This window comes from Drosophila busckii, unplaced genomic scaffold (genome assembly GCF_011750605.1).
Source record: "Drosophila busckii strain San Diego stock center, stock number 13000-0081.31 unplaced genomic scaffold, ASM1175060v1 chrUn_07, whole genome shotgun sequence".
NCBI classification, from domain to species: Eukaryota; Metazoa; Arthropoda; class Insecta; order Diptera; family Drosophilidae; genus Drosophila; species Drosophila busckii.
In genome coordinates, this window is record NW_022872723.1 from 711,324 (window position 1) to 846,013 (window position 134,690).

Consider the following 134,690-nt stretch of genomic DNA (forward strand, 5'->3'; position numbering starts at 1 on the left):
CTTCTTCCTTACTAGTGATTGTACTTAGACCGCTGGTAAGTAGCTATGTCCTTCGAACCCAAAAAGATATCTTGATATTTGAATGAAAAGGAAAAGGAAATATAGATGGATGCATCGAGGTCATCATATTTTTGATTGATTTGTTAAGATTTTTACTTTGACTACATCTTTTTATCATAAATCAACAATTACATATATACAAGAACTAATTTTTAGGCTGATTATAAAATCTCATGAATCTCAAATCGTAAGTCTTGTAAAGATTTTATTTGTTGAAGTATTAAGTTACGTCAGTATATGTAGATATATCGTATATATGTAGATAAATATTTTACATAGAAGCTGCACTCCAAAAACGAGTGTGTTTATTGAATATAAAAATTCATCACCTAGACACTGAACAACAATTTGTACTTAAATTTGATTTTAGATTTAAGAATGTTTAGTGCTAAAATGGATTGAATATAAGTATCTACACCCTTGATAGTCAAAGAGTTCTTTGGACCTTAATTTAAGTGCTTATGAAAACTAAGACCGAGATTATGGTCTCGCTAATCATTATAGCATAAATAAATTCATATTTGCCTAGGATAATGTTTAGCACCGTTGAATTTGTAAATGATTTTTTACTGGAATTTCAAACGTTGAAAACGTCTTTTACACAACATTAAGCATAACCATACATACGATTCGCTGCATATTCGCGTTATCAATTTGCAACACACATAAGCATAGCTTGAGCTCAGTTTATATCAGCATCTATATATATGTATATAATCCCATCAGGCTATGCGCATTAATGTTTTACTTTGGCATGATGCATATGGTTTTTCTCCAGCTCTACACATTTACACATTATAAAAACGCCACCTTCATATGTGGAGAATACAAAATTTTACAACACCATGATAGATAAGCATCAAATTCGAGTTTGGTTCCACAGTGCCATAAAAATCGACGCACACTCAAACACACACACTCACAAAGATATTATTTTCGGTTAAAATTTTCAATAATTCAGGGAGGCAAGCGCTACCTTTTTGACGCACTTAATCTGCCAATAAAAGTAAATCAAAAGCCAATCCCCCCAGCCACCAGCCTATAAGCGTATCACTTCGAGAGGCATTTCCTGTTTTAAATTGAGGCAACAACCATATGGATATATGGATATATGTATACGTATGAGTCGATATGCAGTATGGCGAAAAGTCCTTGCTATTTTTTTGATGCTCTCTCTTTTATTTTTGCAGCAATAAATTGCGTTGGGGGCTGCGAGGGTTGGAGTTGCTGAAGAGCGTGTGCTAAAAAGTGTAATTTTAAAAAGTCATAATCGGAGATAAGTGCGGTCTCAAATTGCCCAAGCAAATGCCAGTTCGGGCTATTCATTACAACGGCTTTCTCATAGGGGCGGTTATATATATCACATATCATTTGCTTCCAGCATCAATGTGTGTGAGTGTGCGTGTGTGTGTGTGTGCTAGTAACTGTCTGCATGAGCTAACAAATTTTTTACTCAACTTTTGCCAATAATCCGGTCGCATCTTGCACCCGCAGACCCTCCTCTCCCCTACGCAAACCCAATCAAGTTGCAAATCCATGCAGAGCTCTCAACAATATGCCAATTTTGTTCATTCGCAGTTCATTGTTGTAGCCATGATATATGTAGGTATTAAAAGTTATGCAAAAACTGCTGACAAAAGAAATATAAATATTTACAGAAAATACTATTATTTGAGAATCGAGCATGATGAAACCAGGAAAAAATAAAGCTAATGAGTTTGTGGCGAGGTGGCCTCTCTCGCATGCAAATTACTGCTCTTTGATGTTGATGTTGTTGTGGATTTTGCAAAGCGATTTGTGTACCTCCAACAATGCAGCTAGCTCTTAGTACTAAGCCAGAAACAAAGGATTTAATTAAGCAAATACTTTACCTAAGCTTATTAATATTTCTATTTGTGGAAATCTAAGAAATCGTAGCATACATCGTATGCTCCCACCTTTATGCATATGTATGTATATATAGTCGAATTAAATATAAATGAATATTTTAAAACGTTTTTATGAAATTAATGAGCTCCAGCAGAGTGTGCGGGAGAGAGAAAGCTTTCTTTCTCTCTATTGGCCGGGGCTGTTAATTTAAATTTAAATCCACGTGTGTGTGTGTGTGTGTGTGTGTGTGTGCCCTTCGCTCATTTAATCTTAATTAAAAACCGGTTTTCGTTGTGTTTTCGTTGTTATTTTTGTTGGCCCTTGCTCTACTGTAACTGTAACGTTTTATTGCCAAGGCAAAGGATTCAATGCTTGTGTGTATTTAGTATTCATCATATTTCTGATTTATTCAGTCCAAATGGGCACGCATATTTATGTTTATAATTATACGCCGAAGCCCTTAACACTTGTACACATATGCACACATACAAACTCACACACACACACACACACACACACACACTAAAATAAGAAGTAGTTTAAAACTCTGCAAGGATTAGAGGGGTTGCTCATCTGCTCTTCGTATGTTTATTCATATAAAAATTGATGTGTTCAGTTTAGTTTAAGCATTTCACGCTTGAATTTACACCATTGGGATTAGATTAGTTTCCGCTTTATTTTGGGGTTGCAGGTGGGTGGGAGTTTTTAGACAAACCGAATTATGCATTTTGCTTACTCAATACTAATCGTTAACAAAAATGTATTTATTTATTTAAAATAATCTCAAGGCGTACATAAAAAATTCTCATTCTGAGAAGCCGAACATTTGTTGCGAGGATTGAGAAAACCCAAACCAATTTATATTGCGATTAGTTAATTGGGATGGCAAATATTAATATAAAAATATAAAAAGTTAAAAAAAAAATTATTAACTGCTTATTTACAGACTCTTTTTAATATAAGTAACATATCACTAGATATAACTAGTAGTTGATAAAAAAAATATGTACGAAATTTTAATTTGGAATTAAAATGGAAACACAAATGATGTCAAATTTCTTTCGTAAATATTCAATGTTATAATCAAGTAAGAACTAGTTTACCCAAGTGTATTAGCTAATTTAAATTGATTGAAAAATTGCATATTATTATTATGTTTTTTGATAACTACAATTTTCATTCCATGCCAAGCATTGCGCTATTTTAATTGATGTAAAACTTGTTGAATTCACAACAATTTGGCAACTTTGTTGGATTACCATGAATTTTGTTTTGTTAATTGCTTTTATTTGGCTTCGGTCCATCATCGCAAGATACGATTATAATTTAAATGAATTTGTAGTCGAAAATTCGTTGCTTTGATATTCAAATGCCGTTGTAAGGTTTTTATTTGGCAGTTTGCGCAACTAATTTTCACAATTTATGCATAATTCAAAGAGTGTTGGTCACTAAAGGGTTAAGGCAGGGCGGCGGCGCAGAGTGCGCGCGCGACCATCAAAAAGCATATTTCATATTTCATGCTTTCATGCCCAAATGAAAATGCAATAAAAATGAAATTCATCAATTGACTTGATGCGCACGTCGTGCTCTTTGCCAACTCAACTGCCAACATTTGCATATAAATTGCTTTTCGGTTTTTCGAGTTTAGTATCAACTCTGCTAGATTTTTTGCTTGGCAACTGACTTGTCAAGCTGTTGGTATCTGTTTGGAGAGCAATTGTAGCCAGCCCATCAGACATCATCATCATTGCTGATTGGCTCATTTTTTAATTGACGCAATTTACGCTTAAACGTTTTGCCAGCTCAACTTGGCCTGCAGCTTGGCAACGGCGACACCCATGGTGACAATTATATTCGTACAGCGCAATGCATACTGGCTCAAATCAGACGAAGGGTCCGCTAACAGTGGGGTTGGAGTTTGGGTTAGGGTGGTGGGAGAGCTGCCCTTAGGCCAGTGCAGGCTTACAAGTTCGCCCATTAGGCGCACAGCTTGGCGGGAGAGCGGGAGTAAAAATTATGAAAACAGCAACGGGAATAAAAAAATATAAATAACCAAAGTCAAGAGATTATTTGTAGACCGCACTTTTCACACTCTGCTTATATTAAATTAATATATTGCAAACTAATAATTAGAAAACAGGTTATATAATAAAGCACTCGGAATTGTATGTCGATTTGAAGAGTTATTAATTATTATTTGTCCAGTGCTTTTTATTATTATCATTAAGCAACAAGAATATTTTAATTTGATTTAAAGAGTCTTAACTTTTGGAATTAATTCTACTGTACCTGTAAAATTGCAGTTCGGACTACGAACCTGCTGAAAAAATAACAAGATTGAGTTTACGAAATCCGAGGAGTAATTTAGATTTGTTTCGATTTTTTTTATTATTTTGAAAATAAAACATCAATAATTCATTTTTGCAGTTAACTACATGATAGCTTATATAATATTTTACCATGTAGGTAATATTTTAAAATATTTGTATCAGCAGAAAATTATCAAATAAATAATCAAAACAGCAAAATGCACACTTTGAAAACCCTATTATCAAGAGATATAGACCAGACCTGAGTATGTGACTTTTCCTTGATATTTTATGCAATAACTGAAATTGTATCAGGATATCGGGCGCGAAATTAACTTGTAAACCGGATTGAAATTGAAGCGAAATTCAAGTGAAAGTGATTTCTGTGATCACTATTAATAGAACAATAAAACGATTAAAGATGTTGATTGGGTTAACCGACAAACACAAAGCGAAAATTCAGAAGTAGATAATAAGTAAGAGACCGATTGCTTTTACACTTTCAAATCGCTCATTTGTATGACAAATTGTCTTACAAAATCATCATACCCTCAATCTAGCAACGCTCAGCACAGAACAGCACAGCAGAGCAAAAAATTTACAGAACCCCACCCTGAAGGCGACATGCGGCGTTGACACAAAAATTCGTTAGAAAAACCCCAAGAACAAGAAGCGTTGCGTTTTTAAGCGCGCAGCACTCGCGCTTGAGTCGCGCTGTGCTAACAAAAACAACAACAAATTTAATGGCTGGGGGTGACATTATTTTTCATGTCAATGCCTATGAACAAGAAAAAAGGCCAAAGGTCTTTTAGACTTTTCGCAGCGCTTTGTTTGCCTTTGCTGATTCTTTGCATTTTTTATGGCAATCGACCTGCCACGTTACCTTGGGGCACATTCAGGTGATGCTGTTGCGCTTTGTTTCTATTGTCATCAACCGGAATTGGCTTTTAATGTTGCCGCTGAGATATCTTAAGAATAATTGTTTTGCGTGTTTTTCTTGATTTCTGCCGCCTCCGCCCCCAGGCTCGTTTTATTTTCAAACTGCTGCGATTTTTACAAGAAGCCTTAATGTATGCTTAGGGCAAAGTGCCCCAATTGTTGAGAAACACAAAAATATTTAATAACAGCACCTATCGAGGGATATGTACTTGAAAATTTGAGTATCTGAAGATTAAAAAATAATTTAATCAAGTTAGCCAGACGACTAATACGAAACAATCCTTACTTAAACTCAATTCAAATCATTCGAAAAGTAAAGAAATGTTTATTCTTAGGCCTAATTACAAAGTAGTAAAAGACTTATGAAATGTACAAAATAATTCATTGAAACTTTATGATTTTATATGATAAATAATTATCGATAGCTTGTGCCTATATATGCAATAAATTAATAGTAGAGAATATGCAAAGCAATACTTAATTCTCATTCAAAAAGCAGTTTCCTTTTTCCGACTTTTGTTCTCTTACAGCCATGAAATTGCTTTCCGCTCGATGCCCCACACTAGGCGTGCGAGAATTGTTATCAAGCGGCAAGCGACCCATATAAACTGATCCAGAAACAGTAGAGGAGAGCAATGTAGGCTTTCGCTGAATAGCCGAAGGCAAGCCAAGAGCACACACAACATGAACTCAAACGAAAAAATGAAAAAGAAAACAGTTTTTTTTTAAATAAGCCAGTGTCAGAGGGTTTGGGGTGCTCTGTTAATTCGGGGTGAGTTTTAGATTTGGTTCAAGGTTTGCCGGCGCCTGCAGATAGGCACAATAATTGTATCAAAAGCATATTTTCCATTCTGGTAGAGCGAATTTTATGCTTTTTCAATAAACATTTACCGATTTTGGTATTTTTTCATAGCACAACAACAACATTAAGAACAACAGGAACAGCAAACAGAGAGAACAAAAATTGACTATGAGTGCGGCACGCAGCCATCAATGCATGCAATGCGTTCATACGGCAATCATTCATGCGTTCATTATTTCATAGACTACGTAGCATGCCGTACCCATTCACACACACACACACACACACACACACATACGGAGCGTTTAAATATTTTGCTGTCCACTTTTTTGTGAAGAGAAATATGCAAACATAAGAGCCCCAAAGAAATGCGGAAATCAATGAGTTGGAAAGCATTTCTCTTTAACATATTGGTATTGGTATTGGCTTGGGTTTTATTAGATTTATAGACATTTTCAGAATATTTGCAAGAGATTTTTGAAATTTCATTAATATTTAAGTAATACAATTTGTATTATATAAAAAAGCATAACAATTTTTAAGTAAATATAAACTACAGTTTTCATTTAACGACTTGTCTATATCACATACATACAAAATAGATTCATAATTATAAGGGAACTTTTAATGGGCGCAACAGTAATTAAAAATATTGTTGCATAGGCTGAGGCGTTGCCCTTGAAGTTAAGCCTTGTATTGGCCCAGATACAATTTCACAAGTTGCTTTGAAGAGGCAATAGTAACGCCCATAACAAAAGTATACCCTGCTGTCCTCTCTTTCTCCTCCTCTCGCTTTCTGGAAGAATACGCGTTTCGCAGACGTCGCATCGATTTTGTTCTCAAATTACGCTTGCTTTTGTTTACACAAAAATTATGTTTAATGAGAGACCTCCCACTTTTTCGAACATTTGCCTTGGCCTTGTTTTGTGGGGTTGAATCGCGACTGACAATTATAATTACAGGGTCTTAAGTTTTTCGTGAAAATTATGATTTTAATTATGGTTTGGCATAAAGCTGACGCAACGGGGTTGCAATAAAATTCGATATATTTATGGCCGCCTCGTGTGAAATATTTCACATAAATCGCTCGACAATAAACACAAATACATTTCGACAGCCCGAGCGAATGTCTTTGCGCATAAAAGCGAACAAAATCATGCACAGCCAAATCATCTAATCAACTGGTATAATCAGTTTTTATGAGACTACAACTTTCATAAGCAAGTGCCAAGTCTGCCAATCATAACTTTTGTCATATGAAGTGAATTTTATTTTCGCTACGTACACGTTGATAATTTTTATTTGCCATTTCGCAATCATTGCCGCCTGTGCACACGGCGATAGCCCATGCCCATCATCTTGTCTTCATGTCCTGCAAGTCCTTTGCAAATAAAATAAACTCTCGCTACGCTTTTATTTTCCGTGCCATGGCAAGTACCAGTAGAATTCACTGTAATAATCATTTATTTAATGTACCCGACATTTATTATTTTTGTGCTGACCTTTTACGCCAGCAGAAGAAACAACACTGATGGTCAAAGTTAGATTGGACGCTTGTGCAATTTGTGCGTAATGAATCTAATTGAGTTTATCAAGTGAAGCTGCTAAACAGCTTGCCTTTCATAGGACAAAACTTTGTCGTGACCTTCAGCATAAACACAGTAAACAATTATAAATCAGGTAGTCTATCAAGAATTGCTACGAGAAAACAATATAAAAAGATATAAGAGATTAAACGCTTACTCAAAACGTTAAATTGTCCTACAATTTTAACAAAGCCTATGCAAGGAATATATAAATCACAAGCGGCGGATCAGACGTCATAGAGACGTGCTATACTTTTGTAGCCACCCAAGTCCTTATACTTAACTTTCCTTTTAGAGACATAACTTAGGAGGGGAGCGGGTATTGCGCTCCCCAGCCAAGTTTTAATTCTACATAGAGTACTATGAGATAGCTTAAATATGCCAATACACTACTTCAATCTCCTGGAGACCATTAACTGCCAAATTCCTTTCCTTTCACATATTGTAGTACCCACGAATCAGGTCACCTCACACTTTTTTCTTATTTAAAGTTAAATAGGGTGCAATGGTTTCTTGCAAGGTAATTTTTTACGGTAGTTACTAATTAGCTAGTTAAGAGAACTTTCCAAAATATTATATCTGTATACAAATAATCAATAGAAAATTTCTTTAATTTTGAAAAGAAATGCGCACTCTAGGGTTATTCGACCAATTGGACAAAGGTATTTAGCCAAAATCAAATTCATGCGTAACTATTCAGTTTCAACATCAATTTTTAGTTCTGAAAATACTTCTCTATAATAGAAAGCGTGCATACTCGGAAGTCCATCCGAATAACCCAATGTTAAGTTAGCAACTGTTTAAGTTCCAATCAAAAATAACGCACACAAACTTATGCGAATTTATAACAGCAAGTTTTAAGTCGTAGCTTCTGGGCCTTACTGCACCCTATGCAATTGCAAGTCAGCCCAAGAACAGTCCCAAGCTTTGGTTAGTCAGGTCTCCCGACCAGAGTCAAGGGAAAGCTTTTCTTCCTAATATACGCTGAAAACAAGTAGTTCAAATTTTAGCTATTTCCCAAAAGAACGTCAGCTGTGAAGCAATAAGTGAATATCTTATTTTAATTGACATGTTAAAGTCAAGAAGTGAATGTGGCTGGTATGGCAGCTGTCTTCAATTAAGAGAGAAACAATAGTGAGCTTATTATTATCACATTGGGACAAGGCCGTCAATTAGCTGATTACAACTTGAGACAAGTTGAGTGGAAACAAAACTCAACTGGCATTTAGCAATTGCAACAAGATAATTATCCTAAGCTAACCGCAAGAATAAACAGAGCAGCTGTCAAAGTGATGTGTCCAGTTGACCGCAAGAATATGCCAGTAAATTGAAATACTGTTATAGCCTGGCGGCGAAATGGCAATGCAAACGAAAAGTGAAGCGTATTGAATGGTAAACTGAAATTAAATTGAAATTTGATTGGTAGCCTGGACATGAAATAAAAATCAAAGTGCTGCAGGCCAAAAGTCAACTGAGGGTTGCTACTTTGGAATTGCTCCTTGCAAGCGCAGGCATGCAATTAAATAAATTAGCTCAAGAGTTGAACGCTGACACATCATAAACTAAAATGAATTGCGGCGTTGGTCAACGGTTAGTGGCACAAGAGTTTGGAAGGGGTGGAGGAGCGTGCATGGGAGAGAGCATGGGGTGATGGCTGGGAATGCTTGCGGTCGTTTTCAACAAACCGCAGGTGTTGCATACATTTGCCAGCTTTGCATTAATTATGATGTGCCGTGCAGCAAGTTGCTAGTTGGCTGTGGGCGTGGCAAACTATGTTGCCTAGGCAACGGCATAGCTTTATGCTGATGCTGTGCTACGAAAATTGTAGCATACTTATGGGCTAAAGTAATTTTATTGTCCTGCACAGGAAGCTGCAGAGACGACAACCACACCAGCACCTCCCTCCCCACCACCAACCACTCCCAAGCCCCTTGCTCAAAGTGCCTCAGCTACTCTTGCTCCATGCACCGTGTGACCCGTAAACTTAACAGTTCTTTGTTTTGGACTTGGACCAACAAGTCGTAGTTTTTCTTGTTGCCGTTGCTGTTGTTGTTGTTGTTGTTGCTCTGCCATGCAACTTTGTTTCTGCTCTTATTATTTTAGTTTGGCTGCTTTGCAGGCTTTTCTCCAGCGACGGCATATGGGATACAACGGGCGTGGCCGCATAAAATGTTATTGCAAAAAACTATTAAATTTCTCCAGAGATGAAAATATGATCAGAAATTTAAATCGATTTATTAAAAGCCACAGTTGTTGTCGTTGCAGAGACACACCTCTGCATGCAGCAAACATGTGTTGCCCCGCAAAAGTTTCCACCAGCAATGGCCGAAAGGGTTCTGGGCAGCAACTTTGGCTGCAGTTCGAGCTCTAAATACTTGCTACTTCCGTAAGCATCACAAAAGGGCGCACAGTGACGCACTATCGATACTTTTCCAATCCAAGCAGATAGCAATTAGCCAACTCGTTTTTATTTTAAAGTAACTATCATGCAACGAGAGTGCTTGTGGGTATGTTGGAGCAACAGACTGATACTGTATTAACTCGAAAATTACGTTAAGCTAACCGAAAGAGAAGAAAAGTCAACGAGTGAGAGACGCGCCATACTGAGTTATTAACTTTTGAAATTAGCAGATTAAATCGTATTCTTATTGTAATCATTTACAATAGGCGTTGTAATCAATTGAATTGAACCTAGACAAGCAACAAGAAGGTGGTATACAATTGAGAGCTAACTAGGATCCTACAGCTTGAGGCTTGTCCGTGAGATCGTACACGTTCGTTTGTATTTTAAGCCACTGTGCACAGTTCTTATTCATCAAGCATTGGCCATGCTTCCCAGCACAACAGTCGTTTTTAGCCAACTTGGAAAACAAATTTACTATGTACACTTAATGTCTAGACAAAGCCTCCAATTACCTTATCCGATTACATAAAGATTTTCGCTGCAAAGTGCTGCAGTCTCCACACTTCACCGTCCACTTTGGGCAACCCAACGACAACCCGTTGACCCGGCATGCCTTTCTCTTGAACAAGAAGCAGATGAAGGAAGCCCGCTGCTCGTATTACTGTTGTCCCAGCGGACCCATCTCACATCTTTGTCGCTGCTTGAGGTCGTCAAAAATGTTTCAAATTATTTTGGGCACAGCAAAAGGAAGACAGAAGTTCGTTCGCTCGTTCGTTCGTTTGTCAGTCAAGCACTTAAGTGGACTCGGCCAGTTTACGTATACGGATGCTTAATTGAAGTGCAATGCTGATCGCATAGTCCTTGCCATTTCCGGTATTGTTTTCCGTGCAGGTGTAAAGTTAAATCATAAAACGAAATTAAAATAAACTAAAGCCGTGCGGCAAGCAAACGTAATGAAGTGGCCAAAATAAAAAGGATTAACCCCCAGCCCCAACTGAGCTTCAATTCCAAGCCTTGTGCATAATTAGCTTTTTTTAATAATTTTTTTCTGGGAAAATTAGCTGAAAAATTCATGAGCTCGGCAAGCCAGCATATAATGTTGGATGCCACGCCTATGCTACGCTTACATAATGAAGAACGCTGGACATTTTGTCATATTGCAATATAATTTATTAAAATTCTTATTTACAGTGTCAGTGCCAAAGGACACTGTATGTATGTATGTATGTAGTATGTATGCATGTTTGTGTGTGTGTGTGTGTGTGTGTGCGCATGTTTGTCACTGGAGACTCGCTGACAAAGTAAAGAGCGAGACAGTTAGCCCAGGCAGTAGTGAGTGACTGTGGCCAAAAACAAAAGTGGCTCGTTAGTGTTGAATTTTTAATAAAAAGGTGCCTCAACTTGCTGCAAATTATAATATACGCGTATAATTTGCCGGTATGAGCAATTTTGTAGTAATTTTTGCGTTAATTGCCTCACTGTTTTCTAGTGATCATTAAATTGTGCAAGAACCAGACAAGTCCAGCCGGCCTCAAACCAAACTCAGTTTTTCCATACACCCTCAGTCTAAGATATAGCATTATAGCATATAAAAACTATTGGTACACACAAAACAAAAATAAGAGAGAGAGAGAGAGAGGCAAATGTGCATGAGCTTACATTCGTAAATGAACTTTGATCTCTTCCCTTACTTATGTTACTCTCTTGTTATCTCGTCAATTGAACTTCAGTAAACAAAAAATTAGCTGTTAAAATAAAACTATGGTTAGTACTCGACTCAGTTACTCAGACCAACAAATATGTTTTGATTAAAAATATTTCGACAAATTTTTATTTTATTTGATTATTTTTTTATTACCAATCATTTATTAGTTTATTAATTCAGGTAACTAATGATTATGTTCTTACAAAACAAATTAACATTATAGATATTGGTGTCAAACTGTCCGTCTGTCAGAGACTCAAAGACTAACTGTAAGAGGTGTAGGTGCTCCTGTTTGTAGTATGGTTTTTTTGTCCTCCCAATCCGTAGGGTGTTATATAAGTGTAATGATAAATGTGTATAGTTTGCTTTCTACTTTAGTTTTTTTTTATTTTTTGGCTTTTGAGTTGGCGTTTGTCGCTCTACTAAATGCAAGTTGTTTACTATTAATAATAATATTACTAAAATTGATAAGCTGTAGCACAATATTCTAGAAATAGCAAACAAAAGAATACTGAATTAAATTTAACTCACAATCAGGAAACAAAATTGAATGATGAACAAAAACGAAGGAACTTGTTCATTCAATTCGATGTGTGCACAACATTCATTGAAAATAATTTAAAATCATCCAATTCATTTCGATTAGTTCCAAATTTTATTAAACTTCATAATTCCCGCATAATGTTTTAAATATTTGTACTCATTAAAACACTGAGCAAAATTCGAAAATACTTGTAATTCGATTATTACTTCTAATTATAAAAAATTACCACTTTTCATTATTAGCCAAGTTAAACTTTCCATTTATTATTTAAAATTGGAGCATAATTTTATGATGACGGATAATAGCTACCCTGGTTGTTTTTTTTTAAGCCAACAGCCAAGCACGTTTCGGGCATATGTTCAAATTATATGGCCATGAGCTGAAGTCTCAATAGAAGTAAATTACTTAGGTATTCTCCTTAATAGTTCTTAGGTTTATCAAACGAAGGGATAAACAATTTGATGACACTTACACAACTAAATTACTTTATGCATCTCTTGTTCGTCCGATTCTGGAAATAGTCTAACTACCAGAATAGTATTTAGTCTGTTCAAAAAAAATTTGTATTATATGCTTAGCGAGGCTTTTATTGGCATCCAGGTGCTCATCTACCATGTTATATTAATAGAGTACTTTTAATTAATTCCCATCGTTAACTAACTACCGGATTATGTTAGGTGTCATGTTGATGATTAAATTAGGGGAAATTGACTCCTCATATTTGTTTTAATTTTTCAGTTCCTGCTGAGTACACTCGAAATTTTGTTCCTTTATCTCTTAACGTTTGCAGCACTAATTATTCTCTGCATGAGCCTCTTCGAGTAATCTCTGCTGATTACAAAAAACTTTATCCTGTTATCAATACAGAAGCCTCTGATTTTATTATTATTTTAACTTGTTTAACTATTAAGAATTAACACTAACTCAGACCTGATTGGGTTTTCCCCAATTCTTGCAACGAATGTTGGGTCTGTTTAACACTCCCAACCTATAAGCTTATCAAATTCGAAGAAAAACAAAAATTGATTTTTATATACTTTTAAATTTAGTTTTAATTTTTTTTGTAATCATTTTCTTTTACAGTCGACTGTTCATAGTTGACATTAAATAAAGAAATAAATAAATAATATAACACTGAGGTAAAGAGGGCATTTAAGTAAGCTTGGCCGAGCTAGTAATAGCACTTGTAGATAATGTCAGGCAGCAAGAAAGGAGAAAAATAATGCTTAAAATAAAACTATATATATACCCAGCATCCCCATCCCCACCCCCCACCATCTCATTCCGTCTCTCTCTCTCTCTCTCTCTCTCCTTGATTTACAGTTTTTAAATTGTTGCATATCAAATGAAAGCACAACAATTTGGGGAAATCGATTCGTCTTCCGAACTAAGGAAAATTAGCCAAACAAATGATGCAAAAGAGAAACCAAATGCCAAAAACAGGCAATTAAATCACTACCAAGCGAGCTAAGCCACATACTGCTCCCAGCCACCCATATAGCTCCCCTCAAAACAAAAAGCGCACGCAGCGAAGCAAACGGAAAATTCATTACAAACAAATTAACAAATAAATCAAATTTCAATACGAAAATTTGTTTGCGAAAACAATTTTGAGTGGGGTCTACAGATCCACTGAATGCCCTATGCCTAGCGCCCATTGCGCTTATGCTTAAATGACTGACAGCCGGCAAATCGTCGAAAACTTGCGTCTGAAGCTCTCCACTTGAGAGAATCATTTGTCTAAATTAATTCCTGTCGTTTACATTTGCCAGAGCAGAAACGGAAAATCAAAGATTAAGACAAACATTTACTACTTTTAACCCACCACCACCGATAACACGACTAAACCGAAACGTGAATAAAGCTCGCCAGCCTGCCAATTGCCTGCGTGAACTTCAGGCAGGCTCCCCAACGGCCTCACGCCTTCTACATGCTGTCGCCACCGCTTCCGCCGCCCCTTTACTTCAATTCGCCCCTGCCTTCATGATAAATGACATGATGCGCATTTGTTGGATCAACATTTTGCCGGCGTTAATAACTCATTTGAAAATTCCGCCAACAACTCACAAACACACAGACTTGTACATATATTTTTAGACCGAAAAACAATTAAAATTGTTGTTGTACCCAGCGCCAGCGACAGCACCAGGTAGCGAGCATAATTATAACTGCCAAATCCCATATACTACACCCAATATTAATATGAAAGCGTAGCCAAATATTTTTCAACCCTTTAATATAAGTATTTACCCACTGCCGCCTAAATGTCAACCTTTGCTTCTGGTGACTTTATTGGGAAGGCGAAAAAACCAGCGCAAATCCCGCGCATCTTTTCTAAAGTACTGGGTAAGCATGTGTGATTGAAGAATGCAAATTTTGATAGATTATGAAAATATTTGTCTAACGAGTAAAAGATACATTGTCTTCAGTGGGAGGGAGGGAAGCAACAGATTCTGTACGCACATTTAAACTTCGGATTTCAGCAGGACATTGATAGAAATAAGGTAAAAGATAAATCAGGAGTAGACGCTCTAATCAGTGAAAAAGAAAAGAAACCAAGCACCCACCCTATTAATACCTTCCCTTCAAAAACAAAAATATCTTTATTTTTTTAACGTTTATTCTATGATTACTAAATTAAACTAATTACTAAATTAAACTTAATATAGTACAATTAACCATAAACCTATTTAATGTTTTTGATACTCTTTATCGCAGAGTTAATATTAAGAGTAGTCCGAACGAAATCGGGAGACTTACGAGCGTAAGCAACAATCAGCTTGTAAGAGGAAATGAAGCGTTGCTCGTCTTCAGAGTTGCCACCCTCCTGTAGGTTCATTGAGATGACAATAGCAACGAAATCGTTCAAAAATTCCTCATGCATTTCTGAAGGAATCCGTTCCAAAAAAGGACAAATTGCTTTGACATTGTCTAGAAGAATTAACGAAAAAAAGTTAATCTTTGGAGTGTCTTAGTTTAAATGAAAAGAACCCACCTTTAAGCGTTCGCACACCCTCGTAGACGAAAACCTCGCTGCGCAGCTCGACATTGTGATAAGTAAAGCCAGCATCGCTGATCAGCTGACAAAACTTCTCGACAGGATCAGCGCTATAGTGCAGCGGTGATATATATTGATCCACATCCTGCATATAGCTAGACCACTTCGGATTGCTGTGGAGTCGCTTGTATACCTCATAGACAGGATTAGAGGCGAGAAACACCAGCAGACAGTCGCCACCCTCCGGACGCAAAAGCTCATAGATGTTGCCTAGGGCGACGCGCAGATTCTGCACCCAATGCAGACAATAGAAAGAGGTGACATGATCAAAACGTCCTTGAAGCTCAGCAGGCAGCTGTTGACAACCAATGTCCAGCACCCGGAACTTGGTGCGCTCATAGAGATGATAACACTTGTTGGCATAGCCCACCATTTTGCTAGAAATATCCGTGCCCACCAGCTGTGAATAGTCTTTGGGCAGCAATGGATGCACAAAGTCCATTAAAACATTGCCCGAGCCGGAACCAACGTCTAGCAGCGTATCCTGACCATCTGCGCGCCACTGCAGTATGTTTGCATACTCATCCAGAATGAGCTTGGCATCATGGCGCTGCACCTGGTTAGCGCGCTGATAGAGCGAGGCCTGATTCATAGCGATCACTGTTAACGGAAGCAGCCAACTCAGCAGCTTTTATATGGCACACGCAATGGGGATTTATTTTTGAAACACTCTCCATCTCAGACTCTCTCTCTCTCTCTCTCTTTTCATATACGTCGCTGTACTTGAACACAAAATTATTGAATATGTAAAGAGTTCAGAGATTAAACTGAAATTCTTCCCAGTGGGAAATCGCACAATGCGATGAGCACAATGCCAACCTTGTTCACTTTTTGTATCTTCGTTAGATCAGCGCCGAGCAGTTCAAGTTCTAGGTTAGGGCCTAGCTAATGCTTCCTCTCATATGCATATGTTAATTCTATTGAACTTGAGGCGCCAACACAGGCATGAAGTACACTTTTGTTTACAGTGTAGTAAAGCAAGAGGTTCAATTTTGAAATGAGTTCCAGAATAAGAATAATATATTTGTATTTTTGAGAGTGCATTGATCTTGAGTCTTGAGCGTCTTTAATGTCAGTTCAATGACCTACCTTAAGACATAAGATAGGAACACTCTCTGCTGAACTTACCAAAAAATGCTTCTATTTTTAACTTCCTGGAGCAGAAGTTCAGAATTTCGTTTTCATTTCACCCTAGTTGGTAACGTAAATTCATTAAAACATTCCATTTAGCTCCAAATTACATTTGTTTAATTGCGCGCTACACCCTTCAAAATATCATAATAAGATATGCCAAATATTTCACATATGACAGCAAAATATACGCTTTTGATGTAGCTCCCAAAAGTCGAAAAATGTCAGGCTCATATTTTGATTTTGCTTTCGTATGACATCAAAAAGGCTTTTTGGCATTCCGTGCGTGGCCTTAATGTGTGGGCGTCATGGCTGGCTAATTGCATTTGTCGCCAAAATAAAAAGTGAAAAGGGGTTTCTACATTAGTCAGTCTGAAGCGCTGGAGCTATTGGTAAAATCAATTAAGTCAACGGCACACAGATTAATTTGATTCGTTTGAGATAAGACATTAAACAATTGTTAGCGTATTCACTGTTATTCTTTATTATCTTCTAGTTGGCTGCGACCAAAGAACACAGCTAAAAGGCAAAGCAAACAAATGTTATAGTTTTATTTGAATTTTAATGGATTTGCAGACACTTGGCCGCCAGGCAAATTGAACTACCCTTCTTATATGGTAACACCTTAGCACAATGGTTTTCCTACCCAAGTGATGACGACGTCAAGTATACCCTGTATCATTTAAATATATAATATACAAATAAGAAGTCAGTAGCCAACAACTAAATAAATAAATAATTCTTACCGAACTCAACCCTGAGTATTATTTTCCTTGCTGGAGCTAGTTCCACTATAAGCTCTTGCGCTCCTTGCAATACACAGGGTATGAATGTAGTTGAGCCTTGTCTAACTGTTATTGTTGTAAGTAGCTCTGCGAACTTGCTTATTTAACGCATTGTTTTTGTTGTTGCGTCCAACGCAAGCTTGCATGTGTTTAAAAAACATTTTTGAGAAGTCATCGGCAAACACGAGGAATGGCCTCGCTAAAGGGTTAAGACAACGCTCTCACTCTCTCCCTCTCTCTACTAATAGATAGTTTGCTAAGAGTAAACGAGATTTTAATGTCCCATAAGGGAATTGCAACCACACTCATGTACACACAAACACACACATATGCAGATGTATACGAAGCATGAGTGTAAGCGAGGCAGCAATTGTTGAATTTAGAATACAAAGTAAACGGTGATTTGTTGTTATTGATTAGAACGGACTTTTCTTAGGGTAACCCAAAAGCAAAGACGGGATTTAGAGGGGTGCGAAGGGGAGAGGGAGATTTGGAAAGGGCTTTGGCTAGACAAACATGAAGTGCTCGCGTGTATCTTAAGACGCAGCCACAACTTGATGAGTATTTAAAAGTTTTTCATTGTGTATGTGTGTGTTTGATGAATATTTAATTAAGCATAAAAGGAAGAGATTTTGCCAAAGTGAACAACATCGTTGTGAAGGGTGCTTGAATGCTTTGCCTTGGGGGATGAGAAGAAAAAAATAAAATAAAACAAAATCAATTAACGTGCGCTTTGCTGGTCGCCGCTTGGTTTATTACTTTTCTTATGTATATAAATATTCTTAGTATAAAAGTAACATTTTACAAGGCGAAAATAATTAAATAGTAAGCAAAAGCAAGTGCCTTCCTCCTTATGCCGTTCCCCTCATGCCTAACCCTTTTTACCGCCATTTTTTTCTCCACAACTTTTTTGGCTGCTCATTAAAGTTGAAAGAGAAGGAAAGAGGCAAAAATAGCCAAAAGCGTGCGAATGTTGCTGGCGGTACGCGGCCTCAGCTAAAGTACACACATACACAGAAGCACACACACATACTTACATAATGCTTCTTATATTAAATTGTTTTCTTTTTGTTTTCGATTTGCTGGCGCTGCAAAATTAATTAAAAAATTACATGAATGAACGTAGCAGGATAATGAGCCCCTAAGCTGATTTTGGGATACCAAATATGCACTGCAAGTAACAGAAAAAATAAATATAAAGATGAAAAAACTGTCGAGCTGAATACACCACCCACCCCCTTATCATCGCCCAGGTATGCGCACAGCAAAAGAAAGCTGCAATTTTTTGTCGCTTTTTGTTTTTATTTAATATCGACGAAGCCAGTGAACAAAAGCGTAAGCGTGCTCGCAAAAAAACGTACTTTAACGTAACAAAATATTTTTATAAAATAAACAAATTTTTGTTTTACTTTTTCCTCTTTATTCGTGTATTTTTGGCTTGCTGTAAATTATTTTTAACCCACGTGGAGTGGAGGCAACAAGCAATGTAAGTTGTTGCTGTTACTTTTTATTTTATGCTTCGATTTCTTTGATAAAATATAAATTAGAATGTACGGTAGAAACATATTCAAGCGAAATTGTATAGTGGTGCTAAAGCACAAAAACACTATCAAAATTCAATTATAATTTGTGATTGTCTGTCTATTGTGCTTGTCCATCACTCCCCAGCCATTGCAAAGCTTTTGAAAACTTTAATTGAAAATCTCAAATTTATTTTCAAGTCAACGTCAGCAGAAAAAAAGCTGCAGCTAAAGTCGAGTTCGATTAAGATAAGCAGCAAGGCCTGGCCTGGCCTTGTCGAAGGTATCCTTTCCACAAGTAATTAATTATATTGCTCAACAACATATTGTTGCCAAGATTGTATATATAGAGTCTACAAGAAAGTTGGCCAGCTCAAATTGTAATGAGTTGGCATTTTGTGAAATTGTTTTAGACACAAGTTGTGGGGCCCCGCCCACAAAACCAAAGTGTCGCTTGTTGGCCATAAAGTAGCTGAAATGACATTAAAAAGGCAACACACACTTACGTACATCCATACGTGTGAAACGAGGCTTTCTTTGCTTGTGGACACACACACACATGAGACCCGAGATAAACCCCAAAAGACAAGCGCCCTTTTCTCAATCTATTTGCACCATACAATCTTATATTCCCCCGCACTGCCCCCTGCCAAGGCAATTAAAAATCTTCGCTTTGCTTTTCTCCTGGTGTTGATGTCATTTGGTCCTTTTCTGGTTATTTGTGTTCCTCTTGGCGCGCTCAACGGCAAAACTTGATTTTGTTTATTAAACATATTTTGCATAAAATTCACTTTATTTGCAGTTTATTTTATAAGAAAATTACAGGCGCCTTGCTTTTTAGGTATTTGGATAGTTTTACTGCCTTTGGGCCGCCACCTTTTGCCTGAATTATGTTTGATCACGTTTTTGTTAGACAGTTTATTTGCTGAGTATGAGAAAATGAGTTGGTATGTCCCAAATTAGATTCGTGTGCCTTTTATTGGTACGCAAGGCAAAGCTAAGTAATTTATTCCTGAAAAGCAAAAGCAGAGTAGGTAGTTGGCAGATAGTTTCATCACAAGCTCCAGCTTTGATGACCCTGATACTCTCTTGCAGTATGCAAGTATGAGCAACGAGGAGAGATGCCCACTCTCCTAATTTCGTGATTTAAAAAAAATTCATTTATATAATTAGCAGTCGACGTTATAAGAAAAATGTTACAAAAAGATAGTTAAAACAATTAATCGCAAAAATGAATACCCTTGACTAGAAAACGCACCCCGCAATCTATATTGAAAATTGAAAAGTGAATAATACCTTAGTTATTTATTCGATCTCTTTGGGATCGGTTGAGAACATGACAACATGACGTCTAATATTGTTGGCGCAACTTGTTTTTGCGATTTGCGGGGGAGGGGGGGAGGAAAGAAAAAAATAAAATATATATATACCTAATTTTATAGCGCCAGCTCTTATAGCTGCTGAGATTCTGTTGCTCATACATTTAGACAGAGAGACGGACGTACATGGCTTTAACGACTCAGTTTGTCTTGCTTATTACGAATATATATTCTTTATAGTATACGATTATTTCTCCCGGTACTATACATTTGTAAAACTTCATAATACCCTTTTCAATTTTTTATAAAATGTCAATATTTAGATATATATGTTCCTTAAAAAGTAAAAGAAACCAATTTATAATTGAATGTTGTGTTAGTTTTTAATAGTTAACTAAGGTTAATTTACAACATCACATTCCAAGACGAAAAAAATTAGTAGTACAAATATTGAGAGACAATGGGACAAAATTGCATTATAGGAGGCACCTCAATAAAAGGGCTATTATTATATGAATATAAGTGGATTTAAATTGAGAAAACTTACTCTTTCCCTCTCTGTTTTAATAGTCTTTCTTTAGCTTCCACGTTGTCGCTCACATGTAAAACTGGTACAAAATACAATAACCGTCCACATATCATCTAAATCGTACATGCACATAAGCAGTCGGAAAATATTTTAGATAAGAAGTCCACACCAAATCTATCAGAAATCCCCAGACAACCCCCAATTGTACCATTCATACGTAGAAAGTCCCATAAAAAAAAAAACAGTTCAATGATATAGAAAAGTAGATAACGCTATGACAAAAAAAAAATTTGCAAAACAGCAACAGGGCAAGAACGCACAAAATTCTTATTTTTGATATAAGCGGTGGGTGATGTGGTTGTTTGTGTTGGGATGAGTCGCATAGAAAGTCAGACAGAAATAAGAGAAGCGGAAAGGAGCGTGGCGAAAAATCAACTTTAAACTAAGCCGCAAAAGGCACTCGAATCGAGACTCAAAACTGAGGCGTCGTCAAGTGAATAATGGGCAAATCCGCAAAGTAAATATGACACACGCAAAATGGCATTTGACGATAAAATGTTAGCCCGTCAAGCGACAGTGTCAGCTGACTGAAAGGTGTGTTTTGACAAGTCAGCAAGGGGTAAATATCGATGATGATGATGATGGCGAGACCCCCCCTTGCTTAGCAGGCAAATGCTGCGTATACGTATCAATGAAAAAATTGCTCCGCTGGGCATACTTGTATTGGTTTAAGGGGATATTTATATGTATTCAATGAAGAGTGAGAAAATGCATAAACATTACATTTGTCTGCGGGTGTGTGGGTGGCACAAAGGGGTTAATGTGTGATTGCGATCCCTTTTTGACATTGAATCTTTATGCGCACAAGACATTGCGCCATTCGCTATGCATTAAAATTCAATAATCATAAAACACACAACACAAAAACAAATGGTTTCCAATTAACCCCCACCCCGTAGTGCCCAGCCCTTTCTGCCTAAAGGCCAAATACTCGCAATGAAATCACAGTCACAGCCAATAACCAGGAAGTTTCTGCCGCAGTAGCATCACACGCAATATTAACGTCACATAAATCTTGCCAACACTACTACTAAGTCGCTATTAAGTGAAATTGACCACATATTTTATCTTATACGCGCACGCACACAAATGCAGGCTTTTTGCACTTGTTCTGCTGCTCGGGTCACAAAAAATCCTAGAGAATATTAAAAGACTGCTCAGGCCTCAGACACAACTAATGAACTAATATTTGAAGAGAAAATCATCTGTTGAAAGAAAGCTTTAATGCTGATCGTAAATTTTATAAATATTAGGTATAAATTTTGTACAAATTAATTCAAGCTATTATATCTATGCGTCTTTGCTATTTTGAATGTGTATTAGCTAAGTACTTTTTTATTAATAAAAGTTCACCTTACTAAATTTGTTAATGTTAATAAAAATTTATATCGTTAGTTTATTTTTTCCACAATTTTATTATTTTTGTTTTTTGCTAATACAATTTCTGTGCATAAGAAATATTCAATTACCAGGGATGTATAGAAATGGTTTGTGTCTCGGATTTGGTATGACCAAATTCGCCTCAAGCTTACCATTTCACTATGGGCGATATTTTATTTTTGCAGCATATGCTCCAAATTTACGTTTGAAATTTGACATATATTTGTCAAGAAACTGTTTACACACTGAAAATAAAAAGTATTTTTTGACTTTGCATGCAATAATAACGGCTTTGGTTAAGTTTTTTCAATGTTTTTTAATGTACAACTAAAATATAATATATTTATAGTAAATATGTGAAAAAACAAAAACAAAACAATGCATAAAAAAATAATAAGGCAACAAAATGTAAGTTTACACATTCTTGACACTGTCAAGAAACTCTTTACACAAAATACTTTACATAAGTACTTAACAGGTTATTGTATAGAGATTAAAGCTAAATAGATATTTTAAACTAATTTTAATATTTAGTGTGCCCCCCCTTAGCATTAACAACCATATTTATGCGTTTATGCATTGAATTAATCAATTTCTGAAGGTCATATTCAGCCGGAATCTTTTGCCACTCTTCTAGCACAGCCTTTTTTAGCTCTGTGCGGTTTTTCGGCTGCCGTTTTGCCACTTTTTTCTTTAGATGGACCCACAAATTTTCAATGGGATTTATGTCCGGGCTCTGAGGAGGTGTGTCAATCACCTTTTGGCAATTGTATAGGAGCCAAGTACGGACATTGAGCTCCTTATGTTTGGGGTCATTATCTTGATAAAATTTGAATTTTGGCTTATTATCAACAATGAAGCCAAACTTCGCAGCGCTTTGCTTTAAATTAGCTTTGAGGATGGCGAGATATTGCTCAGCATTCATAGTGTTTTCTATGAAAGCAAGCTCTCCGACTCCCTTGCTGCTTATGCATCCCCAAATCATAACCGACAATTTTCCAAACTTTACGGTCGGGATGATGTTTTGAGAATGCAGCGCTGTTAACGGCTTGCGCCACACTCTGGTTGGCCCGTCGTTGTAATAGAGCATCATTTTTGTTTCGTCACAAAATATGACGTCATCCCAGTAACCAAGCGGCTTGCTGCTCATGCTAAGAGCAAATGTATAACGTTTTTCAACGTTAATTTTTGAAAGCAGAGGCTTTTTGCGCGCTACTCTTGAAGAGTATTTGTGCCGCATAATGCATTGCCGCACAGTTTCATGGGAAACAGTAATGCCACACACTTCCTCCAGCTCCTTAGCAAGCGTTCTGGTTGAGATTTGTGGATTTTCTCGAACCTTCCGCATTATAAGGCGATCTGCCCGCTTATCTATTTTCTTTTTGCGGCCACCGCCACACTTCGCTTCAAGTCTGCCTTCATTTTCGGCCCGATTTATTACATTATAAACAGTCTTTCGCGACACACTAAACATATTAACAAGTTCAGCAACTGATTTGCCCAATTGATGATTATAATAAATCAATTGGGTCACCTCAAAGGTCAATCTTGCTCCAGGCATATTAAATATTTACAAAATGCACTTTTTGACACGTGTTGAGCAAGATTTGGCAATTAAATGAAAAGAAATGCAATCATAGTGCACGCTGCAAAGCATAGGTAACGGATAAAGTACCGTTTATTCCTTCCAAAAAAGCGCATAAACAGGAATCAAAAACTAAAGTACGTGTGTAAACAAGTTTTCTTGACAGTGTCAAGAATGTGTAAACTTACATTTTGTTGCCTTATTATTTTTTATGCATTGTTTTGTTTTTGTTTTTTGCTAATACAATTTCTGTGCATAAGAAATATTCAATTACCAGGGATGTATAGAAATGGTTTGTGTCTCGGATTTGGTATGACCAAATTCGCCTCAAGCTTACCATTTCACTATGGGCGATATTTTATTTTTGCAGCATATGCTCCAAATTTACGTTTGAAATTTGACATATATGCTAAGAAGATCAATTTTGATCTTAATTTGAAATTGGACCACGCTTTTGAGCTAAAACTAAAAAGCCGTGCTGTCAAACTGTTGGTGTACGACATTTGTGGATGATACGTGCGGATTTTGGTGTTTACTGTTTTAAACTGTGCTGTAAAGTTTTTAGCGTTAAAAAGCATAGTACCATTTGCAGCTAGGTAAGATTTTTACTTATATTAACGTGAAACATATATATGTTGCTCCAGCCCTCTTATAGCTGATTTCTTGTTGGAATGTATTCAATTTTCGAAATAAAACCGAACGTCAAAGCTCACCAGTGAACTATAGTATGTTGTTAAAAACGCCAATTTGGCACCACTGCTTGGCAGTGGGTTCAATATATAATGAAAAATATATCAATTTAACATTTAGTTTGTTTTCGTTTTTCGCGTCCGCAACAGCAACTTGTTAGTTGCTTATACAAGCTCTCAAGCCACTCACATAAACAAATGTGCCAGTAAATATACTTAAACGGTTTCAAAGTTTATATTAAGTTCAAAATGACCAACAATGATGTGCGAAAGAGAAAGGTATGCAAAGGTTAATGAGTAAAAAATCACAAAGTAATTGCAATGCTAATTTCGGCGCGTTACACATCAAAACACACACAAACACATGCAAATACTACAAACAATTGTTGCTTCGATGCGGAAACTAAAATCGATCGGTTTAATTGAATATGCATATATATGCCAAGTATTTTTTTAATTTCAATTGCTTTTAGGGACGAACTTAGTGCTGCCCCCGCGCCGGCTTTAAGATCTTAATAGTTTTGCTAAACTCGGCCGGCAGTCTCTACTAATACATACATACATATGTATGTACATACAAATGTTTGTATGTTAACAGTTATACGCTGTAATAAGCTGTTACAGTGGGACTCATATTTTTATGTGATCTCTAAATTTCGGGAATGTACACCTACGAGTAGGTGGCAAGCAAACTAGTTTGAAAATTAGGGTATTCGATGTACAAACAGTAATTTCTCTTTTTTAGTTGAGCACATAGATTGACCGGTGAAATTTTGTTAGGCTATTTCAGACCAGCCTGTTTCTACATGAGCTCAGTAAAAACAGTATCGACTGTTAGAATAAAAAAAATTATCCGAATCTCGGTTAAGCCACATACTTTATATGAAATCGTCTGGTAGAATTAGGAAATTATTATTATAATTAGAATTCACTGATAAGCTCTGCTGTTGAGTGGCCATGCTCAATATTTTGCCTTACTTCTGTTATCAATGAAATGCTCAGCATTTTGTACACTAGTAACATAATAATAATGCAATTTATATCATAAGCAACGTAATATCAAACATTTATATATATTTACAATTTACAATTTTTCGTTTTCATGCACGCACTATGCATTTGTAATTAATAATTGATTTTGTATTGATCGACAATAGGTGGCGGGTGCTTGCTTGACAGGAACCAGGTACCAGGTGTTGTCATTCACAAAAGGTGTTACATTCACATATATTTTCCGCTTTTCTATGCGTTTGACAAATCAAATTAACATGCTACTTATAAACTATTTACGTTGCCAAATGCACAAAAGCCACGGTCTATAGTTCATGTTAATTTATTTGTGCACTTAAAATATATACATACATTTGTATTGATACATTTGTTTAAATGGGAATTTCGTCAGTGGCGTTTGTGTTTTCAACGGCAATATTTAATCAACCTAAGAGCTTCCCCGCTGTTGCTAAATGGTATCTTATCACATAAAGTAGCCTAAAAGCTTACGCTGACCCTCAAAATATAACAATTATAGCTAGACAGTTAAACAAAACGTAAATCTAGCATGACTCTTCAGAATTTGCATTAACAATATTAATACAAACATGCAAATGTGTGTGTACATACATACATAGTATGTATAAACTAAGCGTGACAAGAAAGCCTTATAGCAGATAGACTTCATAGAATGTGTCTGTTATAAAGGTTGCTGTTATCAGTTAAGATAATAAGATTGAGATTGTGTAAAAAGGCTAATTTATTTTATTGCATTCTTTCTTTTATTATTGAGTATTTAAAGATTTTATTTGTTGATAAAATTTAGTAGAAATATATAATTGTCTTAAATTTATATTTGGCGACAATATTCAAATCATTTTACATTTCGATGACTTAAGTAACATAAAGCTACTCAACATGTTCATATGTGTGTATGTATTTTCGTATTTTTTATGATGATACTCTGTTTTTGCGGATGATACGTGGTAATTTCGAGTGCGAATTTGCTATATTTCCATCTCATTCGCACTAATACCAATGTGGGTTGTATATATTTGAATTACATTACAATGTGATTATTACATTGCCGTAGCGTATTTATAATATTGGTGCTACCTCAAGAGAATATATATTGTTACACGCAAAAGCCGATCCGCAAAGAGAACAATTTGGGGAAGCATATGCCAACATGTTATGTAGACAAAATGCGACATATTTATAGACAATAACATGAAATACGAATATAAGCTGGTCAGTTTTTCTAATTTAGTCCAAATCTCGCTTTGACATCGAATATAATTACTTATTTTTTTCTTTTCTTTCTGTTATTTATGCAATCGCAATGCAGCTAACTAGCGAAGACAAAGTGCCACATGGTGCGAGGCGCAAAAGCAGTAGCTTAAATAGCAATGGACGTGGAACAACTAGCGGACTCAAGTTATCATTTCTTTGCTTAGTGATCTGTGTGGTGCTGCTACTTTTTGTCTTTGGTGTGTATCATTTGTATTTTGCCAATACACCCCCTACTGTTACAATGCATGCATCTGAATCAACTAAACCCTTTACATTTCCCACTGTTACTGTTAAATTTCATGAATCGCCGCATATTGATATCCATTCGACACGCCCACCAACCAACACAAAATCGCAAACGACACATGAACAAAACGAACATGCTGATAAACACGCAGGCTTTGTATCGGATAATGCCAGTCCATATCTGGCCCATCTGGCCAGCAAGCTGGGCTATAGCAAAGTGCAATATGCCGCGATTATTGATGCGGGCTCTACAGGCAGTCGTGTGTTGGCCTACAAGTTTAATCGCAGCTTTTTAGACAACAAGCTAGTGCTCTATGAAGAACTCTTTAAGGAGCGCAAGCCGGGACTGAGCTCTTTCGCTGATAATCCAGCTGATGGGGCACACTCCATCAAGCTACTGCTTGATGAGGCGCGCGCATTTATACCCAAGGAGCATTGGTCATCTACGCCGCTAGTGCTTAAAGCCACAGCAGGACTGCGTTTGTTACCACAAAGCAAGGCGGAAAATCTGCTTAATGCCGTGCGAGATTTGTTTGCCAAATCCGAATTCAGCGTGGACATTGATGCTGTGGAGATTATGGATGGCACTGATGAAGGCATCTTTAGCTGGTTCACTGTTAACTTCTTACTGGGTCGTCTGTCTAAGACCAATCAAGCTGCTGCCCTGGATCTGGGCGGTGGTAGCACACAGGTGACCTTCTCGCCCACAGACCCAGAGCAGGTGCCTGTCTATGACAAGTTTATGCATGAGGTGGTCACATCCAATAAGAAGATCAATGTTTTCACGCACAGCTATCTAGGTCTGGGCCTAATGGCTGCACGTCATGCTGTATTTACCAAGGGTTACAGCGCTGAAGACACAATCGTGGAGAGCATTTGCGTCAATCCCATTATAGCCAATCGTACGTGGACTTATGCAAATGTCAAGTACCAAGTAAGTGGCAAGGAAAATAGCAAATCCACCGCAGAGCAGCCTGTTGTGGACTTTGAGAGTTGCCTCGAGCTAGTCAAAAGCAAAGTAATGCCATTGGTTAAACCAAAACCATTTACGCTTAAACAGCACGCCGTGGCTGCCTTCAGCTACTACTTTGAACGTGCTATAGAATCGGGACTGGTGGATCCAACGGCAGGCGGTGAAACGACCGTAGAGGCGTATCGCAAAAAGGCGCAGGAAATTTGTGCCATACCCAATGATGAACAACCATTCATGTGCTTTGACTTAACCTTCATATCAGTGCTCTTGCGCGAAGGATTTGGCCTCAACGACAGCAAGAAAGTTAAGGTAAGCAGAACTTTAAAAAATGTATTCGCCACGTGTCGCTTTAAACAATTTGTCATCTCTTTACAGCTTTATAAAAAGATCGATGGTCATGAAATCTCTTGGGCTTTGGGCTGTGCATACAATGTCTTGACCAGCGACGAGAAATTCAATAATTCCTAGAGTGTAGTTCAAAACTTAGCAGAAAATTGTTTCTATAGTGCCTTAGAGAAGCATCGAAGTATACTACACACACACACACACAAACACAGAGCCTATAAGCCAGTTAATGTTTATGCGCTTTAAATAAATTTCAATTGTCTTTAATTGAAATGCGCGCACATACATATAAACACACACACAAGTTTCTAGTTTGTAAAATTCCAATTTCATGTGATGCCCTTTTGTTCTCCATTCTATCCTATTGTATATATGAGACAAAACTAAGTTTTTAAAATATGTTCAAGACTAAAAGATTTATTTAGTTGTATGATTTTTTGAAAAATATAATATATAATGCTTTTAATTAGCATGCAATAATAATAGAGTGTCTTTATTTACTTTCTCTGAAATACAAAAATATATTTGTATATATACAATAAGGTTAAACGCATATAAATATAAATGCTATAACAAAGAAGCAATTAAAGATGTGTGGAATAAATTGCAAAGGAAATCAACTTTTTGGGGGAGGTCTGTGAGGTTCGTTCTATAAGTTAAACAATTTGGCTACAACTTTTGAAAGCTTATAAACTAATTCGATGTCAGACGTTGTGGGGTAATGTCCAATCTATCGATGATGTACTGCGGCATACAGAGTGTAGGATTAATAGGCTTTAGCCCATCGTATCCTAGCAGCGAGAGACCGCCAATGCCGAAAAGAGTGTGGAATATATCAGGCATATTTCCAGTGCGATCGCTAAAGCCGCCTGTTTCCGTATCCTGGCACGATAAAATAAACTGCTGCAGCTTCTCTGAGCTAATCCAGTGCAGACGACCCATAATGGTCAGGGATGCGAGCACCCACCACGAGTAGCAAACATCGGGTAGCTTCTCGGGACGGCCATTGAGACCACCCGAAGGCAGCTGGCGCTCACAGAGCCACCAGCCCAGCTTGTTCACGTCTAACAGATGCAAGCGTTGCGTCAACGACAGAAATCCTACACAGCAATAGATAAGTCCTGTGAAGCATTATTAGTACAGTTGTTTAAAATTAGAGAAACGCTGACTCACCTGCATGTGACTCAGCCCCGGGCTTGGAGCCAAAGCCGCCATCGGTTTGATTGCAACACAACATAACAAACTTAATTGCCTTTTCTACGTCAATGCTTTGCTTCATGCGATTGAGCAGCGTTAAAGTGGCCACCGCACAAAAACTAAAGCGCGTATCCACCTCTCCCCACTTATCACCAAAGAAACTGCCGTCAGGCTGCTGCAGACCCACTATAAAACGCACAACAGCCTCGCTATCAATCTCATCCAGCGCATTGTAGGTACAAAGTATCTGCACAGCAGACAGAGTGTATAGCATGTGCGGGTCATGTCCCTGGCATGGCGCAAAGCCTCCAGTACTGGGACATTGGCAGCGCTTTACAAACTCTATGATGCTCTGGCGCTCCAGGCGATCCAGCTGACCCATTATGTCCAGTGCTGTGACGCCCCAGTAAATGCCAGACATGCGCAGAAATTCCGTCATGCAATATTCGTAATCATCCTCCTGTTTTCCGTGGTTTTCAATATACTCTACATGTTTCCAAAACTGTAGCTCTTTGGTTTCGTTACCATTTTCTGGTGCTTCGCCGTTTGCTGGCTTAACGAAGTTCTTAAAATCCATTGCTGATTGTTGCTCAATTGAGTGCTAAATTTAAGCAATTGATTGACATTATTAATAATTTGCCTCCAGTTTAATTGTTAGTGAGCCAGTCTGTTAACTAACATACGCTGTTAGAGCAAGTAAAACGTACTAAAAATTACCAAAAAAAAAAAATAAATAAATAATACTAATAGAACTATGCCTGTTTAAATATTTTATTCAAATTAAATAAAAGCTTCCATGGCTGGCAAATATCGTTGCATTATATAAATCTTCTACTTTATTCACCTCTTCAATCAACGTATTAACTGTCTTATGGTGATTACACATTACATAAAATTATTATAAGGTAATTTATATGTGCTATGTATGTTTATTGAAAATGACAGTAGTTAACAATTTTATCGGATGAGAACCAACCTATTTTACACTTCAATATTTGGCGGGGGTCTTGGTTCATCGATGTTTAATGAAACTATATGTTTTTTAGCCACCATAACATTACCCAGCAGACGTGGTTCTTGTCCTTCAATTAAATATTCCGCACACATGGACAACACAATGTTCGCATCCCGATCTGTGCAATTGAAGAAACCTACAAGGACACGTCCATCTGTTATAACGATCCTTAAGACACGGCCCAGCCACTTTTGAAGTTTTCTTCTGCCTGGTGTGTTATAAGGCGACAGAACTCCTTCACCCAATTGTGCTTGAGGAGCGTTTGTTGTAATTCGAAATGGCTCCAATGCACTTGGTGCTGGAGGCTGCGGCTGCACTTTAGTACCACCAATGCTGAGATCGGACATATTACTTTTGTTTATTATAACACAAAATTGATTGAAATGTGTTATTGTTATTGTGTCTTCGTGATTTGTAAATGTTTTCCACTAATGCAGTGGAGGCCGGACAAAGTATAAGTAACGATATCGATGTTGAATTCATTAAAGAAATCGGAAATAACATCGAAGCAACAGAACATCGAAAATTTAAACATAAATATAACAAAATATAGTATCGACCAATAAAAAAATGTTTGACTCATATATATTAATCTGACGCGGATCCGTCGTAAAATAAATTAGGCAGGCGAACATGTTTGTTTAAATAAATGTTAAATTGATAGAATACATCCGTCCTTATTAATTTTATTTTATGTTTCTTTTTAAAATGTCTGAAAAACTGAAAGTGTCAATTGAGAAAATATTTTAAATGATATCTTTGACCTTGTTTTTAATTTTATAAATCTTTTTAGGATTTTTATAAACATTTGCACAAGTGTATCAATCAACTAAATAAGGTTTATAGCGATCCCATTCAAGAAAACCGATTGAAATTTCTATCAACTAAGTTATTTTGCGAGCTGTATATGTAGATCTAGAACTGCATTTTTTTCACATACAAAATTTATGATATGGAGTTACAAGTAATTTTTCTAGGCGTGTGTGAATTTGCAATCTAGAAATGCTAATGTTAATGATTCAATCATGAAGACCAATATCATTTGAAAAACATTTTAAAAAAAAATTATAAGAAAATCTCTTGTCATTCGATTATTTTTTACGTTCAGGAGGGTCAATCTAAATGAATTTCATTAATGGATTAAAATTCGTTACCTTGTTTTGTTTACTAGTATTGTTTATTTATAAATTAGCAATCCTTAAAATCGACGTCATCCGCGCGAACTCCTCCTGTTGAAAAGAAGCATCAAGGATAAACCGGATGGTATATGCCAATAAATGGAAGAAAAGTCTCAGCCAAATCCTTCCTAGGGTTAAACCTCAGAACGTTACCATGCACAATCAAGCGACAAGCGACTCACTTAAAGGCAGCACACAACCAAAAAAGATGCCACAAGAGGTTCTGATATACAATAATTCTTATTATTAATTGTCATAAAATTATTATTGTTATTTTATGTCATTCTATGTGTATTTGATATTCATTCCTTTAAATAAAATAATAAAAAAAAAATCACCTAAAAGCAAAAATTTTATTTCTAAGTTTTGTTTGCTGTATGAAATATATATATATATATAGACTCAAGAATCGCGCCTATAAACCTGTATAACATTCCATATTAAAAACAGTTTTATTTCAAAACTTCGGAATTTTCCTTATATTGAGTTAATCCGTCAACCTTATCAACAATATCCATATATATTATATGAGATCTGCAACTTATTTTATCTACAATCTCCTGTCATCTTAAGCTACTTTTTTTTTGTGTGTAAAATTAAGCCACTCGGCTTAGTTTGTTGTTTAGTTGTTGTTGGTGCCGTTGGAGGAAATTATTTCGTGTTTTCTTGGCTGGAACATAAAAGGTGTTGTCGAATGAATGTTTATTTATAGGGGAAACATCTCCACATATACATAATATAAGTTTAGGTGTTGGTTTTGTTTTCTCTCTGTTCTACAGCTGCAGGCCAGCTACTATCTAGAAGAAGAAACCAATAATCTTGCCTCCCAAATGTTTTCTCCTGGCTTCCTCGTGATCCATGATGCCGCCGGATGTAGTCAACACGACATAGCCAAACTGACGCGATGGCAGCAGATTGTTGGTCCACTTCTCGATATCGTTGATGGGCACATCAAAGCGTGGCGAAATGACGCCGCATTTGTTCAGGCGGCCGGTTAGGTTAACAACAACCTTGCCGGCACGATGATCATCGACAATCTCGAATTCGCCAATGTAACCATGTTCCATCATCACATTAAGAAACTTGATGATGACTTTGGAGCAGGGACGCAGCAGAACCTGACGCTTGCCGCGTTTCTCAGCATTGTTAATGCACATCAGGGCATCGGCCAATACGTTCATACGCACCATAGCTAAAGATTTAGTTTTGTGATTTTATAACACAAATACAAATACACAACTGCGAACGTATCGGAAAAGAGGGACTTATGACTTAAAAGAAATTGCAATGTCACTTATGATTGTCTAGCTCCGTCTTAACTTTATTCAAACATTACAAAGCTGCAATTTTTCATCGAAAAATATAAAACGTTAATAAAATATCGATATATCCAGGTTTTGCTGATTGTTGCATCACTATATGGAAGTAACAACTATATTAATTTCTATACTATATACTTTGCGCAGTACTTGTTATTGAGAAAAAAATGTCCGGAAAAGCCTTAAACATAGGCGATCAGTTTCCCAATTTCCAAGCGGTGACTAATTTGGGCGAAATCGACTTTTTCGAATGGATGGGAGACAAATGGGCCATATTATTTTCGCACCCGGCAGATTTCACACCTGTTTGCACCACTGAGCTAGCTCGCGTTGCGAAGCTGGTACCGGAGTTTGAAAAGCGCAATGTTAAACCCATAGCGTTGTCCTGCGATAGCGCAGAATCCCACAAGGCATGGATCGAAGATATTAAAAGCTATGCCAGTAAGTTGTTATTAATAATATAAGCTATTTATTTTACACCTTACTGCAATTGCAGATTTGTCCAGCTTTGATTATCCAATAATAGCAGATGATAAGCGCGAGTTGGCCTTAAAGCTAAATATGCTTGACAAGGCGGAGCTGAATGCAGCAGGCATACCCTTAACCTGCCGCGCCGTCTTTATTGTCGATGACATGAAAAAGTTGCGCCTGTCCATTTTGTATCCAGCTACCACCGGACGCAACTTTGAGTACGGACTACTTAGAAAAAGCCTTGAATAGCATATAATAATACTCTTTTATTTGCAGTGAAATTCTGCGTGTCGTCGATTCGTTGAAGCTGACTCAAACCAAGAGCGTGGCTACGCCTGCAGATTGGAAACAGGGCGGACAATGCATGGTGCTACCAACTGTACAGGCAGCTGATGTACCCAAGCTTTTCCCCAAGGGCATAGAGATTATACCGGTGCCCTCTGGCAAAAGCTATTTGCGCATGACAGAGCAGCCTTAAAAATTAGCTCAAAGCTTTACATGACCAAGCTACAGTTGTGATTTTAAATGTATGCATTTTACATGGTTTTATTACAAAAATTATAATTAACAACAAAATAACCGTGCTACAAAACATTTATTCCTGCAGTACACATGGGAGTGATATTTAATATTACACACCTAAAGCAGCAGCAAATCGTTGCAAACGTTGCATCTCTGCTTAATTCTGCCTTTGCTTTGGCCAGGCATAAAAATAATATACTTAAGCCCCAAAGCAAAAGCGCGCACAGCTCTGAAGCATGCGCGTAAATTTCGACTTACAAACTAAGCGTTGGGGAGTAGGAATGTGCGCACAGCAAAATACACATACGATTACACAAATATATAATATTGCAACTGGATAAATTAGTAAAACTATAAACAACAAGAATGCTTTAAAGTTGCGCGCAGCCAACTTTCTCATTCACTTTGACCTAGGGCATCGCAGCAAACGCACTCACATATCCATACATATTGCGGCGTGACTGCTGCATCGGCAGCGACGTTTGTATGGTGCGTCAGCAAGCGCAGCCCGCTGTCCATATGAAAAACTTAAATGTGAATAACTCTTAAGTTATTTTTATGTTCGGCACAGACAGACAGACAGACACAGAAGGACGGTCATGGCTCATTTTCCATTTTTTTTTATAAAAATGTCGAAATGTATAAAAGCCTACACACCATATATCGTACCCATAACCGAAACTAGCTGTAAAGCAAAATGAGTAAATAAATAAAAAGCATCTAGATACAAATTGTAATACTACTTACAATTTAGCTACCATACCAATAAAGCTAAGCTAAGTATCTACGACGTCAGCGGCGTCTGCTATCCACCATGCGCGCCACTCGCCGGACCAAGAAGGGCCAAAGCACTAACACCGCAAACCAGAGCGGCGAAATATCTTTAAACGGCCACCACACGGGCTGTCGTCTGCCTAGCGTCGAGCGCGACTTTTGTGTATTGCGCAACTCAAGTAGAGATTGCTCAACACCGCGCACACGCTGCTGTACTGCGTTCATATCGGCGTTCATCTTGAGGACAGTGGACTGTATCTGCCTCAAAAGTTCCGAATTGTGTGTTAAAGCTTGTGTGAGCTCCTGCGGCAGCATTGGTTCATAAGGATCATCATATTCATCATCAGAAGGCTCTACAATGGCCACACTGCTGTGGTTTGTGTAATTATTGTTGTTGCTTGAGTCGTGATTAAAACTATGGTCAGCCTTGCTGGTGTAGCCATTAGTTAACGGCGTCACATGACCATTGGTCAACGGATCCATTGACATTTCAGTCGATGTCGCTCCTGCATCATTGTAACTAGAACCGTGCTGCGGACTGTTGGTGCGCGAATGAAATGGTGAATTGGGATGTGATTCGGCTAGTTGGCGCATACCCGGTGAAACCAGGTCCAATTCATCTAGGTTTATATTGCCTAAACCATCTAAGCTACCCACGAAGTTTTGCACATTCTCCGTGAAAGACATAGTTTCAATAATCTCCTTCAGACTCTCCACATAGCCTTCCATTGCCTGCTCCTTGCTCAAGTGTCGATTACTATTCCAGGCGTCCCACTTAGCGCGTCCAACGACATCCCAAAAGCCGGGTTTCTTGGGCGCACAAGCGCCCTCTGTGGCCTGCTTGAAGAGTCCATAGAATTTAAGCATCATACTGGTGCTGGGCTGATAAGGCCCGTTCTTGGGCAGTCCTTTAATGACATTCACAGCAGCTTGGAAACGTTCCTCTGTATTCGCCATTGTCGAATTCTAATTCTATATACAACAAGCAGTAAACAAAGATTAGATATACAGAGTTTCAAGGTTTCATTTAAGAGAAAAGAGAGCGAAAAACTGCAAAGCTTACCGTTACTTTCTGTATATTTTGACAAGCACAAATTTGTTCTGCTCTCTCGTTTTGTGCGCGGCAGGTCTAAGCGTTCCCTCTCGTCAAATCTCTAATAACTCAACAAACAGGTGAATGGCGGCTCTGCTGCTGTTGCAATCATCTCTCGCTTATACAAATTACCCAATTATCTTGTGCAATTACAAGACGTAATTTTTGTTGTGCTTTGTTTTGGGAGCTTGGTATTGATTCACACTCAATGACGCTGGCAACACATACATAAAAACGTATGTAAATGCATATGTAAATTTAAGTATGTGTTCAGAGTCACCCGCAGAGACAAAGTCCGAGTTATTATGTATTTAAACGAAGGCGAAGTTCACAGCCTAATCTTTTGTTTTAGTTGTTGTTTTTCAGCTGACAAGCAGTTGCGATAACGACGACCCAACGGCATATAGTTCGTTGTGTTTATGGTTTGTGGCAACTAAGAATACTGTTAATAAATAATTTTTGTTTTTAATTCGTTTTCCAATTGATTAGCGATGTGGAGTAGCACCAATTTATCGCTAGGTGACAAGAAAAAAAAAATATATATATATATATTATCATCGATAACTTTTAAGACATCGACGAGTCGAAGGTTTTTAGCTAATCGATAATATGTATGATACTATCGATTGCTTAAGTCTCCATCACTAACTTGTGTGTGTCATTTATAATTTCGTCAAATTCGTAAATAAGTGTGCTTAATTATTTGCATTATTTTCACCAAACAGCAACACAGAGCTTTTGTAAAAGCTGCACAAACGAAAGCTACGTTCAAGCCGTTCCACGCGTGCTTATTTGTTAAAAACACCTGCGATAAATCCAAATATACATACTAAAATAAAGAACTCACGCCTGCGTTTAATCAATTTCACAACCGACGCAGACAGTACCCGACCCTCACACACGCAGCAAACGTAGTTGAAAGGCGGGAGCAGTCTTCAAGGCCAAGGAAGTGTAAAGCGAAGCTCCAATTGCAATTAAACATGAAATTTGTGGTAACACAAAGCGACGATCAGCATTTTTGTATAAAAGCTACGCAGCAACAGTGCATACATATACAGAAATCAATAAACTCTGAAAAAGAACACGTGCAAGTGCCGCCAATAGTTCTTATTGCCGCCAAACCTCTGTGTAGACTTCTTTGTACAGATTCTTGCGCTCTCTTCCAGACGCATAAAAAGAACACTCTATAGTGCTTGTGATTCAGTGTGTTTTTGTGTGGGCGTGTATGAGCGAAGGCCTAGACAAAATACGTGCATACAGCAATTAAGGCATAATCAACACCAACAACATCCAGAGCAACAAAAACAAATAAAAATATGCCGCGTCGTAATAAGAAAGCATCGGGCAAAGGTGAGTCACAATTCTGAGACAAAGACATTTGTGGGTGGCATAAGTCTAAAAAAAATTTCGATAGCTGCTCGCATGTCTTAAAAATTAGTCAAACAAAGCACCTAAATAGCACAAAAGCTCTTTTTGTCTTTCAAGCAGCTTTGCATTTATTCAAAATATACTAATATATAGTATATATATAAAGTACATTTTTAATTGTTGCTGCGCTGGCAAACACACAGCAAATTTATTGTTTTAATACGTTATAGGCGCCCTATCTCCTTCTCTTGGGCTCTTTACTTCGATATTTTAACTACAGTTTGAACCAAATTTTCAACTGATGCACCTACATTTTATGCCAATATAGTATATATGGTATTTATCATTAACTTATCGCAATTGTAATTTCTTATCAATTTACACAAATAATTGAAGCTTTTTCTCCAAGCTTTAAATAAATGCAACCAAACAACTTTCAAAATATTATTACTCAGCTGCAAATAACAGCTGTTTTATATGCCATATATATTTACGTACATATGTATATATTACAAAAGTTGCTACGAAAATCCAATGCCGGAAATTACCTTGTCCCAAATGCACATACAGGTGATAAAAAAAAAAAAAACAAACTGTTAGCTAGAAAGTTGCGCTAGCCAACAAGTGAGAGAGGGAGAGAGAAACTTGTTGCACAACAAAATTTCATTTGGAGGTCGTGTGTTTAACCCAAAAATGCCAAAACGTTGAGTTTAATTATAAAGCGCATATGCAAGAGCTAAAATAGACGTTTGTATATATATTGAGAGAACTGTAAAAAAGAGTGAAGTCACTATACAGTTTTACATGTGCAGCAAGAGTAATGTCACAGTTTTGAAAGCACTGTTTGGGCCATTTACACACCACGTTTGTTAAGTTTACTCAGCCTTTTACAGTCATAAATAAATGCTTTTTATATTAAACAGGCCGTGGAAACGAATCGAATTCGGAGGACGAGTCGTTTGACAATGTTAGTGTCTATTCGCATGTTTCGGAGCCTGCCTCCTCGGAAGCCGCCGATGAACTAGCCAACGAGCGCTATGAAGAAAAGTTTGAGAAGGCCTTGGAGCAGGCCACCGAAAAGTCCGCTCAGACGCGTGTGCAAGCTCTTCAATCCATTTGTGAGCTGCTCAGCCATCGCTATATGCCCGACTTTGTGGAGGATCGTAAGATGACTTTAATGGACTTTGTGGAGAAGAGCATCCGTCGTGGCAAGGGACAAGAGCAAATGTGGGGCGCACGTTTGGCACCGTTGCTGGTGCTGCAACTTGGCGGAGAGGAGGGCATGTCCAAGGCTATGAATCAATTTTTGTTGACAACCGTGCAGGATAAATCTGTGGGCCTCGACGCACGCGCCAAGTGCTGCACAGCCTTGGGTCTCTTGAGCTTCTTAGACTGCGAGGATATTGGTGAACTGGTGCAGTTGATGCAGTCCTTCGAATCTGTGTTCTCTGCAAGCTATTTGCGTGGCGACGATAAGACACCGGTGTCTGTAACTCCAGAGGCAGGAACTCTGCATGCTGAAGCCTTGTCTGCCTGGGGCTTGTTGCTCACATTGATACCCCCGGGCGACTTTGTTTCGTTAATGACCACTGGACAGCATAAATTTCCGTAAGCCTTTAATCTTTAGCTAGCCTCTATATGCCAAACTAATAGTTGATTGATTTTTAGTTCTATTAGAAAATTCTTGGGTCTCTTGCAATCCCCACACTTAGATGTTCGCATGGCTGCTGGCGAAACTATTGCTTTGATCTTAGAGTCTGGTCGTTCACATGATGGAAATTTCCTGGAGGAGCATATTGCTGAGCTCTGCGATGCTGTCAAGCAGTTGGCTACGGATTCGCACAAATATCGTGCCAAACGCGACCGTAAGGCCCAACGCGCCACTTTCCGTGATGTACTACGCTATCTAGAGGTAAGCTATAATTTGGAATTCGTCCTTTTCTGCAAAAAAACTTCACTCGAAACTGACATTCAGCAATATGGTCTTTTTATATGGTGCAAATACCTTATTGTACGTCAAATAATACCCCAGGGTATATAAATACAATTTTGTTAGTTTTTAAATTAATTTTAAAATCAATCATCTCATCTAATACGTCTTCACCGAGCAAAAGGAATCCAGACCATTTGTCATATTAAACAATATTAAGTAAAATACAACTGTCCCTTTAAGGAGTTAAACATTAGATGTTCAGACCGCCAGCGGTTGGCATATGAACTAATCGGTATAAAAAAGTTTACTTATATGGTTCAACCAGATAAATCTAAATTACGAATAATTACAACCACAAGTTTTTTGTATTTTCTTAAATACTAAATTGTGAATATTTTAGTCCAATTTGATAGGGGAAAATAGTAAAGTTGATTATAATATTTTATTGCTTAAACATTAGACTATAAATTTAGACTAGCCAACATAAAATAGTGGGTTTTACACATCTTTACACATAATCATAATTTTTTTTGGGATCACGGCTTCATGTCAGTGCAGTTAAATTTAAGTTCGTGTCGGCAAAAGTTCTTAAGACATTTGGAATGATCGTGGAGCTTGTTGCGCATAATGATGCAACCGTTGCGACCAATCGAATCCATATATTCGGTAAAGTTGGGCACCTTTCGGAAAGTACTGGATGCGGCCTTCCAATGCGAATTGTTGCCCGAATTGACGAACTGTGAGGAGTCACCGAAGCTGGCCTTAAACGGCTTGTACGCCTTCTCGCATTCAGTTGACTTCACCTCGTAGCCGGGCTTGTTTTCCCGCTCCAATTGCTGCATCACATTCGAACGGAACTCTGAGCAGGGTGGCTGGCTAGACATTAAATTGTCGGATTTCATGCGCGCCACCTCATCCTCCGGCTTGAGGCTCTCGTATATGCCCTCTGGGTATTCTTTCATGTCGCAATAGTCTATCTGGTAGGTCGTATACATGCGATTCTGCTCAAGCCTGCGGCTGAGCTCTTCCTTGGGCAAGGACTTGAGACGTTCATACAGATCTGGATAAACTGTACGCAATATTTTGAGAAAACGATTCGGCTGCAACTTAAAGCAATCGGACTCTGGAGCAAATGCCATCTGATCAGCCTGCTCCTTGGCAATGGCGGTGGGTATGAGTCGCGGATCTACGAGTCGACCCATTGGCGCTATGCCTGTCCATTCCACTGCGCAGTTCTTAACCGCATCTGGTGGCGGTTTGATCTTGTCCTCCTCTATGCACTGACATTCCACAATTTTGGGACCTCCATAGCCATCCTTGCCCTTGACGTGCATCATGAAATCATAGCGCTTGGTGTTTGGCTGCACATAATCATGTTGATAAGTTGATAGCATCATCTTGAAGACCTTCTAAAGACTTTCTTAGTTTTATTATTTTTTTTTTCGTTTAAATTCTTATAAACTATTGTAATTTAGAGGCCTGTGCTGCCTTAAAGTAAGACTAGTTATGGTTGACAAATTGTTCGGAGCATTTCTTTAATTGAAATTTTTGACAACGCTTGCTTATTTTCAGGAGGATATTTCGCCGGAAATAAATATACGATTTGGAAACGACTCTTTGACTTTGGATTCATGGTCCATACATCATCAATATTCATCTTTGTGCACTGTTATGGGCCCTGGCATGACTTCGCAACTGCAGGAGAATGAGTTTATTCGCGATATCTTTGAACTGGGACCACGTCCCACCAACACAGGCATTAATGGAAATGCCAAGAGCAAGCCAACCAAACTGGAACGCGTAAGCTTGAAACTTAAAGATTTCTTTTGAAGCCAAGTTTATGTTAACTGTATATATTTTCTCAATTGCAGCATCTGGTAAACGCCGCCAATTTTAAAGTACGCTCCATTACACGTGGCAAGAACCGTGACAAGCGCTCCGCAGTTCTCAATTAAATGGAACTTAACTCCGCATTAGTTAAATTGTTTTAGGCCAGCTTTGCGTATAAAAAAGCAGCTGCAATTAAGTAAACTCTTTCGGTACATACATATATTTCGTAAACAAAATTTGAATAGTTTATACCAATTAAACAAGCAAAATATCTATCAAATTATCTAGCGTGTATAGCACTATACATATATGTATATGAATGTCACTAACTCGATTAGCTAGTAATGTGATTTCAATGAATTTTTTGTTAGGCTGCAATAATTGCAAGTCACCTGGAACGACTGTACGGAAAACAAAATTTTGTTTATATATAAATATATTTCTCTATTTAAGCTAAGTTGTTGATCTTATATTTGAAAAAAAAAACGAAAACAAACCTAAAAACCAAGTTATTAATATAGTTTTGCTTTATTTTATAGTTCGACTAACATTTTATTTTGCATATTATGTAAGCCCATAAGTATGCAGAAGTACATATATATTTTATAGTAAATGCTTGTAAAATAAACTTATAACTTTAGACTTAAAGGAAAACTCAAAACCGTCTGTGTTATTTTCTAAATTTGTTTGTTATAAAAAGGTAAGGAAGCACTAGACTTGAAGATTGTAAACAATAATATGTGTAAGGTTGTCGACCTTAGTATACACTGATGTTTTTATTAAAAATGCAAAAGGATATCATGAAATCAGACGACGTATATAAATGAGTCTGGATTACGGATGGCGAATGATCGCGATACAGCCGAGCCCATCAGAGCTAAAGAGCTGAAATTTTACCAAATTCTCTCAATTAGGAACGGCAAGCGATAAAATTAAATGAAATTTTGACTAATAATCTGAAAGACTAAAGTTTTTAACCAATAAGAGACTATCCCGTCGTAGAGAGCGGGAGAGTAGTTGAAGAGTGAGCGAAATATACAATAAATAAATTGGGTAACAACAATTTACAATTTTACCTCTTCTGAAATCAATCCATATTTGCATATTGCCAACTATTTATGAATCTATGCGACTGTTCCAGGGCGTGAAATCTTTTTAGCATTACAAGTTATTTTCATGTTCAAGCTCTTCTGGTTGGATGTTACAACTGGGTTTTTTTTAGGCATTATTTTTATTATGTTGCTACCTGAACAGTATTCATTACGCATATAATACACTCCCTTGTTGAACTCCAGTGTCAACAGTGAAATATACATATGCACTTGACGATTTCACACGACGTTGGACATAGAATATTCTATGTTCTATAATATAATATGTTTTTGATTTTACAATTAAGATTATGTTTAGGGAACTGGCAGCACTACTGTCAAAATATAAAATGACAGCACCATAAAAAAGTTTGATATTTTTTCGCACAACCGTACTCAGAATGTTTTCCTGTACACGCATTTTATTTTATTTTTTTTTTATTGAGTTAAAAAAATTAAGTTGACTGGACGATGGCCGTCTGTATCAGCAAGAGAATTTCAATCAAGTTTATTCTAAGGCGCAAATGAAAAAATTAAACAGAACATGTCCCAAAATATTTAAGGGAACACAAACAAACTTTCGACTAATGCTAAAAATTTAAATCCGAATAATACAAATTTAAGTTTCCATCGGAGTCGTAGATGGTAATAACGTTGTTAAAAAGTTGGCTGACAATCGTGTATATAATAAGACTGTATACATATATGTTTATGGGGTCACACACCTTCTGCTTGCGGCATCCTTTTGAAAGTGTATTAGGACTTGCTATTAATTTAGATATTAGAAAAACAATTTTTACATTCATTATATAAATTATTTATAATTTCTTTAACTGTTTTATCACAAAAATGTATAATATTACGGATACTTATTGGTTATTATTGATATATTTTGTGATTTACTACTAATGTGTAGAAAAAGTATTACTTTGAATCGAAACGAATCGAATTGAATTGAAATTCATCAACTATACATACATAAATATAAATAAGTTGTTTATAAATAGGGATTTTCGTTAAGTGTAAGGGATTAAGGTAAACGTAACGGCATTCGCAATGAATACATAATGAATTACAAACTAGAAATACATGTGTATGTGTGTGTGTGTGTGTGTGTGTGTGTGTGTGTGTGAGAGTGGTTTGCTTAAAATAATATTCGCTAAAGAAACTTCGCTGTGCTGCATGAATTCGAAAGAAATGCTATAAAGGATATAAATTGAAATATATAAATATATGTATATCGGTATGTAAACTACAAACTACAAACATGTTCAGCTAGACTGACATTGACTGGTGCCACTTTACTACATAATAATAAGTATTTTGAAACTTTGCAGCTACATAATTGGCAACGTGTACGCTTCATTTTTAATCTCAAGAAGTTCTCATTGTTAATTTGTGTGTTGTACTCGTATTTGATACTGAAATACAAAATGTATTTATGTGTATATATAGATTATATAATATTTGGCTTTTTTGGTTGTTGTTGTTGTTGTTGCTGTTTCGTTAATACATGTCGCGATTGGAATAATTGCATGCTACTTTTTACTTTTGAGAGACAAAATTGACTCGTTTAAAAACTACGACTTAAAAACCTATGTACACAGTATTTAAAGGGAAGATTTGTGTTTCTGCTTACTCTCGCTCTCTCTATCTCTCTCTATATATTTATATATTCCTCACTAACATTCTCTAGTGCATTGAGCAAAATAATCTGTGCAGCTCCCATTCTCTCTAAGCTAACGTGTGTTTGTGATGTTTACTTATGGCATAGAACTGAATACTGCTTGGAGCGTTAATTTTAGGAAATGGCGGTCCCAGCTCTGGCTGCCGCTGCAGCGGCTGAAGTGCTGGCACTAACATCCTCACAGATCGTATGCAGCTTTTCCGTTTCCGAGGCAGAGGTGTTGACTATATTGATGGAGCTAACCTTGGCACGTTGATAGGCCACAACAGTATTCTCGCCCAAGCATTTGACGCAAACATAGGCAATAAGCACGGCAACGCCAACGGTCAAGACGCGCACCATGGGATCCACATACATTTGTATAACAGCCCAGGCGGTGGCACCAGTGACGCACATGAGCGTAATAAGTATGACAGTTTTCATCCAGTGCTGTATGGTGAAACCCTTGTCCCATTCGAGTCTATAAAAAGCAAAATCAGACGTTAATAAAACAGCTTATGAGAACTTGTTCACTCAAATGTACTTTTTGGACTTTTCAATTTCATAGGGATGCGCGCAGACCTTGCAGGCAAGCTGTGTCTCATTATTGCTGCCACAGCTCTCCACCAACCACCGCTTGAGACACTCGTGATGCACCGAGCTGACATCGCCAGTGCAGCGACAGGGCTGTATTAGTGGTTCGGGCTTGTCGCTATCATAGCATATCCAGCAATCCTTTTTGCTTAAGAACGTCTGACCCTCCTCGGGTGATAACTTATTGCTATCCGCATCGAGTGTTGGTATTGATGGATCAATTTGACGTGACAACAGCTTGCGTGGGTTCAAGATCCATAATTGTTCGGGCGCCATGCAGTTCCACAGGCAGCAAGGAAACCAAAGTGCTACGCCGATTTCAGCTATGCGAAATATAATATCGTGCCAATTACGCGAGTTAACAGGCACTCTACAAAAATATGAAAAAAATGAGCGTTAGCCAAACATTACACAGTTAACAAACACACTAGCTAGTAGCTACTTACTTAGTCTTCCAAAAGTCGCCCAATGTCTCGGATGTAAGGAATCCAACAATTACAATTAGCATTATGGCCTGACTGAGCAGCCCGAATCGTGACTGATGCAGCTGTGAGGCATTTACTATGGCCTCACTGGGTCCCAATATTTTGCCCGTTTGATCGTAAACAAAACCACCGCGCAGTTTGAAGAACACTTCCACGCCATAGATGAGAAAGAAGATGACCACTATTAAGAGCAAGGCGGCATAGCAACCGTTGAAGATGTGCGCATAATCACGGCGTTCTGTGTTGATCAGCGAGCTAAAGACTTCGATGCCAAATAAGCTATAGAGGAAGAAATTGAATGCGACGAAGCCAAGGAAGCTCTTCGATAGGAACTGCGATCGCTCCCAACGTATATCGCGTAGATGAAAGATCTGCAAAGTAAAGCAAAGGAAAAACAATTGCATATTACTGTTAAGCAACACGAAGCAAAGTGCGCACGTACGCGACTTTCGTTCCCACAAGCGTTTAATTAATGAACGCCTTAAATTGTTTTTTTTTTTGCCTATCAACGCCCCTATATAAAAACAATGCCTGTAATTGGCCGCACACTTGCTATTTTGAGTGCAACTGCACTTGGGCAGTGGAACACAATAGGTCTCATTTTAATTTAAAATGTTATTCCTCTCCTCTACGCTGCGCCGATGCTAGAGTACACAACTCTTATATTTTTGCATTTCCACGATTATATAAAGCTTATTATTATTAGCTTTCTATAAAGCATACATTAAATTATTTACATAGACTAGCGTTTATTTACTCTTATAATTCAAAGATTCCAATTCCCAGAATTATTCAATTATAGATAGTGATTCTATTTCCATTGCTCTCCCTCTCAGTCTATCTAGTTGTATGTTATAAGCCGAAGGTCTTTCAAGTTAACTTCTATCAGCTTGCTGATTCACATGACGCTCAGATTAAAGTTTAACACTGCGTTAACATTTCCAGATATAACTGATAATAAGTCAAAATTATACCATAATTATGATTATTCTAGATTGGAAACAAAAGCTTTTCACAATCGTACTTTTGCTATTTAAAATAATGCTCCCCGATTCTTCATTTCAAGGGTGAACTCACCTCGGCCCACATGCAGACGATGAGAGAAGCGCACGTCATGAGTAAGGGATAATAGGCGGACATGAGTGTAATGGCCCATTGTGGCTGCAGATCCAACTGAATAATGCATGAAAATTTAATTATAAATTGTATATGCAAAATATGGAATCTTATAGCTTGGCACTTACCGGAGTAGTGAAGTAGGCTCCACGTAGAGAGGCAGCCACAAAAACCATAAAGTAGAGCAACTTTTGTGTGGTGATGCGGCAGGCGCGCAAAATCGAGGGTCGCTTCAGTCGTTGATACTCGGCCACAATGCAGATGAGCAACTGTATGACCGAGACAAGAGCCACCACATAGAAGACTGTGGATATGCCGGCATAGTAAGGGAGATTAAAGAAATCGCACTCATCGCCTGCATAGCGTATGTCGCAGACACAGGTGTTGTTCACACAATCACCCCGGCCCGAGCAGCTGAGATCGCTGGGCGGCATGAATGGTCCATAGGCACCAGCGCCAGGTGCCTTGCTGTGTCCTGAGCTGCGCATCTTGGTCACCTCTAGCGGTGTTTGCAGTACTCGCTTCGAGCAACGCATTAAAGTGCTAAGAATTGGTAGCATTCTATTTTAAATTAACTGTAAATACAAAAGTGATATTGGTAAATAGTTGGTTGAAAGTGTGTGCTTTATTTAATTAAATTAGTTCAAAATATCCAAGGTTACAAATAGATAAAACCAACATATGCTAAACAACAACGAAAAGGTTTTAAAATTTAATATCAAATTTTTTTTTTCTTGGCACATGAATAAACATTTTGTCAATCGTCTGAGGTTTGCTAAAACACAAATATGTAACAAATGCAAGCAAACAAAGGTTAGGGGGTATTGACTAGTATATAAAATGAATTTTTGAACTTACATATTCATACAGAATTTATATCATTAAATATCAAAAATACCAAAATAGCAAAACATTTAACAATTAGTTATTACGTTAAGTTTAATGTTTAGAAAAGTTCATTAAGGATGGGAAATTTCATTATCTATCACGATTTTAAAATACAATCACTCAGCTTGTGAAAAAGTGTTTTCTCCAACTGGTACAATATTAATGGCATATACTGTGGACTTCCCCTGTTAAGTATTTCGCTCTTTCAGTTTTCCTCCCACTGCATCATCTGGTTTCAGACCCTATATGACTATACGAAATAATTAAGTAAGTTGAAAATATTTTTAACTTGCACAACCCTTATCTACCTTTCACCTCTTAAAGAAATTAGCTTTCGTATGTTATGTTTACATCTGTGGTATTAAGGCACTCTAATTTGATTTCTTCATTGAAAAATGAAATAAATTACAAAAGAAAATAACTACTTGTTATTAAGCTTGTTTTAAGCCAGATCTTCAAGAGTGTCTGTCTTACTTAGAACTATCATGTTGACGGCGCTGTTAACAATCCATCAACTTATACATACATATATGTATATATTTCACTGGGCACATTTATTTTTATATTTTTTGTATATTTATCTGCTACTTAGCTTAACAATAACTTAAGCATATGATCTGGTAATATTGATATTAATATTGTCTAACTGTAAACGGGAAAAAGGTTCTTGCATTTTCGATAAATACGTTACATTTTAATTAAAAAATATTATTTGATGTAAATCAAATACCTGTACCTTAATTTTATTCGATAATAAACAAAAAATACCATGTATTACAATCAGATTAATTGCAAACATTCGGCAAACACAATTTTTCTGGCAATCTACGATTATATTTATTAATTTACATTTATTAAAAATTATATAAAATTATAAATAATAAGGCGACGACTGTTTTCTATAATAAAATGCCATTTAGATATCAGTAGGGGGCATCGACAGTTGTAAATATTAATATTTGACGTCCCTAAGGGAGTAACCTAACAACAGTCTGTAGGTAAATTTAACAGACAGATAATTGAAATGCAAGTCGGCGCGTCATGGAAATTGTAATTACTATATGGTCAAGAGTTTGGGAGAGGGTCCAAAGTCGTTAGAGCCATTAGAAATCAATTAGAAACCACTAGTATGGATTTGCGCTTCCATTTTTGTTTGGGCGAGTGTTTGTTTCCTTAGTGGAAATAATTATATATATAGTCAACGGATCCCGTTAAAACGGGAAACGTAGCCAAAGCTTATAGTTATTACTATAAAAAGAAATATTAAACAAAGTTGTGTAAAGTGTAACCATTTAAAAGCTTATTAAACTTTTAAAGGTTCAAGATATATTATGCATAACGTCGTAATATAGTACAGCTCATTAAAAACCAGTCAAGAACACTCCGTGCTAATTAATATAATAGGCAAAAGTAAATTAGTTAAAACAGCTGTAAAGTAGTATACTACTTTTAAATTTTTCGCTTTGGTCAGCTTATCTCCTAAAACATGACAAACATAGTTTACTAATATATGAATAAAAAAAAAAAAAGATATTGTTTTGTTGTCCCATGTGGTATAGACACTTATGTATGTATATATTCGGAAATCTGCCTTGACGGACATCAACAAAAACTTACAAATGCCAAAACAGAGATCATTTAAAAGCTCTCTAAATTGAAAAAATAAAATTTGTCAAGGAATGAAATTCGACATAAATAATCTAGAACTGTTTAATAAACAGTGCTTATGTTGGAAACTTGGAAGTTCACTTTTGGCTTTCGCTGGCTAAAAGTACTTTTAGCAGCTGACTAACGATAAGATAAAGCAAATACATATACTACACGCACATGTGAGAGAGAGACGTTTCATATTTTATATGATTCTCTATAATAGAGCTCTACTTTTGATAATTACATGATGTGTATTGGAGCGGAAGTATTGTATAAATATACACATAGACAAACAAGCTTGTGTGTGTATGCTGCTCATCCAAAGTGCATGAGATAACGAGACTTACCATTTTAATATTTATTGCTTGCTCTCTCTCTTAGAGCGATTAATATAATAATAAGCAAATGCTTTGCGGGAGATGTCTGCATGTCTGCCCGTAACATTTTCACTACATGCTATTTACAATAAACCGAAAATAGCACAAACACACAGACAAGCCTAGATATGTAACTATGTTGTGTATTTATGAGCTTGTTTTTGCTTTTGGCTTTACTTTTGCAACGCGCTGTGCACACAGAGAGGAACGATCGACACGACACGCGTCCGCGTTTCAATTTCATACTAGATAGCAAACGGTCTTGTTAGATTCTAGTGTTGTGTAAATATCGTTCAATTGACTGAATAAGTCGTTCGTTCTTTTTAATCACTGAACTTTGTCGTTCTTTTTGTTCGCTCGTTTTTATTTATCGTTCAACACAGCCCAAAATAATCAAAGCTAAAATAAACTTTTCAGTTTTTTCACTTTAGAGAATAGATGCGTTCGTACGCGAGCGACCCAACACTATTAGATTCTCGAATTTTCTCATAAACTGAAGAGCAGTGGCTCTCAAACTGCATACGCGAGCTAAACAAAAGCTTTGAAAATGCGTTACGCTGTTGTACATTTTGTGGGCTTTAATTGGCTTGATAATAAATAAAAAAGGGTAATGGCAATTAAGAAATAGCTAAAATTGAAATAAATGTAGACATATGATCCATATGATCTTGTCAGCTTTATATGCATATACAAAAATATGTGTGTTTTTAAAATTAATGTTATAAGCTTATTGTATATCGTCGACTTGATCCAAAATATTTATTTCAATGTACTTATACTATAAAATAATTATGCATAGGCGCTTATATTTTTAATACCAAAACAAATGTGCAAATGTGTAATAAAAAACAAGTGGACAAATTAAAGTTGGGCGCAACCAACTTTAATATACACGTTGACTAGAGCATCGCAGCAGCGACGCTTGTATGGCGCGTCAGCAAGCGCACCCAGCTTTCTATATTGATAATTGTAATGTAAATAATTCCTAGGTTATTTATCCGATCATTCTGAAATGACATCGGTCGAAAACATGACAAAGCGGTTTTGTGATTTATTTCAGATTTTGAAGTGTTTTTTAACTGCTCAATATTGTGGTTGTAAATAAAAAAATTAAATAAAAGCGATTGGGTTTTGGTATAGGAGCACCTACATACAAAATTTGGTTGCTCTGCTCTTTAAGTTTTGAGAAACAGTTGCTCAAACACCCAGGCAGAAAGACAGACGGACATGGCTATCTGACTCAGTGTTGTCTTGCTAGATTCACGAATATATACACTTACAATAAATAAAACAATTTTAATAATAGCTCTTAATTTTTCTGCAGTGAATTGAAATACAAAAATGCAACAAAAAAGCTAAAACAAGTTATGTGGCGCTCCCAACCGAGTCAAAATAAATAGACTAGTTTTTTGTTTACATGACGGCCCAAATACATTAACAAGCATTTGATATATTAACTACTAAGTCATTAATAATGACTCATTATATATATTCTGGATTAATTCTATATTTATGTAATATTTAAATCAATGTCGAAGAGAAGAAAGTTCTTAACTTCATTATCTGTCTTTACAGCTAATGAAAACTGTCGGTTTCTCATACGACATCATGCACAACCCTTCAATCTGTATAGATGGCTCATTTCTGTTAAAACGTAAATAATTTTATAAAAACACATGCAAAAATAATCAGACTGGTCAATCCATGCTCAAAATAAAAAAAAAATACAAAAAAACAACTAAAGACTGTTTTTAAATACTCACAGTATAGGGAGGACATGTCGTAACATTATTTCACTGCTGGCTCAGGGTTAAGTAAGTAAATGTCTTAGGCGTAAGCTGGAAAGAAATGTTCTTTTCTATAATCTGTACGTTGGCTAACGCTGATTGAGGATACTTATAAAACTATAAGTAGCTATCATGATTTCAATATATTTTTCGTCTACCCATCAACACACCAAATATTTAACCTTAAATAATTCTTTATTATATAGATATACCCCGATATTTTCTCAAACTCTTTTCATACATATAAACATTTATGCAAATGTTCCGCAGAGAAGTGATACAGCCTAAGCAAATGTCTTTACATTAACAATTCAAAAGATGCCGTGGTGTGTGTCTGGGCTTGGGCCTGTAATTAATGCATAGCCGGAAGAGACCGAGGTGCACCGTGCGCGTGTCTATAACGGCAACATATAAAGACCATAGGATATACCTCATACAAATAATTATATGTGCATCATATTTTTACTAAATAAAAAAATTGTCAATTTTCAAAATATTTCTGAATATGCGGGTTTAATACTAATAAAAAACAAAAAATTAACCAAATTCAAATTTAAATCTAATTTGTTTATACTTAACTTCAATCTATCTTAATTTTAATAGTCTATATAATTCAGCTCTGAGCTCTCGTTCTAACTAGACGTGCTGTGATAACAAAACCAAAATTTTTTCAAAAATAAAATAAATAAATAAAAATAATACTTCAAAAGCATATTTTACTTTTTCGGAAATTTTATTTTACGGAAATTTAATTTTGAGTTTACTCTGAGCTATCGTTCTAACCAGACGTTCATACTTCCGGCCTCGGCTATGCCGCTGGCTGGCCTAAGATTAAAGTCATGTAATATCCCTAAGATGAAGACGAGGACAGCATGCGATACAGTGGCACCATATGCCAAAAGTAAACATCAATTAACAGGTAATTGGGCAGCGACTTCGACTTGCACTACTACTACAACTACAGTTAGTAGTGCCAGTACGTACTCGGTGGCTTCTAGTGCAAGCCATCTACCAAGATCTGCAACGATAATGTCGACATCTGAAGTCAAATGCTCAACGCAAAGTGCTACGAGCGCATTAAGCTCTGCTGTCAATTTACTTCCGCTTAAAGATTGCTCTTTTCAAGCTCCGATAATGTCGCTTCGCAAGAAGCAAAATAAATCTGACAAGGCAACAAAAACAATAAAAAAGCCGAAGCTATCTAACAATATTAACATTGCTTCTCCAATGCGCAGTGAAGCTGCAGCAATTGCGTCTCCACCACTGACTGATGCTGCTATCAACTTGAAGACTGGCCAAAAACATTTGTTGAGTAAGAGGAAGAAACCACTATCACCCACAATTAACTCTAAAAAGGTGAACAGAGATCTGACGTTTGATTCACCGTCAGCATCAACCAGCAAGGCAAGCAACAGCAACAGGTTTGCCCTATTAGACATGGAAGTGGACCTAAACACTGACAGTCAGGTTGAGATAACACCAAGTGTTGAAAAAGAAAGTGGTACTAGCTCTTCAGTAGCTGCCCAAATAAATATACCGAATGATAATATGGATACAAATGATTTAGACAACAGATCTCAACAGAACGATTCTAGTAGTTATAATAATCTTAATGATTCTTCAAAACCACCGCAAATAGTTTTAAGTATCATCAACCTTAATGATCTATTTAATCTCATTTCGGAGGTCACTAGTTTGGATAACGTAGTAGTTAAAGTTAACCAAGGAGTTACAGCTAGAATCTTTCCCAAAGACTCTAAAACTTATCGAGTTATTGTTGACCATTTCGATAAAATGGAAATTGAATTTCATACTTACCAAATGAAGGAAGAAAAGCCTCATAGAATAGTAGTTAGGGGGCTTCATCATAGCACACTAACCAGCGAAATTGTTGCCGATTTTAAAACATTTGGCTTTGATGCTCTTCAGGTGCATAACCCAAGGTCAAGGTCTAACCGAGATGTAAAACTCAACATATTCTTTATTAATATTAAGCCATGTGCAAAAATAAATGCTATATATGATATACTAACACTTTGCCGCCAACGAGTAAAAATTGAAAGGATGCGCAAAACATCAGAAATCGCTCAATGCATACGATGCCAAGAATTTGGCCACACAGCTAAGTACTGTCGTCGACAACCCAATTGTGCTCGATGTGGCGAAGATCATCTTACAAAGCAATGCGCACGACCCCAAGATCAACCGCCTACCTGTATGCACTGTGGTGGTAATCATACGGCAAGTTACAAGGGTTGCCAGTGGTATCAAGATTACCTTAGACGATCTATGGGTTCTACGAAAAAGCAAACAACACGTCAACAACCACAAGAAAAACGTGAGCAACATCAGTCAACTCGTCAGCAACTCACTCAGCAAATGCCTAACACTTTTGGAACCAATAGCGGAGGTTTATCTTATGCATCAATAGCCAGAAATGGAAATGGACCTGCCCAGCGCCGTCTACATGACCTCCAAGCGCAGCAACAATTACAGAAATCGAATAAAAATGCTGTACAACAACAACAAGTGCTTGACGTTCAGTCAATATTAGAGCAACAGCAACAGCAATTTTTAAAATGGCAACAGCAGCTCCAGCAACAGCAGCAACAGCAATTCCTTTTTTGGCTACAGCAGCAGCAGCAGGAACAACAGCAGCAACACAAGCAAAACAGCCAACGACTTGAACGGCTCGAAAATATGGTTTTTGAAATGGCCAACTCAATCAAACAATGGACGGGGGATAAATCAGTTCTCCAGCGCCACAACATCGCTTCAACCTCACAATGAACAATCTCAGGATCCTTATCTGGAATGTCAATGGCATCTCCGGTAAAGCCAGAGAAGTTGAGCTCTTTGCGCACAACAACCGTATCGACATTATACTTTTAAGTGAGATAAGGCTTAATCGAGGAGAAGTTGTCAATATATATGGGTACTCCTTCTATCCAGCGTATAAGCCATCACGGCACAATCATGGCATCGGAGGAGCGGCGGTTTTGGTGAAAAGCTCTCTAAGTCATTTCCCACAAAATGTTATTGAAACACAAAACATACAAATGTCTTCCAATAAAGTTGCCACAGGTATGGGGTATTTGGATGTGAGGGCAATATACTGTCCTCCAAGGCACAGAATCGTAGAAAGGCACTTCACTGACATACTAGCTTCTTGTGGCCAGAGGTATCTGGTTGGTGGTGACTGGAATGCTCGACATTGGTTGTGGGGAGACACTTACAATTCACCCAGAGGACGTGAGCTAGTCGAATCAATTTCAGCTAGAGGGGCTAAAATTCTTGCCACTGGTTCACCTACTAGATACCCATATGTATCCAGTCACACTGCTACTTGCATTGATTTTGCATTATACCATGGGATACTGGATTCTCAAATAAATATTAGCCAAAGCTGGGATTTAGACTCTGATCACATTGCCCTAATTGTAAATTTGCAAACCAATGGTGTTAATGTCAGCCCAAGTCCTCGGTTAATCACAAGACGCACTGATCTCATCGCCTTCAAACAACATCTTGAAAGCTCCTTTCAACTAAATTTGACTCTGGACTCTAAAGAGGACATTGAGAATGCTGTCGATATTCTAACTGATAGCATATATAGAGCTGCTACTGCTTCAACGCCACCTGATATTGATCATCGTCCTATAACTTATGGCATTGTTCTTACAAGGGAAGCCAGAGAGCTGATCAAGAGAAAAAGACGCCTTCGTAGAAGAGCAATTCGCTCTCAAGATCCTGAGGACCGAATTTTATGGAATCGAGCAGCAAAACAATTACGAACCCTTTTAAGGGAACTTCGTAGCGATTTCTTCGAGCAAAAATTGTCCTCCATGGACTACACCATTGACACGAATTACTCTTTATGGAAGTGCACAAAATCGCTTAAACGACAACCTTTTAGACAGGTTCCAGTCCGATGTCCTGGTGGCGAATTTGCAAAAACCGAATTGGAGCAAGCCAATGCTTTCGGTCAACACTTAGAGGATCGCTTCACTCCTTATGATTTTGCTAGAATAGAACAAGTTAGAGAGACCCATCAGAGTTTGGATACTCCATTGCAGATGTCACTGCCTATTAAACCTATAAGGATTGAGGAGATATCTGAAGTCATCGAACTTTTGCCCAAAAATAAAGCTCCGGGTATTGATAGGATTTGTAACACTACGCTGAAGGCCTTGCCTACAAGAGCGCTCCTATATATAGCATTAATTTTTAATGCTATTATTAGGATCCAAGTGTTTCCAAAGCAATGGAAGTTAGCTGCGATTCTGATGATTCACAAGCCAGGTAAACCAGAGACTGATCCTGAGTCATATCGCCCAATCAGCCTGTTACCCTCCCTGTCTAAAGTATGGGAGAAGCTAATTGCCAATCGTATTACTCTGATTATGAGTCAAAGCAGTATCTTGCCAGATCATCAATTTGGCTTTCGAAGAGGACATGGCACTGTCGAACAAGTCCACAGATTGGTAAAACATATTTTGCATGCCTTTGACGACCAGGAGTACTCCAATGCAGTTTTTATTGATATGCAACAAGCCTTCGATAAGGTATGGCATGATGGTCTACTATGCAAAATTAAAAACATGCTACCTGCTCCGTTCTATGGACTTTTGAAATCATATTTGGAAGAGCGAGAGTTTAAGGTTAAAGTTAGGAATACACAGTCGAGTAGCTACCTAATGAGAGCAGGAGTCCCGCAGGGCAGCGTACTCGGACCATTGCTATATTCGCTGTATACTGCTGATATACCCAGCCCCAACAATCAACATATGGTAGCTCCCTCCAAAGCTCTAATTGCCACCTATGCAGATGACATTGCAGTTATTTACAACTCTGGCTGTTGCAGAGAAGCAGCTAATGGCCTGCAAGAGTATCTTGCAACTCTCGCAGCTTGGTGCAAACAGTGGAACCTGAAGATCAATCCGTTGAAAACAACGAACACCTGTTTCACACTGAAGAGGTACATACCTAATACGCCTGAAATACAGCTAGAGGGAGTCACTCTGGAGCAGCCTTTGCAAGCAACATACCTTGGCATTACCCTGGATAAGCGCCTTACCTTTGGGCCACATCTCAAAGCCACGGCTAGAAAATGCTACATGAGGATCCAGCAAATGCGTTGGCTTCTAAATAGGAAGAGCACCTTGCCGCTTAGATGCAAAAGGGCGGCATATGCGCATTGCATCCTGCCAATCTGGCTGTACGGAATACAGATTTGGGGGATCGCAGCCAAATCCAATTATAAAAGGATCCAGGTGTTGCAGAACCGGACACTGAGGAGCATAACAGACTGTCCCTGGTATGTGCGCGGGACCACTCTCCATAAAGACCTAAAACTACATACTGTAGAAGAGCAAATTGGTAGGCACACAAGCCGATACAGTGAGAGACTCCTGAGACACCGCAACCTACTTGCTAGAAACTTACTTCCAGCTAGACCTCTGAGACGACTCAAACGGCAAGGCTTTGCCAAAACCATTAGGGGCCAATAAAGATGACATATCCATAATGTAATCCTCATATTGTATTGAGGTTTGGTTCATTTCTCTATTTCTATCCATGTGTTGTTAAGTTTTATGCTGTTACGGTTTCCTCACTGAATAAATAATAGAAAAAAAAAAAAAAATAGTCTATGGTTTTATTGCTTAAAACTAAATTTAGGCGTTTTGGCATATTAACTAAAGATTGAAATATACTAATGTCAATATTAGCCTCAATATTCGCAGTAAAGTCATAAGCGTCAAACAAGGGAATTTAGCAGAAATAAAAAAAAAATGAATCGTATGCTATATTTATTTTGCGAACAATCAATTGAAATAATTGAGACACTTTTAAGTGAAATGCAGAAGCGCTTGTCATCAACCGCAAGTACAATGTGAGGAATTATTGATAACATAAATGTTTTAATATAGAAATTGTAATATACTGATAATTTCAGGAAAATATAAAAAAATGCACTTTAATTAATTACCACTGAAAGGAGGTCGCGCGCACTAAATCCAGCTGTAGTATTCATGTTTGTTTTGCTTGTCAAAAGCAAATAACAAAACATAGCGCTCGGCTCGGTACGTTTGCACCTAAATACAACAGCGAGCGCTTTGAGTGCATGTAAATAGATAAAGTTTTCTGCTAAAAAGCACGCAGACTGAGCCCCAATGGAGAAAGGGGGTGAGTGGAGTGGAGCGTGTCGCAGTAATTACGATTAGGAAGGCCGCCTCACATTCGACAACAACAAAACCTTAACCGAAGAGCGACGCAAAAAGTTTTAATGGAAGTGAATGAACGAATGTAAGCACACCCACACAAACAGACTGACACACACACACACACACACACACACAGGGGTTTATATTGTAAAAAAGCTTTAATAAAATTAAATAACTAGCATAGCCGTTGCAACCTATTGCCTTTGGAAACACATAAAAAACAGATATTAAATTTTGCACGTCATTAAAAAATTTCGTTTTCAAATAGACACAGTCACACACATTCTCTGCTTATTAATATACACACGTACATATTGCACATAATAGAAGCTGGGTACATTATAAGTACAGCTGCACCTGAAAACGCGCCAATAATTGCACTGTTGAAAATCTTAGACATTCAAGCACTTTTCTATGGTCATTGGGGATTTGATGTGAGTCACGGAGGCACGCGATTCCGAAATTCATTTGTAATTCCCATTTGCATATCTTAATCTTACCTTTGCCCACGGTACCTCGAATAAATTATTGAATTATGCAGCAGGAAACACAGTGCACCCGCACTTGCACTATTGCATTATTTAAAAATTTGTATTATTTTTATTTTGGCAAGATTTTTCTTATTTGTATGTATAATGTTGTCGATTTTTTTGCATTTGCATTTATTTTGTTGTTGTGAGAAATGTGCGTCTGTTAAGGTGCTGCTCTAACCGATAACTGTTTATCTTGCATCACTGCTATTCGATTACTTTTCTTTTATTCGCGCGTCACTCGATTATCCAACTCAAACATGTTGCAACATGCTACTGGTAATCGACCTGTGAGTAGTCACAGCTAATTTAAAATTATATATCACTATATTGACGGCGACAAAATAACTGTTGAATTTTTGTCGTCAAGATTTAATATATAGACAGATGAATTATGGGATTGCAAAGTGATCTTAATTTTATTCCTCAAGGATTTTACTAAATGTTGTGTAAAATATGAATCTTCTGCTAATTTCAATATTTTATTTATGTATTTATATTTCGGCCTTGTAATAATCTGCGCCGCGGATTAACGTTAAATATGTAGTAATTCAGTAATTAAATTATATAGGGTTATTGAATTTTTGTTTTGTCAATGTATACTGACGGGTACTTTTTAATTTATATGAAAGGTTTGAAATTTAAATTGTAAATAAAAGTTTGCCTTTTCTAGTGAAGAGGCGGGTTGCTTTGAAATTAGTGCCAACAAATTTAATGTATCAATTTTAAAGCATGAATCCCATATGTGAATCGGATATTAACTGTACAGAGTGCCAACAGTGGATGCGAGCGGTATGCGCACGTTGCAGGGAGCTGTATGAAAAAGAATCGATTGATGCTTGGACAGCTTGGTGGCATGACAATACGCCAGCATTATACAAGGAACTAGGAGACATGACCGCCTATGATTGCAACAAGCTAAAGCATGTCCTGGAGCTTCAAGTTTCAAGTTTGGTAGCTGTAACCACGACACGGGAAACAAATGCGGTAGAGCCCACGGAGAATCACTCTGTCTCGCCAAACTTATCAAACTGGGCAATGCGCTTTGAGTGGTGGGAGAAGCTGCTACTAATAGCCGCTTATATTGTAGTAATAGTAATTGCTGTTCTAATTGTTCGCTGGTACATGGGACGAAATATAGAAGATTTGCCAGAAGAAATGGAACAACCGCCACCCAAAGAGACAATTCCCCCGCCTGAAGCTGAGGAACCTTCATCAGTTGAAATCGAACAAATGAAGGGTCCCAATCGAAAACGTAATTTCAAGAACAAGTTTATCTATCAAGTACGTAAAATATTTGTACATAGTGAAGAAGCACAGCTGAGGCAGAAAAAAAAGATCGAGGAGCTGGAAAAGTTAAACGAGTCTTTTAAAAGAAGGAAAATAGAAAAATGGACGCAGGAACCAGAGGAACCTAAGCCCAAAAGGAAATTCAAAGGCAGGGGAGCCAAGAAAAAACAAGAAACAAAACAAGAAACACAACAAGAAACACAACAAGAAACAAAACAAGACGAAATAAATAACTGATATTCATAAATATTTATAAATTTGTATTAAGCGAAAGAGGAATGGTGTCCCATTGTCTTTTATCAAACGGAAAACACGGGATAGCTAAGATCATAGGCTACGAATTTTGTTCCTAGGGGTGAACTTAAAAATAATGCACATTCCACACAGATTATGGGCACACCCAGTATTTAAAATATGTACATTTGTATTGAAAGTGATTAGACTGCCAACTGAATTTACGTCAAAGGTGCCATATTCAAAATTAAAAAATACGTGAAGTTAGCCGCTTTTAAATTTTGACAGCTTCCTTTTTGAGACTTCCGTTGTGATTTTAGCAATTACAATATTCATTTCATTTAAAATATTCTTGATAAGCGAAAGGTCAAAAAAAATATTTTCCCTAGTGAACATTGTGTATTTTCTACATATATATACTATGATTGTAAATAATATTATAGTATAATCTATATAAAAGCACAGCAAAATGTACGTTGCACGTTTAACGAGTTTACTTTAACTTATACAGCTTTAGTTTATATCCAAGGATTGCTATGAGTGATACGTTGTTTGAATAAGCGTATCACGATAGCTCTCCTGGCAATAAACCTAAAGTCACGCACAACATAAGTAACAATATGCACGTGTGTCTAACTATTATGGCCCACCTCCTTTAGTTTTAGTATACGTCAATTTTTAGTAAGTTACGCTATTGGAGTATTAAAATTGCACGTATACTAACATAAATGGAGGTTTTCAGCAGTGTCTACAGTCTCTACTAACTATGGAAAAGGTTGACTACATATGTACATGCGTACGTTGAAATATAAAAAGTTTGCCAAGTATGCAGCACGTTGTTGTCTCAAACAATCACAACGCATTGTATAGTTGACCAACTTTTATAAAATGTACACAAGTTTTATATGGGTTTTCAATCTTGTCTTTAATTACAATTAGTATTGCTCACTTAGAAATAAACCTAATATAAATTATACATCGTTCAGATACAAATTGCACTGTCTTTGGTATTTTCGAAAAATCATTTTAAGGCAAAATTTATAAGTCACATTGATTGCATACAGCGTCTTATTTTTTATAAAATATATAATGTATGTAAATATTTAGCTGTCAAAGCAGTTTAGAAATGTATATAATTTTCTTTTTTGTTATTTTTGGTATCAAAAATTGTTATTTAAGCTTAAAAATGTAATTGTAAATCTTTTTCAAAAAAGTTGTCAACAAGCTCTAGTTTGTGTGTAAGGCTCACCTGTTTGTATACAAATATATTGTATATACACATAAAGTAATTATAGTGAGATCATAATACAATTAACAATACTATGCAAATAATTTTGAAACATATGTATGCGTAAACATTTTCTTTTCTGTATGTTAAACTTTAAATATAATAGTTTTGGTTGTCTTTAAAGCTTTCGTTGTGCAAAAAATATAATTAATCATAGTTTGTAGTTGCTATTTGTTTTCTTTTCTCGAATTCTTTGGTGTAGTTGCTATTGCAATTGGTGCAGGTTGCGTTTTGGTCCAGCTTTATATATACAGCTGCTGCCTGAACAGCAAAGCTATGTCAGTTTTTTTGCCCATTTCATGTCATCATCACGCGGCTTCAGGCCCGTGAAGTGCTCTATGATCAGCTCAAAAGTCGACCAGAATCTGCAAGAGTTTCAGCTGTAATAATATTTGGGCTAAAAATAGAGCTAAGTAGTGCTTGCCTAAGACGCTCCAGTGGCCAATTTAGCCAGCCGGTGGTGATGCAAAAGTATGTCTCATGCGGCGCCACATGATGTATGCGGTGATGTTTGCGTGGCAAGATAATATGACAGTTTTGCAACAACAGCACCCACCTCGGCAAGCCCCAGTATGTGTGCGACCATTTGTGAATCTAAGAAAAACGATTCAAAGTCTAATTCTGAGTTAAGTTCAAAATGGAAAATGCGTTTACCTGATTTGTCATGGCCACAAAAATGGAGCAGAGAAACACATACGCAATCCAGCCAAAGTGCTGTTGGATCTCACTTGGCGATTTGGCATAAAAATAATGCGCTAGGTAACCGAGTATAGGTATACCCACCATAAAATTGTCTCCATTGGTTTCTATAAAGTCATGGCGTGTTATTGAAGTGGGATCCAAATGATGCTCGCGAAATGGGCGCAGAAAATTCTGAGCAAGAGAAAATTACAGCGGCAAAATTGATTAAATAATAATTGCTTTAATTACCTTGCCAATTAACGGCAAGTCCACAGAGCCCCAAGTGTCTGCTGCCCAATGCACCAAGCCAGAGGCAAAGTCTGCTGTGATAATGCCACACAAGGCGGAGAGAAAGGCCACACTGATGCGCTCCCAATGCATGTGCTTGACGATAAGCCCCAAGTTGAGTATCATTAAAGCAATGCAGGTATAAACGCAAATGAGTTCTTGTGCACGTTTGCCTATTTAAAAAAAAAAAGAAATCGAATGAATACACATTTTAAAATTGCATTTCTAGAAAACTGCACCAGGGCTATAGAGTGACGCCAGCTCCTGAGCGCCCTTATGTTGTGGTCCCCAGCGTGGTGACACCTTGGCCGCCTCCACAGCGCCCACTGCTGATGCTTGCTGAATTGGTGAGGAGTTGCCATTGGGATCGTCTTCATACATGGAATTAGCCAATATTTCCTTGTCGCTCTTTGCTATCATTGTCTAGCAGAAACAAAATGAAAAGAGACTCAGTTCAGCAACTGTTCAACCTTGTGTGCTAGCAAAGACTATCCTTGACAGTCAGCCGCAGCCTTCAATGCCAGCTCCTGAGAACAGGCTCAGCTGCGCTACCACAACTGATGCATTATTTAACATGTAGCTGGGAACACACGGTCAGTGGCCAGTCTGGTGCAAGGAAAATATTAAAATGTTTTTTAAACTTGCTGCCACTAAGCCGCAAATTTAAGCTTTGCACACTTTCCCTAGCATTGACCTCTGGACGCCAGTTGATGTCACTACGTGGCCTGTACTGCGGACTTCCTACTCCGCCCCCACTTGTGTTCAAGCCACTAGCCGTGTCACGCAATAATTTCGGGGGCTAAGCCAACTGAGGCCAACTTGGGAGCTTCAATGAATGAGTTGTCAGATGTTTGCATTGGGGCGTGGTCTAAAGACGCCTTAATTAGGCAAATTGGTATTTAAATTGCTGTGAGCCATAGCTTTGAGGTAGGTTCGCTTATATCCCTAATATTATGTTTTCATGGAATATTCTACGGATTTAAGCTGAGCATGAGATTTATCATTCAAAAAACAACACCACAGCAATGCGGGTGTAGATCAGAATAAACTTTCATTAATACGAAACTTGAGTGTAAGTTAGATAATATTGTCAATTAAACTTAAGAATTCAAGTGGTTTTCACAGAGCATTTTACGTAGAAAGTCAAGAGCTTTTTGAACTAAATAGCATATTCAGTGTCCTTAACTAAGGCTCTACTCAAATATAGAAATTTCCAGTTACAAATACACATACTGAAAATAATATTACTCACTATTTATAGGAACTATACATGTACATGTATATGTATATGTATATGTGTAGGTATATATTTATGATTGCTAATAAACACATTTAGTGACGAATTTAAACACTGCTGGCATTACATTTGTAGAGAGAAAGAGAGAGAGAGAGAGAAAGAGAGAGACACAACGCACATTAATCAAAATCAAGACATTGACTATTAATCAAGCCCAGGTATGTTAGTCCCGAATCTCGTTTAACAGGAGCCTATGGCACGCGTCGGGGGATATTCCTGTTTGGGGATATTCCTGCGAAAAACCCGCCCTCCGAAAAAGGTCATGGAAACTAAACCCATAATCTGATGGCTGTATCGCCCAACAAAATGCAAACATTTTCGTTTGATGTGCAAAAAAATATCAACGAATACGACATAAATAGAAAAAAATGCGCTGATTCAAATTTCTAGAAAAAAATGCCTATACGATTGTTTGCTTTGGGCTGGGAGTAGAAAGGCCTGAAAGGTGAGCTAAACAACAACAAAAATAAAATTAAATATGTATGTCTGTTACTATTTAGGGTTGAGGTGTATTAATACACTTTCTTAGGGTATATACATACATAGTAAATGGGTCCTTGTGAGTAGCTCAAGCTACACCCCCTATCTATCAATTTTGGAGTACTTGTGCTAAAGAAGTAGATAACAAAAAATAACACATAATTTCATATGCATGTACATTAGGTGTTAACTTTTCGCACCTAATAAAACACAGACTTTGGGCACGTGAATCATCCAAAGTAGCGTACCCAAGTGGGTTAATTATGATATTTAATTTAAAATCCAAGCTAAGATTTACCCAACAATACCCCCCTCAAAAGGGTATTCGGCAAGTCAGCCTTCAGTAAGATCCACGTTGAGAAGGACTAGCAAAAGTATGAGAAACGCCACAGCCAACAGGTACTAATTTAGCACAACGTAACGACGATTTTAGCCCGTGTATTTGTGTGTGTTTGTGAGGCCACGAAGGAAACACTATTTATTACACGAAATGCGAAACACACAGATACGAAACACACAAATGCTTTCATATCGTACCTCTCTCAGGCGTTTGGCGCCTCTTTTCAAAGTCAACAGTCTGGGCGTATTTATAGTTTTATTGTTTGCTGTTCATTTGCAATTGATAAGAAATTGTGTTTGGGCTCTGCTTTTTGCATATTTTCATTGCACTTGTACTCGCATTACTATTTATAAAAACAAGCCCAATATAGTACTGTTGTAGCTAAGAGATACGCACGTCCAATCAGCTCTATTCAAGTTTTTGACTCACCCAATATGCGTGTTCTACTATTATTGTTGATGTCGGTTTACTCCGGTATACCTTTGTTATGTATGTATGTCGATAGATGTGTATAAAGACCGTCAGGTCAGCAATTAAATTTAAATGAGTCGTCTAGTAATATTGATTAAAATGAAAATCAAACATTTTATGCAAACGGCTCTACACACACGCACACATACACAAGGAGGCACGCTACAAATTACACCAAACAATACATATGAATGTACGTACATATATATATAAAATATATCATTTTATATACATATATGTACAAATGTATGTATTTATGTACGTCCTTACCGCAGCTATAAAGTAAATAAATGCTTTGGCTTTTATGCACGTGATTTTAAGTTGCCACACTCGTGTGAACATGAAACGGAAACACCACGACAACGACAGCAAGCTCCGTCCGTCCGCAGCTACTTTGCACCAGAAAATACCGACAGCAACTAAAAAAATGCGACAAGTTCATTCATGCCTATGCAATTGTGTGTTGTCTGCTTCACGTGTGGGGTGGGTGATTGTGGGTGTGGGTGTTAGCTTTTACCGTTAGGGACGTACGCACAAAAGTACTCACCGTTTCCAGAGTCGTGTTCATTGTTTCTATCAAAATAAATAAATACAGACACCTAATATATTTAGACAGTAATCGCAAAGTTCCATAATTTATTGAATACTATTCGCACCCGTTGAATAATCATTTCGCTTTGTAATTGAGAAAATCCAAACAAACACAGCTGATCCTGTAGGATCCTAAAATTCCAATTCGTAGTTTGGCAGCTACTTCACTAGTTTGAGATTCACACTTACCGGGTCATAGTTTGAGAGCTATCACTCATTAGCGGTTAGCAGTTTAAAATATTTGTATTTAGTGGTAGATATAGTGTGACCAGCTTATGCTAGAAAACGAACATAAACATATGTTTGCTGCGTGTTACGTCGTTGGTGTCGCATTTTTATAAGAATTATTTTCAAGCGCAGTTATTTAATTAAAATGTTACCTATAGCACGCGGTGTATTTAATAGCTTAACGCTAATGACACGTAGCAGCCGCGGCGCCATACATACAGTCAGCGCACATAAATGCAAAGCCGCTGCCGCTGAATCTGAAACTGTGGAAGAAATCACTGATGAAAGCGTTGACGAGGGCAAAATGAGCGGAAGTGGCGCACCGGATCCAAAGGATCGCACTAAAGTAATTCCTGTTGAGACTTCCATGCGTTATTTAAAAAGCGCTGCCTACAAAACAACCTATGGTGATTCGTTTGTCTGGACACAATATCGGTAAATCAATTGAAGCTGGACATCTAACAACAATTGATAAAATATATTCAACAGTCGCAACCACAAGGGCATGTTTGCACCCCGCAAAACACGCAAAACATGCATTAGACAAGGCAAAATTTCCACCGGCAATCCCTGTCCCATTTGCCGGGATGAGTATCTAGTACTGGACTATCGCAACACGGATCTACTCCAGCAGTTTATTTCGCCATACAGTGGTCAGTTGCTAAGCTATTCCAAGACGGGTCTTTGTCAGAAAAGTCATTTGCGTTTGATGGTCGCCGTGGAGCAGGCACGCGATTGTGGACTGCTCACATACGATGTGCCCTTCCGGGAGTATGATTATAGTGAATACTATGGCAAGCAAGAGAAGAAGCAAGAGCAGTAGCAGTCTTAAATTAGAAGTAAAATATTTTCTAATTGAAGTTTGTTAAAAAATCTGCGTGTGTATATTAATAATAAAAGGTTTGAATTACTTTTAGTTTATACAAATTATAATTTATTTTCCTGCACTCGAGCAAAAGCTGTATGCTCCGAAACCCGATTTCGAAACAGCTGTCGTTTTCGATAACAGCTGGAGATTTATGAATAATAGAAAACTTGCATGTAGTTATTTGTACAAAGTATAAACAGACATAAGTTTTTATGTCACAGGATTGCATTTTCCTAGTGGTAGGCGGCGGTATTGCCGGGGTTAGCTGTGCCGAAGCGTTGACTATATGTTGCCCCAATCAGTCCATCTTGCTGCTCACAGAATCAAGCATAGTAAAGAGCGTCACAAATCTTTTACCCGTGGCGCGTTATCTGCACAAGTTTGATGTTAGAGAAATTAATGCCTCAGAATTGGGAACTGGCATTAGAACCATAGTGGACCGGTTGGCGCATGTGGAAAGCAATGATCATTGGGTACGCACGCAGTCGGGATTGAAAATAAATTACCGTTATCTGTGCTTATGTACAGGTGGAGTACCAAATCTGTTTAGCTTTGAGCAGGAGAAGAAGCTAGATGAGCGCATAATAGGCATACGCGATACTGATTCAGTGCTACAGCTGCAAAAACGTTTGTCAAAGGCCAATGATGTGCTTATATTAGGCAATGGCGGCATTGCCAGTGAGTTGGTGCACGAACTGAAACAAGTCAATGTGCATTGGGTTATCAAGGATGCGCATATATCAGCCACATTTGTCGATCCTGGCGCTGCCGAGTTCTTTCAGCTAGCTAAGCGGGAGAAGGGAACGACAGCGCCAGTGACTTCTATTAAACGTATGCGTTATGGCGACGATAAGTCTAAGAAGGAAGTGCAGCACATACGGGGCGCAGCATTGGGTCCCGACTGGCACCGCAACTTTGATCTAAGCGGTGCTAGTGAATCGACGGAAGGCATTTTGCCTAAAGTCTACTATAAGGCACATATAACTCAAGTAAAGTTGCAGCCAGATGATAAAGGCTTGCAGATTACCTTGAGTCATGAGGATGCTAGTGAAGAGCAGCTCTATTGTGATTTTATTGTCTCCGCCACAGGCGTTCAACCGCGACACGAATACAGTACTGATGTGCCTTTAGAGCTTGCTGCGGATGGCGGTATTAAGGTAGATGAGTTTATGCACACCAATCTCTGTGATGTCTTTGGTGCGGGCGATGTTTGCACCGCTGCCTGGGATCCAGCGCCACATTGGTTTCAAATGCGTCTTTGGACACAAGCGCGTCAAATGGGAGCCATGGCTGGACGCAGCATGGCGGCAGTTTTGGACAATGAACCCATTTATCAAGATTTTTGTTTTGAAATTTTTGGTCATGTCACCCAGCTGTTTGGCTATCCCACAGTGTTGTTGGGGCGCTTCAATGGCCAAGGGTTAGGCAAAGACTATGAACTTTTGGTTCGGTGCACACGCCACAAGGAATATATAAAGTTCGTGCTACAGGAGGGACGGCTTAGGGGTGCTATACTTATTGGCGACACGGATCTGGCGGAGACGTGCGAGAACTTGATACTTAATGGCACGGATCTGACACCTTATGGTGATGATATCTTAAATCCAGACATTGACATTGAGGACTATTTTGATTAATTATTAAAACAATTGACCAAATACATGTTATGCTTAAACTAAAACTTAATCTTTAAACGGAGTTTTGCGCTTTTGTCATTTAAGCTTTCCTTCGTTTCCAACGTATTTAATTTCATCAAACGCTTTGCGCGCCTTCTTCAGCTCCTCGTTCATGGTCAGCAGATCTTTAACACGTGCATATTTGCGCTGATCCTTACGCACCAGAAATATAATATCCTCCACCTGCACGCGTCCAGTGCGTCCAATTTCCATGGCGCGGTGTGTTGTCTCAGCTATATACTCAATTACTAGATCTTCCAGCAGATCAACAGTCTCTGTGTAAGGATTCTTGTCATCGCCAAAACCAAACATCATGCAACGCAACTCTTTACTAAACAAACGCTTACGTCCGGCATTTGTGGACACAAGTTGATCCTCATCCGCATCTTCGTCAAACTGAAATGTATTCAATGATAATAAAGCCGTATTAAAACTTACACTAAACCATTTTTACATCGGTTCCTTCAAAATGTTCTTCTGGGGCATTAGTTGCTGCCATTATTTGTTTATTAACTGAATTTAATAGTTATTTACTACTTAAATGATGACAGTGTGCAACAATCACTGCAGCCCTTAATAAAATTTTGCAATTTACGTATAGACATATCGATATTCGATATTCTATTTTTAAATATAACGATCGCCCGGGTGCAATGTAACTGGACAACAGATCATTATTTCTTAGTTGGTTCACTAAAAACTGAAGTCCTGAATTCTTTAATTCAATTCTAATTCGATGATCAGTTCCTTTAATTACTACTTAAATTAGCAATTTGTGGATGACAGTGCACTACGATTATTGCAGCCCTTAATCACAGTCTGGAAATGTACGTATCGATATATCGATACTTCGATGCATGAAGAACAACCCTAAAAGAAAGCAAAAGGAGTTTAAAGTGAGCAGAAACCAGCCGCAATTTGATATTTAAAAACCATCAGATAAGAATAAAGTGCGTGAGCGTATTACTAATAACGAGCCAGGTAAATTCAATATAAAATAGTCCACAGAACAATTAATAATAATATGGGTTGTGCAAAAAACGTATAAAAAATGTGGCAATCACGAAATTTGAAAACCAAGCCAAGCTGTCTGAGTGCTTTTGTATGTGTGTAAAGTGCTGTTGAAATTCTGTATAACGCTTTGTGTATGTGAGTGTGTTAAAAAAGTGAATGCTGCTACTGAACTGCTTTATTTTTGAATTGAATTGAAAAATAAATATGCATTAATTTGCATAGAAATAATCATTTCGCTTCATAAAGCGTGTTATAGTAATGAAAAAACAGCGGCAGACGTCTTGAAAAAGCCGACTTCAAAAAGGACGCCATACTTTGTCAATGTGCATATATGTGTGCGTGTGTGTGTGTGTGTGACTGAATGTACATCTGCGTGTGTGCGCTAGGCGCGTTTGTGGAAAATTTGAAAAAATGAGAAGAAGCAAAATGTATTGCCAGACAACAGATTTAGCCGGCTCAAATTATATTATTGAAAAAGTTTTTAGAGGAATAATTTTTTAAAAATTAAAGCTGCCTTTTCCAATTTTTGGGTGTGCCGCCTGTAGTTGCGTTGGCGTTGCCACTTCGTCGCCGCTGTCGGCGTCGCTGCCGGTGGCTTTGTATCCGTTTTGCTCTCTCCACCATTCTTCCCTTTTGCCCGCTTCATTTATCCTTTTTCATGCTTTGTGTGGTGACTTGACTTGACTTATTTTTCATTGTCGATGTCTGCGTCTTGTTTTTGGTGTTGCTCTTTGTTGGAGAATTCTACGCTTGATTACACTTGCCAACACGTTCTTTGACTCGATTGCTAAAAAAAATATACAACATTCACACACACATGCATACATACATATTCTGCAAAATTATTTATTTTTCCTGTTTTTTGTTGCATAGTTGTGGGTGTTATTGTTATCAGTGTTTTCTTTTTGAGGATCGTTTCGATACAGTAATCTGTATATTCTACAGTTTTTTTTTATTGCCTCGATCGCAGTGAACGAAAGAGCAGAAGCCGAAACATCAGCACGTCTTTTATTACAAATAATTGCGTCGTAATTTTAGCAGTGGCTGCAACCAGGCCACACATTTTATACATAAATAAATAATTATACATACATGTGTATATATGTATGTATATACAAACTTATACATAGCGTAGTTAGCCTGACAGGCAAAGGCAGCCACCGCCCTAGCTGGCGTCGCTAACTACGTGCCTGTCTGTGTGTCGCCCTTGTACGTATGTATGTAGGCATTTGTGAGTCTGTGTACGGTGCATACAAAAATCGTGCCACTTTGTCGACTTAAGTTTCATTATAAGGATTAATACAAAAATGTACTCAAAATTTATTAAATTTATTTATGACTTTTTGGTGTGCGTTTGCCTTTGTGTGTGTCTGTATCTAGGTATCTAAGTATGTGTGTTTGTATGCGAATAGCATTATTTGTATCTCAGAGCGGTGTACGGCATTGAAGTCGCTTCAGATTACTATTGGGCAATAACGTTAGCGAGGGCGTTGTTTTCTTAGGAGGGAATATAAATGCGAGTAGTTCGCTGACTGCGGTTTTTCGATGCTTGACAAACATATAACTAAGCTAAATAAACGTAAATAAACATTGGTATATACCGTTATGTACTGCCTCGTCAAGTGCATGTTGCGGTTAATCGCGTAGGAAAATATATATTTAATATATATATAATATATACATATATATATATATATATATATATATATGTGTGTGTGTGTGTATGTTGTGTGCAGTGGTAGTGTAATAAGAATAAGTTTATGATAAAATTCGAATTGGATTGTTTAGCCTGTTTGGAGCTCTGATTATAATCAGAATGAATGTTATCAGTTTCAGACGGTGCTTAAAAATATCAGTTTTTCGTTTTCTTCTAATCTATTTTTAAAACAACATTGACTTTGATCAACTTGTAATTAAAACAAACCGATGTCGCTGCATCGCATTATTCTCAAACAACGCAATTTCTTGAGCACGGTCAACAGATGCAGCGCAGCATGTGAGCCAGGAATGCTTATCTGCAAATCAGGTCGCCCACTCCAAATAATTTCTCTCTCTCTCTCTCTCTCTCGCTCTACCCCTGGTCCTTAGCATTTTTTCGCCTCTTAAACTGCTTGTTGCCAAGTGTATCTGTGTGTATTACTTGATGCGAATTGATTTTGCTTAACTACGAATATTTTCAAGTACTAATGTATGTATGTATGGGTTTGTGTGTTTGTATAAGAGTCTCTCTTTTTGTTGAATTAGCATTTATAACAATTTGAAAAGCGCGCCACCGTTTGCTATAAATAAATAAATTTTTGTGTTTATGTTTGTTTGTGTGTGTGTGTGCGTGCATTGAGTACTTGGCGTATTATTATTTCAAGTGGTTAAAGATTGATTTTCAATGTGTCTGTTTTGTAATAGATTGCGGAGAGTGAAGGGGAGGTGTGAGATTGAGACTGTGTGGGTGCCATAAAAATGTGCTGCCTTGATGAAAAAATACGATTATTTAAATGTATACCAATAAACGGACCTACATATGTATGTATGTATGTGCATTCGCATACCATTAACCACAAATGTCGTCGAAGCAATCCGATGTACATATGTACATATGTGAGATGGCGTGTGCTTGCTGAAGCTGAAGCAAACATCTTTCATACACATGTTGCATATGCCAACAGCTGTGTATTTATGCATGTGTGCTTGTGCAATTGACATGACATGTCAACGCTTAAAGCAATCACAAGTGAAAACTCTTATATTCCAAATAGAAATATTTGAGAACATCTTGCTGCTTATTGCAGATGTACATGTGTATGTGTGTGTACATTTGGATAATTATCCAAATGACTAATTAGTCAAGGCATTGCTTGATGAAAACAGCCAATCTACAGAAGCATTTTATTATTGCGGCTCAACCAACAACTATTAGTGCTCTAACCGCTAGCGCTTGTTTTCTTGCTCGCTCGCACTCTTATTCACACGCTCCCTTTGTATCATTTGTAATGTCATTGTTTATTTAAAGTTGTTGCTTGCAGCGCCCGCTTGCTGCCATGTGGGGTCATTGTATGTGTGTGAGTGTGAATGGTAAAATGAAGCAGTAATGCCTGCATGCATAGCGACGCCGCCAAGGCTCATTAGTTTTGCTACTGACTATTTATGTAGCAGCAGCAACTACAAAAACAACAACAGTGGCCAATCACTATCGCTTTTATCGATATCTGCTCGCTGTGCTGGTCAATGCAATAATGTAATATTTGTATGTAATTGTTGTCAGTCAGAAAGACCCGCATTTCAGCTGTTGCTGTTTGGCAAGCTGCTTCTTATACCCCTTGTTATTCTGTTTCTTCTTTTTGTTGTTGACTCTTCACTAACTCCCAAACTCTACCGCCCGCCCGCCCTCCAGCCCGGCTTCCGGCCACAACTCAGCTCACACTCGTGCTCGTGGCTGGCTGGCTGGCGTACTCGATTACTCTCGCTCTCTTTGTGTTCTGCCTCTGCGAAGTATAGAAGTTTTTCTTTCGACTCGTCTCGTTTCGCTGCTGCTTCTGTTGCTTCGCAGTCGTGCTGATCGTGAGTGCCAAAGCAGTCGCAGTCGTCGTTTGTTGTTTGACTTGAACGGTTTTGTGGTTTTGCAGTTTCCTCTCTGACATATCACGTTTGTTGCATTTTCGTTGAGCCGGCTGCTTAACTAACACACACAAGTATAAAAAAAGGGAAATATATTTTTCGCAGTGCTTGGAAGTGTGCCTAACGGTTAATTTAAAAGCTCTTAAAAGCCATCATTACATTGAGCTGCAAATAATTAAAGCGTACAACAAAAACTATCAAAATATATTTTCCATTGCGGCCCACCCGCAAGAACGCGCTCTCTCTTTCTCTAAAGTGTAAGTACCGGAAATAAGTTTAAAGTCGTCAATATTCGCTATGAATTATGAATGTATATAGTGTGTGCTATCAATATATGGTACGTAGACTGCGCTTTGAATTTCTAATCAGCAGCATAATATGCCTCCGTGCTCTCTCCCAACTCTGTATTAAAGACTACCACCTCCTCTTTATTACTTTTAAAATGTTGCTACTTTTTTACTTTACACACACACACATACACGTATAGTTGCATACAACTTTTATGCTTGTGTGTTTTAATTAGCCGCAAAATCCAATGTGCTATAAGAAGAACCAGGCTTTAACGAAACAGACGGCATGTAAAGCGAGTGAGAAAAAGAGATGGAGCCAGAGCGCGCACGCGTACGCGTACAAGAATTGGCCACAACCGGTTCAGTTAGTTAACCCGCTCTCGCTGCCCACTATAATTTTTACTACGCTTTCAACTGCCATCCGCATCCTTTACACACACACACACACACATATACACAATATTATTATATATATATATATATATACAGCTATTCAAGTTTGTTGCTTTTCTCCACCTCTACCCTCAGCTCTATGCTGTGCAGTGTGGGCAGCGACTCGAAACCGAGGCTAAAGCAGAGGCTTTGGCTTCGAGACAGGCTCTAGCTATTTCAAGTCTCTGCTACGTGTCTCTTGTTATTAAACTTTAATACCCTTGCCATTGATGTACCCATTTTCATATTGTCATAAGGTGTCCAACGCATGAAAGCAAAAAAAAGTGCATACATCAATACAAACATATTTAACGAGGTCTGACTGTCTCTCCGGCTGTCTAGCTGCTTGCTCTGGCAGCTGAAAACTGGTTTTCAACACGCCATAGGCAGGAAACTTATTTAAATCGCCATAACCTATTTCTTAAATGCTGTTCACATATTATTTGGGATACGATATTTACAATTGACATTCAGAAGAGTTAATAAGTTGAAATCCAATGAGAAGCATTTAAAACAGTTTAATATTCCAGTCTTTATCATGTTACCGTTAATAACCCCAAGGTGTTTTCCTTGGCCTTCCCTAGACTTATCAGCAACAGCGGGCTTCCAACATTTTGTTAAGCTCAAGCAGAGCCAGTAACTTCAGTATAGCGGTAGTATATCTGCTGGTTAAATAAACAGATCAAGATCAGATCAGTCCGACTTTATCTCTATTTCATGATTATGCTCTTGTCACAGCAAGCAACTCTTATCTCTCATTCTTATTTTCGCTATCTAGTACAAAAGAAATATGCTTGGACTCATGTATGCACATGCATATTATATAAATCTAGATGTATAGCTGGGTTTGGGGCACGTAGCACCCACTCTGCGGTGATGTATGCCAGATTCTGAGGAAGAATTTAAGAGCTTATAAATGAAATAAAATTGTCGTCACTTGAGTGTTAAGCGCAAACTCTGAATCACAGTTGCGTTGCTAGTGGGGTGGGTGGGTGCTTGGTGGGGAGTGTGGAGTGGGTACGTCTTCCATACACAGTGCAATTGATATGGATTTTCTTTGTGCCTCATTCGTTTATCAATTGGAATGCTTATACGTACAGTTGGCTTTTGTTGTTGTTGTTGTTATTGCCTTCTAAAGACACTTCCTCTCTATTACTCGTATTTTTGATTCTTTTGTTTAGTAAGCATTTATTTTTATCATTGCTTGCAGGGGATATGATAGACCAGTAACTACCGTTATAGCTATACATTCATTTTTTTTGTTGGTCTATCAATAATTATGTGGCAAGATACAGAACGGAGCTGAAGTAATAAAAACTGACCGGAAATGATAATTGAAAAGAAGAATGTACTTTTAATATTGTGACGAGTATAAGGCAAACATATCATATACGCACATACATACATACATATATACATACATATGTAAATATGTATGTGGTGTACCGCATTTTGAACTGTTACTAATTATGGAATGCATTCAGTTTATGTATCGCTTTCATTTTGTCACTCACGATAACAACAACAACAACGGCCGGCCACAAGAAGAACGAAAAGAAGAAGAACCGTTGACAAGCATTTATGTCCGGTCGCTCTTTACGGTTACTCGCATCGTTCCTTATATTTCGCACAAATTATTGCATTGCTGCCTACACTTTAAACTCTCATTTTTTATTGCTGCATGGGCGAAGAATAGTGTTGTATGACAGTTTGTATATTATTGTGCTATAATTAGGCGTGGCTTATCAGTTGCCAGCTTAATGCAATGTATGACTGTCTGTCCGCCCGTCTGTCTTCTATTTATGTGTGTAGTTTTATTTGCACTATAATAGCTGAGATAGAGGCAAACTTTTCCACTCAATTGAAAGGAATAAGCTCGCTATGTAAGTATTTACATGACGTTTTGTATGCCTTCGAACATGAGTGTGTCTGCCTGTGTGTGTGTGTGTGTGTCCGCTGCCAAGTGCGTAAGATGAGTCCAAGACAAGAATAAGAGAACGATAGCGCTAAGGCACGCCAAGAGCTGCTACGACAACGACTGCGCCTGCCTGGTGGGTGCTTGTTCGTAAGCTCGTTGGGTTTTGATTAGTTTATAAAAGTTCAATTACGTCTGTGTGGCGATTTTCGAGTGCATAAGCACTTGAAAGCGTGCGAGAGAGAATCCCCAGTATAAATTTCTTGTATTGCCCTCTGGACAATTAAACGACAATGCAATCCAACTGGAATGTACTGAAATATAAATACAATACATACATACGGATCGGATAGACAGACAGACATAAAATTAATGTTTGTCCAGTTCGGGCGGCCTGGCCATCGTGAGAGCCCGAGCCTCACATTCCTGCGCAATCAATTCAATTTACGTTTATGATCCACAAAAAGGGAGTATCACCAGCAAGAAGTCGCTATAATAAGAGAGTAGTAGAAAAAGTAGTGGGGGTAGTGCAGCATAGGCGTCAAATTGAAAGCGCAGCAGCGCTGCTGCCAGCCACAGCCCAGCAGCAATGCGGACAGCTTAAAGTGTCAAAATTGATAGAGAGCAGACAATTGAACACACATACATACATATGTGTATGTCTGTCTGTGTGTGTGTGTGTGTGTGTGTGTGTGTGTGTAGCCCCTTTGTGTGGCTGTTGATGCATTTCGAACACGCTCCATTGTTGATAAATGCGCTTTTATTTATAGACGACAACACTCGCTTCTTGTTGCTGTTATTGCTGCTGCTGCTGCTGTTCATTGCGCCTGCCTTTGTGCCTTCGTTTATAAAGTTTTCTTTTTTGTGACTCGCAACAAAGAAAGGCGCGGCTTAAACAAGAAGCAACAAAGGGCTGTGAGAGTTTTTATGTGTTGTGTTGTGCTGTGTTGTTTGGTGCCAAAGGTCAAGTTTAAATTGAATTTAACTAATAAAAAGCCAAAATGTAAAATAAAAGAAAATACCCACCCAACTACCCTAGACTGACTGCATGTGTGCTTTCATCAAAGCCGACGTCGCCTAAATTGAGTAATTTTAATGGAACACACCAATGGCAGGCAACAACTCAAATTTACAGCTGTCAATCTTCTCTTTTCACGCATGCTCAGAGCAGCAGCAGCAGCCAGCAGCAGTCGCAACAACATCGGTTACTAAGTGCAATGTTGTTGGAGCTACAAATGTACATACACTCGTATATAACATACTCATGTTATATGCTAATCTCTGTTGATCTCTTTGGCTTGCACTTTCTGCCTGTCATGTTGGCGTGCGCCAGCAATACGCCAATGCCGTTAACATTACATTACGGTATTTTGGTTGAACTTTTGTTTAAACATAAACACATTTCACACGCAGCGCCGCCTACCCCCACGAAAATTATAAAATTGACGCTCTGACGTAGCTGACCGCTGCCTTGTTTCGTTTCATTTAGTTGCCATGGCAACGACGCCGACGGGCAATGACCGACCCGACCGAACGCGTTGCGACGTTGCGTAAACGTAGTATACACGCTAGTATTTTGTAGTTCGTAAGCTCGACGCTTACGTAGTAGTAGCACGTAACGTAAGCACAAAAGCCGGCCGGCCAACCCTCGTGGCTCTGTTGCTTGTTGTCCTTGCAGTTTTTATGCGCTTGTCCTTTTTGCCATGATGCGTCATGCCGCAAATTCTACGTGCTTGTATGCATGTGTGTGTGCATGTGCTTTGCCTCTTTTTTTATTGTTATTTTGTTTGCTTAGCACAGTTGGTTATTGTTTCGTCTCGTTCTATTTTGAGGCAAGGGTTGAGTTACGCGGCTACCTACACCTGTGTTTACGTGTGTGTGTGTGTGTGTGTGTGTGTGTGTGTTGCTGTAGATACATATTTTGGCGATTACTCATGCTGTCGATGACTGCTCATTGCTTGGGTCTGGGATAGCGAAGAAATTTTGATTTTAGATTCTTGATTCAAGTGAATTAATTAATTGCTTATTATTTTGGCTAGAATATTAATTAGTTTTTTTTTGCGTATTGATCTGATAGAAAACAGAAATTCAAAGCAGCACAAACAGAATTTTTGGCGAATTAATCAAATGTATTTTATTTAAGTGCAATTATGTGCTCCGAAAGACAAATGTTGCATCCCTGGCTTAAATTTACTTGGGTTCAATGCACGCGCCGTTGAAACTGATACGTACATGGCTTGTACTCATATACACACATAATTAAATATTTTGCTTATCTATTATTACAATGGGTTAAATTTTATAAACAATTCGCTTAAAGCGAAATGTTGACTGTGCCGCTAAGCTGCTTGAATGGTGTGGAACTGTGATGGGGAGGGGTGGGAGGCCTGTAAGTGCAAAAGGCGCACTTTGCTTACTTGAGAGCGTTAAGGAACAGCTGTTGTTGCAGCTGTTTCCATCAAACCGCGAATAAATGGCAATTTTTTATATAGTACTTTCTTTGTGGATGTGTGTACCTAAGTATATATATACTTATATGCAAAATATTCGTTGTTGCAAAGCTACTAACATACGCAGCGGCATTAACAATTACCAACCCCTGAAAACATGACTAATTTTATGTTTTTTCTACCAAGCCAAGGCACCTCCCCTTGCTGCGCCCACTCCACCTCATTAAAATTCGTCTTTGATACGGTTTCTGTTTGAATGACTGAGGCTCAGGCTGAAGTAATTCGATTTTCAAAGTGACGCATAGCATGTCAGTAAATATGTCTGCTGTCTCTTTCGCTCAGGCGCTTGGAAATTTGTGTGCATGCGATTTACATGCATATACCTTTTGCCGTTGGTGTTGTTTCATCAAAATTCTCTGTAGTTGATGATTCACTTGCCGCTCCGCTCGGCTCGTAATTGCTTTTGACAATTCTCTTGTCTACATTTTGCATTAGTAATCCACATGTACTAGTTGTAGTCGAATGATAAGCTGTCGGCTTTCTTGGGGTGTGTTGGTGTTAATCTAGGCAGCTTAGCTCGGCTCATCTGACTCGTAGAAAAGAGATTTCTATGAATCTTAAGTTAGATCTGACTTAAAGTGCATGCAATCTATCAAGCGTTTCATGAAATTACGCGCCACAGCAAAGAACTTGTTACCGAAAGCAAAATGTTTTTAAAGTTAGCCGTTGGCGCAAATGTCAAATGTAAAAATAAATACATTAGATTGCAAGTTCCCTTTTTGAACAACAGACTCGATACTCAATATGCTCAATATATACATAAAGTACATAAATATCTATGCATACACATGTGTATTATGTACATATCTATATCTTTAACATTCACAAAAAACCATTGCATTTAATTTTCTAAATTCTTGTCTTACTTTCCGCAGAATAGAAACACAGTCACCAGACAAAGTACCAATTAGCAATTAAAAAGGACCTGCAATAAATATAAACAATATAAAAAATGGGTAAAGCACAAAGCAAGCGTTCCATTGATATTACCACCGATCCGAAGAAGGCTGGCGAGGGCGACGAAGTCGCTGGCAAAGTAGAGAAGATTGAGGATGCGGATCAGGCAGCGGCGCCAGCTGTGAATGGCGATGCAGCGACGCCACAGGAAAAGAGCGCAGATGAGGCGGGAGCAGCAGTAGCTGCAGCAAGCGAGGTAAGTACGACAATAGAGGAGAGATTTAATTCGTTAAAAACAACTTAATTTTTTAAGCAGAAAAAGGACACCACCGAGGAAAGCTCTGAGAACGACAAAGACTTAACTACGGAGAAGAGCGCCGCTGAGGTAACGCCCAAAACTGATGGCGCTGCTGGCGATGCCCCTGCTGATGTTGGCAAGGATGAAGCTGGCTCTGCCTCACCTAAAGAGGGTGGCGCTGAGGAGATTTCACCTTTGGCGGATGAAAGCATTAAATCCAAGTCGAAGAAGGACAAGATGAAAAAGAAATGGTCATTCCGCAGTATCTCGTTCGGCAAAAAGGACAAACAAAAACCAGCCAAGGTAGAGGAGCCCACCTCGCCCACTGCGGCGGCGACAACTACGAATGCTGAGGCAGCGACAACGAATGGTGAATCAACAGCTGCCGCCGCCAGCCCTGAGGTAAGCTGAGATCTATTATTGAAAAGAGAGTTTTGTAAAGTTTGTATTTTTCAAAGCAGAGCGTGGAGGTTGCCGCGACTACTTCGGCGGAGGCAAGCACACCCGTGGAGAATGGCGCGGCTAACGAAAAGGAGAAGGAACAGGCTACTAGTGAGGACAAGACGCCAGCAGCCACTGCCAGTGAGAAGCCTGCCGCCACCAAGTCTGAGAGCGCGCCTGCCGAATCAAAAGTGGAGCCCGCTCCAGTTGCTGTACCAGAGTCTGTTGCCACTGCCGTTGTCACTGAAGTTGTGACCAATGGACATAGCGCTGAGGAGCCAGTTGTTGAAGCTGCGTTGACCAATGGCGCCAAGAACGGTTTCGCAGAGTCGTCTGTTGAGCCGATCGCTGAGCAGCATCATCAGCAAAATGGCACAAATGGCGTAACCGAGGGCGAGGGTGAGCAGGATAAGAATGGAGAAAATGGCAGCGCCACGCCACCGCCAACACCAGTAGCCGAATCTGAGGCTGAGCAAATCAAGAACAAGTCGCAAATTGAGGTAAAACAATTAGACAACGACAACACCAACACACATACTACTGTAAATACCATCACAACAACAACTACAGAAACAACCATTGAGACCGAAACAATTGCAGCCGCAGAGTTAGTTCAGACCCAAACCACAACCAATACCAACACCCAAAATAACACAGTACCCAATATCACAACCACAAGCACAGCCAATACCACAACCGTATCTCTATCTTCCACTAACCAAGCGCAGGAGGTTGCGCCAATTGAAACTCAAACTCAAGTTGAAACCCAAGCCGAGGAAGAACAAGTTGTGGCTGCTATCATAGCAGCCGTTAGTTCCGAACCCAACGATCCTGCAGAGGGTTTTGTGCTAGTGGCGCCAAAGGCAAATGAAAAATCTGAAGTTGTTGAACATATTTCAGAGGTTGTTGAAATCATTTCCCAAGACCAAGACCCCCAACAAAGTGTTGACTTAGTCAACGAGTCCCAGGTTAAAAGTAGTGTTGATATTCGCGAAGCTGAAGTTGATATTGAAGCTGCAACTGAGATTAGTCAACCGCCACCGCTACCGAAATCTCCACCACCTTCTAGAGTCTCGGCCTTTGCCTTGGCCACAGAGGAAGAGACGCAGCCTGAGGAAGAACATGATAAATTTGTCGAGGCAGAGAAGCAGCACAAAGAAATTATAGATGAGGTAAAGAAGCCAGTAGAAGAAAAACAAGAGGAACACAACCCGAAAGAACTCTCAGAAGACCAAGAAGAGCAAAGCAACGAAGAACAGACAGTTGAAATGGAGGAAGTAGAAAATGAAGGAGAACAGGCAGAGAATGTCAAAGAGCAAGATGATGAGACACCGGTGGTGCAGCAAGGCGTTTTGCTAGCACAGATTGAGCAACAAGCGCACGTTATAGTAGACGAAATTACCGAACAAGCCGCCGACTTTGTAATGGAACAGGATAAACTTGATCTACCAGCAGCAGGAGAATCAGGAGTTGAGGAACAAGTCCAACCAATGGTAACCGACATGGATGAAGATGATGTTAAAGAGGAGCTTAGTGCAGAACAGTCGAAAATGATTGATGAGCTTAGTCTCCGACTGGAGCAGGATACACTTGAATTGGAGGAAAACGAACATCAACTTAATGATATTGTAGAGCATAATAAAGATGATTCAGAGATTATAAGCTGCATTGAGAGCATAACAAAATTGGCCATCGATGATCCAGCACAGCATGAGGTGAATAAAAAAAAAAAAAAAACCAACCACAAACAACTGACCACATTACTCTCGTTAAACCTAACTCCCTAAAGTTATTCAACACTCACACACATACACACTCGTTTAATTCACCATCGTCGCCTGCTCCACAACGATCGTTACGTTTCGTCTAAGCTCGCCTCGTTCTGATCGTGCGTGTGTGTGCGAGCTCTCAACAACAATTTTCTATGCTACGTTGGGTGCTATCTCTATTAAACATACACACATACAATTATACCTGTCTACACAGACACACATACATATGTACATAGCAGTATGGGCGCTCTAATTTGTGCTTTGCTCGACATTATGCATCAGTTTTTGTTGCTTAGAGAGGTTGCCTGATTTTGCTCGTTGTTGCTTGTTGCTTGTAGCCCTTGGTAAACTGTTGTATATATATTAATAATTTTTTATATGTGCTGCATGAAACATGTTACTAAACAATTGTTATACTGTAATTTGTGCACGTTGTTGAAATGCATTTGCAACCATCTAACCGACCTCCAAAAGTCCAGCACCATACCCACACATACATGCATACACACACAAACACCCCTCACCAGCTGACTCCAGTCCAATGTCCAAGCCCAAGTCCCCCTATATCTGTTCTAACAACTCTGTTTGGCCGCAGTTAACGCATTTAAACTCTGACTACACAACTGTAATCTGAAATTAAACAAAAATCTTAAAAATATTCTGTTCCATTACCGAGTTTGGTTGCCATTTGATTTATTGACATATTTTTTTATTTTCATCTTGGTTTTTATACAACTTTTATTGTTGTTGTTGTGCTTTAAGTTTGGCTTCTCTATCGCTCTGTTATGTACACGCTTTTCTTGTTTATTTTGTGCTCTATGGACACACAGACTTTTTACTAATAATTTGCTTTACCTTTTTAGGATATCGCCAAGGACTTAAAAGAAAAGAACGCAGCGGCGGATGTGACAACACAGGAACTGGCCGTGACATGCGAATAATACTACTCATAATTATTATATACATATTACAATATTATTAAAAAAAAAAAAAAAAAAATTAAGTAAAAAATCAACAAAACAACGCAACGTAAATCCAACAATTAAACGATAAAAACGAGAGCAAAAAGTAAAAAAAAAACAATACATTTTTAACATTTACATATTTTAATCATTTTTGTATGAATTTCATATCCCTAATCCAAGATTACCACGAGCATTTATTCAAGAAACTAAAACAAAATGATAAACGGATTGTATACACACATCCCACACATACACATACATTCTCTAACGCATCCAACACCACCTACCATTTGCACCCACAAGCAACACCCACCAAATCTGTTCTAAAGTATGCTGGTGCCTCAACGGGAGTTGCAGATGCATAAACTCTCATTCTCTAATACACGCGTATACTATACACATCTACATATACACGTACACACACGCATACATACCATTGTCATATTGATGATCATGATATATATTTATATATATAAAAGTAATGCAAACTCTCATCCATGAAATGATGAAAATATGATGAATTTTTTGAATAATTTCTACTATACATTTAACTGTAACTGTAAGTTCTAAGAAATTTGTAAAGAATTTTTGGACGAAATATTGGATAAATATATATTATAAAATATAAAACAAGAAAAAAAATCATCCCCAAGTGTGCTCCACTTTAATCAATATGAGCTTTGATATTGGAATGGTTCGAAATGCAAAAAAGACCTGCCAAGCAAAAATAAAGTAGGAGTAAAATAAATATAAAAGAAAAAACAATAGATTTTTAATTTTTTTTACATCTTCCGAGTCCCGATTTTTTAGTTTAGATTTTTTAATATCCGTTAGATTTCCGGCTTTGTTTTGCGTAACAAAGTGTTACAAAAATAGAAATCAACAATAATATATTCATATTAATATTAACAACGGTGATAAACGCTAAGTTTAAATATTTAAATACATACTAAATAGCGTAACAGAATGTTACTAAAAAAAATACATTTACTGAGTATTGAGAAACAAATCTACTAAGCTTAAATCTAAGCTTTTAAAGCAAGAGCGCTCTCTTAATTTTTCCAACTAAATACAATGAATTTACAACAAAAGAACTAAATTATGTAATTAAATAAATTAAAGCGTTGCGCAACGTAATAGCAAAAAAAAAAGAAATATCTTAGCAATAATCAAGAAATGCAACCACATTTTTTTTTGGTACAAAAGTGTGCGAAACCAAGTGTTTCCAAATTTTAAAACAAATTGAGTTAATTGTGACCAGCTGTACTTCAACAGCTGATAAAGAAACGCTGATCGTGCAAATTAAGTTTTTGTTGCTGCTCCTTGCGCCGATGGGCGGACACATTGCGAAACATAAAGATGGCGCCAAAGACCACATATATGGTAGACAAGAGCAACAGCATGGGAAATGAAAAAACGATGTGGGCCGTCTTCAATTGAGGCTCAGCTGTTGGACCTAAGGACACAATAACACCTGGAATGGAAAGGACTGGATTTAAGAGTTTCTACCACGTTTATCTCCTTCACTTTAACCAATAACATTCATAGCTTTCTGCTCACCATTCTCAGTTTTGGACTCGCAGCGTTCGCCCACGAAGTCTTCAGCGCACTCGCAGTAGTTCAAGCTGCTGTTGCCAATGTCATAGCGAAAGCATTTGCCTCCATTCAAACAAAAATAGTTAATACTGCAGGATCGCTTGCTCTCAGTAGTGGTTGCCCTAGTCGTTGCCGTCGTCGTTGTTGTTGTCATTGTGGTGCTGCTTGGTACAACTGTTGTGGTAGGTATCACATCACTGATGTCAAGATTGGTGCTAGTGCTTTGGTCTGAGGAATTTCGCTGCGTGCTGTCATTGGGCGGTGGTTCTCCTGTTGCCAACGTAGGTGTTAATGTTGTGGGTATTGTTGTTGCTGGAGTAGCTGTTATTATTATGGCTATGTCCGTAGTTGTTAATGGTACGTTTTCCGCAGGGAGCACCGGTTCGGCTGAAATAAAATTGCGCAGCAATTCAGCGGTGTCAGCGTAGCCATCTGCCTCCAGCGGTGGCCCATTGGCATCGAATGATTGCTTTAGCTCCAATTGCACTACACGCTCTTCAATTTGCAAAATGTGCGGGCGCAACAGTAAAATTCGGCTTGAACAACAATCTTTGAAAAGAAACAATCAGAAACGTAAGTTAAGGAAAAGCACCGTTAGAAAAACAGCTGCTTTCTGTTTGACTGCGACGATCTGGCAAGGCCGTGGGCTTCTATTATTATTGAAATGAAGATTATTTTTAATTTTACCTGTAACTGTGACAATTGTTGACAGCACGAAAATTACTTTTAGTATGAACAAACATTTAATTTGCATTATTTGTGATTGAGATTAAAAAGTGAACTTCTCAAAAGCGCACAAAATATTATTGAAAGTACAAGTGCCGGCCGTGTCACGCGATGTTTGTTATTCTATGTATATTCTTTCTAAGGATCGAGCGGTGTATCGGCCGCATTTGTAATTTGGCGTCGCAACAAAAACAAAAACATATTACACATTTGCATCTCTCACACAGACACTCGGGAGGGGTGCGCTCGTGGATTATAAGTATTCTGCAAAATAAAAATAGAAATTTTTATAGCATTTATATTTCGATGTGGCAGCACATTTTTTTATTTCGTTTTGTCACCACACGCAAATACACACGGCACATCACATACAAAAAACTTATGTATTTAATTATATAACGCACCATATAATTTAGTTGTTTATATATCAATTAATGCAACATTATTTTGTAACTTTAGTGAATTTTTTTTATCAATTAAACCGTCAAAGTAAAGCGCTTATGCGCGTCGAAAGTTGCCTCCTAAATAGAGAGATGTCGTTGCGCGAACGTTTCAAAAGGGAATGAGTAAAAACAGCGTGAAATGCTTTTGCTTCTTTTATTTTGACCGTATTTGCCGCTCAAGAGCGGATATCATATGGTCAGTCGTGTAAATTGTCGAATGAATGAAAAAGAAGTGAAGAAAAACATTGGCACTAAACAAAATTTACTTGGTACATTTGTAAAAATAATAATTAAATATTTAAAGATTAAAAGTAATGGCTTTTAAAATCTTCACATAAAGCATTTTTAAATTTGTGTACCATGTTTAAAAAATAATAAATATTTATATAAATATTAAAAATATATTACAAATGTTTTAACTTACCGAAAGCAATAATTATGCATCCAGGCTATTTTTATCATGCTGTGGATATATTAGGGGCTATAACTTACATTTTGACTGAAGTAAATCAATCGATTTCTCGACCGACCGTGTTCAGAACGATCGGATAAATAACATAGGAGTTATTAACATTCTAATTTTCCATATAGAAAGCTGGGTGTGTTTGCTGACATGTTATTCGCTACTCTGCTAGTATATCCAATACTTATAAAATACAAAAATGGAAGTGTACTCTTGGGTACCGCTGTCTGCCTGTATTTGCTCTCACATTGTTTAACAACTATTATCAGGATTATTCGCTACAATTAAACTTTTGATTCATTTTTTACTTCGCAACTAATTTATTTACGTTTATTAATATTGATCAAGGGATAAAGTGCAGACTGACCTTCTTTTTAAGGACATTTTGAATGTGTTATTTATCACTTTCTAGTTAACAACTTAAATATTATGGGATTTCCGTCGATATAGCCATGTCCGTCCGTCCGAATGTTTGAGCAACTGTTTCTCAGGAACTATAAGAGCTAGAGAACCAAATTTTGAATGTACATAAGTGCTCCTATACGCAAACCTACGCTTCTTATTTATTTTCTTTTAATCGTCCCTCCCCCGCAATTGAAAAAAATATAAGGCAGTTAAAAAAATCTGAAATTAAATCACAAACATTGACCTAGTATCGTGCTTTTCGACGATTGTGAAAATCTTCATTTTGAATCTATATGTTATTATTTACATTTAGAATTTTCAATATAGACGCGGGGTGCACGTTGCTGACGCGCATACAACGTCGCTGCTGACGCTACAGCGAAAACGAGCTGTGACGCTTCCGCTGTAACAGCGGCGCTGTTTTGTGTGTATGTGTTCATGAATGCATGCGTGTGTTTGCTTCGGTGCCCTAGTCAAAGTGTATCTAAAAGTTGGTGGCGCCCAACTTAAATTTGTCCACTTGTTACTATAAAAGTATTTACATAACAATTATCTGTGATTAATACTTTTTGATTCATAAGAAAAGTTATTTTTTGATAAAATTAAAAATAGCCGTTATCTTATGATAAATTTGCTCATAAAAATAACTGTTATGTTTGATTTTTATTTAAAAATGTATTTATCGTTTTTGCAATAAAAGTCTTTGTTTCATATCTCGAAAATCCTAATAGTAGAAGAACCAAATTTTATATACATAATCAGAACACTCATAGAATTTTTTTGGCATATCCCATTTCAATAATTATTCCTTACCGCTTTTCACATTGGGACACTTAAGTTTGATGTGTTTAAAATAAACAAGTAACAAGTGATTAAAGTGTTCCAAAAGTACTTGGTGAAAAAAACATTATTATTAAAATAGGACGCAAGCAAAACAAGGTAGTTCGTATCTACTTTTTCACTGGACCTGGTACAGAGAAAATGGAATGCACTATATGCAAGGCATCAATGCAGGGCAGCTATATAAAGAATATGGCTCGCCATTTAAAATCGAAGCACGACGAACATTGGGATGAGTTTGATTTTAATGAGGAAGTATAAGCAAAAAAGCAAAAAGCAGATATATAGCATAACATCAGACAATGGCAAGAATATGATCAATGTTGTTGATGTCCTTAACAAGGAAGCACGAATCTACGCAAAGAAGCTCTTGAGGACTCAAAGATTCACAAAATTATCAATGAAATGGTAATCTTTGAAATAAAGTCGATTATATGGGCAGCCCACACGCTACAGCTTGCTGTTAAAGACTTGAAAAAGCACGAATCTTATCAAAAACACTTAGATGTCCAACAAACGGGTATGCATCGTTTTAAAAAAATACGAACAGCCATAATAATAATACACTTTTTCTTTTTTTATACTTTGACTGTCGAGCTAGAATCTGCTCAATGCTGAGGTTGATATTCCAACAAGATATTCAACATTCCAGATGCTTGAAAAGCTTTGCGAATTGCAATCTTTTTTTGATTTGCATATATCAAAGCAAAACATGACACAAGAGGAGTGGGAAGAAGTACGCTCACTAGTAAGCGTGCTACAACCTGTACATGTTGCATCTAAAAAATTACAGCTGGGGCAGTTGTATTTCTCAGTATTTATAAGTTGTGGCTAGAAATGAAGCTTGAGCTAAAGGCAATGACTTCTTCCGCAAGCAAAAGACTTGTAGCTTGTCTTGAAAATCGAGAGAAAGGATTACTGGAAAATGAAGTAATGGTATCTGCGCTTTATTTGGAATACTATTGTCCAATCTAATCCGGCTTATGATGGCCTTAAACCATCTAAAGCGGTTCATGCGTCAATTTTATGAAATGTCATAAATTAGTGAATATTATTATTTTTATTGAAATTATTATATAGATATATGTAAAATATACATCTTTATATTTTAAAATTACAGGAAACCAACTCAACAGCTGCCACCCAACATTTTACAACATCAAGTGATTGTTCCATCTTCTCACAAGAAGAAGGTACTTGCACCTTGTTGAGCAATTACCTAAATACATTTGAGGTGGGCTCATGTTGTGAAGAGCTAAAGAGTGCGCTAAATCAAATCGTTGACTACAATCCAAAGCCAGTTAACATATCCGCTTATCTCATGGACTACTGGGAGGATAGAAATTATCTATGTACACATATATACAAGTTGGCAACGCATTGTCAAAGTGTCCCTGCAACACAGGTTTCTGTGAAATGCGCATTTTCTGGTTTGAAATTGGTCTTAACTGACTTGCGGACGAACTTGTCTGCAGAAAATTCTATTTGTTTAGCTAAATCAATAAATAATAAAATAATAATTATGATAAGAAGCAAAAATTAGTTTTCAATATTCTCAGTGCGCTTCCTGACCCGCTGATCTAACATGCTTGCATGCAAAAATAGTTTTTGTAATGCCAAACAATTTGTATGTGTGTTCTGATTATATCAAATTTGGTGCTTCTATCTATTAAGATATATGCAACAAAGACTTTTATTTTCAAAAACGAAAATAAAAATCACAAGTTTATTTGTATACTGTTGCTTTTTAAATAAATGTCTTTTTTAACAACGTTCTGTTATTTTTAGACAGAAAATATAAAATCAATATTTAAAATTTATTTCTTTACTGTTTAAAAAATAACAGTTATCTTTTGAAATAAAAAAAAATTAAATATGAAAGTTAAAAAATAACTATTTAATATTGATTTTTATGATATAAGTTATAACCGTTATGGTCCCTGGTTTTAACAAATGTTGGTGTGAGTAATTCATCTCAGACTGCAATCAATAGGCACTATGTCTAATAGCTTTTCGTTGTAACCAATAGGAAGGACACCCAATAATATCTAAACATATATAAAATATATATTAAGCACTTATTGAAAAGTCCAAGATTCTTAAAAAGGTTGCGAGCTTATTGTTCTGGCATTGCATATGAGCAAGCAATTAATATTAGTTTATTTTTTCTTTTTTTTTCTCATATAAAAATTTAATTATGTTACTTTCACTTTCAATTTAACTTTTAATAGATTTGAGAGTGTACGTAAAATTTGAGTCAGCGCCTAATATTTAAGTCGAAGTTCTTTAATTAACATAAAATTACAAAATTTTTAGCTCCAAAATTATAAGTTAATACGTTTTTCAAGTTTAAAAAAAAAAAAAAAAACAAAACAAAAATCTACGGACTGATATGGCTTAATGGTTCATATTGCATTTCGGGGAAATAATTTTAATATTACATTAAATTAGAGTTTAAATTGATCTGTGTTCACGACATACCTGTTCAACATGCAACATCGAAACTTGATATAAAACTTGATGATAAAAAAAAATTAACTTTTTACTTTAACAATAGCTTTAATGAGCCATATCAATCTAACAATCTTTATCGTTGATGTCTATTAAAAATGGATTTAATTTTACCAAAATGTTAATAATTTGGTTTATAAATTTTTTCGCTTTGGAAATAGTTATATGAGTTGACCGACTAAACGTTGTACTAAACTTTTGCTTGTCTATAATTTGTTGCAAGACAATTAATCTAAATAAAAAGGCATTATTATAATTATTTTTTTTTTAACAATTTTTCGCTTCATTTATTTCTTACGTGTCAAATAGTAATTAATTTGTTTATCGCATTTATTTCTGAATTAATTAAACTTATTGTAATACACAATAAATTTAAAAATTCGTTATAATTTTTTGTTTGCATGAAATTTCTATTTGCTGAAATCTTTGTTATAATTTGTATATCATATTTTTTGGTATTACTTTAGATATATGTATGTATATACGACATCACTTTTTCGTAATTGATATTTCTTCTATGCAATTCTTGTATCCCTATATAAAGCAATAAATAACTGTGTTTGTTTTTTTCTTTGTTTTTCTAAGGGCTTTGCTGTTTTTGGGCCTTATACATATGTAAATGTTGTGCATTGTGCCTCCAGACAAAGCTTGTTGTAGCCCCTATACAGACTTAACTTAATTTAAAACGTAGTTATGTGTGTTTTGGTTTCTGTTTCTCTCTTTTCACTATACACAAATATACAATATTTACACACACTAAAAGTAGCCATTTCATAAACATAAACAAAAGAATAACATTAAATATCATTGAAGCCATATTTTTTGTTTATAAAGTTGTAAGTAAAAGTTCTTGTGCTCATACTTTTAGGCGAATCCTAACTAAATCGAAATTACAAAATCTTGAGCAAATTGTGTTACAATGTGGAGTAAGAAATCAAATATTTAGATACAGTGTTGGTAAACACCTCAACATAGGCTGCGTTCATGCTTCTAAGCAGAAGCTTTTATTAAAATTAGAAAAAACTTATTAAAATCGAGTAACGGAACTTCTGTTTAACTAGTTCTATGAAAATCCTTTTTGCTGCTAAGTATGCTGCTGCTCCCGCTGGGCCGCAGCAAGCAGCAAACTGTGCGACTGCATCTCAAAATAACGCAAAAGTATTTTTGAGTATCAGTAGTGTACGCCAGGCGTTGCCGGATTGGGCGTGGTACTGGCACTGGCACTGGGATTTTGGTTTGATGCGCGCCCACTGCTGCTGTTGTTATTGTGATTATTACTATTTGTGTTATTGTTTGTGCTGGTATTGTTGGTGCTGCCGGAGTCTCCCAGCCAGGAGTCTGGACTAGGCGGAAAGTCGGGATAGCCCTGATCGGGGCTAGAATCATTGCTCAGGTCCGAGACATTGTTGCTACTATGCAGGCGATGATGTGATTTGTTTGGATGTATATTAGAGCCCACTCCATGATCTGTAAAGCAGTCCGAATGTAAGTGAAAATCCGTTATTTGCCTTTATTATGGTAGCTTACCAATATTAGTATATACAATATTGTCTGGGTATGAACCGAACGTATGACTTTGCCCCACTGTGGGCGGCGAGCGACTGCTTGGTGGATACTGCGACGGACTGGAGCTGCCGTGAAGGTAGGAGCCGCGTATGCTATGCGGTGAAGCGCCTTCGTCCAGACCCAAATTGACGGTGCTATAACTATCGTTGCTAAGATCTGAGATGAGCGGAGCAAGGGAAACGGTTGTTAAAGCGTCTTTAGTTTGCTCGGCAGCTAAAAGACTTACCATGATGACTAAAACTGTCGTAATCCACTTTTAGCTCATCCTTATCCAGGAATTTATCAGTGCGTGGCGAGCAGTTGCCCTTCATGGAGCGGAAGTACTGACTCCAGCGCGTGCGTCCTGCGTCCTTTTTCAGTCGCTTCTCCTTGGCGCGTCTGAATTAAATTGTTAGCATATATTAATTATAACGGTTGGCTTGCTTTAGCTTGAGCTGTAGACTCACCTGTTTTGGAACCAGACTTGCACTACCCGCATGTCCAGTCCAGTGTCCTGGGAGAGTTGCTCACGTACATGTCGCGCGGGTTTCGGGCTATTATTATAGGCGGTTTTTAGTGTCTCCAGCTGCTTAGCAGTAATTGTGGTGCGTGGTCGCTTGTTGGGCTGATCGCCATCCAGCGAGCCATCTAAATAGAGACCTATCCCACAAGCAATGAAAAGGTATTTTGGCAATGCATTTTGATTTGCTCAGCATTGGAGCTTACCCTTCGCCTTGGCCTCCTCATAGTCACGCTTGCAGATGAGCTTGCGATCCTCCATTAAATAAAACTCATCGCCCGTATTGAGGGTGCGCGAGCACATGGCGCACAGGAAGCACTGCAGATGATAGACATTATCCTGGGCGCGGCGCACCACCTGAGTTGGCGGTATGCCCATATCACAAGCGGAACATTTCGTACCATAACGTCTGTTCGACCCAAACATTGGCAACGGCGCAACGACAACAGAAGTTTTCATTAATCTCACTGGCATTCGGAGAGGCACCCCGGGCAACCACATACCAAAGGCCCTGGTTGCCATTAGAGAAATTTACTTACTTGAAGAAGTCCTCTTTGCAAAAGAGCAGCCCGTTGCGGGCAAAGCATTTGTCATTTAACTGAGCATGGCATTCGCTACACTGCAGGCACTTGGCATGCCATGTCCGCTCCAGCACCTTTAGTATGAAGCGATCCAGTATCAGTTCGTGGCAGCCACCACACTTTGGTATCGTTGCTGCAATTGGACAGAGAGTAGTTGCTTCAATTAATTGCTCGCTTATTTCCATTTGGCTTTTATTATTATATTGTGCACTATTCATTTGCATTTACCCATTTCTTAAAATTCTTGCTTTTTAAATATTTTCCAGGCTTTCTATTTAAATATTTTTGCTCTCAAATCAAATCAAGAAAAAATATTAATTGAGCTATTTGTTTGTAATTTGTTCTACGTTTGTCGTCTATTTAAGATCTGTCATTAAACTAAACAAAGCAAAACTATTTTAAAAATCTAACACCAAATGCCAATGTGTTGATAGTTTTTTTCTAAATCAGTTTGAAAGCAGTGATTGTAATGCAAACCATAAATAAGATGTGACTTGTATATTTACAAAAATCCATATTCAAATATAATAATTATAATTGACCTCTAAGACCATATTTTGTACACTGTACAAAAAATCGTGAAATAATCTTTTAGTTTAGCTGAAAAATATTTGCATGCATCAGCTTAAAAGAGACACGGAAGACTTATTCAAATCACGAATATTCTTAATCAATTGATTGTATTAGGTGCTCACTGCGGTGTAGCCTACGGAGATACTTTTTTGTATATGACGTGTGGAACCAGGAGTCTATTACACCATGTATGTCTGTATGACAACAACAACAAGAATTCAAAGACTATAGGAGCGAGAGACACCATACTTAATATCCAAGTAAGCCCGTACGACATTTCAAAATAACTTATTTTCTCTTCTCCGTCAAACTTGAAAAAATCCATTTTTCGCCCATAATATTGAACGGACTTGATTCAAACTTGGCTGAAAATCCTTATAATTTCATTTTAATTTTCCACATACTGAGGTACTTGATGCTGCTGCCCCCGAAAATAATAATAAACTTTTTTCGATTACAATATTCAATATTCAATTTCAAATTTAGCATACATTATGAGTATGAGTTTGAGTTAATTCGAGCGTCGAATATTACAGTATTTCGACACTTTCTTTAACTGGGTCTCACACTGGCGGCTATGACGGTGGTACTTTCAGAATGATGGCTTTTCTGTTAGTTATGTTAGCTAAATTGGTGGTTTCTTTAAGATGTCGTTTAAGAACTGCAAATTAAAATTGTAACTATTGTTACCGTATTGAAACATTAAAAACAAATATTGTAATTTCAAGTAGTTTCATTTTACAAAAGCTCATTCACATATATAATTTATATACCTTTCGTTGATTTTCAGAAAATAATACATTTAGCACTCCTTTCCTTTAGTTATTTTTTGTAATATTAATAAAAAAAATATATATATTCAGTGCAATAACAATTTTTGTAGTTTATCTTACTCTTACTTTAAAGTGCTTACGCATCAAAAACTGTTTTTTAACAGAGTAAGAATAAGAGTTCGTGAATAGTTTTAAATTCCTGTTGAATTAACGAATTGGATTAAAACTAGGTCCGTGCATTACAATGATTTAGTTATCGGTTGATCTTAAGCTCCTTGGAGTATGTTACATTATATTTAATTTACCGAAATGGACCATATTTTTAAATGTTTGCTGGCTACGTTACTTACACAATAGAAACTCGGGCAATTGACTTAAGTTGATTGGCGGTACGCGATCGTCACATTTGCCGTTGGACAGAAAGTCACTTTTGAACATCATTAGTTTCAAAAGTTCCATGCCTAAACGATGTATGGAGGCAACAAGATCACGACTTTTTATGTACTATATATGATTATATGTATGTAAGTGCACTATATACATGTAGGCAAGCATAGAATTTTTGAAACACACAATTTTCACTTTGGTTACATATTTATGCCATAAGATTTAGATGTTGCTTGTGTTCACAACTTGTGAGAGCTTAGCTGGCGCATGGTCATGGGCCGACGGCGACGCGACGACAGCGACGCGCTCGTTTTTACCGTTAGCAAAAGTAAGCAGCTTGAAAGGCGAACAACGAATGGACGTGTGTGTAGCGTGGCCGATGCGCTCATGGGAGAGCAAGTGCGGCGGCGTCAACGCTTGGAAAGCAACTGAGTTGCTGCGACGTCACTGGCGTGTGTTTTTGCACTCTATTGTTGTTGTTGCTGCTGCTGCTGGTGGTGGGTGTTGTTGTTGTTGTTGTTGTTGCTGACATAATCACGCGGGCAGAGCCCAACCCTTAGTAAATCAGACTGCACAAAACTTCCAATTAGAAATTGTATGTGCTTGCTGCACCCTGTGCTTTTCATCTTGTTGTTGTTGCTCACATTTTGACTGTGTGCCAGTTTTCCAGGCTTGCCTTTTTTGTCTTTTGCCCCCGAACAATTGTTTTTGGGTTGGTCTGACAACAACAACAACTTGGCGGGGAAATTGCATTGTAACACATTCTATCTGTCGCTGCTGCCGTCGTGTTGCTGTTGTTGTTGTTGCTTTCCTTTTTCGTTATTGTTGTTGCTTTTTGTGTGTGTGTATATTTATGCTTGGGATTGGTTGTTTTGCGTGCGTGCAGGTTGCGCCGTCGCCTGAACTTTTTGGGGAGTGGTCTCAAAGCTTTTCAGCTTTTTTTCGCTTTCGCTCACTTTATCTATCTTCTTTAATATAGCGCACTCGCTCGCACTTACTCACTGTCTGCTGTCTGCTTTTACTATTGCAAATTCTACGTGCGTTTTACACACACACACACACACACACACACACATACACACCTGTGCATATATACACACAGCACTTGGCTGCCATTGCTTTATTGTTGTTATGAAACGTATACGCATTATTGTTGTTGTTATTACTGCTGCGCTGTGTGTGTCATTGTTTAACTGTAAAATGACCTTAAAGCTTCTCAAATTTTTTCGTCTGGTCTGTCGTGCTCGACAGACTAAAATCTACATACATACATAATGTTAGAGTGTATGTGTAACCAAAAATTTATTTGAATTTTGCCATCAACACACATTATCTATTTTTTGCTGCTTCTCATTCCACACGACAGACACTACAAATGACAGACTATCTGACGTTTTTAAAGTACATATTTCATTTTTGTTGTTTATTTGCCATCGAGCTTTAAACTTAATTTGCTTCCAATATTTGCATAGTCATATATGTATAAATAAATAGCACTATTTATTAATATAAAATAGTTATAATTGATGATTTATGTAAGCAAAAAGGCAACATTTTAATGTTATGTAAGCAGATAAGCACTGAGGCTCAATCGTAGTTTCGAAGGAAAGCGTATGATCTTCATATGAACAATATATGCCATACCTCTGTCCGTCCATTTATCAATTTATAAAAGCCTTTACTCTACTGCTTAGTCGCAAACATTTTTCATAGTCTACTTTTAGGTTATATTATGACAATAATTAACGTGAAATACAAATACATAATGTGTATATGTATATATACTGGTTTACATAACAGCTGTATCACATCGCATGCTTAATGGCCGAGAAAGAGAAATTTAAATTGTATATAAAGCCTCCAGGTAAAAGGCAAAAGGCCATATGGCCGCATCGAAGGCGTTTAAATTTATGTTGTCATAGTGCGCTGAAAGCACAGCGAGGAACAGAGACAGAGGCAGAGCCAGATAAAGAGAGTGCTCTGCAGAGGCGAGAGGAGAGCGCTGCAACGCTTCGGGGTCAGGCTGCTCTGAATGCGAGCTTAAATATGCTGGCAACCCAAAAGGCAGCCGTGAAATGTGCGCTAAAGCAGGGATTACAATTTCTAATGCCCAAGAGCTAAAGCTGCCGCTTGTACTTGACTACATCTGTATCTGTAGCTGTATCCTTGTGTATGTGTATGTCAGTCTGTGTGTCAGTGTGTGGGTGTGTCTGAGGCTTAGCAACATTTGTTTTGTATCGTGCTCTCGTTCCTGCGTTCGCTTGCACTGTGGAGCGGTAGCTGGTAATGCTAGTCTAAAATTCATATTACCAAAAATGGCAACTAGAAGTGGACAAGCTATCAGCTTGTTGCATAATCGTCATATACCAAAGACAAATAAGGACAAGCGCCCCACAACAACAACAACAGCAGCAGCAGCAGCAATTATATGACCTGGGCTGGGACCCAGCAAAATGGCTGGCGGTGGTGCAATTTGTTGGCTTTACTTCTTGAACATTGCAAACTCACTTGGGCTTTTCACTGTCTTGCAGTATTGCTGGCATTAACACTTGAAAGCGCTCAGTGTGCTCTTGTTGAAATTAAGCTTTTGCTTACATATGCTATGTTGCTTGGATTTTGAGTTATGCGACAGTTGATACTCAAAATATCATACAAACAAATACGAATGTAACAGAATTTTCTTATCACACCAACGATTGCACATAAACGTTATTTGGGATATATAAGCTCCATCATGCAAGTAGCTTTCATATCTACTAATAAATAACAAGTAACTTGGGAACGGAAACTTTAATTTTTTATCGAAAGAACATGGACACAAAACCTATCAAAAATATACCAGCAAGACTTTAAGATATGCTTATAGGTGACCTGAAATAGCAGATTGTAGAATATTATGCAATCCATATGTTCATGTTATGTAGAAAGCAAAAATGTTAATAGCTCGGACCTTAGTGCCAATAATTAGAAGAATAGAGTAGAATTTAGTTTAGTCTTGTAAGCAGCTTAGGTATGTAAAATTCAATGAAATATTTAACAGCTATTAGCTTAATTTCAAAGAAAATGATTGTAGCAGAAAGCTACAAGTAAGTAAGTAAGTTTTTATATTTTAAATTTAATTAAAACGTACGACTTTTCCATGTTTTTTGGATAAAAAGCGAAATAAAAATGAACCATTTTAATACAAGTTTCAATAGAGAGATTTTGTAGAAATCAAATGTATTATTAGTATTATTATATTTTAAACTAAAGATTGTTTGATATTTCAATAGCTTATAAATCTTAAGATTTATCAAAGTTTTTTCTTGGGTTTATTGATAAGAAAAATGTTCAGAAACATTTTTAAAGTTTCTAATTTCTAAATTATAATAATCAAAATAAAAACACTCTTTGCTCCATTAGTTGTATCATAATTGATGGCATATGTTTGTTATTTGTAGTTATTAGACTGAGAACTCAATTAGCCAACAAAATCCACAACACCTCTTGACAACAAAATGTCCATAATCAGTTCAGTACACCTATAGCTATTTAATAGAGTTACGATAGGGTAAGCGACAGGAGAAGCAGAGGTACTAGCTCCGCCTTGTCCATTAGTTGCTGAAACCAAACAAAAGACCCCTTTAGATAAAAAAGTCAACCGGTCAGCCGTAGCTCGAAATTCATAAGCATAATAGTATTGACGGCTATTTATAGGCAAATGTTGTGGGTGGTTGGGGGTAAAATGAGCAACAAAAAGTTATTACGCAACAGTCGATGCACTTTGAAAGGGTTGCTCGTGTCCAGCCGATAGACATCTTTCTGGAGTCCAGAAGCTATTCGGGCGATAAAACATTGAAAGCACTCCAAGAGCATTAATAAAACGAAACGAGCGTGGAATGGGAGCAGGAGCGAGCACTCAGCGTGGGTGTGTGTGCTTTGGCCTTAGCTTGAGTTTCTGGGTAAGTGGACACACGTGAACTTTACACCTTCGACGAGCAGCTGTGCTTGCCACATCGCGTGCCTGCCAGTCGTTTGGTGTCTGCCACACGCATCCATTATGATTCAAATTGCGCGCACGGTGGCATCGCTCGCGTTTTTATGTCCTTGCCTTTTTAGCTTTTTACTTAAAGCCAAGCACTTTGCATAGGAAAAAACAAAACAAAACAGAAACATCAACAACAACAGCCACAACAGCGTCATCTGCGCTGAAGACCGGGGCGAGTCCTGGACTATAGCCCGTAGGCCGCATATTATCTAATTAGAGGCACTTCAAAGCATTACAAAAAGTTTTGCCATTTGAGGGCAGCTAAGTAAGTGTAGCGTGAACCCCAAATAAAAAGACAACAAAACAACCAAAATAATTGACACTTGCCTATGGTCAGTACAGTGAGCTTATTGCTTACGGGTGCTGATGATAACATTATATTACAGCATTTTCCTTAAACGGTGCTTATACTTTAATATATATAAAGTCCGAAATTGGACCAGAAGAACAGCAGCTGATTCGTACTATTCTGATTGGCCAGTACTATTGGCAATGGTCATTAACTTTGCTGTGTTAACTCTATTTTAAGTTGATGGTTAAGAACTATCCATACTCAAAAGTGACAGTTATTTTAATTTACAACCAGAAGTACATGTCAATTTAAATTGCATCATTTACTTAATATACCTAATACATCAAATACTTAAGAATACATGTAGTATGTGTGTAAAAGTTGCTGTTTAGGTATTATTGTTTCTGAAAAAAGGCATTTTAAAAATGGAAAAAATAAGGATTTACCCTTCAATTGGCGGTCTCAGGGAGCGACATACAATTTTGTGAGACAATACGGAGCTGTCTGCCGTAAACTGACTAACGGGCATTTCTGCTTATATGAATACGTTGAGAACTCTAACTTCTAAGCCAATATAACGATTAGTCTTAAAAGACTCAGAAGACATCAATTAGGGAATAATTAAAGTAAGAAGCTGGGGGAAATAAGTCGAGGTCTCTTAAAAGACACGTAAGACTTTCATGAAGCAATAGGAGTTCGATACCTTTCCTTATTCGAACGAGGAGCAATCTTCAAGCTTACTCCTCATCCGAGGGTTAAAAATGTATATATATTTTTGATCTCGAGCATAATCTGTGTAGTCCGTTCATCTGTATGAATAACAACAGACTATAATAGCTAGAGACAATAAATTTATATATTAAATACCCCAAACATATAAAGCACAGGCTGGAGAATTTTCCACCTTCTCTCTTGCAAATCGAGCAATGATTAACGACCACAAATTTATAATCTGAAGCGTATAAAAATATAGTACTAAAGCTATTATTACAAGCAAATAGAGCAAATATATATTTCAGATAGAATAATCATAGGATCGTATAAGATAGCATATCTTACATTACTCCACATGAAAGAGAAAATTATGAATAGTCTCAAGTTAGTGAGCTTTGACCCAGCTCAAGAACATGTCCTGCGGCAATTTGCTGGTTAATCAATTCACTTTAACAGCCTTTTGGGGAATTTTCCTTTTGGCCGGCCCTGCATAATAAAAACTATTTATCATAAGTGTGGCGGAGGCGTAGGACTTGCCTGGTTGGTTCCTTGCCTGCTTTGTCCTGACAACAAGAGAGTGGCTACGCCCATTTAACGCAGCGCTGGCAGCGCATCTGTTCCAAAGCATTTATCAAAATGTCAATGCAGCACTTAACCAAATCCATTAAGTAACTCCATGAGCATACCAAACGACCAGCCAGCCCACTCGCTCATTCACTCAGTCACTCAGTCAGTCAGTCAGTCAGTCAGTTAGTCAGTCAGTCAGTTTGTCATGCATTCATTCATTCATCTATTCATTGGCTATAAAAAGCGCGCCCGACCATTGTAACAGCAACCGCCTTGCTCCGATTCGCACCAAACCCACAACAAGTTACCAAACCAACCGCTTACCCACCTCTCGTCCCACTCCCACTCCCCCCTCTCCGTGTGTCTGTGTATGTGTGTGTGCTGTTGCCGGCGAGTAAATGCGTCCATTTAGCGGCAAACAAGCGACAGATCCGCTTGTAATCCTTTAAGTGTATGCAATGGCAGTGGCGACAGTGCAGCAAGGGGGCGGCGCACACACACACACTCATACATATAAACAACTCCTCACTGGTGACAGCAAGTGCAATAATTTGTTTGCAGTTTCTCCCGTTAAGTGCTCTATTTTGTTCAAATGGAAACATCACAGTGCTGCGATAACCTCGCCAACAGCAAAAGCAAGAAAGCCTGCCAGGATAACAGCACAGAGGGTGTCTCTTCAGCTCCAGCTCCAGCTCCTGCTGTTGCTGTTGTTATTTCCCTAACGAAATCAATTCAATAGAGTCGCACACAAAGGCATTGCCTGGGGTAGCACGAGCATAAACATAATAGTCATAGTCAAAGTCAAGTTTTTCAAATCTAGAGCACAGTGGTGCAAAATTATTCATATTTTTATATGTTGCATTTGTTAATTACTATCGAAAGTTCTAGCAGAGTTTTAAGAAATTCTAGTCAATAAATCAATAAACAAATTCAAATTCACATGCACACATAGTTCAAGTCAACTGTGCAATAAAATAAGCAAATCTATATCCTCCAGAGTCGAGCCCATTATAACGCTTATGATAAAATCCCGCTATTTGTTTGTTTCCAGGCACACCCGCTCGACCCGGGCTGAAGCATTTTGATGACATATTGGTGGTGCTGCCCCTGTGGCTGTGGCTGCTTGCAGCCCTCGAGTTGCAAGTAAGTGGTTGAGTAGAGTGCTCAATATTTTTTACTGTATTGCCAGTCGACTCGCTGCGGCGACTGTTTTTGCCCTCATTTCGCGTTAATGCGTAACGTTAATGCTTTTAATGTAATAAAAGCATTCGCAGCGTTTAGAGGCGTTGTTAACCACACCTTCCGAGCTGCGGGCCCCACTTGTTGCCGTCAGCTGATTCGCCTTAAAGTTGCTGGCAGGCAACGCTGATTGGGCTGGTGGAGCAGCTGCGCCAATTTTCTTAGGTCAAGGGATTGGGATTGGGGGAGCTGCATTGAAGTCATGAATAATGCGCAGGGCGCACCCAAAAAAGGACTGGGATTGCGATCCTTCCGATACATACTACATATTGGAAGCGGTTTAAAAGTGCAGACAGCCGAGTCCCAGTCAAGTTTTATCGTTAAACAAAACTGGGTAAGCCATAAAACAAGGCAAGCTGACTCTCAAGCCATTTAACCTCTTGCAGCCAGAGCTCTTAAAATTTTGTGCAAGGGTGTTAAATTCCGAAAAATACTGTTACGTACGGATTCTTTTTTTATTGGGCGAGAGCGAAGTGTGGTAGAAGTTTTTGCTACAATATGTTGCTGATTATGCCGCTGGGATTACGTGTCAGGCTACCCGTCGCTGCATAATGACCTTAATCAATTTACAACCGGCAACCCAGCCACCACCCTATCGTCTCACACTTATGCCCTCAAGCCTACTCTCAATTGTTTTGGCCGAATATAAACCTATGAAAACTGTCTTTCAACGGCCTCAGCTCAACTTGCACATTCAACAAGAGCCAAAACTGTTGCATAGTCTATGGACACTGCCACTTAACTTTGTTTGCTCTGTCTATGTGTGTGTAGGTGGATGTGTGTGTGTGTGTGTGCTTGGGGGTAGGGCTTGTAATGGATATCAATATCGAGGTGCGTATTAGCGCTGGCAATTGTCAGCGGCGTCTAATGCTTTGAGTAAAGTAAACGCTGCAATAAAAACTAAGTCATCATCCATTGCTATCAATGAAACTAGAGACGAAGCTCTAAACGCTTTAGGTTAGTCTGCACTTGCAATAAACGCAAGTTACACATTTACACATACATATGCACGTCTAAAAATGATTTTACAACATTTGTGTAAAATAAATCAACGCTTACATCATATACTAATAGAATAATCCCAAAGAATTTAGCATGACACGTGTAAGTAAGTGAGCTCAATATATAATTAATGCTCTACTTAAGTGACTCATTTTATTCTCACAGTGTATTCACTCTGCTCTTCAGCACGCGCCATTGCGCACTCCTCTGCTTCCCAAGCAATAGACGCATATCAATTATTGCTTTGCGTTGCACGCAGTGAAATTGTAGCTGCGTGGAATACTTGGACTCCAGCAGTCGAGTCCGCAGCTGGAAACTGGGAGTAGTGTGCTTGGTAAAGTGAACTCGATGCGTGTGCATCGGCTTAGGTGCAGCTTAAGTTTCCATTCAATTGCCAGGTGAAAACTCCAGAGCAGAGGCCCTACAAATAAAGGCGCGAGCAGCGCCACTTTACTTGGTTGTGTGTGCGTGTGTGTGTGTTTTTGTGTGTGTACACGTGGCTGCAATTAAAGTAACGGTAAAGTAACTCAATATGACCAGGAGCATGGCCTTTTTGCATGAAAGTGAGTGCGCTGTTAAGCGCGGGGGCCACAATTAGGCCATGTTAACACGAGCGGCGTTCATAAACGTTTACTGTTAACGGTTAAGAGGGGTCGCTGCTAAGCAGACGCAGCACCTGAGCCCCGGCAGGAACGCCCGGCATTATCTTAAGCAGATAACTGCCCATTGCCACGACGAGGTTCATTTCCATTAAATGGCAAAGAGGCGTTTAAGTTAATAGCAAGGCCCCAACTCACAGCAAACACACACACGTTGCACTTTGGCTTTGCCACTTTTAGTGTTTCATAATTAAAAATGTTGCTCGTTAACATTGTCTGTGTGTGTGTGTGTGTGTGAGTGTGACGCTGTTTGTGTGCGCTCATGTAATATTAAGCCAGCAGCTGCGCCATTTTGTCGTCAGTTGTTGCCATTTGCCAAGGTGAGATTCCTTTTTGGGCACCTTTTAATGCGTTTGCTTTTAATTCCGTGCAAAGCACTTACCAACACATACACACACATATACACAGACGGTGTACTACACGCAAAGTAAATGGCAACAAAGTGCGCTGACTTGTTGTCGCTTGGTTCTTGCCACGTTTTTATTATGCCTATTATAATTTACTTTATGCATGTGTTTTTTTCCTCACTGCCTTTGCTTACAGAGCTTTTGTGCATTAACTGTTAACTGCGCTTTTTTTAGGTTTTGTCGCCTGCTTTGTAATTTCTTAATTGCGGTCGAAGTGTGTGCAAAGGAATTGCATCTGAGAAAAGTGCGAGTGAGAGGGCAGCATTCAGCTCTGCAATTTATTTTGCACCCAGGCAAAAGATAACTGCTAGTTTAACTGAAAGAGACTGCATACGAAAACGAACTATTTTTGAACAAATGCAAATGCACAGTCGTTGTGCCTGAGCAAAAAAACAAATGTACAAAAGACCACGGCCAAATAGAAAATAACCTGTCAAATGTTTTAGTTTCACAATTTGTGCACTGGCGCAGAAAAAAATTCACGTGAAATAGTAGGAATGACAGCTAAGTAGCAGCTTGTCACGACAATCCGATGGGCCAAGCCTTAGCCCACACTCGCTCAGACCCACACCCACACTCGCACCCACTTTTGCCCATAACCCGCGGCTGCAGCAGCACGTTGAATGTGGCAGAGCACACAATAACTTTTCAATTTCTGGCGCACATTCCAGCTGACGTCCATTAAACAATAGAGGTTTCTCACACACACACACTCACACATACACGCGCACACAAGACAAACGTATTCATTCTCTATTTTCAATTTTCTATTTGTTTTTTACTCACTTTTGGTTACTTTGCAAAAAAGCATTTTGTTCGCCTTTTTATTATGCTTTTTTCTATACGATGTTGGGCAAACAAAAGAAGCGCGCAGCCATTCAAGCGTCAACCCGGGGCTGACCAGCTAACGCTAACCAGAGCACCCTTGACCGGGCCTATAAAAAAACACACGCACACAGACACACACACACACACACAACAAGAAAAAGATCTAGTTCGAACTACAGCTGGCGTGAAACAAGCGTCTATGAACGATGGCCCCAAAGTTTCTGTTTCTCTGCTGTGACCATGTGAATAGTATGTGCCTTTCCCATTCAATTGCTGAGCGCTATGGCCATCAATCGGGCGCTGCGGCCTTTATGGTTATGCCCAGAGAAAAATGGCCAACGACGGCAACGATGGCAAATGTATTTGTATTGTATGCCGCACAACTTGCAACTTCATCAAATAGGCAGGACCCGAAGCCCGTAGAAGAATCTGCCCAACCTTTTGGCAGTCATCGAAGCGCGCCTCAACGCAGTGAAGAAAAGTAAAAAAAAAAAAACCAACCACAGGAACAGCAAAACAGGCAAAGGAAAAAGGTTTATTGCGGTCTCCATAAAAATACACACTTGGGGTGATTTCCTTTTGAAGCCCAGAAAACTTTCTAGCTGCAAGTGTAGGTGTGGGCCGAGGAGAAGTTAGGGGTGGGGGGTCGTCTTTGAGGAGTGAGGGTGGTAACGACTTTTCTTTGGTGCCCTTTTTATTTGCCTGCCTCGATGGCTGATGCGCTGAACTGAACTGCTCACAGTCCTTTGGCTTTGGCTGCCAGGCTGCCATTATCTTGGCTTTGCCCTTATGGGCTTTTGTGTACGTTTGATGAAGCCAAGATGGCGCCCAAATGGTTGGGTAAATGGGGAACATAGAGCTCTTGCCTCTGCTTTTTGTTGTTGAAATATCAGCCACAAAAATGGACGTCGCCATATTTATATGGCGCTGGTATTGGTCGTTTGGATAGAAGCGAGATAGAGGAAATTTGCCTAAGGGTTGCATTTGGAGTTGGCTTCGTTTTGGATGAGAATGGGAGACAGTCCTGCAGCAGCTCTGTTCTTACATTTACTTTTCACTGTCTGATTGTCAACTTTAAAATATAGCGAATTATTGAATGTGAGTGAATTATAATACGAAAAGCAAATAAAAATTATTGGAAAATCCAATAATTGAGTTGTTGACTTAAGCTATTATCGCTCTTAAGGAATTCTGTTTATTATCCATTGCTTTAACATCTTAGTTCGTTTTCATCGTCAGTTGCAGGGTCACGTGCAAAGTTTGTGTCTCCAACTTGGAGCCATAAATTATACTTAGCTGCAATTTTATTTTAGTCCGAGATTCAACACCAAAAATTTTCAAAACGTGCAATGACCGCCATCAACTTGCTTACGTGTGTACCATGTGACAGTCGCCAGTGAAGCGTGACCCAGCCAGGATATTTCTATATACCCATAGCATTCACTCTGTCAAGATTCATTTTGTTGCATATTCTGTGCAGGCGTGCAAACGAACTCGATGTTAAATGAAAAGTGGCTGAGTGGATTGTGGAAAATATAACAAACAAAAGAATTTATTTCATAAGCTACACAACATAATTTAAGTAACTGACTTCGGTCTGCTTTAAAGTTATAGCTGTCTCCATTCTTAATCGCATTTTTGCTGGTTTCCCCCAAATGTTTTTCTAGCTTTAGAATATTGTAAATTCCTGACATGATGTTAATACTTTGCGCTTTATTGTTTACAATTCATAGCTGTTTGTATAATATCGAACAACCGACAGTGTGAGATATCATTTCTTTGATTTCGCATAAGCAGTCTGAATGAATTTTAATATTGTTGAACGAATAAATACAAACAATATACTTTGACAGTGGCGAGATCACACACTATAAGTAAGAAAATTTTTAACTTGAATATTCTTAAGAATCAGCACGAGAGCTCATACTGCATATGTATGGTGGACATCTATCTTTTTTTACGAAGAGTAGAGTAGAGAGTTCTGAAACAAACTACGTATCTATGGGCTATACCCGAATTTACGAGTCGGATTTGTCCTCTTCTTTACATACCACAATATAAACTCTATTTACTATTTTATTTATACTTTATGCTGTTCAAGTCTGGAGCGTTGAAAATGTTTGTACAGCTTAGAATCATATAAAGAATGATTCTACCTTTAAACGAGGTGGTGTGGCTTTGGCCACTGAATCATACCTATTTGCCAACTATTACGTTTAATGTTATATATAGCTTTAGTTTTTGTCACAAGCTTGCAGATCTTGGCTCTTTGAATTTGATTTATTGCAACAATCGGCCACTTCTGTTGGGGCTTATCAGGCTTACGGTCGTGATAAGTTAAGGCTAGTGAAGTGAAGTGAAGTGCCCCTCATGGTATACTAACACTCACAGTTAGCCAAACAGATAAGTGTCACTCTACGTAAACCATGAGTTCGTATGACGACGCACCCATTAGATTTGTGACTTTGGGCTAGAGATTCGATAACCCAAGCTAGACAGTTGTCAATTGCTGTGCAAAGAAACCCGTTCAAACTTCTAAGAGCTGCCGCCCCTCACTGTATGCCAATGGCTTATGTTGAACTACTTTCCAGCAACAGCTACCCACACCCAACAGCTCGCGCGACCACTTCAAAATGTCAAACAATATTGTATAACTTGGTATATAGTCTAGCGTCAACTGGCAATGGGCAATGGGAATGGGAATGGGCTTAGCAGCTACTCGAGCACTCGAGATCATAAATGCGACTGGGATTGCAGCTACTAGATTTCACACTGTTGGAACCCTGCTACTTGGGATTTAAGTCAAATATAATCGTTTTTTAAATCTAAAGTAAAGTTATTTGTGCCGCTTTGAAGTCTGCGGCACTATTTTACCTTGATAATGTAATATTTACTGAGAGTTCTTTATAGTTGCCCAAGTCAGTGCGGTGTGGAAAGGACCGAGCTAGATAAGACTAGATTTAGACGTAAGCAATAGCTGGGTTGCAAATTTTTTTTTTGGGTTTTCCTATGAATGACTGTTTTTTTTTTTTGTTTTTTTCACATTTTGAATAATGTAATGTCTGTAATATCTACTAACATCTCGAGTCCCTCACTTAGCAAGCAAGCTAAATCAAAGGCTGCCAAACAGATAAATGGATTTATTTACAAAATGCATGACACCCACATGTTGAACAAAGATAACGACATCGACTGCGACTGCGGCTCTGACTCCGAGTACATGTGGGAACTGTTGACCTGTCCAATGACTTGAACGTATGTCGCAAATTATGGTGCGCTATATAGACGCCCAGCACTGAAAGCGTTCATTGAACAAAATGATTTTATTGCATGTGCCTGCTAAGCTCGAAAACCACTCGAATCACTAGGAACCATTTGCCCATATGTTGCCATTTTGTGACAAAATTGCACACGAACATGCCAGCGATATATATGTGTGTATAAATATACATATGTATGTCTGACTTGGGCGGGTAGTTAGCAGACAGTCAGACAGACAGATATATAGATAGATAGGGCGTCGAAGCTGGAAGCTGCTTTTGTCGTTTGTTGTCGTTAATGCCCAATGGGTGGCAAATTGTTTTTTATTATCGCACGGCCCAGAGCCAGACTGAGACGGGAATTGAGTTCCCCTTTTTGGGTTTGCTCGCTTGTCTCGTTGTTGGTGTGACAACGCTACCTAAAGGCGTAAGCATAAGCGTAAGCGTAAGCCAAAGCTTGTCCATTTCACTCTGAATTCCGATTGCGTGAATAAAACTTTAATGGAACGACAGAACAGAAATCCCTAACCCTTAATGCCATCTAATTGAGTGCGAAAATGCCGTTGGTATGTCAACGTAGTTAATTTTTACAGTTTTGTAATCTAAACAGTTTTTAAAGTAGCAACGCATCTTCAACAGGCTCTTGCGATTGCTGCGACAGCAAACAGAATAACAAAAGTCTTGTAAAGTAATTTGTTTGATAATCCACTTCTCGATTCAATTTACTTGTCGCTGCTAGATAAGTTAACTAATCACATCGATTATTGTTGAAACGAAAATTCAATTGTTTAATAATGGCATAACTACAAATACTATGCCATACATCTAACAATTAGCGCACCTGTCAAAATAAAAAGAATAATATGTAAATAGCACAAGCTTGCGCATAATTTGTGGTTGACTTACTGTCCAAAAATCAAAGCACAAGCCTCTTCTATGTGTAGGCTTTGGAAATATGTATATGATTGTTGATTGAAAGGTAAACAAAGTACAAAGATCTACAAAATGCAGATACAGAGCATACGTATATTGGGGTGGCAAACAAGAGTCACTCGAGGACTTCCCCAGTAGCCACCACATGACCACATGCTGGTACCACCTGTTTAGATACGTTAGGGAACAAAAGAACTCTGCCAGACAATGGGCATAGCGATGTGGAAAATAATCACAGATAAAATAAAAAGGCATAAAGAAACTGCAAGGGTTGGGTAGGTAGCGGTAGCGGTAGAGTCTGTGCCAACTTGAGGGGCTGGCTATTCATGAAAAGAATTCTGCATAAGCTTCCATGTTAATAAGACTCATTTAACTTGGTGTAGGCGGACTGTTTGGGCTTTGTGAAGCGAATGAAATGCGCTGAAGGAACTTTCTTAGCTTTGCTGGCTTATTGTTATACACGTAGTACGGTAGGACATGCGATCCTTTGAGCTGTCTAAGCTTTTCTCTATACAACATTTTTGTCCCACATAATTGGAACATATAATAGAAGCCTCTATTAGACCTTAGACTTTAGTTTCTTATAGACTTCTTGAGTTGCAGCATGGCATGTTATTCTTATCGGAACATTTATGTAGACCGGGTGAAAATGTAAACAAATACGAGCGTGTCTTTGCTCAATGGGCAAATCTTGTACCCGTAGCCTCAACGTTTAGGTACACAGATAACCGACAAACATGCTCCCTACTTAGAATAGAACAGAACCAAAGAACAGAGCAGAAACGAGCAGAGCAGTACAGACTCAATGTTATAGAAATAGAAAGGTATGTAGACGTCGGCCGTATTTATAGATACATATAGACAAGACACGATTCTACGCTTTAGGTGAACATGTTATCGCCCAGCCGCAACTGGCTGCGGTTGCTTGTAGCTGTAGCTGCCTTTTTATTTCAAGGTACAACACCATCACCATCAGCAGGTATCGGCTGCAACTAAAACGTTGAACAAATATTTACAGTTAGCAGCGGCTTGTTTTGTGAGCACGAGTAACCGACGAGCGAACGACTACCGAGTGGTAACGGTAACGATAAGCACTGCAAAGACGACATGACCACGCTAATTGCAGAATGATAAAAGTTGGTAAACGCCTCCGGATAGAATTGGAGAGATTTTTCAGTTGTTTTGTTTTGTTAAAGCAAAGTACAATTTTCGATTTGCCTAAACCGACCCCCAAGGAATACCCCATAAAAAAAAGGACGTTGCCAGACAACTCAAGCGAATGGGTGGGGGATGGAGAAAGATGTGGGGTTGGGTGGTGTTTAGCTATTGGAGGGTTGCTACTGTTGGCAGCTTCAAGTGTATTACATAAAATAACGAAAAATTATGATTTTCACTTGCGCCAAAGCAAATGGCAATACCATACACAAACCTCAGAGACTGAACAACAAGTTTTGAGCTGTTAGCTGGAAGCTGGTAACACAACTGGGGAGGTGAGGGAAGGCCCGCCTGCTGCTTAACTGTCAAAATCGTGTAATTTAATAAAGTTCGCTGCGGGATATTGTTTGTACTTGTATTTGGTACTTGTATGTGCAGCAGCTTCGTATACGGTTTTTCGCGTTTTTATTTCACTGTCTCTTGCTACTTTTGAGCTCAAAGCAGGCTAGGGGCGCTTCAAAGTACGCTATGTCTGCAGCAACAACAAGCACATTATTTCGTTTATTTGTATTTTCCCATTGCAAAGAAAGAAATATAAAAAATAAGCAAAAGCTGGCTGTAAGCATATTAAATATTCTGGATGCATCTGAAAATATGAATCCTATCGATTTTTAGCAACAGCTGTAGCTACAAATTGTAGGAGACCTCCGTGCTAAGATGTTAACTGTCAGCCAGCGAATTGCTTTGAAGACTTAAGCATAGCACACTCCACCGGCAAATAATATAACTGGGAATGCTAGCATTACTCAGAGTCTAAATAATATTGTAAATTATTGAATGTGCAAATCTGAACCTTTTCGTCTAATTCGTCTAATTTCGTCGTTAAAGTGTATAAGCAGTTCTGTCTTATCGCTTGATATTTTTATTCTTCTGGCAAGCAGCAACCTTCATATTTTATTTTATTAAGCGAAAAGGAAACGTATAACCAAACAGTTACTGCAAACATGGACACACAAACACATACGAGTGCATACTTTTAGAAAGACATGTGAGTGCTAGCTGCTCTATGCTCTATACTCCCCACACACTCTCACGCTCCAGTTTTTGCAACGTCATATGAACGCCCCATTATTTACTTAACGTAAGTTAAACATTTGCCTCCTCCTTAACCATTGCCAGCCATTGCCAGGCATTGCTTCATTCTGGGTCTGGGCTGTTGCCAAAATAAAGAAAGAAAAAAGCAAATAAACAAGCAAACAGTCAAAATGTGGGGCGTGTAGTGAGTATGGGTGGGCGAACTACTTGGCTTACCTGCCTCTAGTCAAAAAGCTGTCGTCGCTGCTAAGCGCAACTTTTGTGCACGTTCACCCCCAACCAAACAGCCTGACCCAGCATCCCCGCACCCCTCACTCCTACTCAGCCATCGCTCCACACTGCTTCATGAGTAGCGCAAACAAACCGCCATGAAATATGCAGCAGGCAGTCAGAGCAATGGCGAGCAAAAAATGATTTATGTGGACGCCATCAGAAAAATTCAAAAAAGAAAAAACAAAAAAGAAAAAACCAAACAAATAAAAATAATAAAAAGAAAATAACAGTGAACAGCGCGCAAACGAACAACAAACAAGCAGCTGGTGCCACAATAACAAAATCAAGCGATTTCTTTACTTGGCTCTGAACCTGCCAGCAACTTAGGCAACTGCCGAAGGCTTCTGGGCTCTTAGAATTTATTCTTATGCCTAATCCCGTATATTTTCGCGTATTTCGGGGTATATTTTTACACTACAACTAAGAATCAGCATAATTCTCAGGATTTTATCCTGAAAAATATCAGATCAAGTAGCCTAGCTCATTTCAAGCCTTGGACATTTTATAAATATTTACAATTTGGCATTCGAAATCTTTTCCACTAAATTTTATTATAAAACCCTACTTGGTAATCTGCTAATTTGGTTTGCAGTTGATGCGCGCGTTATGTTCTCAGAGAGTGAGCAGGCTCCAACAAGGACTGTTCCAATAGAGAACGTGAGTAAGAAATGAGTTAGAAAACCATTTTCTTTATTGGCATTACTACAAAAGCAGATGACCGATGTGAATTGGACGGCTTATGACGCTTTTCGACGAGATCTGGCCAAGGTGCACAAAACTTTTAGTTGCTGCACTCAAACTGATTTTACCGAGGAGGCAGGTACCTTGACAGATCTAACACTGGGCTGCAAATTTGTGGGTAAAAGGCCACCCAAAATACCCTTTAAGAAGATACGTAGAAAGTCATAACATGGCCGGGACAGACCACCAATTGCCGCAGACCTCCAACAGGAGCGGTAATGGGAAGAGAAGCCTCTCTCGCCAGACCAAATCCGAGAGCAGCTTTCAATGTGGATATAGCACATTGTGCGCACAGTCGAAGCGAATGCGACGCAGTAGCTCGGAGCAGCGTTCAGCACAAGCTTCTTGGCCCACGACCACCACTGACGACAGCTCCACTTGCAATCCCTCGGACAGCAGCAGCAGTAGCAGTATTAGTAGCATTGGCACCGCTCATCTGACTCACACCGAATCTCAGGACTCTGGCTACACCACCGAAAGCAGCTATCAAACAGCCACAGATAGCAGCTTTAGCCTTGGCACAGGCAGCCCATTGCCTGCCGTTGATGGCGCCCAGTTTCTGCACGAAATTCATGTGAGCATTGATTCCAATGCGGCAGAAGCGACAGTGGAGACGATTAGTAATGATCTGAGCAGTCTGCTCAGCAATGAGGTGGAGCACATTGTGTTGTCCTCTGCTGGACAGAGAAGTGCGATATATCTGATTGCTTATCGGTTTATGTAGAACTGAGTTTTGGGGCACCAAATAGAAAATTTAAAATTTTAAGTCCTATTAAATTTTAAATTAGGAGAAAATGATTAAAAACCATTCTAACCATTTTTGCCGTTTTAATGATTTTTGGGTAAATTCTTTTCAATCTCCTATCCGGAATACTTATTCCTTTTTCTTATTTTACTCGAATGTAGAAGCAATAATGTCAGTTTTAAAGGAAAAATTTATTTTTCGATTTGTATTAGTTGTGTATTTTATATGCAATCGCTGCACGAGGCGACCAAATTTGAAACTCAAAAAATCAATTTAATTGGAATGTAGAATTTTAAAGACAAAAATTATAGATAATTCTAACTCGTAGTGTCGGATCAACTCTGTCTGTCCTATTTTCTATCTCTTTTATTAAGTTTTCGTTTTTCTATCCTTAGAAAAATTACCTTTTATGTTTTCAACACTACGCAAATAATTCCATAATCAAAACAAAAAAGTATATAAAGGTGTAAATTATATAGCTTGAAAATTATGACATTGAAAAGAAAATATTTGAAAAACTTGCAGCAAATTCTACTTAAATTAAAGTCTTAGGTACGTCCAAGGTGCAAAACAAAAATATAAAAAACAGAAGTCTATTTAAATGATTATAGCTGAGAAGCGTTGTTACCTGGGATGTTAACAGCGAGTACAAAATACATTTTTACTCTATCACTCAAAATACTCTATAACAAATGAATAAGAAAAATCCGTTCCAATTAATTCAATTACTGCCGGTTATATTCAATAATAATGTATTGCCTTTAAAGCTCTGCTAATAAGCGTATAATATGCCGTACTTATCTCCATCCTTTGTTAATACATCTAAAAACGTTTCAATAATTTTTGTTTCTGCATTACCTAAGCGAGATGGAGAGAAGTCTCGCTGGCTACCCCTGATCCTGTGGAAAACTGCGCATCATTCGCTTGTTGACATTATGACAAATTATGTGTGCGCCAAAAAGGCAACAGCAATAATGCCACCCTAAGAACTGGCAATAAGGAAGGAAGGAAGTATATACAATGTAGGAAGGAAACAGCAAGCCAAAGTGATACGCTTAAACATTAAGCACTTGGGGGGTGACGCTCGCAGCTCGCGAGCGGTTAAGGGTGAGGCGACAAGTTGGGGTGAACGTTAATAGGAAAGCCACACAAGAGCGGCTAACGAACGGCACGCGTTGAACGCACGACCGTGCGCCGTGGCGGAGCGACAAGTGCGCGAGCGCACAGTTAAAAGGACTACAGGCCCTAGGGGTAAGGGGTAATGGGTAAGGGGTGACGGAGGGAGAAAGCAGGACCAGCGTTTTGTTTGTCCAGCGCTAAGTGCATGAAGAAACGACAAACATATTTACACAATTTTTGACAGCAGACCAACATGAAAAATAAACCTAAGCAGGCGAAGAAGCTTGACGAACGGGTGAAACCCAAAACCCGTGGGTTCAGCCAAAATACCAGCGATCCCCTTGTTCCCTTCACGCAACCCCTCGCCGGCCGACGAACCACTTGCTGCACGCACTTCAAGGCAAGTAAACTCGATAAATATGTTTATGTGCAAATAACAAAATATTTGTCGATTGTCGGTTGTTGAACTGGATGTGGATGTGGGTAAGGTCGCCTGAGTGGGGGAGTGGGGGAAGGCAGAAGCACCGCAAGCGCATAATTCAATTTTTCTGCTTGTTTTGCACGACGCTCTATGAACGTCGCTCAACTCCGCTGGGATATGTCGACTGCCACGCCCCTGCACTCCAAGTCCCTTCCAGCGCCTTTAGTTCTGCCGCTTGTATTAGCGACACGTGTATTTCTGCCGGCATAGGCCCACGCAGATGCGGTTTGTGCCCGCTTCTTTATTTGTTTGTAATTACGCGTGTTCTAAACAAAATCGCGGCGCACTTGAAATGAGTATACTGGCAATGCTCATTTCTAGTCCGCGCCACGTGCTACAAATGGACTGGGAATAGTCCTCGCAACTGGATTATCAATGCTGCAGCTACGTTAAGCCCAAATGTCTCAGACATTTGGACATTGTCAACAGTTTGCTTTATGCGACTTTTGTCTATTGTCTGCCCACATGTGCCGACTAAGTACAACAACATGGAGTTGGAGTTGGGTGCGGCGCATGTCTTCTACGCCACCATTGTGTCACTTGTCAACTTTTTGGCTTTACGCTCAGCTCAACATGACTGAAGGCCCACTAAGCTTTTAGCGAGGCTGTGGCTTGTCGATTGATTTGCTTGGGGTTGAGTGAAACTTGAATTGGAAAACATATGTAAATTTTACAAAGGCTTCAGAGCTGAGGAGGTGCGGTGCTTATCTTCAAATAGAGTCCTTGATACACGAAGGGCCTGTTACAAGTTAAATCGATTTTATTTTGTCCAACATTCTAAATATCTGTTTAAATTGAATAAATGACAAATTCTGTTAAAAACTTTTATTTCAACGTTGGATGATCTCAGCCAAATCTAATTATAAATGCATTCATATATAGCAGCACCGGAGACTACGATATATTACCAACTATGCCTAGTAGGTTCGGTGTTCCGAATACAGTAAAAGAACACCTTCCTACAAAGACTACACCTTGCTTGCAAGAAACGACCAGAATTTAAAAAAAAGAAGATTGTCCGACAATGAGAACCTTCCGAGCATTTCATCATACGAAACTATGGGAATAGGCTCTACATTACATTATACTTGCGTAGTGAATGAATCTACACTCCATAAATATTTATTAAAGACCGACTTTTCAGACTTACGGGTAATACTGTCCAAATTCTTCAAATTGCTAAAATACTAAAATTAAGTGCTAGAATTATTTCAGACCACACTAAGTTAGAAGGAAACGACTGTAAGGATTTTATGGTATATAGAATAGCTATATGCTATTCGCATTCCCAACATTCAAGATCTAAAGTCCAAAATAAAATGTAAATTCGTTGTATTCTGAAAGTTACAAAAATATACCATTCAAATCCAATTATAAAAAATCTCTATTATCTGAGCTTCAGAATTTTTATATTTTGCCAAAATATTCAAATTTTCTATTGTACTTTGAAGACATTAAAATCACTCCAACCTTTTTGGATAAAAGCATATACACTCCCATTTATTCTCTCTATCCTCTTGGCATCATAACTTTTAACAGTTGGCAGCTAAACCCATCTGCCCCTTATTTGGTGTCTGGTCACACCATAAAAGAGCATATAAAATGAGGCCAGGCCTTTGCAGGCTGAGCGGTTAAACTTAATTGAAAAACACTTTAGCCTCCAAATGGAAGAGGCCTACCGATTTAAGCTCAGCTAACCGCAATGCCTGTCTCAGCACCCATCCAACAACATATGAAATGCTTTCAACGACGCTCAATCAAAACAAATAAACATTAGCACACCCACACGAACTTTTCTCTGTAGTAAAAGTTTGCATAATTAATAAAAGGAAAATAAAAATAGTAAGACTATTAGACAAGCGAAGGCAATGCTTTGAGGCAGGCAGAAATCCAACTTGGCCTGGCCTGGCCACTGACCACTGTCCATTGGCCATATGCACCCAAAGAAGAACTTTGTACTCACCCTCGAGCGCACGATTTCTTGAAATTAAAGCGAGCACCAGCTCTGGATTTGGGTCATCATGGTCGACAGGCAGTAGTCCAGAATGTTGTTGCTGAGAGTGATGACTGTGTTGGCCAGTAAGCAGGTGCGATGCCTGCGGCGTGGGTGCCAATTGTTGCTGCTGCTGGTGTTGTTGTTGTTGTATGTGCTGCTGCTGCTGATGATTATCCATGACAGTCAGCTGCGGCGTTGGCGCCAATTGTTGCTGTTGCTGCTGTATGTGCTGCTGATGATTATGCTGCTGGTGCTGATGTTGGTGCTGATGTTGGTGTTGGTGTTGGTGCTGGTGTTGGTGTTGATGTTGATGCAGTGGCGGTGGCGGTTTCAGCGTTTGCATCATCTCTCTAAATAATTGCCAAAAATTGTTGTGGATAGTGGTATTTTTGATTTCTCTGTTGGGCGGGCACACGTGTCGTATAATTTATTTTTGATAAAGCACTTGAAGCACTTTAAACTTTAATTCACACTGAATTTCCAATTTTCTTTGATTATTTCTATAATTTATTAAGCACTGCGCGTTCCCGAATACGATAATTACAATTATTTAAACGGCATTCTATTGATTTCAGTTGTATTCCTACAATACGTTATATGAAATGCTTTGTCGAGACTATGTTTAGTTGGTTGCTTGAAGAGAACTGGCATTGGCAGCTCGGTTAAAGCAGCCAGCCCAACTACGTTCACCGTCGCGTGGATGTTTCTTATCAGCTTTGCGAGCGGTAACGCTTGCGGTGTTTTCTTTCTTTGCCTTCGATTATGCCTCTGTGTGTGTGTCTGTGCTTTAAAATGCTCAATGCTATATCAGTTTAGATTCAAGTATCTCTACTACGGTAAGTACAAAAACACTTTCAATAGGTGCACAACCACAGACACACTTTATTGCCTATGTGTGTGTCTTTTAAAAGCCGCACGCATCATGTGAACAGTGTTTGCTAATTTATTTATGAGCATATTATTTATAGTAGTTGCTCAATCATTTTATGTTTTCAATAGTTTTGAATAAATATTGATTTCAAAATTTTATATTCACTTGCTCTGAGGCCTAAGCTTATACAATTTAAAAATCATACCACCAACACTGATTTATGCATTAAGAAGTTTTAATAATGAAACAGTCTTATGTTGCTAGAGAAAATAAGAGAATTTCAAAAATATCTTGCAACTGACGAATAAATTAGCATTTGCGTTAACTAAATACTATGTAAGTTACATATAATTAAGATTGCACTTTAACAATTCCTTCAGTTGATATTTTTATTTTTTAACTTATTATTTGTGACTTTTGGAATATTAGGGCACCACACACGCACACAGTTAAACGTTTTACACTGTTGAAGCGAACGCCATTTTGGCGACGGCAATTGGCAATACGACGGGCAAAAGCTCCGACAAAATGGCGGCGGCTAAATGGGCACGACTGGGGCATATAGCAGCACTGGCAAAAAGCTGACAGGCCAAGTCAGCGGACTGCGTTGTTTGCGAGTTACTCTTGCTGCTATCGTTGTTGTTGTTGTTGTTGTTGCTACATATTTTGCGCACTTTTTGACGCTTTTGTTGCGCTGTCTGCCTCGCCTGCAAGTGCTGCTCACGTTTTATTTTTGTTGTCGCTGCTGCCGCTGTCGTTGCCTCCTGCTGATGTCTCCTGCTGTTGTTGTGTGAGCTTTTTTATTTGACTTTTACGATACTTTTTATGTTGTTTGCCTTTTTCTGCAAGTGTGCGTGTGTGTGTGTGTACCAATTGATCTTAATGTGACACAAATGATATGGTAAAATGCAGTCAGCCAAGTCAGAACGACAACAAAAACAAGAACAACTCAACAATGGCGACTATGACAACGACAACGACATCAACATTTTAATGCAGAAGCTTTCTCTGCCCCCGCCATACTTTCATGCTTGCCTTGTCCTCTGCCTATTTGCGTTATTCCTTTCTTTCACTTCTACGCAGACATTACAATATTTTCTGTCGAAATGTACAAAACTTTAGCAGAAAACTTTTTGCGCTCCCAAGTATTTCAAGTTATGTCTGCAACAACAAAAAACGAAAGAAACAACTTATACGAGAACAGCAAGAGCAGCAACAACAACAAGAACAACAACAACAATAGGTAAAATGTGGCAATGCCTGGCGACACCTTCGTTGTGGCCCCAAAACAACAGTAAACAGCACTTAAAAGTCAGCAACGGCAGTGCCATAGCACAAATATGAGGAACTTAACTCAAAAGTCCAAGTCAATACGACGCGGTCAACACAACAGCAACACCAACAAAAATTACAACAACAACTCTAAGCAGTAGTTATTTTAGGCTTCCAGGCTTCCAAGGCACAAAAGGCCAAGCACCGCCCCTTTATATTGAAAACATTGGAAATCGTTGATAGCAATAACAAGAACAACAACTAAAGTTGACTCAATGCACATGCGCAAGAATTCCGGTATCTTATCGTCGTTGACGCCATTAAACTGGAACTTTATTGGGTATCTGTGTGTGTATGTGTGTATGTGTGCGTGTGCGTGTGTGTGTGTGTGTGGTGGGAGGTTGGGTGGTTGGCTGACTATTCAAGGGTTAAAGCTTTCGTTCCAGCGCTTGCGCAATGTCAACGAGTCTTTATTCTCGGCGGGGTAACTGTTGTGCTTGAGGCACCCTGTGCGCTCTTCTATGCACCCAGTAAATATGCGTTGAACCTAAAGTTGTATGAACTGCAATTTATTGGTAAATTATTGATACATATGTGCATAATTATTATTAATTATAAACGAAATTGTAAAAATAATCCAGAAGCAGCTTTCCAATTTAGGATGAAAGAGATATTTCGAAACTCTTGGATACACGGAGTGTTTTCAGGTTGAGCACACTCTGGCCAAATGTATTCTGACTTGCTTCGCACGGCAGAGCCATAGTCTGTCTGTTTGTCTTGCTTTGGGGCTACCAAAACTGGTCCGTCGCATTCACTCGCTCTCTCGTTCTAGTAGCCAAGGTCCATTTGTTTGCAAAAGTATTTCAGTTTTATTTTTCACATTTATTTATGAGCCGCTTAAAGCGCGCCAAACACTTTGAACCCTACAGCCTGACAAGCCATAACCACAATGATGTGCTCTCTGCTTCGACGTTGCTGAGCAAGCACAAGAGCACAGAAAACTTCTATCGCCAATTTTGTATCGGAAATGTTGCCCAAAAGAAATGACTGTCTGAAGGAAAAAACAAATCAATTTAAATGCAGTTGACAATATTTTCTCACGTACGTTTTGGAGAAGTCTTTGAATTTGGAGCATGACCTTAAAATTATAAATACAAACAAACCCAGATCCAGTCCGGGGCTGATGAAATGCAACGATCAGCTGCCATCAGCTGCTGCATTTGATAAACTTGAGATGCGCTTGCAAAAGAGATAAATAAGAGACAAATCATCAAGAGACAAGCGTCATTGATACGCATTCGAGACTATGACTTTCAAATTTCAAGCATGACTGGACTGGTCAGCTTAGCATCCCATAAAACTGTGTTTAGATATCGAGAAAAAATTTTTTTGCCAAATGACAACACGAGCAACACAAGATAATATCTATTGTAATAGTTATTATAAACCGGATTTAACCACAATGGATAAGCGCTCCATTAGCTGCAGTGAGAGAAATGATGAATGTTACTAATTCTGGTATTACAACCACTATGAGAAATTATGCATACAAAGTGTATGAATACTTTTAGAGCTGTTTTATTTTGAAATGCGAATAATTAGACAAGAAACGTTCGTTAACCTTTTTAACGAAATAAATTAAGTACCTATAGTCCCAATCAGCTTAATGTTTGGAAACTAAAATTCTTAATGTCTCTAAATATTTTTCTGTCTTGCTGAAAATTTTCCCAGTGCTTAGGCTCTATTCGACAGTTAAGCGCGGTTTTCATTATTTTATTTCTTCGAGGTCTTACAAGCTTTGTTTTTATTGTAGTAGTAGTAGTGGTAGTAGTAGTAGCTTATGAACTGTCTTAATGTCATTTCTGAGCGTCGTTACATAAATCTTGTCAATGGTAACCAAAACTTGCTGTCTGTGCGCATTTTTCCACATATGTAAAGTCTGATATCGCTCAAGTATTGTTGAAAGTTTTTTATTGACGATCTACGAAGCGTTGAATTTAGAGGCTTTGACATGTCGCAGCAAGTTCATTTGGTAATCCGCATGTCAACGGTGCACAACTGCGAAACTGAGAGTCTTCCGAGCAACAGGATATATACACTCGTATATTTCAGTATCTAGTGTTTAAATATAAACAGTGCATTGTAATTTCTGAGTTCAGCATGGACTTCGATGAATTCCGCGAATTTGGTCACGCCTCAATTGAGTTCATTATCAACTATCTGAGCAATATACGCGACAGGTGTGTGTGTGTGTGTGTGTGTGTGTGTGTGTGGTTGTGTGCTTGTGTAATCCTCTAAAGTCAAACGATACCTTTCACAGAAACGTTCTGCCCAGCGTAGTGCCGCACGAGATTGTCAACCAGCTACCCAGAGAAATACCAGAGCAAGCTGAGCATTGGCGCCATGTGCTGCTCGACATGGAGAACATTATCCTGCCAGGTCTAACACATTGGCAATCGCCCTACTTTAATGCATTTTATCCATCATCTCTATCGGCTGGATCCATTGTAGGAGAGCTGCTAACAGCTGGTATTGGTGTGCTGGGATTTAGTTGGGTAAGTGCGCAACATCGTAGCCAGATATGGGCCATTGTCCAAAATAGAAACGATCTGTTAATCAGGAATCACAGTTTTCTTCAAATCAAAAACTCAATCCTCAAAAAGGAAACAACTTTACAGGCTTTTATTTTTGTATATACATCATATAAATAAATATTATTGGTTTTTATAAGTTAGAGCAGGCACGCAACAGACTCAGTCGAAATACAAAAACAAAACAAATAGCCGCATTAAAGTTGAGCGCAGCCAACTTTTATATACCCTTTGAATAGCGACTCGCAGCAAGCACACGTGCGCACTCACAAACACATACACACAAAACAGTTAACGCATAACAGCTCGTTTTCGCTGTAGCGTCAGCAACGACGCTGCCACGCCTCCTTCATATTATAAGTTAACATTAGCATTAACTAAATCTTTCGTACGTACATATATATACATATATAAGTAGCAAGCTTCATCCAAAGTATACACAGCATTTAGCAGAGGACTAAATTTGTTATTTTTTTTTTACATGCATTAATCTTAAGCAAATTATTCACGAGTAGTAAAGCTATTTTCTTATAATAGTAGCACTTAAAAATATTATTAAAATGGTTAGTGAATTATACCATTTTTAATAACAACAAGCTGAGGCACAATAATTTACGGGACAATTAAAAAAGTCTACTAATGCAATAAATTTTGGTAATTTAATTCAACGAAACCTTGAATCTTATTGCGCTCAAAGCGCCGACTTTATAACTCCCTTTAATTGAGGAATTACAAATGTACTAATTTTCAAATCTCCGCGCTCTGAATTTTCTTGCCAATTAATCGGAAAAAGCATCGATAAGTTGCAGAGGCAACGTTGCATAATAGCTTAAGCTACAGAAACATGTTGTAAAAGAGCTCAGGTTGCAGAAACATGTTGCGAAAAAGCTCAAGTTGCAGAAACATGGGAACAGTTGACGGCGGTTGACGACAAGCTTTAATATGGGCATCATATATTATTAATATGACAGATAAGATTGAATTCGACTAAACTTTAATTACTTTGCTCACAATATTAAGCATATCTAATCACAATATAGATTTGAGCACTATAATTAACTCAATTAGAAAATAGAAAAGTAATCATCCGATAATTGCATTTCAAAGCTGTATAATTTAAATGCGCGGCAAGTGTAAAGAGTTGAAGCATATGGGAGCCGAAATGCTGGCCATTGCCTGACCCTACTGAGTGGAGTATTGTTCCCACTGCATTTGAGTTCGACTATAAAAGGGGCTCGGATCGCAGCGCGCGTCCACAGATCTAGCAGCAGCTCACCAGAGTCAACACGACAACAGTCGAAGCCTCAAGTTTTGTATAAACAATAAAAAAGAAAACAATATAAAAAAAAAAGAACAAACAATAAAGTGAAAAGTGCAAGTAGACAAACGCTAAACAACAAACGACTCTGTGTGTTTGACATAATAAATAAATAGTGGCAACTAAAATAAAAACAATAAAATGGATGCCTCAGAGTTTCGTGAATTTGGCAAGGCAGCCGTAGATTTTGTTGCGGATTATCTGGAGAATATACGCGATCATGAGGTGCTTCCTTCGGTGGAGCCAGGGTATCTGGTGGAGCTACTACCGAAGCAAATGCCTGAAACGCCACAAAGTTGGCGTGAGGTGCTGTCGGATATCGATCGCGTGATCAAGCCCGGCATAACCCATTGGCAGTCACCGCACATGCATGCCTATTATCCCACCAGCACTTCGTATCCCTCTATAGTGGGTGAAATGTTGGCCAGCGGCTTCAGTGTTGTTGGTTTCAGCTGGGTAGGTGAAATCTGAGAGCCCTTTGTGAGCAAGTGAAAGCTTACACAAACAAAGAGCTTGATAAACAGGTTGATGTGCAAGAGAAAAAAAGAGAGAGAGAGAGAGAGAGAGAGTCACTTAACCCTAACTGCTCATCATTCTACATCTTATGTTTGTAGCTGACCAGAATCGTATAAAGACTGTTATTTTTTCATGTGCTTATTATCTATTGATTTAAATCAATAATTAACTATGGAAATAAGTAAATGAAAGATAAACATTAAAACTCTTAATAAATTTGGACGTTCTAGTGTTAAGTTGTACAGAGACTGAGACTAGGTCAAGTTCAGCACACGAATTCACGCTTTTGACTTGTTTCCATTGTAGATCTGCAGTCCCGCCTGCACTGAGCTGGAAGTGGTTGTCATGGATTGGCTGGCCAAATTCCTGAAGCTACCCACACAGTTCCTACACGAGACCGAAGGACCTGGGGGCGGCATTATTCAAGGCTCCGCCAGCGAGGCAGTTTTGGTTGCCGTGCTCGCCGCTCGGGAGCAGGCAGTGCGCCGAGAGAGTCAGCTTCATCCGGAGCTAAGCGAGGGCGACATCCGTGGCAAGCTGGTTGCCTATTCTTCCGACCAGAGCAACAGCTGCATTGAGAAGGCGGGCGTCTTGGCTGCCATGCCCATTAGGCTACTGCCCGCAGGTGAGGATTTGGTGCTGCGAGGTGAGGCTTTGAAAGAAGCCATTGAGCAGGATGTAGAGGCTGGCTTGATTCCCGTCATCTGCATTGCCACGCTGGGCACTACTGGTACATGTGCCTATGATGATATTGAATCCCTGGCCAGTATTTGCGAAGCACATCATGTCTGGCTGCATGTAGATGCAGCTTATGCTGGTGCCGCCTTTGCCTTAGAGGAATGCTCTCAGTTGCGTCGAGGTCTGGATCGCGTAGACTCTCTAAACTTCAACTTGCACAAGTTCATGTTGGTTAACTTTGACTGTTCAGCCATGTGGCTGCGCGACTCCAACAAGGTAGTGGACAGCTTTAATGTGGATCGCATTTATCTAAAGCACAAATATGAAGGTCAAACACAAATTCCCGATTTTCGCCACTGGCAAATACCCTTGGGTCGCCGTTTCCGTGCACTCAAGGTCTGGATTACGTTCCGCACAATGGGTGCCGAAGGTCTGCGTGCACATGTGCGCAAGCACATTGACTTGGCTAAGCAATTTGAGGATATGGTCAAGTCGGATACACGCTTTGAGTTGGTTGCTCCCCGCGCTTTGGGCTTGGTATGCTTCCGTGCCAAGGGCGATAACGAGATTACGGCACAACTGCTGCAACGCCTAATGGAACGCAAAAAGATCTACATGGTCAAGGCTGAGCATCGTAATCGACTCTTTCTGCGTTTCGCCATTTGTGGCATGGATCCAAAGCCAGCTGACATAAAATATGCCTGGTCAGAGATAGAGTCGCAGCTGACAGAAATTACTACGCCACAATTGATCACTCGCAAGGCAGCTGATGTAACGGAACTCAGTCAACATTTGTCTGGGCTGCAGCTAACAAATGAAACCTTGGAACGTTAAGAGAGTTGAAATATATTTATTCTTAATTTGCTTGTAATTTAGTCTAAGCACGCGCACACAGCTGTTTTAAAAATAAATTGCTTACACAAAATTAAATTTATATTGTCTTCATTGTTTTGGTTAACCTTCTTTCAAATTTAAATTTGAATATGCCGCCAAAAATTTACATTTTATGGTCGATAAAAGAAAACCCTTGCTCGATATCCGATTTCTGCTACAGCAGCTCTGAGACTGCTACAGAAAATAACACGAAAGTAATGAGCACAACAAAAGGCTAAAAAAAAATTAAGAACAGCTGACAATTGAAAAATTACACATATATTTTAAATTTCGTTTATTGTTACACAAATTACCAAATTTTAACATGTTTTGTATACATCAAAAGAGCAATTGAAAACCACTTTCAATTAAAAAAACGACAAACGAAAAGAACATTTGAATCATTTTGAGTTATTACAAAATCAAGAGTGAAGCTGCAGCCAAAACTTTTGAGGGCTTGCTATGCAATGGTGAGTACGAAATGCAATAACTACAGCTTGCGTAATAATAGCATTTGCTATCTTTAGTTATAAACTAGCCAGCAGGCGCAGCTTATACAATGCAACGGCACTCAAGGCGGAACTGACGGGACTGCAACATGGCAGCCACTATGATTTTTGTCACAATCTGGAGGCAGCCAAGCGCAAGTCTCAAATTGTGGTCATAGGTGCTGGCATTGCTGGACTCTCCGCCGCACAGCATCTCTTAGCCAATGGCTTTCAGAGTACCATAGTGCTAGAGGCCACCGAACGCTATGGCGGGCGCATAAGCTCTAAGCGCTTTGGCGATACTTACTGTGAACTGGGCGCCAAATGGATTAACATCGATGGCTCACACGACTCCATGTACGAGCTGCTAACCAAAGCCGAGGGTTTAACCAAGCAACTTAAGCAGCCCATGTGCGTAAGCTATGTGCAACCTGGTGAAGAGCGTCAAGTGCCCGCTGGCATGGTTCAATTAATAGACACACTGTTTAGGCAGCTCTGTCGTGGCTTTAGAGTGCGCGACAGAATCAAAAGCGGCACTGATCTGCAGTCACTGGACAACGTGATGAGCTATCTGCAGGCGGAGAGCGTTAAGCTCATACAGTGCTCTTTCCAGCAGCCCGACGAGCAGCAGCTGGCGCGTGAAATCTTTCAGTCGCTCTTCAAGGAGTTTAGCAGCATACTAGGCTGCTGTCTGGAGTATGTGAATATACAGCATCTCACTAGCTGTCCGCTGCAGCATGAGCTTAATCCAATTTACGTTCCTACGGGCTTGGATAACGTTGTAAGCGCTTTGGCGCAAGATTTGGATCCGCTGCAGCTGCACACAGGCAAGCCAGTTGGTCAGATACAGTGGAAGACGCACGAGACGCAGCTGTCGGAACCGCAACATGTGGGCTGTTTGGATGGCAGTCTATACCAGGCGGATCATATTATCTGTACGCTGCCGCTGGGCGTGCTCAAAAACTTTGCTACGGTGCTATTTAAGCCAACGCTCCCTCTGCAAAAACTCCAAGCAATTAGTAATCTGGGCTTTGGAAATCCCGTCAAGATCTATCTAAGCTACAAGCGACCTATAGGCAAGTGGATCAAGTCCAATCTCCGTCCACTGGGAGCGCTACCAGGTCAAGCGGCACAGGCGGATCGAAACTGGACTCAGCAAATTGTGGAGATCTCGCAGCTACCAAAGAGTCAACATGTACTGGAGGTTCGTGTGGGCGGTGGCTACTATGACGAGATTGAAAAGCTGCCAGATATCTCACTGCTGGAGCAATTCACACAGCTGATGCGCCAATGTCTAGGCAATCCGCAGGTGCCCTATCCACAGTCGGTTTTGCGCTCCAACTGGAGCAGCTCTGCCTGCTACCTAGGCGGACGTCCCTACTTCAGCACCCAGAGCAGCGCACGCGACGTACAAAGTCTAGGTGCTCCACTAGGTGACTCGGTACCTACGCTGCTCTTTGCCGGCGATGCCACCGCGCTCCAGGGCTTTGGCACCATTGATGGTGCACGCTATAGCGGCATACGTGAGGCACAACGCATCATTGATTATTACCATAAGCGCAGCAGTGCTTAGTGAGAAAATTCTAGTTGGACTTCAGTAGAGATAATAAATTTATTATAATATATATATTTAATTAAGCACATACAATACGTTTAGCATATAGAAACAACAATAATAACGACGATGAAAGCTCTGTGCAAATTCCCTAAACATGTCACTTGTAGCCAAGGTGGAGTGTAAGCGAATAAGTTCTTAGGATTAGCAAAGCTTTGGACCGTTGAGTAATATAATTTGGTTCATAGCTTCGCTAATCGATTCTGTAATACATTTACTGCTTATTCGGCATCCAGCTCATCAGCAGCGGCTGCCACCTCACGCCAGCTGTACTCCATGTCCTCGGAGCGTGTGAATCTCGAACAAACCGCCATGCGTAGGAAGTAGACATCTCTAATCTTGGCCGGTACCATATGTATATTGCCACGTCCATTAATACGCCTCAGCAGCGCCTCATTTTGCTCATTGCCGCCCTTTAGACGGAAGCAGACAAGACCCATGTTCACCTCTGCCGCCAGCTCAAACCGAGAATCCTCCACGCATAGCTCACCGAATTGTTTCGCAAAGTTGCAGTGGCGTCTTATGTGTGCTTGGAGATTCTCAACGCCGTAGAGGCGAAGCACAAACCAAAGCTTAAGCGCACGGAAACGACGTCCCAAGGGTATCTGCCAGTGGCGATAGTCCGGGGCAGAGCCCTGCATATCATGCTTAAGGTAGAGTGGATCCACATTAAAGGCATTCACCACCCAGCTGGGATCCTTTAGCCACATGGCCGAGCAGTCAAAGTTAACCAGCATCCACTTGTGTGGATTAAAGTTGAAAGAGTCAGCTGTCTCAATGCCCTTCATGAGATAACGATACTCTGGGCAAATGAAGGCGGAACCTGCGTAGGCGGCATCCACATGCACCCAAACATTATGCTTGTTGGCCACGGGACCACACTCCTCCAAGGAGTCAAAGGCGCAGGAGTTGGTTGTGCCCAAGGTGACCACCGCATAGAATGGTATGAGACCATCAGCCAGATCCTTTTCTATGGCCTGCTCCAAAGCATCGCCACGCAGACGATTGTGCTCATCGGCGGGCACGGAGCGCAACTTGACTCCGCCCAGCAGGCCAGCGCGCTCAACGGACGAATGCGCCTGAGCCGAGGCATAGCCTACCAACTTGCCTATAATGGTATGCTCATCCCACTCCGGATGCTGTGCCTTCACTTCCTGTACTTTCTTTGCCTTTGCCCCAAGCAGCGCCACAAGAGTGGACTCACTGGCTGTGCCTTGTATAACGCCACCTCCCTTGCCGCCAGAACAGGCCAGGAACTCAGCTGGCAAGTCCAACATCTTGCCCAGCCAGTCTAGCATGACTACCTCCAGCTCCGTGCAGGCTGGTGAGGCAATCCAGGTGAAGCCTATGCAGGCTATGGCGCCGCTTAGCATATCCGCCACAATTGCCGGATACGAGTTGGCCGTGGGAAAATATGCGTGAAATTTTGGGCTATGCCAATGAGTTATTCCGGGCATTATAACGCGCTCAATGTCCTTCATGACATCCTGCCAGTCCTCGGGCTTCTCTGGTGCCGCATCTGGTATAAGTGGCTGCAAGTAACCGGGCTTTACTTCGGGCAGCACGCGTCTGTAAAAGATTCGTTCAAAATGAAAAATAATTTCATTACTAATCTGATTTGCAAGCTTTTCACAAGGACTTTACTCAATTTAATTCCCAGCAACCGAGCATGAAAGCTAACCCCCATACCCTAGCTTCAACGAACGCCTAACAAATTTGTTGCAAAGTGAGATTCTGAATAAGAAATCAATAAATGATTGGTTACAGAGGGCACTCGTTAGAGTGAACTTTGAAATATTCAGTCGACATAAATAGTATGATGACTTTAAGTTCAAACCTCAATAAAAACAAACAATCTCATATACTGGCTAATTACCGTGGGCACACTGTACTTACCACAACTTTAGATAGTCTATAGGTCGAAAGCTGAGAGTTATCTACGCAACAAGGTCGCATTAAAAGTGTTCAAGAACAAATGCATTGTTTGTAACAAAACTCTTGGCGAAGGTAATAAAGCGTTAATTCAAAAATCAACCTTGACACGCCATCAAATCTTTAAATAATTAAAAGTAGCAACAACAACCGTCAAACAAGTAAGTATTAAAATGAATAGACTGCAAAAATTTCAACCGATACTGAATAAATTGTGAAAGGCAAAGGCAGCCGTTAGACACAGGAAGGTCGTTACGCAAGGGGCAATGTAACTTTCTCATGACTAACATAATACATTTATTTATAAATTTAATTCATTAACAATAAAGTCATTCACGTTCAGAGCAAGCGGAAATTTCATAAGAACGCGTGTGCTTTCAAAAGTGTGTATGCCCTTGTTAAGCGATCGATGTAAATATTGTTGGGTATCAAAAGCTTAGCGTTTTTGTATAATTATGGTACTTTAAAAACTGTAGAATAATATGCATATATAAAATAATACAAAAATTTGCATAAACAGCTAACAAAAGTTAGTCAAACCACGGCACTCCAACATATAGTGTATTTCATCTCCGAACATAGCCTATCTTAAAAGCGTCGCTAAGGTCATTTCAATATACAAATGTGAATTAAATTAATTTTAATCTCACCTATCGCGCACATTCTCCAAATACTCGGCTATATAATCAACCATGGATTTGGCAAAATCTTTGAACTCGGGCGCCTCCATGTCAATCTAGAAATGTTAAGCAGAAGCACATATATAAATAAAAATATTTTTTTCATCAAATTGTTAACTAGCTTAAGTCTGTGACTCACCGATACATCGGGATCCAGTTTATCCACCACCACGTTTTTAGTATTAATATTAGTATTAGCTTGATTCATTGTAAGTTTTTTAGATTACTGGGACGAAATAAGGGCCAATTGAAATGAAAGCGTTTTAGATTATTAATGAATATTAGTTTACTCTTTATGCAGGTTAGTCGTGTAGGTAGTGATACGGCTTATCGGGTAAAGTAATTGTATAATGTAATATGATGAATGAATGATACTCTATAATCTTTAACTTTGTACTATTCATTTATGCACTTTATAGATGAGAAGTACAAATGCTAGAAAGAAACCTTAGGAAAACGAATGATGACAATTGTTTTAATATATAGAAAAGTACATTACTCAATAGGTCTATTTTCCTCGCTAACGAACCTATATATATATTTTATATCCAAAATTCATTTAATTATCACAATTGTATCTCAAAATTCTCCCCGGAAGGCTGATAAATGTCAGAAGGTACTCAAGGGCAATTTGTATTTCTCTCAGACTGAGTCTTAAAATAGGCAACTTATCCGAACTAAAGCAAAAAAAAATTGTTGATGCTCACTTCGCATTTAATCTTTAATTAGTACACATACATAGTATAAAAGCTTGTTTTTGATAGAGAGTAAAAGTTGCATTTTAGCGTTTAATCATCGATAAGCCACCTGCATTTTAACTGCACATAGTATGTATCTTCATATAGTACATATTTCATATATGTATATATTCAACTATATATGTATATATAATGCCAATAAGTTCTCTGTCAGTTGTTGCTGCAGTGCAAACGAGTTAACAAGTTGTTTGGCATTGAGATTGTTTCTACTTCTACAAACAAAATTTAATGCACAAAACTAAACCAGAGCTGACCAAAAATACTGTCGAACTGCTTAAAGTTGTTTAGTAATGTTACACGAATGTTAGTTAAGCAAGGTAAAACGCTTTTTAAAAGCTGATTAAAGACCAGGCTTAGAAAGGTCACTTGAAATTATTACGCATACGCTTTAGTATTTTATAATATTACGTATACGCAATGTGTGTGAGTTAAATGATTTAAAAAGCACTTTAATTGTTTAAACATGCCCAAGAGGCACACGCACCACTCTTAACCAACACACACATAGACACTCACCGCTTGTGCACTTAAGTTAACTGCTTCTAATTATTTGCACTTATTTTTGGTTTTGTTTTTTTTCTTTACAGTTGAGTGGGAAAGCTTTTTGCATCAATGTAGCTCAAGCTCTGTGCGCTCTGGCGTCCGTTAACAGACTGATTGCCGCTCAACGCTCCGTGAGACCTTTTAAAGCATCGCTGGATAGCGTTGAGAGCAGGCGAAGGACCGGTTCGGCTTTATACTTATGCTTCAACAAGAATCGAAATACATATCAATACATGTATATGTATATGTAAATGCGAGAGTTGTATTTAATTTGTTGCTAAAAACCACAGTTTTTATTTTTAATGTTATTAGCATGCATAATTTTGCCCGCTGACATCAAGTGCATTCAACTTGAGCTTAAATGAAAGTTAATCAAATGCGTTTACTTGACTGTTTAATTGTAGTCGATCAAGATGCAAATCTTCTTCTCGAGGGGGGTTTTCTACCTCTGACTCAGCCATTGATTGGGATTTTCGGAAGCTTCAAATGTAGGTAAGCAAAACAAGCAAACATTTGCAAGAATATTTATGAACATTTGTGACGCTTTTCGTGACAGGTTTTTGGCACGTTTCGCAATTTATAGAGCGGAGCTTAGCGTAGGGGAAGACAAAGCTCACGCATACATATTTGTGTAAAAAAAGTGACAAGTGCGTGACATTGTAGGATGTTGATAATATATTTAATGATACTCTTTTGTAGACTCTCGTGTTCAGGGAGAATATAGAAAAACTCAAATACATCACCCAAACTTCCGACTGTTAATAAAAATCCAAGTAAATAAATCCAAAGTGAAATAATCTAATTATGTTTGAAATTTTTCTATATATCTGCATCTCTACACATTTGATGGCACAAATGTTCTGCTCTCTTTATATAATACATTCATGTATGTGTGTATGTACCGTATGAGGTAGAGTATGAGCGCTAATGGGGTATAAAGTCACCCAACTGTTGCTGTATGTGTATGCGTGTGCGTGTGCTGTGTGATTGTGCGTGCGCCTGGCATTTCAACAAAGCCACTTTGGCAAATCACTTGACTGAATCAACAGATTTTGCAATGCTCACGGCGACAGGCTCCTATTGTGCTGTCCATGCAGCCCCAACCCACAACCCCCAGCATCTATAGCATTCAACAATGAACGAACGAACGAACTTATGAACAAACCACCCCCAACATATTTCTGTGTATCCAGCATGCGGGTGTGCTTGAAGTGCTTCACTTTGATTTATGACCGACTCAAGATGAAAAGCTTTAACCATTTAGAGTATTTAAGGGTGCGTAGGTTGGCGCCTATAAGTGAGAGGATTGCATAAAATAGCGTATACAATAATCCATCTGATGCTTATGTATACAGAAATAATCAGTAGAATTGTTGTGGGCCCATGTAATGATTTCTATCTGTAATTGATAATTTCGGAACGTACGTTCATATTTAATATGTATTTATTGTATTTTGTTCACATAACAAATTTCATAGTCTAGCCAAGTGCAACCTGCTGTACTCCCAGCTGCCTTATAAAATGCAGCATGCGTTCTTTGGCTCAGTCGATAACAATAAAATTTGAGCAACAAAAAAGCAACGCTGTATGTTAGCATTATTGGAGCTGCCGACAACAGGTTTACAAACTGCATATTTGGATAGAAACATAATCGAAAGTACTTAGTAAATGCTACAGTTAGTTATATATCTTATATGACGAAAGTTTACTGCGCAATGGTTGATGGTAGATTCAACAGCGTGCTCTGGCCGCTAGGCAGATAAGCAACACCGCGGGATCTGGATAGCTGATAAGCAATATCCTCAGCAGCCTCAATACGACGCAGCTCAACCAAACCATCGCCGGCCTCGCCAAATGATTTGGCCAGCAAATCGGCAGCAGCAGCATCACCCTCAGCTGAAATAATGGAAGCCAGTTTCTGTTGCTCAGCCTTTTCCACTACAAAACGTGCCTTCTCGGCCTCCTGCTGGGCCACCTGCTTCATTTCCACAGCCTGAGTGAACTCGCGGCCAAAGGTCAAATGCGTCAACGAAATATCATCCAAGATGAAGCCGAACTGCTTGGCACGCACGGTTAGCTCTTGAGACACCCTTTGTGAGACCATCTAGAAATTCAAATGTAAATCTATGTTTTATAAAAACATCAGTTTCTATAGCTCACCTCACGCTGCGTAATAAGCTCGCCGGCATCGAACTGTGCCACCACTGCCTTCAACACCTCAGGTGCAATAGATGGCAGCACACGCTCATCATAATCCTGACCCAATATGGTGTAAATCTTGGGCAGCTCATCTGGTATGGGACGATACAGAATACGCAATGTTATGTTGACATTCTGCAAATCCTTGCTGCCAGTGATTACAGGCACATTGCGTGGCTGTGAGCGTATATCGAAGATAATGGGTCGCTGCACCCAGGGAATGAAAAAGTGTGTGCCCTCGCCGACAACGTTCTCCTTAATGCCAGTGAAGCGATCGAATATGACCGCCCGATGGCCACCTTCAACATTATATAATGCGGAGTTGACAACACCGCCCAGCAAGGCAACACCAAGGCCCATTTGTCCAATGCGATTGAAGAATTGCGCAGCCATTGTCCTGTTGAAAATTAAATGTTGCTTATTTAACTACAAAACGCTTTATGTATAATGATGATTGTGTTTATATAAATAATTGATGTGCCGACTGTGTTTCGCTTATTTCGTCAGATTTTTAGGTTAGAGCGTAATGTAAATGTGCCGAGTCCCAAATTCTGTGTTTTTTAACATGCAATGTACGAATTTTAAATCTGCTGCTAAACTTTATTCACGCAACTACCTTTTTAGTTATTTATGTGCAAGTTTAAGAGCAAAAAGTACGGTAAAATGGTAAAAACAATTGCACGCCACAAAACGAAACCGCACTGTTAATTACAGTAAACTTAGCAGATAGCTACAAGCTGTTAACACCTTGCTCGATTTTCGATAACACTGTGTAATGCTCGATAATCTAATCATTTGAATTTGAAAAATATTTTTATTTAGACCTAGTTATAATTCAGTTTATATGCTTATTGCGTCATCTCTGCACGCCCGGAACCCTTAGGCATTTTTTTGTTTGTAGAATCTTCCAGCTCCTTGGCTTTGTAGTAATGCGGCGCCACCTCCATCAGCCACTTGCTTTCAATTTCAATAACCTGTCGCATATACTCCTTGGACGTAAACACTAGCTCATGATAGAGAACCCAGCGGGGCAGTTCCTCAAATAGTGAAGAGTTAGGATGTATCATGACCGTTTGATTGTGCTTAATGGTCTTGTAGTGGCCGCCCTTGGACAGACGTGCAACATGATAGAAATATCCCGCTGTGAGAGCTTTGCGCACATTAATCGTTTCCGGCAGGCAGCTAACCATGTCAATCTCAACACGCTGCATTAGACCTACCAGTTGCTCGCGCACATCACGTGCACGTTTCATGGATCTGTACTGTATAAAATTCTCGTAGCACCACTGTGTACTGTAATCTGTCTCCGCCCATTGATTGTATACCTGCAGCAGACTAAGATGATCACCATGCATATGATTGAAATTCTTGCGTGCAGTATCCGCGTGTATTATCTTATCCTTGGGCCGGTAAAAGATGGCGCTATTTACGGAAAGCATGGCGGCTATTGAAACCATCTCTTCAGAGCATTTGTATCTAAAATAAAATTTGAATATAAATTTTTAAAATAAACGTTAATATTTTGTTATAATGTAATTGAGCTTACTTCTCGCTGGCCAGCAGCATTTTGCCCATCATGGGATCTACAGGAAACTCCGCCATGCGTCGTCCCAGTTTAGTAAGCTCCCCATGGTGATTGAGCGCACCCAAGGCATACAGTTGCTCCAGCGCCAGCACCAAAGTCTCATGCGGTGGCGGATCCAAAAAATCGAAATGTATCAAATCGTTTATACCCAATGCCTTCAGCATGAGTACCGCATTGCCCAGATTGATGCGACAAATCTCAGGCACTGTGTTCTCTTCCAGTTCATGCTTATATGCCCAAGCGGTGTATAAACGGAAGCATTTGCCGGGCGCTGTGCGACCGGCTCGCCCAGCACGCTGATTAGCTGAAGCCTTTGAGATGGGCACCACCATTAAGGACTCCATGCCTGTGCGCGAATTAAAGTTGTTCTGCTTGGCAAAGCCTGGATCAATCACGTAAATTATGTTGTCGATAGTAAGAGAAGTCTCTGCAATATTCGTAGCAAGGATGACTTTGCGTGCATGTGGTGGTGTGGGCTCAAAGATCTTAGCCTGCATGTCGCTGGGCAGATTGGCATATACGGGAATAACAATGAGCTCGCGTATTTTACTGCCCAAACGCTTAACGCGATCTTGCAGCACCTCCTGACAGGTCTCAATCTCATCCTGACCGGTAAGAAAGACTAAAATATCGCCAAGCGGCTGCGTGGCGTGAATTTGCAACACAGATACACAACAGGCGTCAATGTAGTCTGCTTCGGGAGCCTTGGTATAAAATATATCCACCGGATAGCGCCGACCAGGTATGCGGAATATGGGCGCATCGTCAAAGAAAGCAGAAAACTTTTCCGCATCTAACGTTGCACTGGAGATAAGCAGCTTCAGCTCGGGCCTAAATCGTGCAATATCCTTTACTAAGCCGAAGAGAATATCCGTGTGCAGTGTACGTTCGTGCGCCTCGTCAATGATCATAACGCTGTATGAACCCAAATCTGGCTCAGACAGAAACTCACGATGCAGTGTGCCATCTGTCATATACTTGAGTATGGTTCTATCGGATGTGCAGTCCTCGAAACGTATGCTATAGCCCACCTCATTACCCAACTTGACCCCCATTTCCTCTGCTACGCGAGCTGCCACCGACATGGCAGCCACACGACGTGGTTGCGTGCAGCCAATCATCTTTTTATCCTTGGTAAAGCCTGCCTCGACTAAATACTGAGGCACCTGTGTGGTCTTACCAGAGCCGGTCTCGCCCTCAATAATAAGCACTTGATGCTCTTTCACAGCTGCTATTAAATCTTCCTTGAAAGGATATACAGGCAGCGAGCGGCGAGTCTCATCCAGTGTTAACCGTTTACGCTCCTTCTCGCTTAACTCCGGCTGCTTTCCAGACTTTTCGCGGCTGCCATCCAGCGTCAAGGCTTGTATAAAGTCTATTTGATCGTCTAGCAATAGCTCATATTCTTCTTGCGCTTTTGCATCTTTAGCGCCAAACTGAAAGCGTGCTGAGGCCAACTGCTCTGCTTCCCATTTCTTTTGCTCCGAATTGGGCTGCTTTTCAAACTCGTCCACCTCAACATAGTCAGCTTCAAAATGAGTGTTAGTAAAGAACTTCTGTGTATAAACTAGACATACTTACAGCGCTCGCCTTTCTTCATATCATGCGGCATTTGATATCGCTGTATGCGCTCCAGCTCACGCGCCTTCTCATGCTCCTTGGCTATGTTCAGCAATTGCTTTTTGTACTTACGCTCCTCGCGCTCCCGCTGCGTTAGACTGTCAACAATCGAATCTTATAAGTTGTGCTTCCCTTACCCACGAACATATATGTACTTACACATTATCATCAAACAAATACTCATCATCTAGAATATCCGCTTCCAGTTCAGCCACTTTGTCATCTTTGCGTTTTTCCAGATACTGCCGACGTGATTGTACACGCAGATGTGGCACTATTTTATCACGATCTTCATGCTCCAGCTTCAACCGCTTGGTGGCCTCTTCTATGGCCTTACGCCCGCCCGTGGTTTCCACAACCTTGCGTGTGCGTTCCTCATCTCGCTGTTTTAAGCGATTAGCAAACTCATCACGCTCACGCAAATCCTTTAAACGTAACTCTTCTTCACTGTCAGCCTCGCTGCTGCTGCTGCTGCTGGCTGTACGTTTACGATGTCTACTCGACATATTTAATAAATGTTGTGCTATAAACAAAAACAAGCTAGCCGGTGTTCAAGAAAGGTATGCTGTACAAAAAAAAAAAAAAAAAAAATACTAAAAATTATCGATATCTACTTCCACACACTGTCTTCCAAGAAATTTCTTTAAACGTGAGCTCTTATTTTGTTTACCTTTTTAAAAAAGGTAATATAAGCATGTCACGGCAATTGAGCTTTAGCCCACGGCAGGAATATGAGCTAATAGAATATCCAGGGCGCGTGGTAAACACAGAGCGCATGTTATCCACGCTAGGCGGCATTATCAATGTATCCAAAGTACGTAAATTGAGTTTTAGTTAAACAGAGCTAAATGTTTCATTATGCAGGTGTTGGGCGATGAACAGCGACGTCTAGAGTTGCGTTTTCATCCAAGTAATCCATATAACAAGCCTGCCTTTGGAGACGGAGTGGACAAATGTGGCGTGCTAATTTCTATAACCGTCAGACGCCATAAAAGGGACAAGTCCAGACCGCCACAGCACTTTGTGCGGGTGCTAGGTCACTGCAGTCGCAGTTTTTGTTTTGAGTGTAAGTTTTTTAAATCACAGTTATATTTATTACTAAAGTGTAGCTTGCAGCTCTGTGCGACTTTCAATTCTTACCATTGTGG

At 38.8% G+C, this 134,690-nt stretch overlaps 25 protein-coding genes across 42 annotated transcripts in view; 11 read left to right on the forward strand and 14 right to left on the reverse strand.

Annotated features, from left to right (window-relative positions):
* Nucleotides 1–14,904: 14,904 nt before the first annotated feature.
* Nucleotides 14,905–15,868, reverse strand: LOC108595202 (juvenile hormone acid O-methyltransferase). Its single transcript, XM_017980392.1, has 2 exons — nucleotides 15,214–15,868; nucleotides 14,905–15,149 (listed from the first exon to the last, which is right to left on the reverse strand). The coding sequence occupies exons 1-2, from the start codon at nucleotides 15,866–15,868 to the stop codon at nucleotides 14,905–14,907; spliced, it is 900 nt and encodes a 299-aa protein (XP_017835881.1).
* Nucleotides 15,869–24,408: 8,540 nt separating this feature from the next.
* Nucleotides 24,409–28,320, forward strand: LOC108594331 (ectonucleoside triphosphate diphosphohydrolase 5). 4 transcript variants are annotated; one of them, XM_017979482.2, is made up of 4 exons: nucleotides 24,411–24,553; nucleotides 26,613–26,754; nucleotides 26,956–28,085; nucleotides 28,152–28,320. In XM_017979482.2, exons 1-4 carry the CDS (start codon nucleotides 24,524–24,526, stop codon nucleotides 28,242–28,244), a joined length of 1,395 nt encoding a protein of 464 aa, XP_017834971.1. In that variant the 5' UTR covers nucleotides 24,411–24,523; the 3' UTR covers nucleotides 28,245–28,320. The 4 variants fall into 4 exon arrangements, with proteins under 4 accessions (XP_017834969.1, XP_017834971.1, XP_017834970.1 ...); XM_017979483.2 differs by lacking the exon at nucleotides 24,411–24,553 and adding an exon at nucleotides 26,425–26,515; XM_017979480.2 differs by having other exon boundaries at nucleotides 24,409–24,553; nucleotides 26,613–28,085.
* Nucleotides 28,321–28,655: 335 nt separating this feature from the next.
* On the reverse strand, nucleotides 28,656–29,987 carry LOC108600473 (geranylgeranyl transferase type-2 subunit beta). The gene is made up of 2 exons (XM_017988091.2): nucleotides 29,295–29,987; nucleotides 28,656–29,242 (listed from the first exon to the last, which is right to left on the reverse strand). Exons 1-2 carry the CDS (start codon nucleotides 29,893–29,895, stop codon nucleotides 28,815–28,817), a joined length of 1,029 nt encoding a protein of 342 aa, XP_017843580.2. The 5' UTR covers nucleotides 29,896–29,987; the 3' UTR covers nucleotides 28,656–28,814.
* A 137-nt stretch (nucleotides 29,988–30,124) lies between these two features.
* On the reverse strand, nucleotides 30,125–30,795 carry LOC108603886 (N-alpha-acetyltransferase 38, NatC auxiliary subunit). The gene has a single exon (XM_017993062.2). It carries the CDS (start codon nucleotides 30,678–30,680, stop codon nucleotides 30,300–30,302), a length of 381 nt encoding a protein of 126 aa, XP_017848551.1. The 5' UTR covers nucleotides 30,681–30,795; the 3' UTR covers nucleotides 30,125–30,299.
* A 1,275-nt stretch (nucleotides 30,796–32,070) lies between these two features.
* Nucleotides 32,071–32,792, reverse strand: LOC108601029 (40S ribosomal protein S15Aa). The gene has a single exon (XM_017988911.2). It carries the CDS (start codon nucleotides 32,699–32,701, stop codon nucleotides 32,309–32,311), a length of 393 nt encoding a protein of 130 aa, XP_017844400.1. The 5' UTR covers nucleotides 32,702–32,792; the 3' UTR covers nucleotides 32,071–32,308.
* A 137-nt stretch (nucleotides 32,793–32,929) lies between these two features.
* On the forward strand, nucleotides 32,930–33,789 carry LOC108594211 (peroxiredoxin-6). Its single transcript, XM_017979318.2, has 3 exons — nucleotides 32,930–33,271; nucleotides 33,327–33,519; nucleotides 33,578–33,789. The coding sequence occupies exons 1-3, from the start codon at nucleotides 32,998–33,000 to the stop codon at nucleotides 33,777–33,779; spliced, it is 669 nt and encodes a 222-aa protein (XP_017834807.1). The 5' UTR covers nucleotides 32,930–32,997; the 3' UTR covers nucleotides 33,780–33,789.
* A 627-nt stretch (nucleotides 33,790–34,416) lies between these two features.
* Nucleotides 34,417–36,192, reverse strand: LOC108594210 (acyl-CoA-binding domain-containing protein 5). The gene is made up of 3 exons (XM_017979317.2): nucleotides 35,661–36,192; nucleotides 34,571–35,569; nucleotides 34,417–34,508 (listed from the first exon to the last, which is right to left on the reverse strand). Exon 2 carries the CDS (start codon nucleotides 35,552–35,554, stop codon nucleotides 34,616–34,618), a length of 939 nt encoding a protein of 312 aa, XP_017834806.1. The 5' UTR covers nucleotides 35,555–35,569; nucleotides 35,661–36,192; the 3' UTR covers nucleotides 34,417–34,508; nucleotides 34,571–34,615.
* Nucleotides 36,193–36,353: 161 nt separating this feature from the next.
* Nucleotides 36,354–41,325, forward strand: LOC108608427 (interferon-related developmental regulator 1). Its single transcript, XM_017999795.2, has 5 exons — nucleotides 36,354–37,040; nucleotides 37,982–38,666; nucleotides 38,727–38,970; nucleotides 40,564–40,791; nucleotides 40,863–41,325. Exons 1-5 carry the CDS (start codon nucleotides 37,007–37,009, stop codon nucleotides 40,944–40,946), a joined length of 1,275 nt encoding a protein of 424 aa, XP_017855284.1. The 5' UTR covers nucleotides 36,354–37,006; the 3' UTR covers nucleotides 40,947–41,325.
* On the reverse strand, nucleotides 39,420–40,427 carry LOC108608428. The gene has a single exon (XM_017999796.2). It carries the CDS (start codon nucleotides 40,386–40,388, stop codon nucleotides 39,528–39,530), a length of 861 nt encoding a protein of 286 aa, XP_017855285.2. The 5' UTR covers nucleotides 40,389–40,427; the 3' UTR covers nucleotides 39,420–39,527.
* A 1,475-nt stretch (nucleotides 41,326–42,800) lies between the features above and the next one.
* On the reverse strand, nucleotides 42,801–57,375 carry LOC108594253. 2 transcript variants are annotated; one of them, XM_017979373.2, is made up of 7 exons: nucleotides 57,200–57,375; nucleotides 50,452–50,526; nucleotides 45,902–46,348; nucleotides 45,735–45,830; nucleotides 44,619–45,028; nucleotides 44,123–44,542; nucleotides 42,801–44,059 (listed from the first exon to the last, which is right to left on the reverse strand). In XM_017979373.2, the coding sequence occupies exons 3-7, from the start codon at nucleotides 46,331–46,333 to the stop codon at nucleotides 43,714–43,716; spliced, it is 1,704 nt and encodes a 567-aa protein (XP_017834862.1). In that variant the 5' UTR covers nucleotides 46,334–46,348; nucleotides 50,452–50,526; nucleotides 57,200–57,375; the 3' UTR covers nucleotides 42,801–43,713. The 2 variants fall into 2 exon arrangements, with proteins under 2 accessions (XP_017834862.1, XP_017834863.1); XM_017979374.2 differs by lacking the exon at nucleotides 50,452–50,526.
* Nucleotides 57,376–59,957: 2,582 nt separating this feature from the next.
* Nucleotides 59,958–64,247, reverse strand: LOC108596630 (transmembrane protein 189). 3 transcript variants are annotated; one of them, XM_017982591.1, is made up of 7 exons: nucleotides 64,146–64,235; nucleotides 63,869–64,017; nucleotides 61,250–61,433; nucleotides 60,972–61,183; nucleotides 60,696–60,914; nucleotides 60,466–60,635; nucleotides 59,959–60,406 (listed from the first exon to the last, which is right to left on the reverse strand). In XM_017982591.1, exons 2-7 carry the CDS (start codon nucleotides 63,938–63,940, stop codon nucleotides 60,316–60,318), a joined length of 948 nt encoding a protein of 315 aa, XP_017838080.1. In that variant the 5' UTR covers nucleotides 63,941–64,017; nucleotides 64,146–64,235; the 3' UTR covers nucleotides 59,959–60,315. The 3 variants fall into 3 exon arrangements, with proteins under 3 accessions (XP_017838070.1, XP_017838080.1, XP_017838089.1); XM_017982581.2 differs by lacking the exons at nucleotides 63,869–64,017; nucleotides 64,146–64,235 and adding an exon at nucleotides 63,557–63,574 and having other exon boundaries at nucleotides 59,958–60,406; XM_017982600.1 differs by lacking the exon at nucleotides 63,869–64,017 and having other exon boundaries at nucleotides 64,146–64,247.
* Nucleotides 64,248–64,330: 83 nt separating this feature from the next.
* On the forward strand, nucleotides 64,331–65,312 carry LOC108596642 (28S ribosomal protein S18b, mitochondrial). Its single transcript, XM_017982613.2, has 2 exons — nucleotides 64,331–64,852; nucleotides 64,907–65,312. The coding sequence occupies exons 1-2, from the start codon at nucleotides 64,563–64,565 to the stop codon at nucleotides 65,238–65,240; spliced, it is 624 nt and encodes a 207-aa protein (XP_017838102.1). The 5' UTR covers nucleotides 64,331–64,562; the 3' UTR covers nucleotides 65,241–65,312.
* Nucleotides 65,313–65,495: 183 nt separating this feature from the next.
* Nucleotides 65,496–66,961, forward strand: LOC108598833 (pyridine nucleotide-disulfide oxidoreductase domain-containing protein 1). The gene has a single exon (XM_017985589.1). It carries the CDS (start codon nucleotides 65,498–65,500, stop codon nucleotides 66,920–66,922), a length of 1,425 nt encoding a protein of 474 aa, XP_017841078.1. The 5' UTR covers nucleotides 65,496–65,497; the 3' UTR covers nucleotides 66,923–66,961.
* Nucleotides 66,922–67,514, reverse strand: LOC108598843 (transcription initiation factor TFIID subunit 13). Its single transcript, XM_017985601.2, has 2 exons — nucleotides 67,416–67,514; nucleotides 66,922–67,357 (listed from the first exon to the last, which is right to left on the reverse strand). The coding sequence occupies exons 1-2, from the start codon at nucleotides 67,458–67,460 to the stop codon at nucleotides 66,998–67,000; spliced, it is 405 nt and encodes a 134-aa protein (XP_017841090.1). The 5' UTR covers nucleotides 67,461–67,514; the 3' UTR covers nucleotides 66,922–66,997.
* A 321-nt stretch (nucleotides 67,515–67,835) lies between these two features.
* Nucleotides 67,836–81,142, forward strand: LOC108608290 (A-kinase anchor protein 200). 5 transcript variants are annotated; one of them, XM_033294737.1, is made up of 5 exons: nucleotides 67,836–67,942; nucleotides 77,610–77,887; nucleotides 77,948–78,331; nucleotides 78,388–80,085; nucleotides 81,006–81,142. In XM_033294737.1, the coding sequence occupies exons 2-5, from the start codon at nucleotides 77,687–77,689 to the stop codon at nucleotides 81,081–81,083; spliced, it is 2,361 nt and encodes a 786-aa protein (XP_033150628.1). In that variant the 5' UTR covers nucleotides 67,836–67,942; nucleotides 77,610–77,686; the 3' UTR covers nucleotides 81,084–81,142. The 5 variants fall into 5 exon arrangements, with proteins under 5 accessions (XP_033150628.1, XP_033150631.1, XP_033150630.1 ...); XM_033294740.1 differs by having other exon boundaries at nucleotides 78,388–78,870; XM_033294739.1 differs by having other exon boundaries at nucleotides 78,391–80,085.
* A 1,078-nt stretch (nucleotides 81,143–82,220) lies between these two features.
* On the reverse strand, nucleotides 82,221–83,973 carry LOC108601081 (protein gurken). Of its 2 annotated transcripts, none has more exons than XM_017988985.2 (4): nucleotides 83,834–83,973; nucleotides 83,391–83,693; nucleotides 82,668–83,252; nucleotides 82,221–82,596 (listed from the first exon to the last, which is right to left on the reverse strand). In XM_017988985.2, the coding sequence occupies exons 2-4, from the start codon at nucleotides 83,455–83,457 to the stop codon at nucleotides 82,376–82,378; spliced, it is 873 nt and encodes a 290-aa protein (XP_017844474.1). In that variant the 5' UTR covers nucleotides 83,458–83,693; nucleotides 83,834–83,973; the 3' UTR covers nucleotides 82,221–82,375. The 2 variants fall into 2 exon arrangements, with proteins under 2 accessions (XP_017844474.1, XP_017844483.1); XM_017988994.2 differs by having other exon boundaries at nucleotides 82,223–82,581; nucleotides 83,834–83,972.
* A 4,553-nt stretch (nucleotides 83,974–88,526) lies between these two features.
* Nucleotides 88,527–114,475, reverse strand: LOC108594398 (LIM/homeobox protein Lhx3). 5 transcript variants are annotated; one of them, XM_017979563.2, is made up of 7 exons: nucleotides 113,971–114,475; nucleotides 90,696–90,870; nucleotides 90,363–90,565; nucleotides 90,104–90,296; nucleotides 89,884–90,035; nucleotides 89,619–89,813; nucleotides 88,527–89,558 (listed from the first exon to the last, which is right to left on the reverse strand). In XM_017979563.2, exons 1-7 carry the CDS (start codon nucleotides 114,347–114,349, stop codon nucleotides 89,263–89,265), a joined length of 1,593 nt encoding a protein of 530 aa, XP_017835052.2. In that variant the 5' UTR covers nucleotides 114,350–114,475; the 3' UTR covers nucleotides 88,527–89,262. The 5 variants fall into 5 exon arrangements, with proteins under 5 accessions (XP_017835052.2, XP_033150653.1, XP_033150655.1 ...); XM_033294762.1 differs by having other exon boundaries at nucleotides 90,363–90,574; XM_033294764.1 differs by lacking the exon at nucleotides 113,971–114,475 and adding an exon at nucleotides 92,434–92,567 and having other exon boundaries at nucleotides 88,528–89,558.
* On the forward strand, nucleotides 109,436–109,848 carry LOC117134633. Of its 2 annotated transcripts, none has more exons than XM_017979565.2 (2): nucleotides 109,436–109,578; nucleotides 109,633–109,848. In XM_017979565.2, exons 1-2 carry the CDS (start codon nucleotides 109,528–109,530, stop codon nucleotides 109,828–109,830), a joined length of 249 nt encoding a protein of 82 aa, XP_017835054.1. In that variant the 5' UTR covers nucleotides 109,436–109,527; the 3' UTR covers nucleotides 109,831–109,848. The 2 variants fall into 2 exon arrangements, with proteins under 2 accessions (XP_017835054.1, XP_017835056.1); XM_017979567.2 differs by having other exon boundaries at nucleotides 109,448–109,578; nucleotides 109,636–109,848.
* LOC108594400 lies at nucleotides 109,818–110,426 on the forward strand. Its single transcript, XM_017979564.2, has one exon. The coding sequence runs from the start codon at nucleotides 109,832–109,834 to the stop codon at nucleotides 110,384–110,386; it is 555 nt and encodes a 184-aa protein (XP_017835053.1). The 5' UTR covers nucleotides 109,818–109,831; the 3' UTR covers nucleotides 110,387–110,426.
* A 5,525-nt stretch (nucleotides 114,476–120,000) lies between the features above and the next one.
* LOC108598577 (3,4-dihydroxyphenylacetaldehyde synthase 2) lies at nucleotides 120,001–122,158 on the forward strand. Its single transcript, XM_017985266.1, has 2 exons — nucleotides 120,001–120,511; nucleotides 120,878–122,158. Exons 1-2 carry the CDS (start codon nucleotides 120,197–120,199, stop codon nucleotides 122,081–122,083), a joined length of 1,521 nt encoding a protein of 506 aa, XP_017840755.1. The 5' UTR covers nucleotides 120,001–120,196; the 3' UTR covers nucleotides 122,084–122,158.
* Nucleotides 122,159–122,421: 263 nt separating this feature from the next.
* Nucleotides 122,422–124,208, forward strand: LOC108598937 (protein anon-37Cs). Its single transcript, XM_017985702.1, has 2 exons — nucleotides 122,422–122,592; nucleotides 122,650–124,208. Exons 1-2 carry the CDS (start codon nucleotides 122,585–122,587, stop codon nucleotides 124,181–124,183), a joined length of 1,542 nt encoding a protein of 513 aa, XP_017841191.1. The 5' UTR covers nucleotides 122,422–122,584; the 3' UTR covers nucleotides 124,184–124,208.
* On the reverse strand, nucleotides 124,204–128,261 carry LOC108598938 (aromatic-L-amino-acid decarboxylase). 2 transcript variants are annotated; one of them, XM_017985704.1, is made up of 3 exons: nucleotides 128,112–128,261; nucleotides 126,808–126,893; nucleotides 124,204–125,794 (listed from the first exon to the last, which is right to left on the reverse strand). In XM_017985704.1, exons 2-3 carry the CDS (start codon nucleotides 126,885–126,887, stop codon nucleotides 124,447–124,449), a joined length of 1,428 nt encoding a protein of 475 aa, XP_017841193.1. In that variant the 5' UTR covers nucleotides 126,888–126,893; nucleotides 128,112–128,261; the 3' UTR covers nucleotides 124,204–124,446. The 2 variants fall into 2 exon arrangements, with proteins under 2 accessions (XP_017841193.1, XP_017841192.1); XM_017985703.1 differs by lacking the exon at nucleotides 128,112–128,261 and adding an exon at nucleotides 126,977–126,995.
* A 1,303-nt stretch (nucleotides 128,262–129,564) lies between these two features.
* LOC108598939 (protein l(2)37Cc) lies at nucleotides 129,565–131,057 on the reverse strand. Its single transcript, XM_017985705.1, has 3 exons — nucleotides 130,954–131,057; nucleotides 130,299–130,734; nucleotides 129,565–130,242 (listed from the first exon to the last, which is right to left on the reverse strand). Exons 2-3 carry the CDS (start codon nucleotides 130,728–130,730, stop codon nucleotides 129,844–129,846), a joined length of 831 nt encoding a protein of 276 aa, XP_017841194.1. The 5' UTR covers nucleotides 130,731–130,734; nucleotides 130,954–131,057; the 3' UTR covers nucleotides 129,565–129,843.
* Nucleotides 131,058–131,131: 74 nt separating this feature from the next.
* On the reverse strand, nucleotides 131,132–134,084 carry LOC108598936 (pre-mRNA-splicing factor ATP-dependent RNA helicase DHX16). Its single transcript, XM_017985701.1, has 4 exons — nucleotides 133,702–134,084; nucleotides 133,504–133,640; nucleotides 131,884–133,450; nucleotides 131,132–131,813 (listed from the first exon to the last, which is right to left on the reverse strand). Exons 1-4 carry the CDS (start codon nucleotides 134,046–134,048, stop codon nucleotides 131,186–131,188), a joined length of 2,679 nt encoding a protein of 892 aa, XP_017841190.1. The 5' UTR covers nucleotides 134,049–134,084; the 3' UTR covers nucleotides 131,132–131,185.
* Nucleotides 134,085–134,191: 107 nt separating this feature from the next.
* Nucleotides 134,192–134,690, forward strand: part of LOC108598892 (general transcription factor 3C polypeptide 5) — a 2,088-nt gene continuing 1,589 nt past the window's right edge. The window contains exons 1-3 of the mRNA XM_017985653.2: nucleotides 134,192–134,356; nucleotides 134,407–134,608; nucleotides 134,659–134,690. The exon at nucleotides 134,659–134,690 is cut by the window's right edge and continues 98 nt beyond it. Coding sequence (XP_017841142.1) covers nucleotides 134,237–134,356; nucleotides 134,407–134,608; nucleotides 134,659–134,690 — 354 coding nt within the window. The 5' untranslated portion in view covers nucleotides 134,192–134,236. The remainder of the gene's footprint in view (nucleotides 134,357–134,406; nucleotides 134,609–134,658) is intronic.

What these genes read in the sequence shown, in the direction of transcription:
- LOC108603886 (XM_017993062.2), bottom strand. Translation starts at nt 30,680, where the DNA reads ATGTCCGATCTCAGCATTGGTGGTACTAAAGTGCAGCCGCAGCCTCCA.
- LOC108594400 (XM_017979564.2), top strand. Translation starts at nt 109,832, where the DNA reads ATGGCCGGGACAGACCACCAATTGCCGCAGACCTCCAACAGGAGCGGT.
- LOC108598833 (XM_017985589.1), top strand. Translation starts at nt 65,498, where the DNA reads ATGTCACAGGATTGCATTTTCCTAGTGGTAGGCGGCGGTATTGCCGGG.
- LOC108608427 (XM_017999795.2), top strand. Translation starts at nt 37,007, where the DNA reads ATGCCGCGTCGTAATAAGAAAGCATCGGGCAAAG. An exon ending in ATGTACTACGCTATCTAGAG is followed by an intron (nt 38,971 to 40,563) that starts GTAAGCTATAAT and finishes GCTTATTTTCAG; the next exon opens with GAGGATATTTCGCCGGAAAT. An exon ending in AGCCAACCAAACTGGAACGC is followed by an intron (nt 40,792 to 40,862) that starts GTAAGCTTGAAA and finishes TCTCAATTGCAG; the next exon opens with CATCTGGTAAACGCCGCCAA.
- LOC108594210 (XM_017979317.2), bottom strand. Translation starts at nt 35,554, where the DNA reads ATGGCGAATACAGAGGAACGTTTCCAAGCTGCTGTGAATGTCATTAAA.
- LOC108598939 (XM_017985705.1), bottom strand. Translation starts at nt 130,730, where the DNA reads ATGGCTGCGCAATTCTTCAATCGCATTGGACAAATGGGCCTTGGTGTT. An exon ending in AGCTTATTACGCAGCGTGAG is followed by an intron (nt 130,243 to 130,298) that starts GTGAGCTATAGA and finishes TTGAATTTCTAG; the next exon opens with ATGGTCTCACAAAGGGTGTC.
- LOC108594211 (XM_017979318.2), top strand. Translation starts at nt 32,998, where the DNA reads ATGTCCGGAAAAGCCTTAAACATAGGCGATCAGTTTCCCAATTTCCAA. An exon ending in AGATATTAAAAGCTATGCCA is followed by an intron (nt 33,272 to 33,326) that starts GTAAGTTGTTAT and finishes CTGCAATTGCAG; the next exon opens with ATTTGTCCAGCTTTGATTAT. An exon ending in ACCACCGGACGCAACTTTGA is followed by an intron (nt 33,520 to 33,577) that starts GTACGGACTACT and finishes TTTTATTTGCAG; the next exon opens with TGAAATTCTGCGTGTCGTCG.
- LOC108601029 (XM_017988911.2), bottom strand. Translation starts at nt 32,701, where the DNA reads ATGGTGCGTATGAACGTATTGGCCGATGCCCTGATGTGCATTAACAAT.
- LOC108608290 (XM_033294737.1), top strand. Translation starts at nt 77,687, where the DNA reads ATGGGTAAAGCACAAAGCAAGCGTTCCATTGATATTACCACCGATCCG. An exon ending in CAGTAGCTGCAGCAAGCGAG is followed by an intron (nt 77,888 to 77,947) that starts GTAAGTACGACA and finishes TTTTTTAAGCAG; the next exon opens with AAAAAGGACACCACCGAGGA. An exon ending in ATGATCCAGCACAGCATGAG is followed by an intron (nt 80,086 to 81,005) that starts GTGAATAAAAAA and finishes TTACCTTTTTAG; the next exon opens with GATATCGCCAAGGACTTAAA.
- LOC108598936 (XM_017985701.1), bottom strand. Translation starts at nt 134,048, where the DNA reads ATGTCGAGTAGACATCGTAAACGTACAGCCAGCAGCAGCAGCAGCAGC. An exon ending in TATTTGTTTGATGATAATGT is followed by an intron (nt 133,641 to 133,701) that starts GTAAGTACATAT and finishes GATTGTTGACAG; the next exon opens with TCTAACGCAGCGGGAGCGCG. An exon ending in ATGCTGCTGGCCAGCGAGAA is followed by an intron (nt 131,814 to 131,883) that starts GTAAGCTCAATT and finishes ATTTTATTTTAG; the next exon opens with ATACAAATGCTCTGAAGAGA.
- LOC108594331 (XM_017979480.2), top strand. Translation starts at nt 24,524, where the DNA reads ATGACCAACAATGATGTGCGAAAGAGAAAG. An exon ending in ATGATGTGCGAAAGAGAAAG is followed by an intron (nt 24,554 to 26,612) that starts GTATGCAAAGGT and finishes ATCGCAATGCAG; the next exon opens with CTAACTAGCGAAGACAAAGT. An exon ending in ACGACAGCAAGAAAGTTAAG is followed by an intron (nt 28,086 to 28,151) that starts GTAAGCAGAACT and finishes ATCTCTTTACAG; the next exon opens with CTTTATAAAAAGATCGATGG.
- LOC108608428 (XM_017999796.2), bottom strand. Translation starts at nt 40,388, where the DNA reads ATGATGCTATCAACTTATCAACATGATTATGTGCAGCCAAACACCAAG.
- LOC108601081 (XM_017988985.2), bottom strand. Translation starts at nt 83,457, where the DNA reads ATGCAAATTAAATGTTTGTTCATACTAAAAGTAATTTTCGTGCTGTCA. An exon ending in AACAATTGTCACAGTTACAG is followed by an intron (nt 83,253 to 83,390) that starts GTAAAATTAAAA and finishes TTCTTTTCAAAG; the next exon opens with ATTGTTGTTCAAGCCGAATT. An exon ending in CGAGTCCAAAACTGAGAATG is followed by an intron (nt 82,597 to 82,667) that starts GTGAGCAGAAAG and finishes TCTTAAATCCAG; the next exon opens with TCCTTTCCATTCCAGGTGTT.
- LOC117134633 (XM_017979565.2), top strand. Translation starts at nt 109,528, where the DNA reads ATGTTCTCAGAGAGTGAGCAGGCTCCAACAAGGACTGTTCCAATAGAG. An exon ending in GGACTGTTCCAATAGAGAAC is followed by an intron (nt 109,579 to 109,632) that starts GTGAGTAAGAAA and finishes TTACTACAAAAG; the next exon opens with CAGATGACCGATGTGAATTG.
- LOC108598938 (XM_017985704.1), bottom strand. Translation starts at nt 126,887, where the DNA reads ATGGAGGCGCCCGAGTTCAAAGATTTTGCCAAATCCATGGTTGATTAT. An exon ending in TTGGAGAATGTGCGCGATAG is followed by an intron (nt 125,795 to 126,807) that starts GTGAGATTAAAA and finishes AATCTTTTACAG; the next exon opens with ACGCGTGCTGCCCGAAGTAA.
- LOC108598843 (XM_017985601.2), bottom strand. Translation starts at nt 67,460, where the DNA reads ATGGCAGCAACTAATGCCCCAGAAGAACATTTTGAAGGAACCGAT. An exon ending in AACATTTTGAAGGAACCGAT is followed by an intron (nt 67,358 to 67,415) that starts GTAAAAATGGTT and finishes AATACATTTCAG; the next exon opens with TTTGACGAAGATGCGGATGA.
- LOC108598577 (XM_017985266.1), top strand. Translation starts at nt 120,197, where the DNA reads ATGGATGCCTCAGAGTTTCGTGAATTTGGCAAGGCAGCCGTAGATTTT. An exon ending in GTGTTGTTGGTTTCAGCTGG is followed by an intron (nt 120,512 to 120,877) that starts GTAGGTGAAATC and finishes TTTCCATTGTAG; the next exon opens with ATCTGCAGTCCCGCCTGCAC.
- LOC108596630 (XM_017982591.1), bottom strand. Translation starts at nt 63,940, where the DNA reads ATGTTCACACGAGTGTGGCAACTTAAAATCACGTGCATAAAAGCCAAA. An exon ending in TTATTTACTTTATAGCTGCG is followed by an intron (nt 61,434 to 63,868) that starts GTAAGGACGTAC and finishes TGTTTCTGCTAG; the next exon opens with ACAATGATAGCAAAGAGCGA. An exon ending in TGGCCACTGGAGCGTCTTAG is followed by an intron (nt 60,407 to 60,465) that starts GCAAGCACTACT and finishes AAACTCTTGCAG; the next exon opens with ATTCTGGTCGACTTTTGAGC.
- LOC108600473 (XM_017988091.2), bottom strand. Translation starts at nt 29,895, where the DNA reads ATGGATTTTAAGAACTTCGTTAAGCCAGCAAACGGCGAAGCACCAGAA. An exon ending in CGGGGCTGAGTCACATGCAG is followed by an intron (nt 29,243 to 29,294) that starts GTGAGTCAGCGT and finishes AATGCTTCACAG; the next exon opens with GACTTATCTATTGCTGTGTA.
- LOC108596642 (XM_017982613.2), top strand. Translation starts at nt 64,563, where the DNA reads ATGTTACCTATAGCACGCGGTGTATTTAATAGCTTAACGCTAATGACA. An exon ending in TTTGTCTGGACACAATATCG is followed by an intron (nt 64,853 to 64,906) that starts GTAAATCAATTG and finishes TATATTCAACAG; the next exon opens with TCGCAACCACAAGGGCATGT.
- LOC108594398 (XM_033294762.1), bottom strand. Translation starts at nt 114,349, where the DNA reads ATGATGCAAACGCTGAAACCGCCACCGCCACTGCATCAACATCAACAC. An exon ending in TGAGGAGGCCAAGGCGAAGG is followed by an intron (nt 90,297 to 90,362) that starts GTAAGCTCCAAT and finishes CTTGTGGGATAG; the next exon opens with GTCTCTATTTAGATGGCTCG. An exon ending in CAAGTCTGGTTCCAAAACAG is followed by an intron (nt 90,036 to 90,103) that starts GTGAGTCTACAG and finishes AATTTAATTCAG; the next exon opens with ACGCGCCAAGGAGAAGCGAC.
- LOC108595202 (XM_017980392.1), bottom strand. Translation starts at nt 15,868, where the DNA reads ATGAATCAGGCCTCGCTCTATCAGCGCGCTAACCAGGTGCAGCGCCAT. An exon ending in GGGTGTGCGAACGCTTAAAG is followed by an intron (nt 15,150 to 15,213) that starts GTGGGTTCTTTT and finishes TAATTCTTCTAG; the next exon opens with ACAATGTCAAAGCAATTTGT.
- LOC108594253 (XM_017979374.2), bottom strand. Translation starts at nt 46,333, where the DNA reads ATGCTACCAATTCTTAGCACTTTAATGCGTTGCTCGAAGCGAGTACTG. An exon ending in GAGCCTACTTCACTACTCCG is followed by an intron (nt 45,831 to 45,901) that starts GTAAGTGCCAAG and finishes TGCATTATTCAG; the next exon opens with TTGGATCTGCAGCCACAATG. An exon ending in GAAATTGAAAAGTCCAAAAA is followed by an intron (nt 44,060 to 44,122) that starts GTACATTTGAGT and finishes TGCTTTTTATAG; the next exon opens with ACTCGAATGGGACAAGGGTT.